The sequence below is a fragment of the Nelusetta ayraudi genome, unplaced genomic scaffold, assembly GCF_046127955.1.
Source record: "Nelusetta ayraudi isolate G7.1 ecotype Tasmania unplaced genomic scaffold, CSIRO-AGI_Nayr_v1 ptg000076l, whole genome shotgun sequence".
Classification (NCBI taxonomy): domain Eukaryota; kingdom Metazoa; phylum Chordata; class Actinopteri; order Tetraodontiformes; family Monacanthidae; genus Nelusetta; species Nelusetta ayraudi.
This window is the reverse complement of record NW_027466126.1, coordinates 1,296,711-1,436,326: the sequence shown is the minus strand read 5'-3', so window position 1 is coordinate 1,436,326 and position 139,616 is coordinate 1,296,711. Positions and strand designations below refer to the sequence as shown.

At 47.9% G+C, this 139,616-nt stretch overlaps 7 protein-coding genes and 1 long non-coding RNA gene across 14 annotated transcripts in view; 5 read left to right on the top strand and 3 right to left on the bottom strand.

The window, feature by feature from the left end:
* nacc2 (NACC family member 2) overlaps window positions 1-14,592 on the top strand; it is a 30,539-nt gene extending 15,947 nt beyond the window's left edge. Inside the window, exons 1-7 of one of the 2 annotated variants that reach the window (XM_076043808.1) lie at window positions 4,432-5,244; window positions 6,667-6,845; window positions 7,280-8,092; window positions 9,560-9,736; window positions 11,076-11,181; window positions 11,435-11,532; window positions 11,638-14,592. In XM_076043808.1, the coding sequence (XP_075899923.1) occupies window positions 6,734-6,845; window positions 7,280-8,092; window positions 9,560-9,736; window positions 11,076-11,181; window positions 11,435-11,532; window positions 11,638-12,167 (1,836 nt within the window). In that variant the 5' untranslated portion in view covers window positions 4,432-5,244; window positions 6,667-6,733 and the 3' untranslated portion in view covers window positions 12,168-14,592. Of the gene's footprint in view, window positions 1-4,431; window positions 5,245-6,666; window positions 6,846-7,279; window positions 8,093-9,559; window positions 9,737-11,075; window positions 11,182-11,434; window positions 11,533-11,637 lie in introns of those variants that run through there. The other variant, XM_076043807.1, reaches the window with a different exon arrangement.
* Window positions 14,593-18,129: 3,537 nt separating this feature from the next.
* Window positions 18,130-38,304, top strand: nup214 (nucleoporin 214). Of its 3 annotated transcripts, none has more exons than XM_076043558.1 (37): window positions 18,130-18,335; window positions 18,875-19,070; window positions 19,162-19,316; window positions 19,503-19,701; window positions 19,796-19,866; window positions 19,971-20,034; window positions 20,204-20,307; window positions 20,618-20,724; window positions 20,832-20,898; window positions 21,312-21,435; window positions 23,876-24,034; window positions 24,243-24,702; window positions 24,799-24,920; window positions 25,015-25,103; window positions 25,814-25,897; window positions 26,246-26,395; window positions 26,558-26,716; window positions 26,837-26,940; window positions 27,364-27,546; window positions 27,724-27,815; window positions 27,910-27,996; window positions 28,108-28,416; window positions 28,839-29,006; window positions 29,380-29,464; window positions 30,216-30,279; window positions 30,808-30,880; window positions 30,996-31,080; window positions 31,480-31,526; window positions 31,634-33,256; window positions 33,507-33,574; window positions 33,688-33,877; window positions 33,979-34,134; window positions 34,837-35,008; window positions 36,574-36,677; window positions 36,858-36,950; window positions 37,100-37,133; window positions 37,855-38,304. In XM_076043558.1, exons 1-37 carry the CDS (start codon window positions 18,294-18,296, stop codon window positions 37,889-37,891), a joined length of 6,126 nt encoding a protein of 2,041 aa, XP_075899673.1. In that variant the 5' UTR covers window positions 18,130-18,293; the 3' UTR covers window positions 37,892-38,304. The 3 variants fall into 3 exon arrangements, with proteins under 3 accessions (XP_075899673.1, XP_075899672.1, XP_075899671.1); XM_076043557.1 differs by having other exon boundaries at window positions 29,356-29,464; window positions 33,691-33,877; XM_076043556.1 differs by having other exon boundaries at window positions 29,356-29,464.
* On the bottom strand, window positions 36,512-36,974 carry LOC142899784 (uncharacterized). The gene is made up of 2 exons (XR_012928809.1): window positions 36,858-36,974; window positions 36,512-36,677 (listed from the first exon to the last, which is right to left on the bottom strand). It is a non-coding gene; the product is annotated as an uncharacterized LOC142899784 (long non-coding RNA).
* A 9,732-nt stretch (window positions 38,305-48,036) lies between the features above and the next one.
* fam78ab (family with sequence similarity 78 member Ab) lies at window positions 48,037-55,049 on the bottom strand. Its single transcript, XM_076043803.1, has 3 exons — window positions 54,520-55,049; window positions 53,401-53,704; window positions 48,037-49,079 (listed from the first exon to the last, which is right to left on the bottom strand). The coding sequence occupies exons 2-3, from the start codon at window positions 53,661-53,663 to the stop codon at window positions 48,554-48,556; spliced, it is 789 nt and encodes a 262-aa protein (XP_075899918.1). The 5' UTR covers window positions 53,664-53,704; window positions 54,520-55,049; the 3' UTR covers window positions 48,037-48,553.
* Window positions 55,050-55,223: 174 nt separating this feature from the next.
* LOC142899889 (inactive phospholipid phosphatase 7-like) lies at window positions 55,224-61,090 on the top strand. The gene is made up of 3 exons (XM_076043802.1): window positions 55,224-55,818; window positions 55,958-56,721; window positions 60,702-61,090. The coding sequence occupies exons 2-3, from the start codon at window positions 56,199-56,201 to the stop codon at window positions 61,088-61,090; spliced, it is 912 nt and encodes a 303-aa protein (XP_075899917.1). The 5' UTR covers window positions 55,224-55,818; window positions 55,958-56,198.
* Window positions 61,091-64,551: 3,461 nt separating this feature from the next.
* On the top strand, window positions 64,552-82,684 carry prrc2b (proline-rich coiled-coil 2B). Of its 2 annotated transcripts, none has more exons than XM_076043625.1 (31): window positions 64,552-64,731; window positions 66,956-67,133; window positions 67,246-67,423; window positions 67,617-67,719; window positions 68,149-68,212; window positions 68,374-68,517; window positions 69,050-69,363; window positions 69,603-69,727; window positions 69,812-69,975; window positions 70,319-70,400; window positions 70,494-70,668; window positions 71,145-71,490; window positions 71,591-71,811; window positions 72,229-72,430; window positions 72,523-72,727; window positions 72,823-74,859; window positions 74,970-75,133; window positions 75,282-75,394; window positions 75,497-75,638; window positions 75,868-75,944; window positions 76,073-76,360; window positions 76,454-76,555; window positions 76,664-76,856; window positions 76,950-77,047; window positions 77,380-77,501; window positions 77,592-77,829; window positions 77,937-78,104; window positions 78,191-78,270; window positions 78,810-78,882; window positions 79,148-79,357; window positions 80,137-82,684. In XM_076043625.1, exons 2-31 carry the CDS (start codon window positions 67,019-67,021, stop codon window positions 80,302-80,304), a joined length of 6,711 nt encoding a protein of 2,236 aa, XP_075899740.1. In that variant the 5' UTR covers window positions 64,552-64,731; window positions 66,956-67,018; the 3' UTR covers window positions 80,305-82,684. The 2 variants fall into 2 exon arrangements, with proteins under 2 accessions (XP_075899740.1, XP_075899739.1); XM_076043624.1 differs by lacking the exon at window positions 64,552-64,731 and adding an exon at window positions 64,860-65,131 and having other exon boundaries at window positions 71,591-71,814.
* A 3,086-nt stretch (window positions 82,685-85,770) lies between these two features.
* On the top strand, window positions 85,771-88,533 carry edf1 (endothelial differentiation-related factor 1). Its single transcript, XM_076043630.1, has 5 exons — window positions 85,771-86,024; window positions 86,567-86,618; window positions 86,805-86,965; window positions 87,686-87,779; window positions 87,898-88,533. The coding sequence occupies exons 1-5, from the start codon at window positions 85,947-85,949 to the stop codon at window positions 87,957-87,959; spliced, it is 447 nt and encodes a 148-aa protein (XP_075899745.1). The 5' UTR covers window positions 85,771-85,946; the 3' UTR covers window positions 87,960-88,533.
* Window positions 88,534-91,028: 2,495 nt separating this feature from the next.
* Window positions 91,029-113,991, bottom strand: prag1 (PEAK1 related, kinase-activating pseudokinase 1). Of its 3 annotated transcripts, none has more exons than XM_076043629.1 (6): window positions 113,970-113,991; window positions 107,215-107,548; window positions 105,372-107,125; window positions 98,796-98,947; window positions 95,725-96,488; window positions 91,029-93,875 (listed from the first exon to the last, which is right to left on the bottom strand). In XM_076043629.1, exons 2-6 carry the CDS (start codon window positions 107,476-107,478, stop codon window positions 92,709-92,711), a joined length of 4,101 nt encoding a protein of 1,366 aa, XP_075899744.1. In that variant the 5' UTR covers window positions 107,479-107,548; window positions 113,970-113,991; the 3' UTR covers window positions 91,029-92,708. The 3 variants fall into 3 exon arrangements, with proteins under 3 accessions (XP_075899744.1, XP_075899741.1, XP_075899743.1); XM_076043626.1 differs by lacking the exon at window positions 113,970-113,991 and adding an exon at window positions 110,705-111,065; XM_076043628.1 differs by lacking the exon at window positions 113,970-113,991 and adding an exon at window positions 110,367-110,442.
* Window positions 113,992-139,616: the final 25,625 nt, after the last annotated feature.

Genomic DNA, 139,616 nt, shown 5'->3' with positions numbered 1-139,616 from the left:
GTTCTTTTTTTGTGTGTGTGTTTTGTTTCCTTTCGTCCTTCTACCCCCCCCCCACCACCACCCACCACCCCCCACCCATCCTGCCTCCCCTCCTTCCTCGTTAAGAAATGATGATTTGGATCGCTACTACGTGCAGACAACTTTCGCCCAGCGGGCTCCGCTCGCGCGCAGAATGATGTTGCATTATGAGCCTGTGATGAAGCAACCTCTCCCTCGTCTCGTCCTCTCCCTCGCCCGCCCGCTCGCTCTTCTCGACATCCCATAATGATACTCAGACAGACTCGGAGGCAGACGCGCCGCTCCGTCCCGATTGGTAGGACTGTTGCCAGGGAGCGTTGCCGTCTCAACGTGGATAGAATCTGTTGTCTGGTACACTTTAGACATGAGAACAACTGCAGGATCTGAATATTTATACCGGGGGGGGCGGGGGGGGGAGACGGCGTCATATCGAGACGGTATAGAGGCGACATGAGCACCGCCGGGGGACGAAGCTGCTCCTCTTCACTGCGCCGCGCAATCTTCCTCCCCTCTCCCGCCGTTCTCCTTTAATTCACCTCGACGCGGTGCCTTTCTCACATATGAACTGACGAAACAAGTCAAGTCTGACTGATTTTATTGCATTTTCACGTTTGTTCTGAATGCGTCCTGGTGAGAAGTTTGCAAAACTTTAAGACGGAACTTACTTGGACAACACCAAGTCAAACTTTCAGGTTTTTAACCACAGATTCCCTCATTGTTACTTTATATGTTGATGCAGCCGTATACTCTGTGTGTTAAGAGTTAGTTTTGTGTGTGTGTGTGTGTGTGTGCGCGTTCATGTGTGTGTGCGCTCGGAGCGTGCGCCATCTGGTTGATTCGTCTCATTTCTTCATATTATTCAAATATGCCTGGACCTGCTGCTACAGTTAATAACAGTGCGTAGGTACGACTGCTCGTCTGAAACGGACGCAACGACATTCCAACAAAAAAAAGGGAGAGAGGGAAGGGGGGGGGGTGGTGGTGAAAAAATAAAGTAGACGACAGCAGTCACACCGTTCACGGCAACCACGTGCACGTGCATGTGTGTGCGCGTGCGCACAGGGCTCGCATGTGTCGCACTGAAACTCAGGTATATCGTGCCGATTATAAAACCACGCCTTGGTATGCGGGCAGCTGACATGGAAATGCAAACAGGGTGGCGGCGGAGAGACACGCACACACACACACAGGCACACACACACACACAGAGGCACACACACACACACACACACACACAGAGGCACACGCACACACACCCACACAGACATGATCATTCACGACACACACAAGTTGAGGGAGTTCATATATACACACACAGACATACAGTTCCCCTTCCTTCCCTCTGAGCTTGTTATCAAAGACGTTCAAAGTCTACGTTTCGCAGACGTTCACCTGCGTCGAGCGCTCCGCATTGTCTGGAATGCAAATCTGCAGCCTCGCGGTGACGCATACATTTACATTTACACGCCACTCTTTCTGTCTCTGCATGTGCAGGCTGTGGCCAAACGCCGCCCGTCCCGTCTTCCTGACTCAACATATTCTCCGGCTCTCCTTTCCTCTCCTCTCCTCTCGCCTGCTCTCCTCTGCTCCCTCTCCCCCCCTCCTCCCGCCCCCGCCCCTCCCCACCAGCCTCGTTCTGCCCGGCTGGCACGTACATGCATGTCTGTAGACTCTGTAGCGTGCCTCGCTTGCCGTGGCACGCGCCAACTTCACTGCAATGCAGCTCTGTGTGCATTAATTGGCAGAGGGAGAGACAAGTGGGTATGTGGTATGCGGGGCGGATGGAGGGAGGGGAGGGAAGGAAAGAGGGAGGTGGGGGAAGGAAGGAGGGCGGTGGGGGGGGTTGGAAAAAAAAAGGAGAAAGAGGATTGAGGGAGGGAGAGAGGGAGGAAAGGGGGTGGGTGGGGAAGGCGATGTAAGGACGCAGCAGCAGCAGTCACACCAAGTGATGGACGCGCTGACGGACAGGCAGCACTCAGGGAGGGACAGACAGACCAGCAGAGGGTGTAATGCTGAGCGTGCACAGACAATACCTGACTGTGCGTGCGTGTGCGCAAAAAAAAGAGAGAAGCCGAGTACAAGAATGTGTGTGCGTGCGTGTGTCCGTTTGCATTAGCGCGTTAGCGCGCTTGTGTCTCCGCCGTTTGACTGTGCTCTTTGTGTGTGCTCACTCATGTGTGCCTATATGTGCCGTGCAGATATCGCACCGCCGAGGCGAAAGCTCCCTCAACCAAAAGTCTGACTCACTGCCTTCACTTTGTGTGTATGCGTGCGTGTGTGTCAGTCTGTGTGTGCATGCGTGTGTGCGCGGGCGCTAACCCGGCTTCTTATGTTTCCGCCGCCGCCACCGAAAAGTGAAAGTTTTGCTCGGCTTCAACGCAACTTCCACGCTTCCACATTTCCTCCGCTGCTGAAATATTCATCTATTTATTTTAAACATCCGTCCAGAGCTTTACTTCCCCCTCTGCTGCTGCTGCTGCTGCTGCTGCTGCTGCCCCACTGCCTCTCCCTTCGCTTTATGTCGCAGCACACAATGCTCTGTATGTATACATGCTCGTTTTGAGCAACAAACCCCTACTCCAAGCCAAAGAAAAAAATGCACACTGTCACAGCAATTTTCCATTCGCCTGCTCCCACACACATCCTTGTGGAAGTTATACCCCCCCTTTTTAACTCTTGTCTTTTATCTTTCATTGCCTGTCATGGGGCCGTGACATCTGGCTCCTGTCCTCCCGCATTCGCGTCAACTAACATTTTTCGAGAGGCCTTTGCAAAAAGCGTGCCGGGGCCAACTCCGGCGAAACACAGAAATGTCACCTGGACGAGCGGGAGCCGCGGAGGCGTAAATTAATCATTTGATTTATCAATTCATGTAGAAAACACAAAATAGTCTTGCGTGAAGACAGAACTTCTCTCGGCTCGCGTGTAGGTGGCTGGCAGAGAGGCCCTTGCATGATTCAGAGAAAATACACAACACTTAACACATACTCAGGAAGGAAAAGAAACTCTCTCTCTCTCTCACTCTCTCTCTCTCACTCTCTCTCGCTCTCTTGTTTTTTTTTTCGAAACTATTGTCTTCCACTGGCTGCGAAGAGGAAAAAAGAAATTGTGAAAATACCTTGAGATGACAGTGTTTGTGAGTCGTCTTTTGATGTAGCAGTTTTTGAGAGCACAATCAAGGCGTTTAGGTGGTTTACGTGACTGTTCTGTTGTGTAAGACCCACTTAAAGCCAGCCATTTGACTCAGAAGTCTTCTTTTAATTTGCACTGACACACCCGGATCATGCAGTTCGCTGTGAAGTCTGACACTGACGGTTTAGAGAGGCAACCGCCAAAGCTCTCGCCATTAAAACTGATAATATCACAGTAACAGCTCCACTCTGCAATACTAACCGCCCCGCCTGCACTCGGGGTCGTGCGGGTCACACCCTAGACATGTCATCAGTTTAACACAGGGGCTACGTGAAGAGGAACACAACCATTCGCCAAACAAACCCAGTTAGCTTACTGCGCTAGCCTTTGGACACGCAGTGCACCACAGGCCAGTGCCTGGGAGAACCTGCAGACTCACCCGGCACTCGAACCCCTGCGACCCTTAAATTGTCATTGCATATGTGCTAAAAAAATATTTATATGATTGTGCGCTAAGCGTGTTTTAGCTCTTGCGGCAAGTCAAAATGCATACACGCGTAAGACTAAGAACTCGTTAGCGCGTCCGCGGCTTCACTAACTCACACTTTCCGTCCTCTGCCTCTCTGTTCCACATTCGTATGAGCGGTGAAGGGTACCGATATGCTAATTGTAAATGTCACTCTGGTTTGACTGCGCGACCAAAAAAAGAAGGCTTCAGCTTTAGCCCAGCGTTGCGATTGTCTGCGAACGCCTTCTTCACACGGTTACGATTTAGCGCTCCGGGGAGGCGACCGCCAACCTTGACGAGCAGAAGCTGAGCGTATGGCCACCTAGTGTCGGAAAGACGAACCACAGCCCGCTCGCCCCTCTTATGCCGGGTCAAGGGCAGTCGTCCTGGCGGGGGGAGCTGTAGCTGTGACGCTAACTTAGCGGTGCGACTTATCAACAGTCCTGATGGCGTCTGCTTGTTTCGAGCCTGCTCGAGACATTACTGACGCATTCTCTTCCAGACTTGCATCAACCAGGGATTTTCAAAGTTTCGCCACTGGATGATGCTCCAGTTAAATAATGATGGCTGCTGCTGCTGCTGCTGCTGCTGCTGCTGGTGCTGCTGGTGCTGGTGCTGCCCCCGCAGCTCCTCTCTCGTTTCCCCTTTGTCACTCTCCGCGCTGTTTCTGCCTGACCATGTCGGCATCTGTGTCCAGAGGGCTCACGGGGTGACGGGCGGGGACTTTGGCGGCGGGGGGGGGGGCAGGCGGAGGCGGAGGGAGGGTGACTAGTTGGACAAACTGTGGAAGTTGCTTCAACCTAATTGTCTTTCTCTACCCGTACTGTCCTCGGATGACTTTCTTCTCTGTCTCAACTCCCCTCTCTGCTCCCCATCCCTCCTCCCCTTCACTCTCGCTCTGCCCTGTCTCTGTCTGTAACTGTAGCCCGTGTGTGCGCGCGCGCGTGCGAGAGCGCGCGAGCGTGTGTGTTTGTTCCTCTCCCTCGCTCTCCCTCCTACTCCCTGCGACGTATAGATACTGCATTGATCAGACGCGCGCGCGCAGACGCATGCACACACAGACACGCGCACACGCCGAGCCTCCCACTCCTTTCGTCATTGATTCGCTCTGCTCTGCTTTCTTTCTTTTCTCTCTCTCTCTCTCTCTCGCTCCCTATTCTCTGTCACTCTCACTCTCTCTCTCGCTCTCTCGCTCTCTCGCTCTCACCCCCCCCCCACTCTTTCTCTTCAGCGGCACTTGTTGATTTCAGCCCTCAGAGAATAGAGAGAGAGGAGAGAAACAGAGAGAGATAATGACAGGGCGGCAAAGGGAGGCTTTTGAGACGGCGCTGGAGCAGTGAGCAGCCAGAATGGGGCTTTGGAGGATATAGAGATAGGAGGAGGAGAGAAGAAGAAGAAGAAGAAGAAGGAGAAGGAGAAGGAGAAGACGACAGACGAGAAAGTAGAGCAGCAGGCAGAGGCGTCTTCTGGAGACGCTGCAAATGACTCCTTAAGTGGAAGAGCCGGCTGAGACGGAGTGCATCTTTTCCTGTCTCCAGGTCATGACTGCCGCCGGAGGCTTCGCACGCGGCAAGGGCTCGGCGGTGGTGCGTCTCTCTTCTTTATTGTTGTTGTTCTTTTAAATGTAACCAAAAGAGCGGCAAACAGGTCAGAACTGTCCTGGCATGATCACAAAACGCCTTCAGTTTAAAAGGCTTTCCTTTTCTTTTTTTTTAAACGCGCGTGTGCCTGTAAGTATTGAGAGAGAGAGAGAGAGAGCCATGAGGGAGGGAGGGAGGGAGAGAGAGGCATGTGCTAGTTTCTGCAGGTTGCCAGTCTGCATGCCAAAGTACACAGTAGTGTCCTTATGCACCCTTTAGTCTTGCGTGCTGCGTCTGTGTGTGTGCGCGTGCACGCCTGTGCATGTTTACGCCGTGCACACTTTTATATAAGTATGCCAGAGTGCGTGTCTGCCGGTCTGTGCGGAGTGCAATAAGTGGGAGAGAAAGAGAGAGAGAGAGAGAGAGAGAGAGAGAGAGAGTGGATGAGTGTGTGTGCGTGTGTGTGTGTGTGTGTGTGTGTGTGTGTGTGTGTGTGTGTGCATGTAAGGGAGGCGGTGACATTTTTTCAGTTTGCATTCCTGGAAACTGTTCTGCAGCATTGCTTAATAATGAAACTAGTGCAGATATAAATATATATTTGTGTGTTTGCGTGTGTGTGTGTGTGTGTGTGTGTGTGTGTGTGTGTGTGTGTGTGTTTGTGTGTGTGATGCGTGCGAGCACACTCTGGTCTTAAAGGGGAGGAGGGAAAAAGTCAGAAGGTCCAGGCTCGGCAAGACCATCGTGGGGGTCGTGAGCGAGGGAGGGAGGGAGGGAGGGAAGGAGGGAAGGAGGGAGGGTGACGGGTGTTTTCTAGAGCCGGGCCCGGATCCTCTGGAGCCGGCGGGATAATCGTCTCTCGCGTCCCGCCGCCGTCCTCCCTGAGAAAAAGTTGTCAGAGCTCCCCCCCGGTCAGGAGGGTCCGTGCGGCAGGATGCAGGAATGCGTTACATGAAAGCCGTCCTGGCTCCTCGGAATCTCGGCCGAATGAAACGAGTCATGGGTTTAGGGCGGTTATAATCTCCCGGCACCGCTGGCGTGTCACGGTATTTTCATTCTGATTGAACTCCTGCGTCTGTGTCTGGCTCTGTGTGTGTGTGTGTGTGTGTGTGTGTGTGTGTGTGTGTGTGTGTGTGTGTCTGCCCCCCTGCCTCACACGCATCAGTTTCCTCTTTCCTCTCCGCACACCTCTCACTTCTCGCCCTGGCGATACTCGCCCGGGCTCTTTATCTCCATTCTGTTTTATTCCTTTGCCACCCGTCAGGCTTCTCTCTCTCCGTCCTCTCCTTCCCTCGCTCCCTCCCTCCGCCCTCCCCGCCGCCAAACGTCTATTTATCTTTGGCGCATTTTCTATTCACTCTGTTCTTCATCACTGCGCTCCCTCCTCTCTAATGCCTTTTGTTTCTCCTCTCTCTGCCTCCGTTCCTATAGATGTCTGAGTCTGCAGCGGAGATCTGAAAGCCCGTCGTCGTCCTCCTCCTCCTCCTCTGTGGCCAACATGTCCCAGCTGCTCCATGTGGAGATCCCCAACTTTGGAGCCACGGTCCTGGGCTCCCTTAATGAGCAGCGCCTGCAGGGACAGTACTGCGACGTGTCCATCCTGGTCAAAGGTTGGTTTCTACTGAGAATGGAAACGTTTGTTCTAGTTTTAAAGGTAAAAATCAAGAGGTTCAAACGTTCAATCGCAATCTGCCAAATTCCCCTTGTACATATATTCTAACAATACGTCCCCTACAGCCGGTCGCTGAACCTCGCTAATCAAAGAATATGTGCTGAAACACACACGTCAGGAAATAGACCCATTGTGACATCATGAAGGGCCTAATTGGGTCTCGATCCCGTCAACCAACGGCCCCAAAAAAAGCGGAAACTTTAGCTGCAGGCTGTCAACAAAGGGCTAAGTTTTATGTTTGTTTTTTTTTAGCATTTTTAATCAAGTGAGGCTGCTTTGATAGAATTTAGGATCAAAAAAAGTTACAAAAAAATTCAATATATGAAATTAGACCGTTAAAATCACTTTTCCGTGTTGTTTCTCCACAACCAGGTCAGGCTTTCAAAGCCCACCGCGCTGTCCTGGCTGCCAGCAGCCTCTACTTTCGTGACCTCTTCAGCAGCTCCAACAAAACCCAGTTCGAGTTGCCCTCCTCAGTCACACCTGCTTGCTTCGAGCAGATCCTCACCTTCTGCTACACAGGGAAGCTCACCATGGCCGCCAGCGAACAGCTGGTGGTCATGTACACCGCCGGCTACCTCCAAATACAGCACATTGTCGAAAAGGGCATGGACCTGATGTTCAAGGCGAACTCGCCCCACTGTGACTCGCAGACGGCAGGCTCGATGGAGGAGGCCGGCTCCGAGCCGCAGAGCCCCTGCAACAACGGCAACGGCCTGGCGGTGGCCGCCCTCTTCGGGGCGCCGGGTTGGTCCCCGTCCCTGCTGATGTCGCAGCGGAAGATTAAGCTAGAAGGGGCCGACCCCACGCCCGTCACGTTACCCTCCACGGCCACCACTCAGAGCAAGACGTCCTCCTCGGAGCTGGGGAGCCGGTTGGCCAGGGCCACCTCGCTCTTCTACTCCACCGCCGGCAGCACCCCGATCCCCGGCATGCCCTCCTTCCACCTCCATGCCTCCGGTGGGGCTGGAGCTGGAGCTGCAGGTGGCGGAGGCGGAGGAGGAGGAGGGGGAGCGGGAGGAGGTGGAGTGGACAGATCCAGCCCTGGAGCCTCCAGCCTGCCGACCACCGACAGCCCGACGTCATACCAGAACGAGGACGAGGAGTTTGAAGAGGAGCCGTACGACGGGATCACAGAGGACGCCTACAGCAGCCTGTACGGACGCGCAGCTAACCCGTACGGAAGTGAGTATTTAGTCACAGCATTTAGTTTTGTTAGATCCTTGTGAACTGTCTCTGTTCTTGGCAAAGAGCTCCCGTCCCTCAGGGTACGCAGGATCTTTTTTTTTTTTCTGTCATTAAAAAAAAATAATAATAAATAAAAATCCAAGCATGGCAAGTAGGCAGTTGTAGACCAACTTTCACTGTACAAAATACTTAATTTGATTGGGTTATATGATTTCTTTTATAATTGGAAAAACTAACAAAGTAATTTCATTGTAGAGCCCGTATCTGTTTTTGGCTTTGTGGTCATGTACGAAATAAGTGGATTACTATTTCTGTTGCCCTCTGTTCCTGTGGTAAAAAAAAGAAATACATTAAAAGCAAAAAAACCAAACAACTCTTCATCAGATGAATCTAAAAGTAAAACTTGGCATGACTTGGCAAACTGTGAAACCATAGATTTCCTCCTTGTCCAGGCTTGTATAATATGCAAGAAAAAAAAACAGAAAAGAAAAAAAATAAAACACCCCACAACATTACTTAATCGGTATAAATCATGCATCTTGTGCATCTTAAAAAAGGTCGGCATGTGGTGCCCTCGGTGTGTGTGTGTGTGTGGGTTCTGGCGGCATAAAGATAGCTTTATGGAGTTACCAATGGGTCGCATCGTGACCAACAGGCAACTCCTTATTGCAGCTACAACAGCTGTGCCACTTTTTTTCTCCCTTTCTCTGTGTGTGTGTATGTGCGTGCGCGCGTATACCTCCAGCACGCTCACAGCAATGCGGAGTTTGCCTCGACACGCACCGGCAGAGTCACCTGTGATCGCTTTCATGTGTAAAACACAGACATGACAGGAGATGGTGGACGCTGCTGCCAAGATCGCAACTCCCGCACGCGCACACACACACACACACACACACACACACACACACACTTGCACCGCACTGCACTACTCCCACCTGAGCAGCCTGCAGCCTGCAGCAGCTTTGTCAGATTCTAAAGTTTCAGGTATTTATGAAATCCACTCTGTCCGCAATCAGATCGAGCACCCCGGGGTGACATTGTGGGATATATGAGATCCACGCACAGCTTTCCCTCCATTGTGTGTGTGTGTGTGTGTGTGTGTGTGTGTGTGTGTGTGTGTGTGTGTGTGTGTGTGTGTGTGTGTGTGTGTGTGTGTGTGTGTGTGCAGGTTTGGGGGAAAGAGTTTTGTGAACCCAACACCCTGCCCAGGATCTATTCCCTCCAAAAACTGCAGGTTGCTGACGCAGCATCATAACTTGGCTGGGATGCATCTGCAATCATCTGAAACATTTATGAAACAAAACAAACTGTGTTTTTGTAGTTGTTGTTTTTTTTAAAACAGATGATACCACGACCATACTTTCCTGAGTTCACGGCCCTATTCAAATATGCAGGCTCGCGCCCGCTTGATTATTCTTGAGCTGCGTCAAACTCCTTTGTCTTCTCGCTCACTTTCATCAGTCCAGGACAAGCCTGAGATGGCGGCGATGCCCTTGGCCTTGGAGAGCCGCAACTGCGTGCTGATCCGCAGGGACCTGGTGGCGCTGCCTGCAAGCCTCATCAGCCAGATAGGCTACCGCTGCCATCCGAAGCTCTACACGGAGGGCGACCCCGGGGAGAAGCTGGAACTAGTAGCTGGTAAATCACTCAACCAAAAAAAACAAACAAACACTCACACACACAGTGTCTTTCATGACGTGTCTTGAATTGAATTTGGCTCAATCTGATTCGAACTGTTCAAATGTAGAGATCAAAGAATTACAGTCATGTGCCATCAGAGCTCCAAAGAGGGACTCAGTTATACATTAGTGAGGCTCATATTCTTTTAATAGCAAGGACACTTTCATGGAAAACCTCATTTGTCCCATATGCACTCAATAAAATCTCAGTTCAGCACATTTAGGCTAAAATTGTGATTACTTGCCCCCTCCTCAAACCACCTCTCCCCACAAAAACCCAGACAAACACTGCTAAGTGTCATCCCGTTCACTCTGAGTTTAAGCAGATTCCGATTGGCAGCTGTAGGGGTTTTGTCCTGCCACGATACAGTTATTGATTTGAAAAGGACAGAACGAGACTGCAAAGATCCTCTGGAGAGATTGGAACTCTGTGGCAGCGCAGCCCGCGTCTGTTGTAGTCATCAATCTGGCCTTTAACGTGGAGTGACTAGGCAGAAGTCGCTCTAAGAGAAAAAGAGCATATGACAGCCTGCCAGGACTTTGTCAAGTAGCCCTCATCGGAGCGAGGCCATTAAAAAAAAAAAAGAAGAAGAAGAAGAAATGGCTTTGGTTTGATAAAACAGTATCATCTCAGGCTCGTCTCACCCACAATAGTTTATGGCACAAATCTAAAATTAATAAGGCACTGCGGCACTCTTATCTAAACTTGTAGACCTGATTCCCAGATTATGCTCCTGGCATTTAAATGTGAGATACCGGGTATCACTTGACATTATAAAAGTCCTGGAGTCTGGTGTAAACAAGTGTTTTTATTGCTCTGTTAGGACTGAATTTGAAGAGCACGGAGCAGAGCACTTCATCAATAACTCTTAATAACTCTTAAAATATTGTACCTGATGGCAAATGCCGCAATATTCTGTCATATCTAAGATTGGTCAAGACTAGCTGGGTGACAGGATAAACCAGCCCAGCAAGATATTTAAAATGACTAGACTGCAATTACTACAATGGAAGAACTCCTTTTTAAGAGTGATTACATTGAGTAGTTTGACTGTATACTGGCTAAACTAACAGAATTACCTACTAAAACGCCAAACAGATGAGCAAGCTAGTATGCAGACGCAGTGCACAGTAGATGTAAATCCTGAGTTAGCCTTTTAAATGGACAGAAAACTGCAGTAAATCGGAAAAACCCCTGAAGAAAAGCTGTGCTCCATGCTCCGTGCAAGGTAATTTATTGTGCAAGTGTAACCCAGCCAGTCTGTACAGTAAATCCTCTTTGTGTGATGATGCGCCAGGCACGCAGGTCTTCATGACTCGAGGCCAGCTGATGAACTGTCATCTGTGCGCCGGGATCAAACACAAAGTCTTGCTGCGCCGCCTGCTCGCCACCTTCTTTGACAGGTGAGTGTGAAGAGATCAGCCGCTCCCCGGCACCAGTGTTATTAGTCCCCCGAGGTCCCGTTGTGAGATGGCAGCGCTTTGTGCGCCTTTGTGCAACTCTTAACACTAATGACGATAAAATTGTCGTCGTCACAAAGCAACTTTCGCACTCCATCTGTGGCTGTGTTGTGCAATGCGGCGCTGCTGTGTCTGTCCCATTGTTTGCCGGCTTTTGTTGACTCTGCCCCCTGGTGTTGACTCTGTATCCCTGCAGAAACACTCTAGCCAATAGCTGTGGGACAGGTATCCGTTCCTCCACTAGTGACCCCAGTAGAAAACCCCTGGACAGCAGGGTCCTCAATGCTGTCAAACGTAGGTCAACCACCCACAGTCTCCACCGCAGATGACCGACCTGTGCTCAGATTTGATTTGATCATCTCTTCTTCTCTCCCTCTTTTTTTTCCCTTTCTCCTGCAGTCTACTGTCAAAATTTCAACCCTAACTTCAAGGAGAGTGAAATGAATGTGATTGCTGCTGACATGTGCACAAACGCCCGGCGCGTCCGCAAGCGGTGGCTGCCCAAGATCAAGTCCATGCTGCCCGACGGCATGGAGGTGTACCGCGCCGGCATGAGCATGGGCGTCCCCGTGGGCCTGGGCCTGGCGCTGGGGGGCCCGCAGCCCGGCGTCCCGCTGCCCTTCGAGGCCGACTTCAAGAGCCTGGAGCAGAGGTTGTACCCGGATCGCAAGGACCCCATGAGGACTCACTCGTCGCAGCTGACCGAGGGCAGCCCCGGGACCGGGGCGGCCGCCGGGGAGGCCGACGGCGAGGGCGTCGTCCAGGAGGAGCACGAGGAAGACGAGGACGAGGCCGGCTTAGAGGGCGTGGACGCATCACTGGGGGCGCCCACCATGATCCCGGGAGCCGAGCCGGGCAGCTGCGGGGAGGCGCGGCCGGCCCAGGAGGTAGAGAGTTTTGGACAAGGTCTGAGGGTGAACGGACAGTGAATGTCACTCGGGTAGGACGGGGAGGGAGAAGTGGGGGAGGGGAGGGGAGGGCACGGTCGCCTCTCACGTTTGTGAAGTTCTTTGTAACGTCGCCTTTTTTTTTCTTCTTCAGCCTTTTTTTCTCTCGTACTCTTAACAGTCTGGCTCGCCACTCTTCCTCCTTCCCCTCTGTGCTTTCTTAGCAAGAAATATTCGGTGCGCTCGTAGGTTTCGGAACAGCAAGAGTTGTTTTTTTTCTTTTCTTTTCTTTTTTTATTATTTTCTTTGTCGTACATGCATGTGCACACGTGCTTGTGTACACGCAGAATTCCCAAGAGTGGGAGCGGTGAAGCAGCGATAGTAGACACAGGCATGGCATTTGCACAGATGAAAAGTTTTTTTTTTTTTTTCAGTGAAGAAAACAACAAAAAAAAAGCCGACAACCTCTTCCGTTCCACCTTTCCTTTTTATGTCCTGTGACAGCTGAGTGTTACGCCGCCCGAAGCAATATTACAGCAGAACAAATGGCTGCGACGACGAGTCATTTCAGTAAAACACAAAAGTTATGGCTGCTTCGCTGGCAGTTTATTAAGTGTGATTCAATGGTCTATAAGCTGATTCCGTTTATTTTTTTCCTTGGAATGCTGCTGCCGAAAATAGCCCGCGCCACGTCGGCCGACGACAAGTGAGAGAAAGAGCGCAAAAAGACGCCGCTTCTTTTTGCTGCGCGTTAGCACATCGCATTGTATTACCGAATCATAAATATGTATGAAAAAAAAAACAAGATTGCATTAGAATCACAGGTCAAATATTGTATCGCTGCCAAGCCAAACAATTTACTTTTCCTCCAAACAGTGTGTCGTTGTTATGATGGTGATGTGGAAACCGTTTTGTTTTTTTTTCTCTTTCTCTTCTTTTCCTTTTTTTCCCCTCCCCTGCAAAAGTTTCCAACGCCTTCAGAGTCCAACAAAGAAAAAAATCTTTCACACAGAGTCAGTTTGAGTTTCTTCACGCATATTTGCCTGTGGCGCTCTGGATTTTTTTTTTTTTTTGTATTGTCGATATGATGCCTGTGTCTGCTGCAGACGGCCCGAACCACAGATGCAGTCACTCTCATGTGCTCACACGTCTCAACTCAATACTGGCCTTCAATATCCGCACTGATGCGTCAACGAACTGTCCGATGAGAGACAAAAAAAAAGCATATATGTGTGTGTATATGTATTGATATGTATATGTATACACACACACACACACACACACACACACACACACACACAAATATATATACTGTAAGGAGTCTTTTAAATGCCGTCTGGGAAACATGGACAGTAGAAACGAGCTTGCGTGCATGATAGCAGTCGATAGAAACGGCGAATCGTTGAAAGCCACCAACCTGCATCCAAACAAGAGGAAAAGTGCTTCTGTTGCCTCGTCACATGCCACCACCAACACACACACAGCCCAGGTGTTTGACACCTTGACATTGACGTTATTTCTTTCACTTCTTTAACTAATGAACTCTGAACCGAGGGAGCGGCGAGGCTGCGCTACACTACGCCGAGCGGAGGAAGTGGGAAACGCCTTGTTGTGCTTCCTCTCCGCTCACGTTGTGGTGCGATCGGTTCCGTCGTCTCCATCCTGATTTTTTTTTTCTCCACCTCTTTGTTTCCTCGTCAGGGTGTAAGCTGGGGAGGGGTTAAGTTATTTGATTAAAAACAAACAAACAAAAAAACATGTGAGAGCAGATTTTGCTGGCTTACTGCATTTGCACTTGAAAAACAATAAGCAGCGGGAAACTATGGAGTTTTTTTTTGTTTTTTTTAAAGGTGACTGTACTGATGACTGAGACAAAAAAAAAAGTCTTTAAGTCCTAGTCACCCTAATAAATCCGAAGATTGTAGGTCTGCGTTTTGAAAACTGAATAAAGGCAATGAGTCGAACAGGGACTTTAACCTGTATTTATCACATATATATATAGATATTGCTATTATTTTTGTTTGGGTTTGTTGTCTTTTTGGCATCTGTTTGCCTTCCCCCTGTTTGTATTTGGACGCAGTCCGGACAGGCTCTTCTTCTTGTTTTGCTCGTTGATTTACAAAGACACATGGTTGTAATTTCTCCTCGTCCTGATTGGCATCAAAGCACACTTAATTCCACATGTCGGACATCAGACTGAGATGTAATTGAACTCTGAGGTCGACTTAAGCCGGCGCGATTGTGGGGTACGTAACCGAAAGTGAGAAAAGAAGTCGAAAAAACCCAGATGACCCCGAATTAAATCAACAGGGAATTAAAAATTGTGTACATTGCGGGAAAAAAAATGCATTGTCAAATTCTGGATCATTGGCCCTGACAAAAACAAAATATCAGGTACAGATTATTTTCTGTCTGTGCTCTTTGTAACTTGGCCTCTGCTGGGGAAGATTTACATCAGCCCTGAACACAGAAACAGAAAAAAAAAAAAAAAAGGGTTAAATTTGCACTAGGTGATGATGATTATGTGGTTAATGCCATCTGATTTGGGTTTTTGTTTTTGTTTTTTCTCATTTGGGATATTTTTTTGTAATCCGCCACGGTTAAAAACTGCTGGCTGAAGTTGAATGAATGAATGAATGTAATGTAGCACTGCTTGGGGTGAGTGAGAGAGAGGTCCGAGCCGTGACTGGAAATGGTCAACAGCGTTTTTGTATGACTCACTTTTTGCTTAATTGTCTATTCTTAAAGAAGAAAAACGGCCATAATGAGATGTAATTTGACTGTGAAAGCGGGTTATGACATAACCCGAAGCTCTTGAATCGATGTGATCGGGTCTTCCAGTGTGGTTTTCCAAAGTTGGAGTTCAGGCTTTACGTCCTTGTACCTTTTTTTTTTGTTTGTTTTTTTGTTTTTTAATTTTTGGTTTTACGTCAACACTTATTTACATTTCATTTGTACTTGATGAAGCTTAAAATCCTTAAATTGGCACTTGATATGGAACACAGAAAATGTTGGGTTTTTTTTTTTCAGCTCTGAAAATAAATCCATGGATTTGACTTATTTCTTAACATTTCTTCCCATTTTTCATTTTTTTATGTATTTCACTGACATCCAAAAAAGAGTAATTGTAGGAGACCACTAGTTTCAATTTGATACCAAATCCTTTAAAGTGAAGCAAAATACAGAAAAAAAGAAACATTGCCATACTCGACGGTCGTAAAGAGAGGAGGGGTTGTGGTGCAGTGCCTTAGACTGTGACTGTGCAGGCGAGAATGCTGTGACATGAAGCTTTATGTTCGCTCTGTAGGGAGGGATTTATATTGATTAATCCTTTGCTTTATTTTCTTTGTTCTACTTGAAGCCGAGTCCTAAAAACATGGTGTGTAAGAATTGTTCCTTAGCATGCATCGAAGCATCACGTTGATCACGTTTGTAAAGTTTGTCTTCGTCTCAGTGCTGAAAAAGAAACGTGTGCATGCTCCCAGTTCAGTTCAACTGGTTGAATTACAGCCAGTCAGTCTGGTAACCGAAGATGGACACCTACATGCTTGACAGATCACTTAAAAAGGGGTATTCAATGAAATAAATTGAGAAAAAAAAAAGTGTACAATGAGCTAGCCTGTCAGACATGTTCATTCTTGATGCATGTTCATCACACTTGGGTCAGTTGGTTTGACTTACTGTAAAATGTGTCTGACTGGTCTAAACAACAAAAATGTCTTTCACACTTCACAAGGCCTTCCTTTTCCTCCCCTTTCTGCTGTTTCTGTTTTCTTTCTTGTGCTGGATGTATTTGGACGTGAATGATGTTGCACTATACTGTAAACTGAGAAATTCTCAGAATGTCACAGCTAACTTCACTTCTGGAAGATGAGCTCTTTTTGTTTTTTTGTTTTTTTTTGTTTAGGTGGCTGAAGGACAAAGTCCTGTTTAAATGTTTGAAAATATTCTGATTGAACGCAGTGTCTCCTGTACACCCAACTCTATGGTTCAGCTTCTTTTTTTTTTTTTTATGTTATTACTATCATTCTTATTCAATGACGTAATTAGTTTTGTCCTTTTTTTTTTATTTGTTTTTACTTTTGCAGCAGCTGCCCATTAATTAGATGGTCAATGAATGTGATTGGATCAGAGATGAGACGGGATTTTTTTTTTTGGGAAGGTGAAAAACAACCTATTTTCACAACTGCAAATAAATTGTTACGTACTTTCTAAAAATATTACATAGTGCTCTGTTCGTCCCTCGCAGCAGCTGTCAAACTAATGGCCGCGCTAGTCTTTGTTCCGCAGAGCGGCTATGCAAAGAGACACTTGTACCATAAAATTGCATGCCATCTCCAAACGCACTCTAACCCGACAAAACCTCTGATCTTTATGCACCGTGTATTTTATGCTGAATAACTCTTGTCACTGTTGGCAAACAAAGACTGCCGAGTCTTGCTACGAGAATGGTTATATTTTCTACCACACGTCCCGGCCTTTTTATTGAATGTCTGGATAAAGTGTAACCTGTCGCATCGATGGCAAAGTAATGCTTAAAAGTGAAACGCAAAGACTCAACTACCCATTCAAATGTGCAAATTTTAAATCTTGGAGCAGACTTCAGAAAGAAAGTAAGAAAGGAAAAAAAAACGATGCACTAACAGTTTTTATGTGTGTGTGTGTGTGTTTGTGTGTGTGTGTGTCCTTGAACATGATGCCAGCACTTTAGACAAAAAGAAAAAAGAATGACCGTGAAGGTTTGAGGCAATTGAGGAGGAGGAGGAACAAAAAATTTTAAAGCCATGTGTTCAGAGCACTGACAATCAGAATAGGGACGAGAACCAAAGTGCATTACGAAAGATCTGATAGACTAGCCGCGCTTTCGCTTTTTGCTTTGTCTTTTTTCAGCTTGCTTTGGTCCGCGCTAGCTTTCCTGACTCGAGGGAAACGGTGACGTTGGCTGCGGCCTTCTTAGCCGTAAGCGTTGTGTCTCTGTAACGAGGACTGATGGATGAGGACTGATGCCTCGGTGCTTTGTAAAGAGAGCCGCCCCACGCTGACGCAGAGCATATCTATAATTGCTTTGGCAAATCTCGGGCCGAACTTGACCTTAATTCTGGGCTGATTGGTAACCTCTCAATGGACAGGAATCCGTGACAAAAAAACAAGAGGATTTTATCATGCAAACCCTGCACTGATTGATCGTCTCAGTGATGTTCTTCACGCCATCCACAGGGCTCGCATCAAGCAAACCGGGATGGTGGCTCGATTTCACGTGTTGATAACCGCTTCATGTTTTCAAATGGAATAAAAAAAAGAAAAATGATAATGGCAACAAAAAAAAATGTCTATGCGCCTTCTGACTCAAGCATCAAGAATATATACAACGAAACTGCAAGTTGCCACTTTTGATGTTGCATAAGGATCTACCTGTCATTCCCATTATGGTATTTGCCATCACCAGTTTCAGTTGTGTAGTCTGAGAGTACCTGATTTCTTTAAATGCAATACAGAAAAAAAACTGCTTTCTAATAAAACTCCTTACTTTACCACAGACTGTTTCGTTTCTTCTTTATTTACTTACCCCTCTTTGAATGTTTTATATTGAATTAACAGTTCTGCACAACACAGGGACGGGAAATGTGCACCTTGCAGACATAAGCCAGTCTATTGGTAAGTGTTAAATTGTAATTTAAGATGAGATAAAACTGCAAGGTCACTCACTAGACACTCAGAACACAGAAATTCAGCATGTACACATTTCAATGCAATGCTTTCAATTGCCACCCACGTCCATTTAGGCTGAAGTAGCAACTGTCTGTGGAGGCACCTTCAGTGAATACGTCTTAAAGTCTGACATGCGTCATCAAAAATACTTCATAAAATGGCAAAATAAAATCTCGAATAACATTATTCAATTAAACATTTACCAGTGGCTTAAAAATGTGCCATGGATTTATCGATCACCGACTGTGTGAAGGCGTTGCGCTCGTAACGAAGGACGTTCTACTTTCGATTTGTCATCCTGCGTCCTTGCTGTGTGACGTTTCTCTTACGGAAAACGGCGCGACGTGTGTATCTCGTCCGTACTACCAAATGTGGCTACTAACAAGGGAAACTGACTCTTTAAAAAAATAAACTTTAGACAAGGAATTGACTGGAAAGCGGTCGCTTTGGTTCCTCGAGATGAGTGACGACGCAGACTCCCCTCCTGAGAGGGAAATGAAGGTAATGCGCTCTGATCTCATTTGTGTTTACAAAAGAGCATGCTCGCTAGCCCTGCCAGTTCTTAGTTAGCTTAGCTTACCGGCTAATAGGTGAACTTTACCTTATCTCTGTAGTTGGGGCTAATTAGCATGTAGCGATAGGTGTAAGTTATTTCCCCTATACGTCCTTGGCAGAAAGTCGTGTTTTGAAGATGTGGCGATAAGGGCTGCGCCGTCTTTTATTTTCACAATTTGTAGCCAGCTGCTCATGTTAGCATGCTAGCTTTTCACTGAAGTGCGCAACATGTTTTAAACTGTCATGTTCATCGAAGACGAATGTTAACGTTAGTGTGCGCGTCAGTAATAAAATCTTTTGTTTGGAAAAATAATCAAATAAACTACACAATAATGATATAGTTTTCCTTGTTGCACATGAAGTTCGTGACTTTATTTCCCAAAGAAGACACAGCTACATAGCATGTTCGCTTTCTAAGGTTGTTGGTCCAGGCTAATGTTAAGCACATCGTTCTAAAGTGGTCTCTGGTCAATCGTGTCTTTCAGGACTTCCAGTTCCGTCAGATGAAGAAAGTCAAAGTCTTTGAACCTGCCAAAGATTTGCCACGGGAAAGATCAAATTTACTCACCATCTCCAATAAGTTTGGCTTGACTTTTGCCGGATCTGACCAAACATTTAAAGTGTACAGAACTGAAGACATTCTGAAGGCTGATAAAGTTGATGGCAACTCCAATGAAACAGGTGTGGATATAGTTGTGACTCAGCACTTTGTGCTCACATTTTGTATGCATGTCTTTACCCCTTAAAAGTGACTCTACTCTTGGTCCCCTAGTCGACGGGGTAGCACCGCTGGCGGAGGTGACTGTGGATCTGTGCCTGCATCACTTGGCTCTCAGCTGTGATGAAGTCACTCTGTCAGTTTGCGGTGCATACGAGGATGGAGCCTTGTCCCTCGTCTTCTATGACGTCAGGAACTTTGTCAACCAGGTAGCTATGTTTGAACAATTATTTGTGCGTTAATCATGCATGCGGTCATAGGTAACATCTTCACCATGTACAAATAAAACTCTTCACTGTCAAGTTTTAGTGTCTAGCTGCCAGATATGTTTGCTATAACAGTTTTAACCTTTTTCATGTCGTCAGGATTTTGATTGTTTGTGTTTGCTCTCCCAGGCAAAGCCGCAGAAATCGCCTTTTGCTTCTCTGCTGCCGCCCGTCCCCCCCGGCACTTTGGTGCAGGACCTGAGGTGGAATCCCGCCCAGGCCTCCATGCTGGCTGCCTGCTTGTCCGACGGCGGCATGCAGATCCTGGATGTCGCTGACGTCGTCAGAGTGCTGGCTGAGCTGCCAGCCTCCAGCGGCATCACATGCAGTGCGTGAGATGCTGCAGCAGAAATTATGAGCTTGCCCTTCAGCCCTGTTATTCTTTGGTGCTAATCAATGCACTCTGCCCCCCCTTTACCCAGTTTGCTGGAGTCCAAAGGGAAAACAAGTGGCTGCGGGGAAAATGAACGGCACTGTTAGTCAGTACACACCGGTAAGTAATTCATCATCATTACAGCGAAAGCACTATGCTCCCTGAAATTAAAGTGTTCGATGACTGACAAGATAAATGACCGACTCTTGTCTGTTGTCCAAAAGGCTCTGGAGAAAAAGAAAGACGTCGCATCTCCCCACTTCTACACCTCGGAAGAACCTGTCAAAGGTAAATGTGCACTTATAAATTGATGGGCTACTGTTTTTGTTTGCCGATATTCTCGGCTGAATAATTAATGGTATAAAAATAAACATCGCACCATAATTGACTTGTGCTCCATTAGTGTAATTAATTCCCATTTGTGTCCAAACGCCCTGCACCCGCTTCTGTCTTCCAGTTTTGGACGTGCTCTGGCTGAGAACCTTTGTGTTTGCGGTGGTATACGCGGCGGCAGACGGCTCCCTGGAGACGCCGCCTGAGCTGGTGTTTGTCTCGCTACCTGTGAGTGCACTCCCAACACCTTCCGTCAGTCCGAGGTCATCACATTTTGCATTTGTTTTGCTCTCGGGTGATAAAATCCTGAAAGCACTGTGGTGAAATTGTCCCCACATGGATGGCTGCAAACACAGAGAAACACGTGCATCTTTGATTTAATAGAGCATGACATGAGCCAATATACGTGTAATGAATACATCTAGTCCTCGTTCGGTATAAGCTGTGAGCACACAGATCTCATTAGCCCTGCCCTCTGTTTTTAATGCCACTGAAGTAACATTTTGTTCTTCCTTATTTCTTAATTCTGTTTTTGTAGAAGAAGGATGAGAATGTGGAGACAAAGTACCTAAACTTCAGTGACACTGTGTACGGCAGCTGCACTGAGCGACAGCATCACTACTTCCTCAGCCATGTGGAGGACTGGTAAGAATGATCACCATACCAGGCTGAGTCATACTTACTGCTCTGATTCAGTGAGCGGTTTTTGCTCCACTTACTTGAATTACTTGACTGTGCTTCGCTCCACCCAGGGACCTTGTGTTTGCAGCCTCAGCAGCCTCCATTGAAGTCAGCGTCATCGCCAGACAAGATGACAAGGTAACAACTCAATATGAGACAGGAAATCGCTTGCTTTTGATCACACGCTTGGAATAAAAGACGGTCGCAGTGAAATATTGACGTCAGAGGACGTTGGAGTGTGAAGTCAAATAGCAGATTATTCGACTTGCTATGCTAATGTTTCGCTGCGCCCTACTGGGATATGACAGATGTTCTCTCAGCCCATTCGTCATCACACGTCATCAGCCGTATCTGAGCCGCAGGACTCTACGGCTCTGTGCAAACCCGTCGTCTCACCTGCCGTCACGATCGTCACAATGACAGTTGCTCAAAACTCAAACTCGTGAAAACCTTTCATATTCTTTAGTCAGATGCGCTTGAACGACATGAAATAGTATATCTGGGTACTTCTATTTGGTTTTGGTCCATCGTAACCGATTGTCCATTTTCAGATCTGGGAGCTCTGGGTCCTGGAGGATGCGAGCAGAGCTGAGCTTCCAGTGACTGACACCAATGAAGACACACTTCCTCTCGGCGTGGCGATAGACTTCACCAGCCAGCAGGAAATCCACATCAGTAAGTCACCCTGGCTTGTTCCTCGCGCCCAAAGTCCCCTTTGGCACATCTACCCAAAGCAACCGCTGCACTGCAAATTGAGGGATGATGATTTTTAGCCTGCAACAGTGTTTAGAAATCAGTATAGTTTTAAGTGACGGCGGTGTCGAATGTGCAAGTGGTAATCACGTTCATGCATTTATTTATTTATTTATGCAGCAAGAGTCATTTAGAATCAGTACTTGATATGTGTACATGTGTTTCACGCTATTCTATTAGAAGAGAATAGAATGCCTTTATTTATTTCAAAATGGGGAAATGTACGACAGCAACAGGTAGGACAATAGTGAAGAAAATAGACATGAATTAAAAAGAAATTAAAATAAACTATAAAAAAAAACAAAAGGAAGAAAAAAGTCATATATTGTATTTTCATCTGGGTTTTTTCTTCTTCTTTTTTGGCTCCAGCCAGATAAAGTTTGTCCTATTAAAGTTAACTTTGACTTTAAGAACAGCCGGCGTTATCTTACCCCCCCGACTACCCCTCTCTGAATCCCTTTGTCTTTGTTTAAGCTCCAAAACAATTTGTGTTCAACGCTCCCCCTTTATGATCAGATGAATCTTGAGTCAGCGAGGCCTCGTGGCGCATGCAGCTCGCACACTGCAGCGCTTTATTGCGGCGTGTGTAAAGAATGGCGATAAGCCGGCTGTCTCAGCGCGCCGTTTTATCTTAAATAGCCAGGTCTGCCAGACATTCACGTAGACCTGCGGCCGCTGCTGCCACTGCTGTCTAGTCACATCTCTCCCTCTGCTCACTCTAAAGAACTCCTCCTCTGGCAGAGAGAGGGGGAGGGCAGGCAGGAAGGAGGGGAGGGGGGGGGGGTTACAAACCTACAAACCTACAATTTGAGCAACATTTTTGACGTGATTGTCGGCTGATCAAAACCTTTATGTCAAGTGAGGCATCAGAGGGAGAAAAGCCAAAGCGGGAACGCAGGAGTCATCTATGGAGAGGGAGGGAGAGAAAGAGAAAATGCCCTCATTAAAATGGCTCAGACAAGGACCACAGCATAACAACAAAGCCCAGACAATCCTGTTGCGGAATGCTGATGAGGTTCACTGTGTGCCGCTCCCTCCCGTTCACCCTCCGTGGCTCTGCCTTGCTTCTTCTCTCAAACTATAGCTTCCCGCCTGGCACGAACCAAACGCCCATCACTTCTTTTTTTTTTTTTTTTTTTTTTTGTTGCGCCGATCATTTTCCCGAAAGAAGCGACACTTCTTAATTACACGATGCGCCGATTGTGTTTTGCCCCAGTGTGTGTGTGTGTGTGTGTGTGTGTGTGTGTGTGTGTGTGTGTGTGTGTGTGTGTGTGTGTGTGTGTGTGTGTGTGTGTGTGTGTGTGTGTGTGTGTATGAATTTCTTGCGCGTGGGCGTATGTGTCAGTTTTCTTTTTTCCTTTTCGATCTCTTTTTGCGTCCTCGCAGACAGTGGAATATTAATGTTCTGTCATAAAGTCAGACCCTTCTCGCTCGGCGGCAGATATCGGTGCGCGATTATTACCATCGCGATGAACAAAATAGCAAGATGCCATTCTGCCGCTGTAATGATATTTATACCCGAGCGCTGGTCTCCGATAGAAACCTGCGCTGTGGAGAAGGAAGACGACACAGCGCTTTGTTTGCTTTATCCACGTCTGATTTGTTACCAATGATCAACGCGTTTTACTTAAGACGGCAAGAGTCAGGTTTGAGCATTCAAATGTCAGTCGAGTTTAGAGTTCCCCTTTTTTTCTTTTTTTTGCCTTCTGTCTGCAACCCAAGGAACGCTGCGTGATTTTGAAAAGTGAAAGACAGTGGGTGTTAGGAACAGGAAAGAGTTTTGGAGGGTGTTTGGCAAGAAAATGAACTTTTTTTCTTGCATCGTTGGCGCTGCGCGTAGCAACAGTGTGACACTGGAAAGCGAATGCTGCGGATCTGTAATTACTCGACAAGGAAATGACCGAAAGTGGAGGAGAAAACGGTACCGGTGACTTATATGCGTCTCTTTTGCGGTTGACACGTCTCTATTGCTGCGTGCCGTTTTCCTCTTGTCAGTATTTAGCCATCAGTTTACAGTCGGGTACAAAAAAACCCGCTGAGTTTCATCTCCCTTCGCGCGCGCCGTTAATGGTTAACACATTTAGCTGACGGCTCGTTCCCCACTCCTGCATCGCTGGTGCAGCGGTGTGATCTGGAAGCACAAAGCTCTGCATAATTTCCTGCCCAAGTGTAAATGTAGACTGCATAGGCGCGTGCCTCCTCGCTGAGAACCAGGGAGACCTTCTTCACTGTTGGTGTTGCCAGTTTGTGCAAAGTGCCTCTGTGTCAGTCAGTCATCTTCAGTGTCATCATCATCATCAGCATCATCATCATCATCATCATCATCTCTGGCCCCCTAACGCTATTTCTGCCCGTGTCCCAGCTGACGAGAAGACCTTGCCTCCAGTGCCGGTGATGATCATGCTGTCCACGGAGGGGCTGCTCTGCCCATTTGCGCTGCTCAACTTCAATCCGGGCGTCAAGCAGCTGGTGTCAGCCCCGTCTGGCCTCACTGTGGACGGGGAACGGCTGCCCAAGCCAGGTAAGCAAGCCGAGGCCGCTCCGAGCCATCACTCAATTTTGGTCGGAGGCGATGCGTGGGCGTCGCACGATGCAAAACTGACAGATGGCTTGAATGCTAAAATGACTTTATGAAATATATATACTCAGTCACTTATTTTAGTCATTCTACACTGAACGTTCAGTGAGGTCCACTGAAAGCTCATCTTTCGCTTCTCAATGTTCCACAGGTTCTTTGGCAGCAAAGCCGCCTAAAAGTTCATTTTCTGCTCCTGGCTTGTTCCCGAGCCTGGCTGTTGCCTCAGCGGCTGCGCCCGCAGCGCCGACCGCACCCTCCTCCACCTCGTTCTCGTCCCCCTTTAGCTTCGGACCCCCGGCTGGTGTGCCGGTGGCACCGGTGGCGGCAGCAGCTGCAGCGACAACATCGGCCTCGTCCGTTTTTCCCGTGCCGACCACCTGCGCCACCACCACACCTTCAGCTTTCACCCTCGGCGGATCCTCGGCGTTCGTCTCGGGAGCTTCAGGCTTCTCGTTTGCTTCCAAACCTCCCTCTGAAACTCCTGCCGGGCCTTCAGCGTTTTCTTTCGCCCCCACCATTAAACCAGCACCGGCTCCGGCTCCATCTCCCACACCGCAGAGCCTGGCTGCTGCTCCCTTGGCACCGACTGTGAAACTAAATCTAAATGAGAGGTATGGCTTTATGTCCAGCATTTACTGTCCATTTAGAATGGTTTTTTTTTCTATATAGATGTCAACATAAATTTACTTGTTTGCCTGCCCACAAAGGTTTTCAGCATCGGAGTCCTCGGGGCCGCAGTCTTTCACCTTCAGTTCACCCCTGAACAAAACTGCCGCCTCTAATCCTGCAAATTTGAGCACACCAGCCGCTAAGCCAGCAGCGGTGTTAGGTGAGGAAGTCCTCTGTCTTTTTTTTTTTTTTACAACTAATTTCTACAAATGTAATGTTGAATTGTCACCACATGATTCTTTCTATTGTTGCAGCCCCAGTGCGCCCGGTTCAAACCAGCACGCCATCCACCGTGGTACAGAAACCTGCACCTGCTGCCCAGAACCGTGTCCAAACTCCGCAGGTGCTGATTGCCTTTATTCTTTTCCTCACCCCCTCACTTTTGTCATTTCAGACACGTTTGATGCTCTGTTGGGTTTGAATCAGCGTTCATTTTTTTTCTTCATTGCATATTCATGTCAGGGTCAAGCTACACGATGCGTTCAAATACCAAAGAAAAATAACAGAGAGAATAGCTGAATAATATTAATGGAAAAAGTTTCATTTAAGCAAATGTATTTACAGAGTGACGCACTAACTAGATTCACAAAATATGAGTTTGACAACAATAATGTACTTTGCTCCATTTCTTCTTTTTTTTCCCTGAAATACAGAATTAACGGAATGTTGAAAATGTTATTTTGGTTGAACTGCATCCTGAGACTGCAGCGTCCCTGAAAAATGATCTTGTTTGTGCGAGAAGATTGTGCTGGATGCACAATGATTATTTTGTGAGCCCAAGATAAATATGTGCGTGCGCACGAAGAAAAAATATCATTTTGGGGGGGGACTTGGAAACATTTCACAGATAATTAAAAAAAATAACAGTGGATGTATTTTTTCGTTGTCTCTAAAAATAGCAGCTTTGGTAACGGTGAACTAAGTGAACAAGGTGTTTAAGAAAGTGCTTCGTTAGGTAGCATTCAATCCCAATGTCATCTGAGTGATTAGTGGTTGGCGAGAGTCTAGTTGTCATTAATATTCTTTTAAAACTTCATCACTTGCCCATTGCAGGCAGCTGTTAACGTGAAGGCGTTGGAGAAGCAGCTGCAGCAGAAGAAAGACTCGGATCCCATCATGGCTGGTATACTGGAGGAGGTGAGACTTTACTTCCAGGCATCACTGAAGCGCAGCACTGCACCACATTTAATTGGCAAACATGTGAGACGGAGTGAGAACTACAGAGTTTCCACTGTGCAAGGAAAATTCTCTGCCAGCAGCCTTGTGACGGCAAAAAAAAAAAAAAAGTGTTCCTGCCTGAATTTAAATCAGCAAAACTAACACATGTGGAAATGATGTCTTAACACCTTTAGGATGTTTTTTGGCACTGATTATTTATTTATTTATTTATTTTATTTTTTTGTCACGTTGGTGGTAACGTTGAGCACAGAGGTGGATTCTGGGGTGCTGATGGACGGTTCCTGATAGACCTCTGCTCTTCCACAGATTGCCCATTTCCAGAAGGAGTTGGACGACCTCAAGGCACGAAGCGCCAAAGCTGACTTTAAGGTCGGGACTGTCGAGGAGATGAAGGACCTACGGAAGGAGTCGGATGATCTCCATGTTTTCACCCTGGAAATCAAGGAAACTACAGAGGTAGGATGGTCTCATCATTCATTTTATGCATTTTTTTTATTATTTTTTTTTAATCGAACAGCAGCACCTTTGCGGCACCAGCTGAGGTGCTACGCTAACGTGGTCTCTCACCTCTGATGAAATGCGTGTCGGTGCGAACATCTCTCTGTCTGATTGTCACAGTCACTTCACGGCGACATCAGCACCCTGAACACCACCATGCTGGAGGGCTTCGCCGGATCAGAGGAAGCCAAAGCCCAGAGCGAGCTGCGCAGGGACAGAAATTACAGACAGCTGCTGTATAAAAAACCTCTGGACCCGCGCAGCGAGGAGCAGCTCAAGGTCAGACGCGGCACAAAGTGACGACTGTGTGAAAGGATGATGATTTCACTTAGTTTCTATTCATTTTTTTTTTTTGCCCTATTTATATTTTGTGTGATTTGCTCATTTATTTCAATTCAGGAGATCCGCAGACTGTACCAGTATGTTATGTTTGCTGTTGAAGACGTCAATGACGTGCTGGATGTGGAATGGGAGAAACACCTGGAAAAGAAGAGAAAGCAAAAGTATGCGCCCCAACCAACCCCCCACACCCCCACCCCCCAAAAAATACACTACCAGTCAAAAGTTTTAACATACCTTCCCATGCAATTCTTTTTTTAATCTTTTCAACTAGATACTGAAGATATCAAATACATGAGCAAGATATATGTGATCATGCTGAAAAGAAAAGCATGTTTAATAACTAAATATGCTTTTTATGAAAGGTGGCTATTCTGAAGAATTTAAATATGAAACGTGTTTGAGTTATTTTACACATTTGTTATTTCCTACATAATTCCATGTGTGTTCATATGTAGTTTTGATGCCTTCGGTGAGAAACTGCAATGTCAATAGTCATGAGAATGAAAGAAAAGACATTAAATTCAATATGTATATTATATTTTTAATTCTAAAAATCTTTTCTTTTCTTTCTGTCTTTTTCACAGGCACATGGTCGTGCCAGGACGCGAGAACCTGTTCACGACGCTGGCCAACAACCTGTACATCATCAACCAGCAGAAGAACCGACTGGATAGCCTGGTGAAGGAGCTCACGTCGCTGCGTCTGTACAACAAGGCCGCCAATCCAGCTCCGAACAGCCACACCACTGCTGCAGCAACAGCGGCTGAGTAAGAGCAGGACGCCGGTCGGCCCGCTTTGTGAAAAGGGCAATGACAACGTTTTAGTTTGCGATTAAAAGCAACAATTCAATGGCGTTTTCTCCGACGTAGCTTTTGCGAGTTGCTAATGTCCTTCTCAAATGAATTCACACGCTGAGGAGTGACTGTTCTGTCTGTGCACAACAGTTTGGAAAGTGAACTGGAGAACTTGAGAGATGCGCTTCTGAAAACCAAGCTGGAGTCCACGTCACCACCACAACCCAATGGCAAATCTCCAAGTAAGCAGCTTTCACAAGCAGCTTTTCGGGGGGGCCGGGGGGGGAGTCAGTTATTGTTTACATTCCAGAAACAACAGCATGTGTGTTTCCCCAGTATCCAAGATTTCACCCGTCAAACAATCCCAGCTGCGTAACTTCCTGTCCAAGGGGCAGATGCCTCCAGTCCGCTCCACCGCTCCAGGTACAAATATATGCACACCGTCTCCATTCTCTCCCCCTCCCCGCCCCCCCCGCCAACTCCATGTACATGCATCTGTTTGACGTCACTGTTCCATATTTCCTCTCTTTGCAGCCAAACTGTCTCGTTCCGCCTTCCTCTCGCCAAAGTACTACGAGGACCTGGACGACGTGAGCTCCACGTCCTCCCTCTCGCAGTCCCTGGAGCCCCACCCGGCACACTTGGAGCTGGAGGAGGATGAGCTCCAGCCGGAGCCCCTTCCCGCCGCCGTCATTCCCTCCTTGTTATCCACCCCGCGTCACCCCACCGTCGTGAGGACCCCCTCTATCCAGCCGGGCTTCGGGGCGATCCAGTCCACCCCGGTGACCAAGCTTCAGTCGGTGCAGGGCATCGGCTTTGGGTTGAGCCCCATCGCCAGCCCGAGTGAGTGAAACCACCCAGTGCATTTCATTCAACCTCGTGGCTCCACTTCATTTTCCAGTTTAGGGGAAATTAACCCGTATGGGGAGGGGTGAAAGAATTTAAGCTAGCAGGCAGTCTGCAAATAATTATTTTACCATATTACATTTTTTAACTATTATTTATATCGGTTCTAACCAGGGACGTTAACAATTGATTATTGATAAATTGTCGATTAAGAATTTAATCGATTAAATTAAATCAAATTAAATGCAATTAATTGAACATTTATTACACGGGCTGTTAATATCATTATAACATTGTAGTGGCAGGAAAGAGCAGTTCACCTGTAGCTGCTGTGATGGTTCTGAGGAAAAAAATCGCCACTTATCAATTAATCGTTAATCGATCGATCAGTCAATTCATTCGATCATTTGCATCCCTAGTTCCAACCAATAAGATCAACCTGAGCGGCGCTGAGAGCACTGCTCTCGCCACCAAGACGGTCAAACACGGAGCCCCGCCGACGGAGAGGACCGTCCCCGTCACCGTCTCCGCCCAGCAGGCGGCGGCCGCTGCAGCCATGCGCAGACAGATGGCCAACCAGAGGCCAGGTAGGAAGAACCGCTGCCTGCATTTGAATAAAAAAAAATCACATCACAGAAACTGCATGTCTGTAGATCAAAATGTGTTGGTTGGCTGGGTTTGGTACTGTGAGAGTTTTGTGCACCAATGGGGTTGTAATACTCAGATGAATTCACCAGAGGGAGACACAGACCACCACTAAAAAACAACAACCCTAAAAATGAATTATGTGCCCTTTATTTAGGGTCGTTCGTGTCTTTTTTTACTCTAGTCAGGGCTTCTTTTAAATTATTTTTATTATTTTAATTGCATGTCTTTTCAATAATTGAACACTTTTTTGTTTTTGTTTTTTGTAACTGTGTATTTTTTGTAATCTAGCTGTCGTCACTGCCTCCTTGACAGAGTCCACATTGAAGACTGTCCCTCAGGTGGTCAATGTCCAGGAGCTTCAGGACAAAGGACCTCCTGTGGCAGTTCCAAACTTGAGGTGACTATCGGAGAATATTTGTTTTTTTCCCCCCTTACGATTAAAGGTTACGTTCCAACTACCTGTAATTATCACAAATCGTAAGCGTGTGAAATTTCTTCTTGCCTTTTATACTCGATTAGTCATCAAAAAAATGTGGGTTTTAAATACATGGTGTCAATCTTTTACAATTCTTTTTATCCATGTGAAATTCCCTGGTATTATAGGCAGAGAGTCCTTGAGGGGTCCAGTGTTGTTCTGAGTGTCATGTCTGTGTAAATTTATGAGGTCACTGACTAATTTCAGAACAGGATTAGATGAATTTGGCCGTCATTCATGGCGTTTAACGCTCGTGCCTCGTCACTCAATTCGCCTCTTCGTTTGCTTTAGTGTTTGTCTTCCATTTATTTATGCATTTGTTCATGAATCACTGCTTTGAGTTTGTCCCTCGTGCTTCCTGCTCCTTCTGCCCCACCGAGCAGCGCTCCACATTTTCTGCCTGATATTTCAGCAGGTCGTTCCTGCTCGGGGCTTTTCCCATTCAAAGACCCTACACAGTCACAAAATTGCACTGCACTGAGTGGGGGGTGGAAGGGGAGGGGGGGCGCTCATGAAATCTGGCCTTTTTTCGTAGCACTGTCCTCAAAAATATGAAGTGCCATACATGTTAAAAAATGTGGTGTCATTCAGACCAAATTTTTCAAAACATAACTTGTACTGTTCAAAGCACCTATGCGCCTCATGGTTTTCTGTCTTCTCTTCATCCACCCAGCTCACCGGCACTCGATCCATCAGCTCAGGTCTTTGCAGTAGTTTCTGCAAACCTGGCAAAGCGAGTAAGTTCACAGTCCTCACACTTAACACAGAGCTGTGGTACATACATAGATGTATATATATATATATATATATATATTTCTTTATTTATTTTTGCCCCTAGAAAGATAACAATTACAACACATGCAAGCTACTTAGGTACTGTTGCTGTCATGGAGATGTTTGCCCAACAAATGTCTGCGTTTGTGTCCAACGAGTCATGGCACCCTTGTTGTTGTCATGACTTGGAGTTCCGGCGTTGGGAAAAATCCCACACGACTGACAGTTTCACCTGCAGACTGCGTGAAGTTGTACATGTGAGAAATGCCCCGCTTGGCTCCCCACGTCGGTGCTGTATGTTGCAGTTGGGTGACGGAGGGGGACGCCTCACTGGAGCATACGGCCGCTGCTGAGGCCATGTTCAGTTTAATGAGGGTCGACCCAGTCACATGTGCGCGGGCATGCTTACAATGCTCTCTCTGTTTACTCTCTGTTTAGTTGCAAGATGCATGCAATTGATGCCAATGTGTTTTTGAAACTTGTCTGTGCAGAATACGCAAACCCAGAGTGCTCAGAAAGTGCCCGCCGAAAGCACAACCGCCTCGCCGGGGAACTTTGTGTTTGGTACGTCTTGGATGCAGCAATACAATTTGCGTTTGCATGCTTGTGTCCATGTCTAGCATGTTTATTAGCACAAATATAAATCTCACAGGAGGTCTTTTTGACTTTTGACTTCCAGGCCATCCATCCAAACCAGACTCGTCTGTGGCTCCCGCCAGTTCTGCTGAGCCAACCAGCAGTAAAGGCTTCTCCTTTGCCACAGGGTGAGTCGACCAGTCTTGGAGCCCTCGTAAGAAACGGAGCAAACAATGTTTTTAGTTGAATGATGTGACAAAAGCAAACATGAAGGAAAATTGCGAGAGAACAAATTTAAACTCGGCGCATGTCTTTGTTTTATTGGTTTTATTATTTACACGTTGCAGGGGAGGAGGGGAGGGGGGGGGGGTCTCCGTTTTATCGCCCTCATTAAATAATACATTAATTAGAAGCCAATTTTGTTTTTCGTCTGTTGTCACTTTACGACAGGCTGTTATGATTTTATGGCCCATTCCACTGATTATGCTTCGGGGGGTGGGGGGTCTAATTTAATAGCTCCTCCTTCTTCTGTCCTGAATGTGAGTTAAGAATGAACAATTATTTGAAATTTCAATTTTCTCTTGCAGGGCCACCAGTTTTAGTTCTGTTCCGCAGGGAGCTGGAATGTCGCAAGGTAAAAAAAAACAACAACATAAACCAACAAGAAATTCTTGCATACAAAAATGAATCTGCAGGTATCAACTTGTTTCTGAAACTGTATCTTTTTGCGCTTCTTTGCAGTGAAAGAAGCAGGCAAGTTCTCCTTTGGCGGGAACGGGAAGGCGCTGTTCGGCCATGTGATCGAGGAGTCGATCGCCTCCGCCGCGTCCTCGACCGCGTCCAACGCTTCGGGAGACAAACCCTCCGCCTCGGCCCTGCGGGTCGAGCCGCAGCCCTCCAAGCTGGCCGGAGGGGAAACTCTGGGCAGCTTCTCGGGGCTGCGCGTGGGCCAAGGGGAGGACGGCAAAGACGCGCTGGCCAAAGACGCGCTGGCCAAACTCACCGCTGCCTCCTTTTCTTTCGGCGACCCCGGGCTCGTCCTCGGCAAGGTGAAGCCGCAGTTCACCTTCGACACGAGCGCTCAGGCGGCCGCAAAGTTCCCTCCCGCGACGGACTTTTCCAAGGCGGTAACCTCGGGGAGCCTGTTCAAGCCTCCTGACACCTCCTCCAGCGCCAAGCCCACCTTCTCCATGCCTCAGTTCAGCACCGCCCCGCCCATGTCTTTCAGCAGCATCCTGGCTGCTCCTTCAAGCACCTCAGAGATGCCCAAACTGGTGACGGCGCCCTGTGAATCCACCACGCCGCCTCCACCAGAAAAGGAGCCTGAACCTATCGTGGAACCCATCAGTCCCGCAGTCGTACCCGAACCTTCAGAAGCTGTCGAGGCTGCAGCAGCGACGCCGCCGGCACCGCCTCCTCCTGCAGCTGCAGCTGATCCCGTCCCAGAGCTTTCCACCGCTGCAGGAAATGAAGCGGCCGCACCGGCGCCAGCCTTCAGCGCAGCTCCGGCTGTGGACGCCACCCCGGACAGCACCGTCTCTCCGTCACCCACTTCAAGCATCGCCACCACCGCTGCATCTGCCGCAGCTACGCCAACCACTGCCAGCCCGGCTGCAACTGCCGCCCCGCAGGCGCCTCCACCGGCTTTCCAGCTGCTCACCTCCGAGAACCCAGGCTCCATATTCACGCAGCCTCCTCCTCCGCCGACCACCGACAGCAGCTCCCTGAAAGTGACCCCAGTCATCAGCACGGTGGCGCCTGCGGCCACCACAGTCACCGCCGTCGTCGCTAGCGGCGAAACATCAGCAGCAGCAGCAGCTGCAGCTGCAGCAGCAGTGACGACGACGATAACGGCAGCAACAGCAGCAACTACAGCAACAGCCGCTACTTCTGCTGCTGCTGCTGCTACTACCAACACTGTGTTCGGACAGCCTGCTGCCCCTCCAGTGTCCTCGGCTCCTGCAGCACCGGCGTCAACCGTATTTGGTTCACCTGGGTTCGGCGCCCCCTCCGGCACCGGCTTCGGCAAACCGGCGTTCGGTCAGTCGAGCAGCTTCGGCAGCAACAGTGGCGCCGGAACAGCCAGCGGCTTTTCCTTCGCCCAGTCGGCGTTTGGAGCGAGCGCCAACAACACGACCAGCGGCGGCGGCGGCGGCGGCCTTTTCGGCGCCTCCACTACGGGCGCTGCCCTTTCGTCGTTCTCCTTTGGCTCGAGCAGCGCCAGCACGCCCAGCAGCACCGGCGCCGGCTTGTTCGGGTCCAGCACGTCGACATCGTTCGGCCAGAGCTCCGGGTTTGGGTCTGTTTTTGGAAGCAACACCACAACGTCCTCGTCCGCCGGCTTCAGCTTCGCACAGCCCTCAGGTTAGCAGGAGTTCATTTTTATAATCTTTTTCCTTTGTTTTGATAACACAATTGTTTTGAAGATAATTTTGAATGACATGTAAGAAGGCTTTCATGAATTTGGTCTGAGGAGTGTTGCTCCTTTTCCTGGAATTTATCGCTTGGAAAACACACTGACAAAAACGAGTAACGCTAGTGTGGCATCATAATATGTTTAATTTAAGACAGTTTTTCACTCATCTTTTAATTTTTTTCCCTTTCATCTTTCCAGCTTTTGGCAGCTCCTCTTCAGCACCTGCGTTCGGACAGCAGCAGAGCGGCGGAGGTTTATTTGGACAGGTATCGCTCACTTCCCAGCTTATTTCCGTGTTTCCTGGGCTCCCTGGAAAAAAAATCGCTCGGGTTCTGTCTGGATTCACCGTGTCGCTTTTATCTCCCTCCCGCAGCAGCAGCAGCAGCAGCAGCAGCCGTCGTCTGGCGGGAGCCTGTTTGGTTCCAGCGCTGCCAACACCGGCGGCTCTGCCGCCGCCGGCGGAGGCTTTTTCAGCGGCCTGGGAGGCAAACCGAGCGAAGACGCGGCCAACAAGAACCCGTTTGGTGCCCCGGCGGCCACAGGAGGGTTTGGACAGCCAGCTCAGACAGGTAGGATTACACTGTCTGCAGGAATAAAAAAAAGAAGAAAAAAAGGATGTATTCTGGAAAGAAAATTTCATTACTTTTCAAAAAAAAAATTTTTATTTAAGGTGCCAACAGTCTGTTCGGAAACAGCGGTGCCAAAGCCTTCAGTTTTGCACAGCCGTCGTCTTTTAGCGAGCAGAAACCCAGCGGGACCTTCACCACCGGAGGCGGGACTGTCGCCTCCCAGGGCTTCGGCTCCTTCGGCACTCCGACTAAAGCAGGTACCTGGTAACTGGAGTCCTTGGAGTGCAAAAACTAAGAACACAATTTTATGATTTGACAGATTCAGTGAAGTCCGTGCACAAAAATGGGGAGTGTGCGAGTTGAAGCGTCAGGAGGAGGGACTGAAAACTCCAAGGCAGGCAACTCTGTTGTCCAGTCATCTTAATCTGTGTCGCCATACCATAATAAAGGCTTTTGAATTTTCAATGTACAACAGAGTTGGATTTTCCTCCCAGTGCCGGATAAAATCAGCTTGTTGAGGCCTATCAGCATCTTGTCGTCTCCGCTGAGGTATCGGCAGCACTAATACCTCAGTGGCTGGGCCACAGACAGGGAGTGTAATCTGGTTACATTAGCTCAATCAATTATTTAGTGAGGCACGCTGTAAGCCTGGCTGTAATTTCAGTGCATCCCGTCCACCTCCCCGCCACTCCCTCCTCTGAGGCTGAGGCCGAGATGTCCGTGGAGCCGTCGCAGTTTGTCATGTCACATTTGAAACGGGACAAAATATGTAAAGCCTGGAACGATCTTCGTCCGGAGATTCAGAATCTCAGCTTGCAGGGCTGATAAACTGTGCGCTGGTTGTCTTTCAGAGTCACCTCCTCAGAGAGAAAAGCTGTCGCCTCATGAAAAAAGATGATTTTGTGTCAGAAAGCCTTGGCTTGGTTCTCCAACACCTCTCTTATTTCCCCATGCTACAGGTGGCTTTGGCAGCGCTCCAGTTTTTGGGAGTCCTCCTGCATTTGGCAGTCCTCCGGCGTTCGGCGGCACGCCTTCGTTCGGCTCGAACGCCACCTTCGGCAACACCATGAACCCCTCGGCGAGCAAAGTGTTCGGAGAGGGAACGACAGCCTCCAACATGGGCGGCTTCGGGTGAGAGACCTGAATTCCCCATATTCTGATCTTCTTTTTTAGCATCCCTGAAACCTAAATGTGATGGAACCCACTTGGATGTGTTTGTTTTGTTTTTTTAAAGATTATCACCACAAAAAAAATTATATTTAAGTTTGGTTTTGTCTCCCTACTAAAGACCATCCACATGTTTTGAAAGGAAATCAAAAAGAACAATGCAACCTCAGGTGTGGTCACTAACCTTTTTAGGGCTACCAGTGCCCTTTGTGACATCACAGAGTTCTGATTTCCACAACTCTTTGTTTTAGCACATACTGCCTAAAGAACCTGAGCTGTGACTCTGTTGACAGGACATCACACATACAATCCTATAAAAAGTTATTGGCAATGGAATATTTTCTCTTAAACTTGAGTTCGTACCGCCGGCCACCTGGTGGTTGACAGTTGCGTTGCTTATGAAGTGAGACCTTGCAGACTGGACCGCTATTAAAACCAGAACACGTGCACAAGTGGACCTCGATACTTTGCAACGGCGGCGTATTAGCGGAGGAGGAGCGTCATCTGCCTCACATCTGGTCCATAGTGTCGCTGAAGATTTCCCATCAGCCCTCAGCCAGCTGCCTCATCAGGAACCATGTGTCACACCGAGCACGCCTCTAAAGCCAAAACTCCCCGCCCATGTGCACCACTAGATTATTTGCCTCCGATAATCTCGCCGCTGCCCGCAGATTAAACGGACGCGCTCTCTTTCTCTCATTCCCTGCCTCCCTGTGTTCTGTTCGGCCCTTTCCGCCCGTCCCTCAATGGTCGCGGGTCCTGCAGAGGGGATTACGGCTTAAATCCTCCTCCTACTCCTCCTCGTCCTCCTCCGCCCAATCCTCACGTTACCATCTGACACCTTCTTCCCTGTATGTTTACAGAGAATATTGACTCTAAAGTCACTTCTCTCAATCTCCCTTTCTGCTGACAAAATGTACTTCAGGTGAAAAGGTCACCAGTTCTGAGGATGAGGGGAGTTTTCGCTCTTCTTCTTTTCCACTAGGGCTCTGCGAATTATCGATTTTAAATCAGAATTGGATTTATTAGTCAAGGCAACATTTTAATAAAAAAAAAATAAATGGAAAATCTTAAAATTAAAATCCCAAATAAGGGAACTTCATCTTTGTTCATGAAGAACGTGTTCATTTTCAAGTGAGGTTTGGTGAAAGTGAGGTTCTCACTTCATTAATCCCAAGAGATTCATCTTTGTTGGGTCAAGAAGACCCAACAAAGATGAAGTAAATGTTGTCGCTTTACTAAACCCAAGGAGGATTTACAGCATCTTTCAGTTGCATTTCATTCCCAATAGGGAAACTGCTATTTTTCCTTCAAAATAAAGATAAAATATTTGAAATAATTTTTATTCCATCCTTTTGTAGTTTTCCCAAAAAAATCAAAATCTGATCAAAATCTTATTTTTGTCCAAAATCGCCCAGCCCTAATTTCCACCAACATTTAGACTTCATTTTGGTTGTGATTCTGTGTTTTTGTTTGTTTTGTTTTGTTTTGTTTTGCATCCTCATCTGATCCTCTGTTCCTGCGTCTAGCTTTGCCTCGCCTCCCAGCGGCCCATCCTTTGGTTCCCTGGCCAATCAGAGTGCTCCGTCCTTCGGGGCCCTGGCCCAGCAGGGCCCCGGGTTTGGGAATCAACCTGGGGCCCAGCAGGGCCCCGGTTTTGGGAATCAACCTGGGGCCCAACAGGGCTCCGGGTTCGGGAATCAACCTGGGGCCCAGCAGGGCTCCGGGTTCGGGAATCAACCTGGGGCCCAGCAGGGCTCCGGGTTTGGGAATCAACCGGGGGCCCAGCAGGGCCCCGGGTTCGGGAATCAACCCAGCGGCTTCTCCAGCTTTGGGCAGCCGCAGCTGCAGCAGCTGCAGCAGCTGCAGCCGCAGCCTCAGCCGCAGCCACAGCCGCAGGCGCCAGGTGAGACGGCCTCATGCACACCGCTGCCTGGTTCACAGTGAATGTGTGGAACCATATGGGTTACATGTGCTTTCTCTGTTTTGATGTTGGTCAGATTAAATTTTCCTCCGTCGCCCAGTCAATTAAAACCTTCTCTTCACTTTCTGCAGGATTCACCGCAAATGCCTTTGGCTCTTCCAACCAGTGAGTTTGATCTTTACCTTTACTTTTTACTTCTAAGCGCTCTATATACGTGTGTGTGTGTGTGTGTGTGTGTGTGTGTGTGTGTGTGTGTGTGTGTGTGTGTGTGTGTGTGTGTGTGTGTGTGTGTGTGTGTGTGTGCGAACGTCAGAAATGCCTGCGTGTGCGATGCATGCAGTGAATGTTTTAGGCGGTATTTCCATGTTAATTGCCCCCTGGTGATTTTGTTTCCCATCGTGCTTTCCGTTATTATTTTTTTCTCTCGTGGATTTAATCCTGCTCCATACCTCCCTCCCTCTCTCTCTCTCCATCCCTCTCTCGCTCCCCATCATCCTTCTCCCTCTGTGCAGCTGCCGTGTGTCACATGGCAGTCTCTGTTTCCTGCTGTGTGTGTTTTGATGGAATGCACTGTAAAGTGGCTCACGTGACGTTCATAGCTTGTTTCCGTTTCTGTGAAGTTCATTCATTTTTATTTTTTTTTTGCTTTTAATGCTTTAGCTCACTCCCACTTTACACACTTTACTGTCGTTAAACTTGATAAGCCGGCCGTGTTTGTTTTGCGAAAATGAGAATCAAGTCTTGAATAATTGACTGAGTTATTGTAGAATAGAATAGTGAAGACTCGGAAAACCTCCCAGACAAAAATAGGCTGAAATATTCTGCAATTATAAAACTAAAGTGTCGTCTTTCAACTGTAATAATTCTGTTTCTTCTGTCTTCTCAGGCCAGGAACACAAACATTCTCCAGCTGGAGAAGTTAGTTGTGTCGTTTTGCTGCAGCTCCTCCTTTGTGCTCCAAAGATCTCTGCTATCAAGCCACTTACATTTTGTTTGACTCGCGGAAACGCATTCATTTTTTTCAGTCGAATGTTTTGCCTCGGTTTTGCAACAAATGTATTTTCTTCATCTCGGCCATGTTTAATTCTTGTAAAAGCATTTTCTTCAATGATATGAAATGGTCTTTATCAGTTCAGTCGAGTCACGAGGTGTACGAACCTGCACCGATAATCATGACGATCTGTCAGTTAAAGTGTTGGGATTTGAGGGGAGAAACGTTTTGTTTTTTTTTTAATTTTACACTTGACGCTTGTATCGAGCTCCTGCTTGATGTTTATTTTTTTTTTTACATGAAACAGTGTGAATAAAAGATATGGAACATTTCTACCGAAAGCAACTCGATTGCTCGCAGCGGTTTTCTTTAATCTCGTTATGTCCCTTCCGTTTCAATTTCAGCAACTTGTTTTTCGCTTTCTTTATGACCCAGTTTTTATTTAAAGTCTTGCGTACGCAGGTCCCGCATCCGTCCTGCATCATTTAACAGTAAAATTTGACATTTTCCCTAAACTTTTAAGCTCAACAAACAAACGTGCATCGACGGCCTTGCATAATCGTTACGCTGCACATCGTCTTAACTCTTCATCCTGCTGTCTCCCTCTGTGTAAAATGAAAAGACGCTGCGTGAAAGGAAAGGAAAGGAAAGGAAAGGAAAGGAAAGGAATGGCGTGGCGTGGCGTGGCGTGTGGACGGCGAGCTAATTAATGCTAAATCCTCCTTGATATGCAGCTCAGGCTGCCCTCCATCTTCAGCGTAGAGTGTGTTGAGTCGCAGCTAAATCAGGAAGGGGTCTCGCTGCCACCGCGTTGGGGCACGTCAGCGTCGCCCTGGCCCGGCCTTTATCTCGCCACCACGTGGACGGAGTCCAGGTCGCTTTTTGAAGAGGCGTGGGAGGGTCGCAGTGTTTGCCTCCCGAAAATGTGACCTCGACCCCTCAGCTGTTGGCTCGCTCCCAACGGTTCGCATTCCGTCCAACCATGGGACACTGACATTGGCGTCCATGCATGCCTGAGACTGTTTGCGGGGATGCACGTGGGCGAATGGGATAGCTGCTTTCTGGAAGTATCTCTGGGTGAGGCGTTGTCGCCCTTTGTGACATCACAAAATCCCCAGAATTGCAAACTGAGAATATCGTTGAGCTCAGACCTTCTGCATCACCTTGAAATGCTCCCGCAAGTCAGAATTCTAGGTTGAACAGTCAGGCCTGACCTGGCAGACGTGTTGTCGCCCTTTGTGACATCACAAAATCCCCAGAAGTGCAAACTTTGGAGAAGATCACTGAGCTCAGACCTTCTGCATCACCATGAAATCCTCCTGCTACTCAGAATTTTAGGCGGAAAAGTCAGGCCTGACCTGGCAGAGGTGTTGTCGCCCTTTGTGACATCACAAAGACTTGATTTCCAAGTCTGTGTCTTTCAACAAACAATGACTGGTAGAATCTGAGCCTGTCTCATTTCTGGGGAGTTCACGGCCGGGTTATAGACGCATTATTGGTATAGGTAAAGTGAGTCTTTTTTTTGCATAATCCAGAACGGTTGAACGCTCGCACACGAGCAGATTACACACACACACACACACACACACACACACACACACACACACAGGCAGTTTCCCAGTCTGTAAAGCGGATGAGCTTATGAGATACTCGGCAAACCCACTCTGCCGCCACATCCCCCACCTCGGCAATAAATAGCTGGACCACTCGGCCGTGTGCGATGACATCATCATCATCATCATCATCATCAGACATATTCCCTGAGTGTTGGGACGGCTTCCTCGCTGCCTGAAGTGCAGGAACGTTTCACAGACACTCTGGAGGATGACAGCTGTGCTCCTGGATTGCGTTTATAAATAACTGTGCCACCCCTCCCCAACTGCAGCTTTTATTCTTTTCCCACCCGGAGAGTGATTACCAGCAGCTCCTCGCTCGCTTTCATGTCTTTTCCTTTTTCGCTGATGCGCCAGATATGACTCGTTCCACAGCTCAGCCTTTTCCGTCTTAAGGTGCTTCTGCGCAACATTGATCTGCTGATTCTGCTCTCTCAAAAGTTTTTACTCCCACACTGCCGCCGGGGTTGCCATCATCCCGAAAGACCCACGCTACAATTTTCTCTAATAGGTCGTTTTGTCAGCGCAGATAATCCAAATCCACTAATCCACTCAATGGGCGAGAGGGAAGTCGCCCACTGCTCCTCTTCTCTCCGCACGGTGTGCAAAGCTGCTCAGAGTCGCCACAGCGGTGCAGCAGTGTTTAAAGCAGTTCCTCTTTGTTGCCTTGATTGGCATCAGCATGTCGCAGTCGTCACTCAAAATTTGACTTTGTCAGTGTTTTCCACCACTAACACGTCTCTGTCCTGTCACTCAGCAACAACCAGAAATAATGAACTAGATATATTTTTATATCTTTTGCTAAGTGTTACATGAACAAATTTTCGTGATGTAATAAAGGGCTACGCTTGCTCACCACTGGGATCATGACAGGCTCTGCCCTCCTAGACTTAGGCCTAGTTTAGCTCTCCTTCGAAACTTGTGGGAGGTCCAATAAAGCAAAATTAGTTTTAGCAGGAGGCTTTTTCCTACTCTTATTGTGAAAGTGCACGGACGGCTGTTCCACTGGAGTCTGGGATCAAGGGTGAAATTTTCAACATGCATTTCGGTTTTGTAGTGGAGACATTTTGCGAGCGCCTTTAATGTTTGCAGTTAATGCCTGCCACAACTTTTTGCTCCTGTGCCTTAATTGTGTTATTAATTAAAAAGAAAAAAATAATCACCACCACAAGTTTGCCCCAAACTCTGCGACTTTAATTACCCACGTGCCTCGGCTCCGTTCCCACCGCGTCTTCCTCCTCTTTGGCGAAGCGACTCGGGGAGATTATCCAGTGTCATTGTTAATCCCGACGCTGCAAAGGAGCTTTACGCTGAAAGTCTTCATTCTGAACGGCCCATTCACGTCCCTGACGGGGGTTAACGTGGGCGGATTCGGCGGAGAAAGAGTTTGCGTTAGTTGCCCACCTCCCTCTGCCACCGAGGTGAGAAGTCTCACTTCGTTTACGCTCTCGGGGTCGGCCGGAACAAGGCGTCCTGTTTTCTGTGACCTAAAGAGCAGAGCCTCGGCCCGCTTCCCGACTTCACCCCTGAATTCCCCACTCGGGTGAGCATTCTGCTCTGCTCAGGGTGTTTTCACCTCCGTCCAGGCTACAGCCGACGGCGCCCGTGTGGTTCCCCTCACCCAACCTCCTTTAAGTGTGAAATGATTGGAGGGATTTGGACAATGTGAGGCTCTGTCTGCCCCAGTTGATGGACGCAGTAATCAGAATACTCACTAAAAGAATCTGTCGCTATATATTTGCCTTTATTCACACCTGCTGTATCGTCTCGGCAGAATGTCGTGACCTTTGGCTCGTTCCTTTTAACTTGCAGCGCTGCGCGGGGAGATAAATGTAAGTTAATGTCAAATGAAAAGGGAGCTAAGTCTCATGTTTAATTCAAGGGGGTGACGGTATTAATATTCACAGGGAGACGGAGCACAGGCGGGGGGGTGAGCGTGAGCCCGAAGGGAAGTTCACTTTTTTTTTACCACTTTTTGAACTCCTGTCGGGTGACGTTGTGGGTTTTTAAACACATTTCGCTTGGAGAGTTTTGGGAGTTGGCGCTCATATATAAAAGGAGCAGTGCAGACATCGCATTTATAGATGCAGTGAGGACCTCCAACATAAACTGCAAGCTCCTTAAATCTTAAATCACCCGAGAGGAACAGTTTATTGATTCGCACCTGGATATCATTGCAGCCTGACGAGCACAAAGGGAATCACACATGCGCACGCACACAATTTTGTGCTTTGATTTTCTTGTAGATTTACATTCTTCACAAATGTTGGTTTCTAGCTCCAGGTCATTGTTCAATACTATGGAGATTTTTTTTTATTTATTATTGTTATTTTCTAAATATAAGCCTCAGCTCCGTTATTTAAACACTTCTCCAACCTTCTACGTGTGTGTATGTGAGAGCAGCCAACATGGAGGGAAGACGGCATCAGAGTCCCCAGAGATGTCTTCAGTATGTTGAAAGTTCTAAAGATAAAAAAAACAACAACATTGCATTAGTTAGTGTGCACAAACTTTTGACTGGTGGTATATATATATATATATATATATATATGTATGTATATGTATATATATATATATATGTATATATACATATATATATATATATATATATATATATATATATATATATATATATATATATATATATACATAAATCATGACAGACAACCACTGCAACTTTAATAACGTGGGAATGGAAGGCCGAGACGCAGTGGCGGCGGCGCAGCGATTGTTGTTTGCTGCATATTGACAGGTGGATGTCTGCAGGGACAGACACAGTCAGACGCTCAGGCTGGTAAATATAGCTGTGAGTTCTGCATGCAGCTCAGGAATTTGAGCGGCATAGCAGAGACAGAAGCCACTCCGCCGCCGGACTCGTCTTTGTAGGCGGCGGGTCGGTGGGGAAGCGCCGCCACAAGGTCAACCGATTTGAGCCAAACGCCCTCTAATCCCGCAGATTCCCGCTGTAGTTCTCCTGGCGGAGGCCGCCGGCCCGCTAAATCCCAAAGTTGTATTAGAACGTGCGAGTCTGTGCCTTTCATATCTGCGCAGACTTCCTGAGCCAGGCTGGAGATTAATTCAGCGGTCCGGCAGTCAAAGAGCTGATATGATAGCAGGTGATGAGAGGAAGAAAAGTAAAAAAAAACAAAACTGAAAGAACTCAAAAAACGGAGCTTCTTTTTTGTTGAAAAAAGAAAACTTCCTCAGTGGCGAGGGAATAAAGCCCTCCTCCCCCCCATTCTATTGTTGTTCTGAACCTGAGCCTCCGCTCGCATTTCAATCCCCTCACTTCCATTCACTGGTTTTAATTAATTTGATTGGAAGATTGCGCGCCGACGCCAGACAGTGAGCCTCCCCGACGGAAACGCTCACTGATTTCAGAACGAGGCACCTTTGACACTGGATGAACCCTTTCAATACTTTTTCACATCATTTTACTCCCCGGCGACGTTCTAGCAGGTGTGAGTAGTGAATTGAAAAACCCAGGGGAAGGTCAAAGTCATTCATTTGTTCATTCAATATCCCTGCTTACTGGAATTTGAGGTAAACTTTGCCTATGCGCAGCCATACTATTGAGCTTTTTAACATGGACTAGCAAGAACTGTAACGTTAACTGTAACGATGACGAGTCACTGTTTGTTGACAGAGCAGAGGCGCGTGCTGGTGTTGTTATTGTTGTTGCAACCTTCCGGCTGCGGATGGAAATTTCAATGCACTTTTAGAAACTGGATGAAAACGCTAGTGACAAAATATTGATTCGTTGTAGCGCTGTTACTGGCTGAGTGAGGTCCATATAGCATCACCATCACCACCAACATCATCATCATCATCATCATCTCCTCTGAGCGAGCTGTGCGGTGTCACGTGCTCAGCCGTGGACACGCGGCGTCACCTCGGGGGGGTTTGTTTTTCATGTGCGCGGAGGCTTTGGAGGTTGTTGTTTTTTCTTCCTTCCCCTTCAGCCGAGTCCTCGAGTCCTTGACTCTGCACTCTGCATACCTCCTTCGCCCAGCGTGAGCAGGGGCTTCTGGTTGCGTCATGCTGAGGGAGTAAACTCTGAGTGCAACGTGCTGGAACAGCAAACCAGCCCCGGGGCGGACAGAAACCAGTGGCTTCGTGCATGTAACATGTGTGTCAATAAAGTATTAGAGTGTGATGAGCAACGATGAGGCTGCTCTGAAGCTTCTGAATAAAGAATCCTACAGCTCTTAGTGGTTAGGAATACCATCATAAGTATATGAAGTATATATATTCGTGTATTTTCATTCTTTCTAATGATAGAAATTCATGTTTATTGGTAAGCATGCTGGATTCAAGCAACATGAAAACAAAATCAAAGACAAGGAATGCAATTTTTTTAAATTTTATGCATTTTATTCATTCAAGAAAAATACCTTTCCTTCTTTCTGCAATGTATATTTCCTTCCGTCAGGGGCCGTTTTCTCCAGTGTTGCCATTGTTGCATTTTCACAGTTTTAAATATTTGCCAGAACTGACCCAGTTTCAAGTTTTTGGTGTAAAAGAACATGAACAAAGGGAAAACGAAAACGGATCTATCAAAAGCTGTTTCAGTGCCGCATTGGTGAGAAAATAAACTTAGAACCACACACAACATCAACAACAACAACGAAGGGTTTTGAAACGCACGATCACTCTCATCTGTTTGCTTTTTTTTTTTTTTTTTTTTTTTTTAAACCACAAAACTGTGTTTGGTGGTGTTTTTGCAGGTGGAGAACACCGAGATGAAAAAAGAAACAACAAGTTCAACGGGAGGGAAAGAAGGCAGACAGTCCTGAGTGTAAAGTTGGGATGCAGCGTTGCGATAATTAAAGGGACTAAAAACGATCCAGTGGCGTTGATGCGGGAGGAAAGGAAAAATAAATAAAATCCAATGCATGGTTAGCAGCCCTCGGAAGAAGAAGTGTGATGATGTGGGTTTAGGAGAGGAGGTTCTCTTTGACTTGGCACAGCTGCTGCAAAAAGGGGCGAGCAAAACATGACATACCGAGAAAAACAACGATTTTTGCACACGGCTACAATTTTGCATTTCCCGACGCTCTGTATGCTAAATGCAATGCAACGAGCAAATAATAATAATAATAATACTTAGTCAAGCAGAGGTATTATTATCATCATCATCATTATTATTATTATTTCTAAGTCACAAGAAATTTTTGGACCTCGCACGTCGATCTCAAACTGCATAGTTTTTGGCTTCATCCAATTATGGCACGTTTGGCCCCTTCACAGAGAGAATGAACCAGGATTTTCTTCATTCGTTGTTAAGGAAGCACGTAAAACATCCAAACAGCATCCGAAAAGGAAAAAACAAAACAAAACATCACAGCACTTTAAACACACACACGTTTTTTTGCCCTTTCTTCACAGAAACAGGAAATGCCGTTGATAGTCAGCGTGTCGTCACCTTGTGACCCAGATCCTCAAATAAATATATATCATTAAAGACGCATGGTCTTTTTTTTTTTTTTTTTTTCAAAGGTCCCATATCATACCATCATATTGCCAGATGTTCATTTTTCATCTTGAACTCCAGAGGAGCAGCATTGCACAATTCATTATAAAAAAAAAAAAAAAAGAAATGAAAAAAGCACATTTATCCCTCTGTTTATAGCCTCCTGCTAAAAACTTTTCCTCAGGGGACGCTTTCACAGACCTGGGAGAGTTCTCTCTTAGGTAACCGTGCCCTTTGTGACATCACATCAAGCCGATGTTTAAGCTCACACTCGAAAAGGTGGGGGGACAAGCGGAGGGCCTTCTCTCAGGACACACTGACAGGTCAGGGACACATTATCATCATTATTTAAAATCTATAATTATTTAGAAAAACACGAGTAAGAAATAAATTATGCATGTGGTGCATTTATGCATAACGTGGGCGTTGGTTGCGTATGGCTTTCTGCTTGCATGTGCGTGTGCCCGGACGGTGTGCGCACGTGCGGGGCTGATAAACGAGCACACGCCGCCAATGTGACACTGCTGTGACAATCAGATACGGCGCCGGGCCCGGGCGGTCACCCCACCCCACCACCCCCTCACCCCCGTCCCCTCAGGGTGCGTGTTTGTGTTTGTGAGGGGATGAGCTCCGTCCCGGCGTGGCGACAAGGTCGCTACCTTCCCCGCACTGCGTTTGTCCGGCTGGGAGGGAGAATCATGACTCGACAACAACAGCAGCAGCAGCAGCAGCAGCAACAGCAGCAGCAGCAGCAGCAGCAGATCGGTGAATCCTGCCTAAATCCTGCAAATGGGATTTGACCGGCACACTCTTGCACGAGCAGGCGCTTGTTGCGCTAGCGCCGCACGTTGTGAGGTTTAACCATGTCGTGTGCAAGTCCGCGCAGCTTCAGGGCGTCCACAGGAACCTCCCTAAAAATAGGCCCCTCTTGTGCTACGTCAGGTTAAAAGTCGCCGGGTTCGCGTCCTCTCTTTTTATATCCGCCGGCTTCAAAACAAAACGGCAGATTGTAATCGCTTGTGCTTGGCGTCTCGACTTGTGCTCTATTTTTGAGCCGGGGCTAAAGTGTCTCCAGGGCTGCAGTTCGTGGTCACCTTTGCATTCAAGCGACCTGGCCGGCGCCCCCCCCTCCCCGTCCCTCCCTTGCTACCCCCGCCCGCCCCGACCTTTGCTGTTTGACCCCGGTTACGCGTCCTCCGCCGCTTCGCCCCGCTGACTCGCAGCGGCTCAGGCCATCTAGGGCACCGAACTGTGTCACGGCAGATCTAATTATGACAGACGTCGCTCCGGCCTTTATTAACGTCTATTGTCCTTCGCCGCTGCTCTCCATCATCGTCGCTCTCCGCGACGCCACCCGCCCCCAACCCCATCCCAGCCCGGCCTGCTGAAATGCACATTGTGAAATGGCGTTGGTGCTCCGGGTTATCCGGCAATGATTTCATTTCCACTGCTGTACTCTAAAGTCAGGTGAGGTGATGTTTAGCAATACTGTAAGTTAAAAGAAATGCCTCATTAAAAGCCACATTTTGTAATGATGATAACAAACAAATAAGATAGGCCGGCAAAACCTCCTGCATGATCCCACCATTGTGTCAAACATTTTGACAGTCTTGATAAAAAAAAAAACAAGACAGCTAATCGGTGCATCTGTGAGAACATGTGATCGTCGTCTCAAGTGTGTTGCCTCAGTGCACTGTGGAATCAACATCGTTGGAGGTGCTTCTGCATGGAGACATGCCAGAGACTTTGCATGCCAACCATGTCTTTTGGTCAAGTGCCAAACACGGGGCACCAAGAAAACGAAGCAGCGCTAGCTAACAGCTAAGTCTTAGCTCATTAGCAGTCAACAGGACGTGACTACTGGAGTTGCATGATTCCAAATAATGACCGTGGCTTTTAAAGAGGCTTTTCGTTTTGATCCTAAGCCCTTCTCAAAGATGGACGGCAAAACTGCCTTTGACTCTTGATCTCGTTAGCTCATTGTCGCATTTTATCAGGCCGGAGCGGTTCTGCTGGCGCGAGCTAACCCCGTTTGTTGTTTGTGCCGTGTGGTTTGCCCGTGTTCTGCAGCGAGAGCCACGGCAGGCAGTGCAGTGCAGTGCAGTGCAGTGCAGTGCAGTGCAGGCAAGTGGGTCATCTATATGCCAACTGAGCAGCCGGCATCAAACTGGCATGCTTCCCGCAACGCTTTTCCACTTTGACAACAGATAAGAACGATGGAGGAAGACGGTCGGAGGGAGGAGGGAGAGCGCTAGCCGAAGGTGAAGAAAAACAGAGGGGGGTGGGCGGCAAATATCACCAAGCCACATCACGAGTGCGATCCGCACCAGAGGATCCCTGTCGCCTCTCATCTCCAATTGCTACGCTGCGTCTGCTTCTTGACCAGTAGGGGCAGCAGCAGCAAGGCAGGCGCTGGTTGGCTGTGGCAAGAAAAGGAAGTAACTGGGACAGGAAGCGGGGAAATGGGTGGCGTGGGGGAGCCCTGAGGTGAAGTAACACACAGCGAGGAAAGCTCGGTTGTAGGATCTTGAATGCCACGACTTTCCACCAACAAAACAGCGTCAATGAAATGAGGTCAGCTGGCCTTTTTTTTTTTTTTTTTTTTTTTTTTTTTTGCTACGTTCTTTCTCAAGCTGCTATTGCACTTTTTTGTGGGCGGTCAGCGCCGCTGGCCAGGCCCGTCGGCAGCGGCGCTCTCCGCTCGCGCTAAGATCCGCATGGTCGCAGCCAATTCATGTGCACGGCTGTGCGCGCGCATTTTGCTTCTGTTGAGACGATGCGTACGTCAAATAACGTGGGACCGTCGGGATCTGCGTCTTCTTCTGTTTTTCCGTTACTGAACCCACATGTGCCAACACCAACGGTGAGGAAGAGCCGGGACAACAAAAAAAAAGGAGCAAAAATACTGCATTGCACTTGGTTTAAGGCTAAAAAAGTTTGCAGTGGGAAGCGATGTAAACTTAAGGCAGCATGGATTGAATATCTTGCACGTTTTCTTTCTTTTTTTTGTTTGTTTGTTTTAAAAGTACTAAAATCTAACATGTCACACGGTGCAGCTTTGACGTCGACGACGAGGAGAAAAAAAAAAAATCGACGCGCACTCTTCCAGCCCGTAAATAAAAGGTTTTTTGTGCACGTCCACGTGTGTAGCATTAGCACAGGACACGGTCAGGTAAATACTTCAAATCAGCCACACTCACAAAACGACCGGCAGAAGGTCCAAAGAAAACGTATAAAATTAACATCTTATCATTTTCGCATCTTGCGAATTCCTTTAGCACAGTGCGACCCGACCCAGGTTGAAGGTAGAACGGTTGCAGTCTGTCTGCTTCCAGTGTTGAAGTGTGTTCAAGCTGCCAAGTCAAGCAACAGCTGGGCTCTTTTCTCGTTTCCCACCGCTGACTCGGAAAAACATAGAGGCAAAATAAAGGAGGTGGAAAACAAGGGAAGGGGTCGAGATGATACTGTTACGGTATCCAAGGCCGGTCTGGTCAGTCAGCAGAACATGTCAGTATTTGGGTGGGATGACCACGATGGGATCACCGCTCTTTGGCCGCCACATTAGCACTTGGGCGTCGTTGGCGTTGGGTTTCACCATGGCGTTGGCGGGGATGGCTTCGTTCTTGCCCAGGATCTGCGGCTGCTCCTGGGCCACGGGCTCCATCAGCGCCGCCCGGCTGCCCAGGGGCTTCTCCGGGTCCACGCGGATGTGCAGCCGCATCCTCCAGCGCACCGTCTGCAGCACCACCGTCTCCGCTGTGGCCTGGTTGGTGGCCACCAGCCACGTGGTGAAGCTCTGGTCGCGGCGGATGCTGCTGAGCTGAGGCACGTTGCTGTCGCTGACCGGCACGCCCCACGTCACGCTGGGGTAGAAGTTGTCGTTCATGCTCACGGTGAAGCGGCTGTCCTTCTTGGTGGGGCCCACCACCGTGCACGTCTCCGTCGTGTTGCCGTACCACGGGTAGTTGACCCCGTCCGAGTCGCTGATGGCCTGGATCTTGCCGTCGCGCAGGTCGGGCAGCTCCCAGCTGGACCTGGAGAGGGGGGGGGGGGGGGGCACAGGGGTCAGCAGTGAGGCTTCAACCTGAGAGAACCCACTGTGTTTTCTGTCGGTTGAGGTGGGATGGCATAGAAGCCTGACAACCTGAGCGATTAGAAAAACCACTTCCTTTGGAGGCGGGCAGGGAAGTCAGGGGTGTGTGATCACAGTCGGTGCACAGGAAAACCAGAGCAGCACAGTTATCATCTACACTAACTGCTACTATCAGTGTTGTTGATCTCACTGTTCTCAGGTTTGACTTTTCATCCAAGACAACAAACATTTATGCAAAGAAAAAAAAACTCCTGTTTACTGCCTCCTGCAAAAACACTGCTGAAACTGCACTTTTCTTGCTTCTTTTTTTTGTTTGTTTGACGGGAGCAAAACACATCCCAGACGTCACTGCGCCCTTTGTGACATCACAATGGGGCTGCGCATTTCAGAGCACACAAATGGTGAGTTCTTCACTGGCTGGAAACACATATTATTGCTATAATAATAATAATAATAATAAAAAAGATGAATCTTGCCTCGTGTGGGACCAATGGGAACCCGCTGCGTGTGCAAAGTCAAAACTTTGAACTCAACTATTTTTATTTAAATGCCACTGGAGAAAGAAGTCGCCGGTCAGCGGGACAGAGACGATAACAGTGTGATCACCGACCACATGACTCGACCTGCTCGGCCCGGCCCCTGTGATTTATGCGCTCACCCAGGGGGTGAGATTAGCATGTCGGGCATGATAATATCCTGGCCTTTGTGTGCGTATGCGTATGCGTGTGTGTGTGTGTGTGTGTGTGTGTGTGTGTGTGTGTGTGTGTGTGTGTGTGTCTGTATGCGTATGCGTGTGTGTGTGTGTGTGTGTGTGTGTGTGTGTGTGTGTGTGTGTGCGCATACGTAGATTTCTGAGTGAAAAAAAAAATTGCATAATCCTCTCAGCTGGCTTTCAAAACAATTTGCAGCAATTTTCCATTTTGTCGTGAACTCAGACAACCGGCGGAGGTTTTTTTGTTCCGTTTTGTTTTGTTTTGAAGTCAATATTTACATCGATCAGTGAGGATGTAGCTTCACTGCCATCTCATTATTGCCGAACACCTCGGCAGTGTGCGTACGGCTGCAGAAGGAGCTCTGTGTCGTCCGCCCTGCAGAGAGGCTTTGATCGTAGCCGAGCAGAGACGCGCCTCACTTCCTGTTTGCGTCTTCGCCGCCCCGTCGTGTCACAACCCAGCGGTGCGCAATAAGCGATGTGCGTGAAATCGACTGTGACAGAAACTGCGGGGATGTTTTAATACGATTCACCTGAAAACGCGACTGGAGATTCCTGAGCGCGTCAGCTACTGTAAAGGTTGAAAGCCACTCGGCCGTGATGGCTCTCCGCCAGGTGTTTCTGCACGGCCTAGCGTGTTGGGTGCTGAACGAGAGGAGGCACTTTGATGTCAGACGTTGGAGGTTTATAAGTATGCATGGAAAAATATATAGAACCTGTTTTGAATTTTAAAAAAAACAAAACTAAAGCATAAATGTTCTACCTGCAGAATGTGGGAAAGATTAAAGAAACTTGACAAACAGTTGACTGATAATAAACAGTCAGTTAATCAGGGTTGGGCGATTTGTAGCATTTTGACAGTGGGTCAATCAACATTAGATTGAAGAGCTGGAAGTTGTGATTAAATATCACAAAAATGCAATAGCCAATTTAATTTCCTGACAATTTCCGAAAGATTCTCAACATTATTGAGACTGCAGCCTCATTCAGTTGCCTTTGTCTTTTGTCGCGGACAAATGGTTTTGGTGAGAGGGCCGCATATGCATTCAAATAACGTCTTGTTGTGCAGATGGTAAGAAATGGATGGATGAGGCAAAAAGGAACAGGCTGCCAATGCAATTAATTATCCTATTACAACGTGTTTAAACCCTCCCCACCTGTGTGTGTGTGCACACGCAAAGCTGCTCCAAAACGTCATTTTTCAATTTTTTTATATCATATTTTTAACAATTAACACCTTTTTTGGTCCAGAGTTTGGCTGGCACGGTGGCGCGTGGATGGAAAATGTCGCCCCTTTCTGTGTGCAGTCTGCATGTTCTCCCTGCGCCTCGCTGGCTTCTCTCCAGAGACTCTGCTCCACGGAGGCAAACTGGCAACTCTAAAGGGTCTGTGCGTGGGAACACTTTGCTGTCTCTCAACGCAGGCCTGCCTGACTTAGTGGCTAGTAGTCCAACAAAGCATTAGTTTCAGCAGGAACTGTTTTTGCGATTGATTTCCCTTTGAACTTTCAATTGTAACACACAAATCACACTTCTGCATCTTTGAGGCTGCACATAAAGTTTTCCTGAAAACTAAACCAAGCATGCTTGTATGCGAATGCTTCTTTACGAAAAGAAATGCTGCCAAAACGTTTTTAAATAAATAATAAGCCTGTATCGCATTAAGCCATTCTGGGGGGAAAAAAGAGCTGATTCCACACAGTAGGAGAGACAATGAATGTGTCCAGAATCCTGAGCACATCATTCTCATTAGCATCCCCGGCTGTTGGGTCCAATTACAGCCACACCAGAGCCCCGTCGTCTTCAAAGGCTTTGCTCAGTATGAAAACCTTGAGCAGTGAGACTCATCACTTGCATCCTAAAAGAGGAATAAGCGGCAAGAACAGGTGCCCTCGCTGTGGTTTTGTGGCTCGAAAGGTGGTAAAAGGGAAAAATCTGAAGAAAAAAAAAGAAAAACTCACATCCTTCAGAAAGGTCGACAAAAGATTACAGAGCCAAAATTATTTTTAAAAGCGTTGGTTTATATCTTCCTTCACTTAAGTTGGTTGATAAACCAATAGGAAGGCTCACCTTTCATGTGAGAATATGATCATATAAAATAAGGGGGGGCAGAAGGAAAGAAAAATGGGGGATTTGCCTCAGCACTGCTGCATCATGGGAGGAACACATTCCAGCCCACCTATATATAGTTTTTTGCATAAAGACACAAAGTATCGGGTAACATTCTTGTGGGTGAGATCCGGCTTCACATATTGACCAATCAACTCTACTGAGACTATTGGCGACAAATTAGACACCTGAAATATCTTAAGACAAGTGCTTTTTTTCTCTCAAAGGCATTTCAATGGAGCAAAAGAGCACAACGGTGGCATTTTGTTAGTCTATAGATGACATAAAATGCATTTTTTAAATAAATGTCTATAACTTAGTTACAAATTAGAACCCAAGAACTGAAAATGGATAAAGGGACATGAGCAAAACTAAAAGTTTTGCGGAGTAAATGTTGGGTTTCTACCATTTGAAGTCATTCTTATCACGCTGGCATTTGTTGATTTTAAGTATAAACTTCCAACCAGCACTATTGTGCTCAAGAAGTCTGCAAATAAGTAGATCAATACAATAGAACAGCAGCAGAACTTGCAATGAAGAAAAGTACCATCCACTGATCTGTGCATATATTTTTGTTCTTTCTATTTCTCTCTGCCTCACACACACACACTCACACACACACACACACACACTCAAACACTCGAGCAGAGCAGTGCCGGGGTGGGGGTGCTCAGGGAGGGGGACTATGTCTCTAATCATAGACGCACAGCACTCAAACATCCTCGGCTGCAGTATCTGCAGATAACACTTATTCTGGGTACGTGTCGTGGTCGAGCCGCTCGCAGGATGTGACATCGACGCCGCCTGCTTCCGTGTCTGCATCAATCACGAAAAGCGAGAGAAGCTCTGGCAGGAAAAGAAAATGCATTCACCGGCATCTTGCTGCTGATTCCCTTCACGTTCGGCTGGTGTCTTACATCTGGCGCCGAGTTACTGACACGTGGAGGAATCTGAAAGGTCACGGTGATGATTTTCCATCATCGTGTCCCCACACTTGTATCTGTTCTAAGCGCCTCTGAGCAGCTTTGTGACCTCCAGCCATGGGCCACGGTACTGTGCATGTGTGGCTAAGGTCTCGCAAAAAAAAAAAAAAATCATATTTCATATGCTTTGTGGTAAAAATGATTTTCCACATGACGAGGATGTGGATGCCAGCACGGCAGCATCAGCATAACCATAGTTTCATTACCTAAAAATGTTTTTGAATTTCAGCTGCATGGCTGCTTGAAGTTCTCCATTCTGATTGTCTGCACTTCCTGAGTAGAAGTTTCGAAACTGAGTGTGCATTTGATTGACAACTTACTAAACAAGGTCTTTTTCCTTAAGAAAATGCATGTATTGATCTGTGTTTTCCACGTGTTTTTAAGCTAAGTGACGCAAAAGAACCCAGATTGCAGATTCCAGGTTGAGGCTTTTACACGGCTGCTGATGCTGATACTCACATCCCTTTGTTTCCATACGTGTTGTAGAACTCCATGTGGTTGCACGCTTGAATCCAGCCGATGGTCCACGTCTCTTTCCCGGCCACTGGCGGCACAAGGACGCGGGCACTGGCTCGGAAGTGCGGCGTCCGGTAGCGCAGGACCACGACAGATGACTCGTCGATGCTGGTGGGGTTGGGGTCGATGGAGCTGTTCACATCCAGGACAATGACGCTGTCTCGGAAACTCTTGGGCTTACACCTGATACTCTGGATGCAGCCCATCGCATTCAATAGCAACACGGCCCGCAACAACGTCCACAGGTCTGGAGGAGGAGCAAGAGGAAGAGGAGGAGGAGCAGAGGAAGAAAAGCGCATGGAGAACAGCAAAGAAAAAAAAATCACCACAGTGGGATCAGCAAAAAAGACAGCGGTGGTTGAGAAGAGGATGAAAACATGCAGTCAATCCAAAACTGCACTCGGGCGCATGGGGAAAAGAAAAACAAGACGAGGAGTCTTCCGTTTTTGCAGGGCGCAAGCTTTCCTGTGCGAAATTTCAACTTCACCCACAAATTGCGCACGCACTTTCTCCGTGTTTTCATGCTGTCAGGTTACAAGTCTGCTTCAAATGTTCGCTATATCACAAAAGGGGGCCGTTGGCCTCCTGGCATCGTGCATCCAGTTGGAAATGATGCGCGTAAAAAAGGTTCAAGTTAATTACGTGATAAATAATTCACCAAAAAAAAGCGACTAATGTTTCAGCTCGTGTTCTCGTGTTTTTTGGGGGCGGTGGCATTCTGTGGGAGTCATTAACAGATAATCCCCCCGACTATCCGATGGCTAAAGCTCGGCGCACAGCTGGTGGCAAGAGTCATAATAATGATGAGAGCGCACGCACAGTTTGTAAGCGCTTGCAAGCTCGGAAGCGCAATGAAGGAAACAGTTTTGTTTTGTTTTTAATCCACAGAAGCGTCGATTTCTCATGGAAATAAAGAGAAATTAACTGTTTTCTGGGCTTTATTTTTACGCATGTGCGGATTACGGGCACATGGCAGGCGATCGCCAGAATTGTGGCTCTATTTATAGCCGGCAAAAAAAAGCAACATGCAAACAAACAACAAAAAACCAGAAGTCTACCTACAAAACTAGTGAGTGGGGGAAGAGAAATATTCCTGGTGGCTTGAGGGCTCGCACAGTTCTTCGGTCCACAGAGGTATAATTCCGTTATCTCCTCCGCAACAAAAAAAAGCACTCCCGTTATTTCTCCCACTCATGCAGCTGCAAACGATCTCAGCGTCCCGCCGAGAGAGGCAGCGTCCCGGCGAACGCACAGGAATCTGGCAGAGTTGCAGACGGAGCGTCACAACATCCAGAGGACACCGCCGGGTCAACTTTAGCACCCATCGCAGCCGGATCCGCTGATTTATTTATTTTTTCCTTTCTTCCCCGAAAAAAAAATAATAATAATACAAAAAAACGGCGTAAAAAAATAAGATTAAATATGGTCTCTGGAGGGGAGAAGTCTCAGTTGTCACATAGTTCGGCCGTGCGCCTCTCTGACCTCCACTTCGTGGCGATGGGATGGCTCGTTCAGCCTAAATTCCAGCGCGAGCCGTCATGTCTCCGGGCTCGTCCCATCGCGGCCGCGGCAGGTTCACCCCTGCTACGCATCGCTCGCTCTCGGCTGCCTGCGAAGCGGCTTTATAAGTACGCTCGAGACGAAACTTCCGGTCCGGGCGGCGTTGCATGCTGGGAAACGTAGGAGGGGAAATATAATCTGAAAAAGAATATTGTGTTTTATAGACTGTTGTATGTAGAATATCAGAATCTGATATTTCGCGCATTTTATTTTTTAAAAAGAATTCACTTTATAATTTATATGTCATATATTAATGCTTCACATGATTAAAAACATTCTTTTGACAATTATTTTTTATTCCCCCAAGATAAAAGGGGATCGTTTTTTATGTTGAAAATTCAACCATTTAAAATTTACCATTTGAGTTATTATTTATTGTATCAATATTTTTGCCCTCTGTTCTTTCGATTTAAGTATCCCTTAGTTTTGCATCCCGCATCCCTGGACTGACTGTGCGCTCGCTGTGCTTTTAAGCACCTTGGAGAACTCCGCCCCGCATCCGAGGCGCAACGCGGGTGATGAATCCGAACTGTGCGTATACATCAAAAAAGAAACGTGGAAAATACGTGGAATCCGGAAGATCTGAGCGACCGCAGCAGCAGCAGCAGCAGCAGCAGCAGCACCGCTTGGGACGCCTTCCTTTCGGCTCCCTTTGTTGACGACAAACCCATCGAGCCACCGTTACCCGTTCTGCGCTGCAAGAGACGCCGTTTGTTAGACGGTGTGAGCTACAGCGGGAGGCGGCGGGTTCCGACTGGGCCGAGGGGACGCGGTGACGCTTTGTTTACAAACCGCCTGGCGGTAAGATGACAACAAGGTAGCCGATATTCCGCCGCCTCGGCAGTTCGGGATGCAGCGGCGGCTAAAGCACCTGTTAGCCGCGTGGCTGCGCGGAAATAGGATGCTCATCGTGTCTTGTGATTGTGTCGCCCCGCTTTAGATCCAGTTTCACAGAACCGGCCTGGAGCTGATGGAACCCGACACGCTCCCCCATGCGCGCCAGCGCACATTCCTCTCGGTCTAAATATATCTATTAGGGCCACAGGAGCGCGAGCAGGAGGAAAGGGAGGGGATCGGGGGTTTATTCCTGGGACATTTCACGTCGTGTCGAGCTGGTGGATTCTCTCTCGGCAAGGTTGACAGTCTCTCCCTGCGACCACAGAGGACGTCCGGGGGGAACCATGCCCTCAAGTGCGAGATCCGTGGCGCGCAAGAGGAACAGCGTCCTGGGCAGACCTGAGTTCATGTCGCTGAACCAGCAGCCACTGCGCAGCGGTGGCGGCGGTCCAGGCGGTCCAGGCGGTCCCTCCGAGGGCCGAGGAGGAGCGCGACGGTCGTCCCAGATCAAGCACCAGACGAGCCAGCCGGCCGAGGAGCCTGCCGACGGCGCCGCAGGGAGCGGCGGCGGCGGCTCCGGCGGCAAGGACAAGAGGGAGCCGTGCAAGATGCCGGAGGAGGACTGCATGCAGCTCAACCCCTCGTTCAAAGGCATCGCCATGAACTCGCTGCTCGCCATCGACATCTGCCTGTCCAAGCGCATGGGGGTGTGCGCCTACACGTCGTCTTCCTGGGGAGGCTGCCGCTCCATGGTCACCCTGCTGGCGCTCACCGGCCACGGCATCACATGGATCATCGGCACCATTGTGTGCCTGACCAGAAGCAACACGCTGGCAGGCCAGGAGGTGCTGGTCAATCTGCTGCTGGGTAAACACACACACACACACACACACACACACACACACACACACACACACACACACACACACACACACACACACACAAGACTTGCCTGCCATCTTGTAAAGCATCTTGAAGGATGTTTCACTTTGTTTTCACCTGCACAGGAAAAATTAAAAGTGGATAAAGGAGTTCAACAGAGGTTGGAGTACCTGCATGACACAGAGGCAGAACGTGCCACTGTGTCCGATTTGGTGACACTCTGATATTTATGACAAAGAACAATGTTTAAGAGCCGGGGCGAGGCAGAAGAACAATATGACTCCTGTCTGTCCATTAAAAGCATTTGTCTCATTTTTGAAATCTACCGTTTAGTACGAGCACATGATCACTCATTAGCTACAACACGCCAACACACACATACAAAACTCTCTGACTGTATTTGGTCATAACTCTTTTTTTGATTATATTGTGGATAGATAGATAGATAGATAGATAGATAGATAGATGCCTCACTAGAAATGTCTTATTCACAAGCTGTAGCTATTATCGCTAATTACAATTAGCTACAAGTACGAGGTACTGACTAGGTTGTAAGGTTGTAAGTCAGTCCCATAATGGTAACAGTGAAATCATAGCATATAAACAGATATGAAGACTAATCATATCATGCAGTGACACATAAAACAGCAGACAGTGATCATAGTTGGATTATGTTCATCATCTCATTGTTTTGCATAGTTTCTCTTTTGTTAAGAGAAGGTTTTTTTTTGTTTGTCTTACCTTCTTGAAGTGTTTCGACGGAACTTCCGCTTTCCCCAGAAGTGTCAAAAAATGGTGTGTGTGACGCGTCTTATCAGCTGATGTTATGGAGGCGCGACCAACCTGTCCGCTGTGACAGGTGGGTCACGCCTCCCGCTGCCTGTCGGCCTCTCCGTGATGCTGCTCCAGGTGTGAGAGAGCGCGTCGGCTCCCTCGTTCCGGTTCATCGTCTCCGGGCCCCTGTCTGCTTATCTCCACTGCCTCCCTGAGCCAACGCCGGTATTTGTTGTCCTTTGTGCAGATGACATGACAGATATGATACTCACCCATGGCTGAGAATAAAGTTATGGATAAGCCTTCTTGTTCAGGTTTCTTCTGTAAATCCCGCTGCAGCATTATTGTGAAAAGTGAATTTACGATCTATTTTACTTGTTAAACTGGATTTACAGCTGTTTTGTGTGATAAATGACAGCCCTTTAGCTGCAGCAGGGAGCAGGATACTTTTGGAGCGCTGGTGGAAAATCTCATCCCCAGATCAGACTGGTGCATACCTGACGCTGCAGCCAGGCTTTAGTATGGGCGCTGCTTAAACGTCTCTGAGCTGCAGATGTTTGTGCAGATTTCCACTTGAAGAGTGGCAGCGACAGGCCTGCAGAGCTGAGTGTATTCAACGCACAAACAGTTTCATTAGAACCTGGAAGCAAAGATTCAGCTATTTTGCCTGTTGATTATTTGTTTCTCCTCTGGTGTTCAGTATTATCCCAGACTTTTAGCAATATTTGGATGTGCTGCATGCATGAAAGCTCACCTGTATGTGCAGGCAGGCTCTTTCTCGACCCAAACGCAGATTAGGGTTCCAAAAAGCTGGCGCAAATCTCCCGGCTGGGGCCACACTGAGCCAATAATCTCCGTATTTGGGACACTGTTGTTTTGTTCTTGCAACATTGTTCAGGTCCGAGTTGCTCGTTTTAATGATTTGGTCGCTGAGGAGGAAAAAATGTGTCTCTCACAGAGGAAACTCTCCACAAATCTCCAGACTGAGCAGAAAGTAGAAATTTACGCTGATCACACAAATAAGCTTTGTTTTCCTCGTGTTGTTCTCTATTATTTCATTCTACAAGGTGACTTGGCAGCAGATGGCAAGTTTCCTCAGCACTTTGGAGTGGTCTGTTTCTGTTGACGGGAAAAAAAAACAGAAAAAGGTCGGCAGAGGCCCTCCTGCTGCATCTTGCGCTAATCCCTGTAGCATCTGCAGGGCTCACTGTGACTCACAGCAGCAGTTTCTTTCGTGATGCGTCACAACTGAAAGAAAGCTGATCGAAAGTGAATTCTGAGGTGGATTAAAAAATGCTCTGGGCAAGGTGGATATCGAGATTTGAGAATGAAAGTGTGAGTGATTCAGCTGCTAGGCGAGGCAAACTGCAAGACGTAAGATGTACAGATGCACTGTCAAGCCGTACAAGAATGCATTTGCATTGAAAGACGAGGCTTTATCCTAAAGATAACCAGGAATGTTTCCCCCTACGGTGATCCTTCATCCTAGTGAGCCGGGGAGAGAAACAAGGGGCATTGAGGGATTTTCTGAACAAAGCAAGTTGACCGAGGATGGCCTGACAAATAATCTGCCTGCACCTGTCGCACATATTTGGACTAAAGTGTCACGTTTAGGTGGGGCGGCGTCACCTTGAAGTGTAAATCCCAGTTTAGCACCCCAGGGTGCACTGACAGAGAGCGTCTGGCTCGCCAGATCACTAACAATCTGCCAGCTGACCAGGATCTCACGTTATTTATTGCGCTGTGACAATCACAGCAGCGCTTTGGACAGTGTTACAGGCAGCCAGAGGAAGATCTTTCTCTATTCATGTATATTTTCATTGGATTACGGGTACAACCATGTTTTTAAATACCAAAAAAAAAAGTTTACAAAAACATTTTTAGTCAGCATCTACCGTTAAGACTGCAAATGAAAACAACCTAAAAAGCTGTTAGCCCACTTCCTGTGACAGGTGCAGAGTGCAGGTGGCTACTTGAGATCAAAATCTCCCATTTGAACCGTAACTCAAAGTGATTCCCATCCAGAGGTTCTGCGTTACCAAATATTTTGGTTCTGAGTCAGAACTACTCAAGAATGATGAGGTTGCAGGTTAGAGGTTTACCCCAGATCCTCATTTTCTAGGCTGTCATTGCACTAGCAGTCAGAGTCACAAACCTTTGGTTGCATCATGTCTTGGCTCACCTACTTCTTCTCCTTCCCTCACCTACTTCTTCCTCTCAGTGCCCTGTAATGCGCCCGCACAGTGCATGAAGTTCTGTGTCACTGTCTTTCTGTGACAACAGTGAGAGAGAATGGACAACTGGAGGCGGAAACAGGGCAGCATGGCCGCTAGCACAGCAGTGTAGTGGGGTGAAGATGATGGTGATATTATTGGGTGAGCTGCACTGCGCTGTAAGAGGTTGACTGGTATGCGGGACCCAAAGCAACTGCGACGCTATATTGGTGCCGGTTATTCTCGGGTGTTCGAGGGAAGTTCAGTGCCAAAAAACACAAAAGCACGCTAACAGCCTGCTAGCAATCTGGCTAGCTGCTACCAATTTTTTTTTTTGTTTGTTTGTTTTGTTTTTTTTACTGCTTTTGAAATTTAATCAGCACAAAAACCCTCAGCTGCGCTCGCATCTCTTTGAAGCCAGATAGCTGAATGCCAGTTATAGCTTTGCTGGTTGAAACCTCAATCAGCTAAACGATAGCGTAGCACGCTGTGAATGTAGACAGCAGCAGACATGTCACTGTACAGTAGTTTTCTTGTTTTAATATTCTATTGGATGCTGTGGGTTGCTGGCAGAAGGTTGTGGGTTCGATTCCGGGCCTGGGGCTTTTCTGTGTGGGTTCTTTCTGGGTTCTCCAGCTTCCTCCCACAGTCCAAAAACATGCATGTGAGGGAAATTCGATACTCTAAGTTGACCGTAAGTTGGTGTGTGTGTGAGTGCGAATGGTTGTGTGTGGTTGTGTGGCCTTGCCACATAGAAGTAAGAAGAATCTGGGCGACACCCAGGCAAAGCTGGGTGACCCCCCCCGTGACCCTGAGCTCTGGAAGAAGCGGGTATTGAAAATGGATGCGTGGATGCTGTTTCCTGATAATATACAGAGATTTCTTCAAGGAAACCTGCTCCACTTGAGCCCACAATGACAATAAAGAACTGAAAATTGAAATGATTCTTTTTTTGGTTTGTTTGCTTTTATGTGACAGCACTTCTCGTCGACGTCATGACCGTGGCGGGCGTCCAGCGACTGGTGAAGCGCAAGGGACCCTGGGAGATGACGCCGGGCTTCCTGGACTGCGTCGCCATGGACATCTACTCCTTCCCCGCCGCCCACGCCAGCCGGGCCGCCATGGTCTCCAAGTTCCTGCTGTCGCACCTGGTGCTGGCCGTGCCGCTGCGCATCCTGCTGGTGCTGTGGGCCTTCCTGGTGGGCCTGTCGCGGGTGCTGCTGGGCAGACACCACCTGACCGACATGGTGTGCGGCTTCGCCCTGGGCCTGTTCCACTTCAGCCTGATGGAGACGGTGTGGCTGTCGTCCGGCACCTGCCAGACTCTGATCTCCATCAGCACGCTCAGCTGGAGCCCCTTCTTCTGAGCGCTGCGTGCGCGGGCGGCCACGCTGGCCGCCAGACAGGGCTCGCTCCCCGGAGCGCCGCAAAGTTCTGATCTCAGGGTTTGAACCGAGACGCGTCAGTCGTGCGGAGGGAGAGGCCGGCTCGCGCGTCGCACCCGAGACAGCCGGGACCTTTCCGAAACGTCGTCGTGCGTCGCAAAAATCCAAAGTACGAAAAACAGGTGACTTCAACCTCAAACATTTTCCTATGACAGTCAATTTCTTAATCTGAGTGAGGAAACATAATATTGCCACTTCCTGATATTTATGTAAATATTGAACCTACTAGTGAATGAGAACTCAAGCTATTTATTTTGTGTGATTGTGTAGCTATACACCTCTGTATCTTCACTTTATTTCGTGCCCACACAAGCCCTTTAAATTTGAGCTTCACTATTTTTTTCAAAATATACATTCAGAATTTTTATGACAAGCAGCTTGTGCTTTATGTCTAACTTCAACTGCTGAGTCTGTGCACTGGTGCCATGTCTCCACTCTGTGTGCCTCTTTCTTCTCAACTTGCATACTTTCTTTTATTTCCTCACTTTCTCTCACGTCTTCCTGTTTTAAGCTAATCTTGCACTGCAAATATCAGTGAAACACTAAACTTCTCACGCTATTGGCTGTAACGCTAACTGGATATTCCTCTTTTAGTTCTGGAATTGGCATTTCATGACCTGAATGAATTGTACGTTTCTGAAGGGCTCTGTTTGTTGTGAATCATGTTGAAAAAAAAAAAAATTAAGGAAGCTGCTGAATTATTTTTTATTTAAGGGTAATTTTTTTCATTTACTTAATTACAAAGAGACATTTCTCTCCAGTACTTTAGGCTGCTGCTGACAGATGCTGGTTTGTCAACGATAGTAATTCTGTGCCCCACATGACAAATGAAGCGTGTTCCTCTCTCTCTCTCTCTCTCTCACTCTCTCTCTCTCTCTCTCTCTCTCTCTGTGCGTCCGTGTGTGTGTGTGTGTGTGTGTTAGGGTGGTGGCATCCTGAGTAAGAAAAATCTTTTTGAAACATCGGTTCAGAGGAAATCTGCTCCTCCACCCCGCCTTTTTTTTTTTTTTTATTGCCGGGAACTTCAGAGCACATTGAATTGATGCGTAAATTGAATTTTGTGTAAGTTTCCTTTGTACTGTATGTCACCTCTTTCCATCTGCACCCATTTGATATGAAATGATGAGCTGTCAGTAAAACGAGGGAGGCCGCTTGTGACTGTGTCGGCTTTTTCTTGGTTCTCTTGTTGATGAAGATGCGTGTTGGGAGCTTTGACCATAACGCCAATATTTACGTCATCCACGTGTTTTGATTAAAATGGGGGAATGCATGTAGAGAACAAGAATCGTTAAGCATGATTTGGTTAATTTGATTTATGGATCGGCTGAATCCCTTAAGAAGCTTAACCGCCCGTTTTAAAAGGCAGCCCTTCATAATAAATTGCTGCAATTGCTTCACATCACTGTGGCCTGCCTGCACGGCATTATTACATGGTGCACAGTTCCCTCAGTGGAGGAAGGACAAAGACAAAACAACAAAGGTGGCCTGTTGACATTCGTCACGACGTTTCTGGCACCATTCATGAAAGTTGATTTTGTTTTCTTCTCTTCTAAAATATTATATTCTTGTATAGTTACACATTAAACACTGTCTTCCTTGTCATTAACCCTCAAATGAATAAAACCTAACGACCTTTGATGTAAAGCTCCAATGAAAATGAAGTTTTATTCCTCCGAACATGGTAACATTTTTTTTCTTTTTTGGTCAGCTAACACGCCGTGTATATTGCAGCAATATGTGAGTGTCGGCGTGGTGGTTTCTCGTCTTCACAGCCATTTCCTGTCGTACTTCTCTTAATGCTGAAAAAAAGAGTGGCTGAGAGGAAACAACAGCAACGCAATGGTGTCTTCGCGCGCGTGTGTGTGTGTGTGTGTGTGTGTGTGCACGCTCTGACACAGTTCAAACAGAAGGATTGGAAACAGCTTGCTGCAGTGCTGTGTCACACACAGAGACATGGGGTAAGTGATGCTGTCTGTGACGCGACGGTGACATGAAGACATATTTAGGAAACCTTGTAAGAAATTTTAATTTGGAAAAAAAAAGTTTCTAATTTCAAGACAACAGAAAGAATGCAGAAAGATTCCTTACACAACTGCGTCTGTCTTACACTTTGATTCTGCAGTTTCCCCCCTTCTGACATGTGGCAGAATAAAAGGAGGAAGTTGTAGTTTTCTGCGGCTCTATGGCATGTGAGACTTTCAAGCTAAAACAAGCTAAAAATAAATAAATAAAGATTTTAGAAAAAAAAAACCCAGCTTATCTCAGTACAGGTCTGTTCCTCTCGTCCCATATTCCAAGGCCTCCACAACACTGTGAGGCAAAAACACCCAAAATATCCCAGTGAGTAAGTGAGTGCACCAGGGAGCCGGCAGGCATGTTTCAGCCTCGCCGGGTCTGTGCGGACGGACTCAACAGATGCCATGCGGCCTGCTGCTGCAGCTCTCGTGCCACCTTCTTCAGGTACATGTGCAAGAGGTCACAAACCTACCGCGGGTGCTACAGACACCAGCGGGAGAGCCCGCAAAATGATGCAGTTGCTTCTGTGGGGCTAAAATCAACCTCTAAAAAAAGCACAAAGGTAAATTAACTTGAGCCAACGGCTCTGCTTGTTTATTTCTATTTTTTTTTTTTTTCAATCTCTTTGGAACAAACAATAGACTGAACTCTGCACCGACATGTGACCTCATTGATGTCATTTCATGAGGTCAATTTTAATCAATAGCGAAACTAGATTAGCTTCTCACGAAGGGCACTGAGACCATGGTGGGCTAAGTGCTCCCTCTACAGGAACTTCAACTCTGTGATGCGCGTACATTTTATTTATTTAGCTTTTTTGCGTGCTCTATTCATTTAAAATGCATATTAGTCAGTGTTCTGTATGTATGTATGTGCCTAAAAATCCGTACAGGCCCCCACCGCCGTGGCTATATTGAGCAGCATCTACTGGTTTTGACTGCATATTGCAAACAAGCTGTCTTTTTTGTGTCGTGCTATGCATTCGCAGACATGTTTGTTACAGCTACAACAATGATAGACAATCTGTTTGGTTGGACGAGTCATAGAAAACAGGCTACTTCTGTTAAAAATAAAATAAAATATGAGCGGCAGTTTTTCTATTCTTAGCATCATATATTATCTGAACTATAGCTTTGTATTTTCTATTTCTCATTATGCCAGTGACTCGTCAGTCAATGGTAAACATACGGTCACTGATACTGAGGATTTAAAAACTTGCTTTTGCTTTATTTTAGTGGACTTGGAACGTTTTCAACCGCGTATTATAGGAACTTTTCTGTAGTTCCCAAAATTAACCAGCTGAGGGCAGTCGTCATGTTTGACTCGCGCTGTTGGGTGGTGACGTATGACGCTCGTACGCGAGCCCTTGTAGCCCGTACACAGAATCCTGTTCATTTCAGGCCGGGTAAGATCCCAGCAAAAACACCGCAATCGGTTCAACCTATGAAGATTGGGCTTTACAATCGCCATCCATCCTTCGATTAGGCACCAGTTTGTGGAATTAAATCACTCTAACTGATCAGAAGGAACACTACGTCTCTCAATCGGTGAGTTATGGGCACTGAATGTTGCGTGAAACGTCCACTTTTGCCTGTGATCGCGGCTGTCTAGTTTTATTGTTGCTTTGTTCTGCGAAGCAGCCATTTTTAATCGCCTTGTCCTACATTTCCATCCCCATCGACTGACCGAACGAAAGCCAGAGAAAGGCTGAATTTTTTCCTCACTTCCGTAGGAGTGATTTTGTACGTTTTCACCTGGAAACATAACGTCGAATGGTGCCAAATTCTGCAAAAGCAAAGAGCCCTGGCCTGTCAAGGTTGTTTTTGAACGTTTGAGTGGACGTCAAGCTGCATAGCCATTTCGCTAGCGTGTGAGCGAGCTCAAGAGTGTGGAAACTACCTAGCTTCTACGAAGAGCGTTTGACTGTTGTTATTCTAAAACTCGAAGGTGAAAAGCAGAGCCTAAAGCATCACACACACTACGGGACAACGTATGCCACCAAGTAATGTTTGAATCGTCAGGGACGTCGCTCACTGGTATTAGATGTTTACATAGCACCCTAGCCACAAGCTAATGTTAGCATATTTACGGGCGACGTCCAGCAACTGCATCTTGAATTCCCGTTGACATTTGTGTCGCTTTATTGCAAGTTAAGATATTATTTGGTCATCGCAATAGACTGTCTGACTTTTCAAGACGATTTGTACGTTTTGCATCTGCATTTTTTTTAGTTCAGCAAAATTGAAGTTGTCAGTAGAATGCGCTTCGGCTAGCGTTAACGTTAGCCGTGCATACGACGCGTTACACAAACGTAAAACGTAGTGGTCATTATTCTGGTATGTTTGTCTCTCAAATAGCTTTCGTTTTCGTAATTTATTTAGCGTACGTGTAATTTTTTTGAACGTATATGATTGAACCACAAGTAATGGTTTGTCGTCATTAGCTAGCTGCCATGGCTGTTTCATTACCTCGGCGTTTACTAAAGTCAGTCTGCTGCTTGTACTGATTACAGACTTATACCTAATACTATATTGTGCTATACTAAAGTCTGTGTTGGCGAGTATTTAAAAAAATATATATATATATATATATATATATATATATATATATATATATATATATATATATATATATATATATATATATATATATCTTTTTTTTCTTCTGAGTTTGTGTTGCACATATCAATATTGGTATAACGGAAGGCTTTTCGAGGTGTTCCGGTAAAACGGCGTCGAGGCCTCACATCATATATTTAATACGCTGCTCAAGCAAAAGAGAAAACAGTTACCCCTTAATTTTGCTTTGTAGACGAATTCGTTGAGTGTGAAAACTCAGCCAGTGCTCGCTAATTCCCCAATATACGCCCTCGTAGTCACACAAATAAGATTAAAGTTCGTTTTGCTTAACTTCTCCCTTTTATCACTTTAATAATAATAAAAAAAAAAAGGTGGCGGCAACAGAATGGCTTGCCTTGAACGCGTCACAACATGTTAATTAAAAGATGTCGTGTCAAAATAGTCACTGTTGTGCACTGCCTGATTTGATTATCTTTGACTAGATAATTTCATTTTCCTTGCATGGACATTTAATTGACTGTCTTGGGTCGTTTGAACCATTATAGCTGTTCGATGTTGTTAATTAAGCACCGTGACAAATACATTCTCAAGAATGAAATAGCCATGTCAGTTTGATGTGTACATGTACTTGTGTATTTATGTGTTTGTGTTGACGGTTTATTCATTCCTGGGATTGTGACTTGTGGTTTATGGCCTTGGTAAATGCAACCAATAGCTCTATGGTAGTGGGTCATGGTTATGTTGGAGCAGACTACTGTGCTATGTTTGTCAAGTTGGCAAGTTAATTTAGACAAATATTTTGCAGGAAGAAAAAGTGTAATTAAAAACAAAAATGAGTATGTTGAGTTGTTTTTTTTTTTAATCGTTTTGCTAAATGATATATATGTGTGTCGTGTTTAGGCTGGGATCAGTGTTTTAGGTAATAACCAGTTACTTTTTTTTGTGACTCACAAAAATAAATGAGAGAACTTCAACCTGTCTTAACAATGGAATCCCACAACTTACACGTGATGTGTAACACTGAGCTTTAAAACCATGGCTCCTTCAGTTGTCAGATGTCAAGTACACAACAACCACCTTTTTGCACGTAGATTCAAACCAAACATTGTTTTTCAGAGTCACACGAGGGTGAACGTTTTTGTCAACGAATACCTCACGTATCTGGGTTAAGGCATCTCTCTTGTCTTTGTAGAATCTGAAGGAAATTGGAAGAGGAGCAAAGAAAAATTTCCATACTCGATGACATTACATCGCAATGTCAGATCGTTTGGGGCAAATAACCAAGGCCAAGGATGGGAAAAGCAAGTATTCCTCGCTCAGCCTATTTGACAAGTACAAGGGAAAATCAATAGAAACTCAGAAAAACACAGGTAAGACCCATTTTTTATCGCAGTGATTTTTTTTTTTTTTTTTTTTTTTTTTTACATCCCTGTTGTGTATCAAGCCTCTCATCACTTGACTGCCTTGTGCGTTGTCTCCCAGCAGTTCCGCGACATGGCTTACAGAGTCTTGGCAAAGTGGCCACAGCCCGGCGCATGCCCCCGCCTGCTCACCTGCCGAGCTTGAAGTCTGAAAACAAAGGAAACGATCCCAACGTGATTATTGTGCCTAAAGACGGTACAGGATGGGCGAACAAGCAGGAACAGCCAGAGCAAAAGAGGTTTGTTGAGAGAAGTGGTGTTTACATGGATGCTTTTGGTTTTTAATTTTATGTGCGCAGTCGACAAACGGCTCTGGCCGTCGTTCATCATTAAAGCCGTATGCTTTTGTCCTCCTCAGAAGTCCAGCATTGCCACCATTTGAAGTCACTAATTGTTTTCACCGAATTCTCCACATTTTCTCCCCTTTTGTAGTTCTATTGCATCAATACCACAGCTGCAGGAGTTGCAGCCGCAGCTGGCTTTACAGAAGTCTGTCTCCAATCTTCAGAAGCCGTCGCTGGTAGTAAACCAGGAGGTGTGTATTTGTGCTTCAACCCATGTTCCGCCACAAACATCTTGTTGTTTAATTTGCCCCACGCCAGCATGCAAGTTCTTACCATTGATTTCTAAAATTGAAAAGCAGTTTGAGACTTTAAAGTATCGGACATTTTTGTGTGTGACATTGCTGGTTTGAGGCTGTCTGCTATGACTCAACTAAAAGCAGTTTTAACTGCAACAAAAAACAACAAGGTTGTCTTGTCTGATAGTGGAAATTTTATCTGCTCCATTCTGCCTGAGATTTTCCTCATTTTTTTCTGGCTGTGTGTCGCTGATTTAAAAGCAGCTGCAGCTTTACTTCATTTGCTCTAAAAAATAATTTATGTATATCGGAAAAACACTTTAGAGTCTGCAAAATATTTTGTACATTCAGTCTGTGACCTGGGTTTGTTATTCATTTTTACAGAACACGAACACAGGTGGACCAAAACAATGGGCCCAGCTAAATGGAAAGGCAGTCGAGCAAGATGGTGAGTCATCTGACCCGCATGTAACGAAGAGCGCCGCGTTTTCAGCATCAACTCCATCACCCTGATGGAACACACGCTTTTGCCAATTTTGTCCGGATGTCGCCTGGTCGCACAGATCCATCAAAGTGTATTGTGTTCACTCTTTTCTTTGTCGGCATCAGGTTCAAGGGCCTCAAACCGACTGCAGCCCTTCTCTCACGAGGAATTTCCCACACTGAAGGCAGCTGGAGAACAGGACAGAGCTGGCAAGGAAAGAAGCGGCTTCGATCCGTCGTATGGGCCCGGACCAAGCCTCCGCCCCCAGAGTGAGTCTCACCTCTCTCGGGCTGGCAGCCTCAAAAACCATTAAGTGTTGTTATAGGGCCCTAAGGAGTTAGCATGTTTTTTTTTTAAAAGTCTACAATATTTTTTTTCTTATGTTGTTATACTTGTTTGTGTATATTTATGCAAATCTTACCAAGATAGTGTTTGCAGCAGTGGTTTTCTTCTTTTCATATGAGCCATTTGCATGTATCTGCATGTTTCCACTCCGCATTAAGTTGACAGAATTCCTCACAGAAGCTGCGTTTCCATTACCCCTAGAATTGTGCAAGACAAGATTTTATGAGAATTATGGCTGATGTGCTTCACATCATTCAATGGAAACACCTGCAAATCGCAATCGTACTTTACTTTGTCGGAATTTTAGAAATATTGCTTTTATTTTGCGAAAACCAGTAATGGAAACGCAGCTATTGCAGTGCCACGCAAGTTAAAATGAACCCGTCCATACGGGCCATTTTGATTAAGTTAGATTTTGACATTTCCAAAAAAAAATCTCCCTTTTTCCACCTGAAGATGTGACGAGTTGGCGGGAAGGTGGTGGCAGGAACCTTCAGCCCTCGTCCTTGACCCTCGGCCTCCCAGCAGAGGCTGAGGTTAAGCTCACTGCCCTGGGTGACAGTGGCACCCCTCCAGCCACCTCTCACCCTTCCTCCACCACCGGCACAACCTCCTGTAGCATCGCGACGGCTCCGTCTCCAGTCCCCGAACCCAAAGAGCCCTCCCTGCGACCCGCCCAGCCCATCCGCAGAACAACCGTCCCTACTGCCCTGCAGTACCAGCTTCACCACACCTCTACTGCTGTTTATCACGACATGTTACCTGCATTCGTAAGTACTGACTGACTCCACTGAGCCGCTGTGTCCCCTTGAAGCTCCCAAGAGCTTCAAGGGGACATGTGCACATAAATTGAGGACTAAATAAATTATGCAGCGCACATTGCTAGCATATGACGACATCCAGAGTAGAAAGTGATGTCACTGCGCCCTCTTTTCCTCTGTGTCTGTGCTTTTGTTCACAAAATAGTGATGGCTGAATTCTCAATTCTTTTTGGTTCCCCTGCTTCCAGATGTGCTCCAAAGACACGCGCGAGACTCCAGGTGCAGATCACGGTCCCACCACTGTTGCAGCACCAGCTCGATTCGACAGCAAGCCGGCCTTCAGGCAGGGCTACGCCAAACCAGAACTTGTCAAGTGAGTATACTGATGATGAGTACACAAAGATGCACCCGCTAGCGCTCAGGCGTTAATTTGTGTACGGACCGTCTCTCGTTGCAGCGGAGATGTTAAGAGGGAGAACCGCTTTGTGCGCGCTCCACCTCGCCTCACCACCCAACCCATTCGTAGGCCTGGCGACAGGCTGCAGCGCCCAGCTATCATCAACCCCGAGGACCTGAAGGATCTGGATGAGCTTGACAACGACTGCGAGGACGGATGGGCCGGTGAGTTCATTTTGGGCTTTAATATCTGATCGTTTGTGTCGGGAAACCAATGAAGACAGGCCAGAACTTAACCATCACTTTAATGTGTCTCTTATGATTTCTGGTGTCTATCTGCGCTGGCAACAACAGTTTCTGTCCCTTTGAACGGTTGTTTTTAAGCTATCCACAAGAAAGTGTTCTGGTATTGCAATGTAGATGACTTTTGTGAATGTAAACAGTGCTTACAGGGATCCGCCTCTCTTTAACTACTTCGCAGTATGGTTGTTATCTAGCTGAGGTACTGTTTGTCAAAATGCAGGTCTTCTGTATGCGGCACTCTACATTTCTGACTGTTGTTTTTCAGGACTTCACGAAGAAGTTGATTACAGCGAGAAGCTCAAGTTTAGCGATGACGAAGACGAACACGGCGATAAAAACAAGATGTGGTGAGAGCTTTGTAAATCCTGGCGAGTTCATGCTCAGACTTGCAGCTCTGGAGGATTCCTCGTTTAATTCATTTTAAATCTCCTTTCTTTCAGGAACGACTGGGATAGGGAGCGTGAGAGAGACGCTCAGCGAGACTGCCAGTCCTCCCTGAGTTCAGGGGAGGCCTCCTACCCCCAGGAGGGCCCAGAGGACGGTTACTCATACCCACATCACCATCACGACCCTCGCAGGAAGACTAACGGCAGATACCTCTCTACGGACTCTCCGGTAACCACGCACCCAGCTGTGTTTTTACACTGTCATCTTCCTTTTGAGATTACTCTTCTCACATCAGCGCATGATGATGTTGTCCACAATCAAACAGCCCATTTCTCTAAACTCCTCTGTCTGTATTAGGCAACACATTATGTAGCATTTGAAAACTATGCACCTTTGAATGTCCTTGGATAAAGCAGTCTTCTCAACTGTGAAAGAAAACCTTGGCGTAACCATAGAGATCTGTCTGGCTACTTTCCACTTGTCGAGTTTGGCAAATGAGAGGAATGCGACAGACAAAATCAAAGTGCAAAATATGCTTACAGTTCTGCCAGTTTCAATGAGAGAAGTCCATCAGATAATTTCCAAAACTTTCTGTGAAACACTGTAGAAGATTTTCGCGGAATGTTTTTTTTTTTTAGAGTCATGATTGTCAGAGCAAATATTTCTGGTCTTCTGATCAGTCGGTGTTCTTCTTTCATCTGCAGGCCCAGCAGAAAAACCAAGGTGAGCCGCTGCCAGAACAGGAAGATCATCAGCGCCAGTCTCAGAGTCAGGGACCGGCAAGGGCAAAGTACGTGTCACCCGAGCTGTCGGAGGCTGTGGAGAGAGCTCGCAGGCGCAGGGAGGAGGAGGAGCGGCGTGCGCGTGAAGAGCGCTTGGCCGCCTGCGCCGAGAAGCTCAAAAAGCTGGACGAGAAGTTTGGGAAGACGGAAAGGCAGGCGTCAAGGTCGGAGGAGGGGCAGAGAGAGGGCGACGGAAAAGAAGTTCCACTGTCGCCCATCAGAGAATTCACCAAATGCCAATATGAGAGCTGGCAGTATGGCACTAAAGGTAATTTCAAATACACCTTCAAAGTTTCTTTTTCAAATAAGTAGATATTTTCCAATTGGACGGCTTAACTCTTAACCTGCTCTCGTTTGTCATTTTACAGACGCGATCGAATACCCCCCCAACGGCTCCCCTGGCCGTAGTTACCGCGAGGAGACGACCCTGTCCAACTACCGTGGCAGCGAGGATGAGAGCCAGGAGCCTTCCTCCCCCTCAGGCGACTACAGCGGAAGCCATCCCGCCAAATCAGCCCCGTCCCGCTTCCAAAAGCAGCCGCAGCCGCAGCCGCAGCAGCACCAACACCAACACCAGCAGCAGCAGCAGCAGCAGCAGCAGGTGAGTGTCAGTCCATTGGCCTGAGACCAAAGTCCTTGTCCTGATGTATCCTGGCGTATCCTGATGTATCCTGGTGTCATAGTGGCTGCCGAGAGAAACGTTTTAAATTTTGTCCTTGTGGTTGATGTCATCACAATGCTGCATGTACCCCTTGTAAATCTACTTACCATCAAAGTGAGCTGTCACTTGTTCATTCTCGCAATGGTATTTTTTTGCAGCTATTTGTTGGGTATCTCATAAGACTACCAACTTTGTATGTTTAGCATGTGTGAGGACATAAGACGGTACAAAAGCAAATCTGAATCTAAGAAAAGAAAATTTTGAACCATCAATGTAAATGGACCCATTTGCAGTTCTTGATGATGGCCTTACTCTTACCCCCCCCTGTTTTTAAACATCATTCAGGAGCCAATGTACAAGATGCAGCACTGGCAACAATCTGGTCACCCCGCCCCCTCTGGCTCCGCCCACGCCCAGAGAGGCTACTATCCGCCGCACGTGCTCGGATTTGATCCTCGCTGGATGATGATGCCGCCCTTCATGGATCCGCGCATGACCCAAGGACGGTCTTCCGTAGACTACTACCCTGGTGCTGTCCACTCCTCAGGTGACTACCAATCAAGACGTACCCCTCCCCCACCCTCTCATTATAAACTAGCAGCATTTCTATGTGTTTACACTGCTCTGTGTGTTGCGCAGGCATGATGAAACCCATGGTGCACCAAGAGCACTTAAACAGCCCTGGTTCTGATGAGGGATGCCACAGCAACATGCACCAGGAGAGAAGAGCTCCCTCCACTGAGCCCTACCCACTGTGGAACCAAGACGGCTACCCCTTGCGCAGCTTCACTCCGCCTTATCAGAGGCAGCACGAGAGCTCTGAGAGCTGCCAGCAGGATGACAGGTCTGTCACAGTGTGGCTCAGTCTGTAGGCTGTAGACATAAAGACACATTTCCTTAGGTGGGGACACCTGTTAATCCCGTCTCTGTTTCCCACAGAAGTGACAGGACCGGCTCCCAGCAGGACTCCTATGATGAGAGAGCTGGCGACGGCCTGAACCACGGCCAAGACGATTTCCACCATCAGTCTTACCAGAGCCGAGGCCCGGAGAGAGAACACCAGCACCATGACCAGGGTTTGCTGACCGCTGCCCAGAACCTCTCCAGGAGTCACGCCGACGGCGACTACCAGAAACAGGACTCGAGAGACAAGCATCTGAAGGACGGCTCCGAATCTCACAGTGAGACCTCGGACGGCTCCAAGGAAAACTGGAAAAGAGACGAAGCCCTGAAGCAAGACGGCGCAATTGGCAGCAACGCCCAGAGCCACTGGTCCGAGCCCGGTGTCAGCCAGCCGTCTGAGACCAGCGGGCGGCCCCTGACTCGCAGAACCGGGCCCATCAAGAAACCGGTTCTCAAGGCTTTGAAAGTGGAAGACAAGGAGAACGAGAAGCCCAAACCTCAGCCCGAGGAGAAGACCGTCCCCTACCGCCTGGAGAAGGAGGTCCTCACCAACGTGTACGACCTGAAGAAAGACAACCAGCCCCCCAGCAGCAGGCGCGTGGCCTCGCCCGTCGTCGAGAAGCAGCCTGAAGAGCGGCAGCGTCAGTCACCGCCTCCCGTCAAAACAGAAAGACCCCTGAGCACCCACAGCGACGACTCCCCCAAGGAGAGCCCCTGGGACTTCGCAAAGAGCCAGACGTCCCGAGAGAGCCAAGAAAACCGTGAGCCGTACGCTCCGAGACGCAACAACTGGATCTTCATCGACGAAGAGCAGGCGTTCGGCGCTGTCAGAGGCGCCGGCCGGGGTCGCGGCCGAGGCTTCAGGGAATTCGGCTCTCGGGGCGGAACCCGCGGCCGAGGCAGCGAGAGCCTCCGAGGAGCCTACAACAACGGCAACGGTGGCGGCAACGCCGGGATCCAGCGCACGGGCCGCGGCCGAGCGGCACCGAGGGACCTGGACAAGGTGGAGGAGTTCCAGAGGGGGAAGCCGCGCAGGCGTAACGTCAGCGAGACCCTGAGCGAAGCCTCCGAATACGAGGAGCTGCCCAAGAGGCGTCGGCAGAAGGGTTCCGAGAACGGAGAGGGCTACACCGAGCCCGGGGCCGACTCCCGCAAAGCCGACCGGGACTCCTGGCGCTCCAACAAGGTCTACGCAGACGACCAGGCGGCCTCCGACTCCAGAGACAAGGCCAAGGCCGGCAGGGGCTTCGGCGGCCGTGTGCTGCCACCGAGACTCAACACGACCGCAACGTACAGCCGAGGCTTTGGAGGATCCAGAGATACTTCCACCTGGCGGGGCCGCGGAGGCCAATTCAGCGGCAGCGGTGCCGGCGGCGTGCAGGAGAACGGCTATGCCCCCGGAGCCGAGGCGTCCTACTCCCGCCGGCCGCCGGCCGAGCGCGACGCCCTCAAGTACCCACCGAAGTTCACCGGCTCCTTCGTGGAGAACGGCACGGAGGACCGCGAGGGCGAGTGCTACTTCGACAGCGACAACCCCGACCGGCAGATGCTGAGGAGGCGGCGCCCGCCGCGCCAGGAGAAGGCGCCGCGCTTCCGCCGCTCGCGACCGGAGCCCGAGCCGGGATCCAACCAGTGGACCAGCGACGAGTACATCAACGGGGACTTCTCCAACCCCTGGCCCGCTCGGCCCAAAGGCGGCAGCGCAGAGGAGGGCTGGCCCGGCGGCCACTACCCCGGCCGCCCCAGCCAGCACGGCCAGGCCGAGGAGTGGGAGACCGGATCGGACAACAGCGACTTCGGTGACTGGCGGGAGAAGCGAGGGGGCGGGGCCAGCGGCCGTGAGCACGGCGACGCCCCCTCCGACTCCGGCCACAGCGAGCCAGGCTCCGGCGAGAAGAGGGAGCTGTGCAAGCGGAGCTTCTCCAGCCAGCGGCCGCTGGTGGAGCGGCAGAACAGGAAGGGGGAGCCGTCGCTGCTGGACGCCAACAAGATGTCACGCACGCCCGAGAATCCCCAGAGCGGCTCGTCCAGCAGGGCCGACAGCTGGCAGAACGGAGGCACGTCGTGTAAAAGGTGAGGCCGTCCTGACTTTCATAGTTATTCCACTTGTTCCATGTCTTGAAGGTTAATGTTTTGCACGAAGCGCCTCATTTAAACCTCCGTGTGTCTCCTCCCCCCTGCAGCAGGAGTCCGGATGAGGCGGCGCCGGTCTACGGCCTGGAGCAGCCAGAGGAGAGGGAACCCATCGAGGTGTCGAGGAAGAAACTAGACAAGGAACTAAAGCAAGGACCTGCCAAGACGGACATGCCCGAACCTCTGGGCCAGTATGAGCTCAGCAGCTACCCCAGTGAGTCCAAAGCCCTTGAAAGAGTCTGAAGAATAAAGATGAAACTAGAGCCTTGCTGTGTCATAGTCACCCATATCTATACCCACATCAAGTGTTAATTCTAATTCATCTACACATTCCTTTGAGTTAACTGCGTGTCTTTTTCCAGTTGAAGGAGACCCAGGTGCCATTTCAAATCCAGACGGCTACCAGGATGCCTTGTCGAAAAAGCAACGGCGGCCACAGGAGGAGGAGAGACGGAGGAAGGAACAGGGACCTTCTGTAAGTCGACCACAAGCTCGGTTCACATGCTTCTGATCTTCTCAAAACACTTCTCACAAAGTGTTAGCATTTGCTAAGAAGCGTCTCGTCGTCTCCTCTCAGGTCCCAGTGAAGAACAGGAACATCACATCCAAGATTCCTCCGCGCTTTGCCAAAAAGCAGGGCAGCATGAGCATCGAACAACCGGAAGAAACGCTTTCAGCCAACAACCTGGGAACTGAAATTTGGGAAACCAACAGCTCAGGTGTCACAGATGGATTCAGCTTTACTTCTTGTCCCTTCTTTCTTCCTATTTTGTCTCTTATATTTGCCTTTTAGTTGAATTGTTGATAAACAGAAAAAAATATTGCAGTCGTTGGAACTTTTATAATATAGCACACAGGAAATAGTACTTTCACAATTTTTTTCTGTATTCTAACAATAATTTTATTATACAGTACGTGTCCATTAATATTAGTCCATTTTGTTTGTAGCTCTTTCAGTCCAGTCTTCTGGAGGAGACTCTTGGACTAAGCAAGTGTCTTACACTGGAAGTGAACCCAACTCTGAGGTAAGAATCCCAACACGCTTCTCTCCAAAACTTCCAACCTGTCATTTTCAGGCTTAATCCTAAAAAACAGCAGCCGCTTGGAGCCCCATCACACAGCGATCCTCATTTGCCTTCTTTTCCCCCTCCAGGACTCTGACGCGGGCCCGGAGCAGACTAAAGAACAGCACAAACCAGGTCCCATCGGAAACGAGCGCTCGCTGAAGCACCGCAAGGGCTCGGAGGGAGTCGACCGGCTGGAGGGCGGCCCCATCACGCCGGTCAACGGCGTGGATCTCCACGTGGACGCCGTGCTGCCCGTGCCCCCCATCGAGTTCGGCGTCAGCGCCAAGGACTCCGACTTCAGCCTGCAGCCCGGCTCCGTCCCCGTGCCCGTGTCCAATCCCGTCAGCAAGCTCCAGGACGCGCTCGCCACCAACGTGAGCCATCGAATCGCTGCTTCGTTAGAGTCCTGCTAGCAGTGAGGCAGCCAGAGAAGTAACGACCTTTATCATTCTGATTTTGAATTGCAGACGGCTCTCAATCAGAGCATCCCCATGCTGCGCTCCAACCACCTGCAGCCCGGCATCAACCTCAACCCCATCTCCTTCCCCAACACTGACCTCACACTCAAGGTGAGAATCCTCTCTGTCAGCCAGCGCCTCTTTTTCCCTTTTTTTAAGGGGAAAGACAAAGTCTCCTCAAACTTCGGGCTAACTGGAGATGTTTCCTGTCCGTTCCAGATGGAGTCGGCCCGGAAGGCGTGGGAGAACTCCCAGTCCCTCCCCGAGCAGGGCTCGCCTGGGGGCGGGGCCTCGGGTGTTCAGCCCCCATGCAGTGTGGGCTCCTCCAGCGGCGTCAGCTACAGCTCCTTTGGGGGGGTTTCCATGCCTCCCATGCCGGTGGCTTCAGTCGCACCTTCCATGTCCATGCAAGGTACAAACACCACTGCCTTGCCTGGCTTCAGACCTGGAGAGAAAATAACAAACAAACGGAAACTTGAGGCCTCCTCGTTTTCCCACTTAACAGGAAATCACATCCCGCCTCTGTACCTGGACGGTCACGTCTTTCCCAGCCAGCCGCGCCTCGTACCCCCCACACTGACCCAGCAGCAGACCTACCAACAGGTAAGTACGCAAAACACAAACTGTAACAATCCCCTCGGACCTCTGTTGCTTGTTAAGTTTTATATTTTGTGCAGTTTTGTGAATTATATATTAAGTATTTTTGATTCAAACACCAAACAAAAAAACTAGACAACAGAACTAATGGAAAACAAATATTTGTCGGGTGCAACCTGACTGGCACCCCGGATGAACAATAGTGGTGAATAAATCAAACAAAATCTCTAGAACGTAATTGAACTAAAATCATAAACTGCAACAAAACACACTCTCAGAGGTTGTGCTGCACATTGACAGTATTAATGAACGTGGTGTGTTTGTGCGTCCCCCTGCAGGCGGCCCAGCAGATCCCCATCTCCTTACACACCTCTCTGCAGGCTCAGGCTCAGCTGGGGCTGCGAGGAGGTCTGCCAGTCTCTCAGTCCCAGGAGATGTTCAACTCCATCCCCCCCTTCAGGTATGATTTAAACCTCCCTCTCCACACTGATCTCTCTCTTGTATGCGGCGTGGCCTGGTGGTGTTCTCAACTCTTTGTTCCTTCCTCCAGGTCCCAGGTTTACATGCACCCCAACCTGTCCCAGCCCAACCCCATGGTGCTCTCGGGTGGGGGCCCCATCAAAGGCTACTCGGCCTTCCCTGGCATGCAGCCCTCCGACATGGTCAAGCCGCAGTCGGGCTCCCACTATCAGCCAATGAACGGCAGCCAGCAGCTGGTCTACGACAACCCGATGAACCAGGGGCCTGGGATGGGCTCCTCTCAGCTCATGGACTCCCAGCTCATCCAGGTGAGTCGGCCTCGTCCGGCCAGATCTCAGTGTATTTTAACCCCCATGCTGTCGCCGGGTTCTCTCTCCTTTTCCAAATTTTAAATGAAAATCTGCTCTCGGATCAGGTGACCATGCCCTTGCCCGGCTCCCAGCTGCGCTACGGCTCGGCTCAGCAGCACCTCATCCTGCCTCAGTCCATCCAGCTGCAGCAGGGACAGAACCTTTCAGTCGGTGCTCCACGACGAATGCTTCCGCCCGGCTCCCAGCCCGGCGTCATGGGCGGCGGCCGAGAGGTGGGACCCGTGTTAGCATAGAGTGCATCCTCTCCGCACCAGGCGCAGGCTTCCTAACCAGCATTTTGCCGTTGTGCTCGTCTCAGGGCTCACAGATGGAAATGAAAGGCTTCCAGTTTGCTGACAAGCCCAGCCACTCCCCAGGAATGTCTGGCGGCTCTTACAGGTAAGCGGAAATGACTTGTGCATCAAAAGCCAATCAAACGCCTCTCCTGTAGGAATGCAAATTGTCAATTAATTCATTAATCGTTAGTTGACTGATCTTTCTGATCGATTAACGATTCATTGATAAGCTGCGATTTTTTCCTGAACACCTAAATTTCACAATGAAAAATATGTCAGGAACACATTATTTAACCCTTGAATAATGTTGAGGGACCAATGTGACCCATTTTTACATTCGAGAACAGCAAAAACACCCTCAACATTTGTCCTCTGACTTTAAGTTGACTTCTAATGGGTCACATTTCAACTTTACTTTGACCATCACAGTATCTACAGGTGAATTGCTCTTTCCTGCCACTACACTGTTATATTAACTACCCGTGTAAAAAAAATATTCAATTAAATACGACTAATTTAATTTAATCGATTAAATTCTTAATTGACATTTAATCGATAATCGATTACTTGTAAACATTCCTAGTTTCCCATCATCCGCTCATCAGAAATCTCCTGTTGTGCTCCTGTCCTGCTCTCCACCAGGCCTGGATCAGCCAGCCCCAGTGGGAAGCCCTCTGGCCCTGTAGGCCCACTCCCAACACACTTCCCCCAACAGGTACTGGCGCATATGTTTTTTCAAAGGACCTGGAGTTTAAAGACAGACTAATGCTTGATTCTGTTTTTCTTCAAACGTCTGCACCCGCACCTGTCTGTTATGCTTGGATCCAGTCTAAAGATGCCCTGCAAAATGTATAACTGACACGCTAATGTTCTGTCTATCCGTTTTATTTCCCACCATCTCATCGACCCCCATTGTCCCTCCTTCCGTCCCTCCTTCCTTCCCTCCATCCCTCCCTCCGTCCCTCCCTGGTGACCATCAGGTCCCCCCTGGTCAGGGTAGCATGGTGATGCACATGCGGCCCCCCACCACTGGCCCTTTCCCCAACCCCATCCAGAGACCCGTCATGCAGCTCAACAAGCCTGTCATCATCCGCTCCCCCCCTTACCCCAATCCCGGCCGTGACCCTTCCCACTCCAACCCTCCCTCTGCCCCTGAGCCCCATGTTAAAGGGCCAGAGGATGGCATGAAGGTGAGCCACCCCCTGTAAATATAGGTAATGCCACTTTTTTTTTCCTTTTCTATACGTCTGTTTATTTTTAGCATTGGTTCAAAAGTGCAGCTGCAATTAAATCTAAAATATGTGCTTCTGAGTAAATCATTTTGGTATTGTTAGATTGCAGCGTGATATTGCATGTTCATTTTTAGCTTTGTTGTAATGTCAATACTAGTAATAATGTATGTATAGACAAGACTGAAGTGACCTCCTTTGAACAAAAGATGTAGAAGTATGGTGTAATGATAGGTGGAAATTATTCACCTATATAGCGATAGTGAAAACTACTGGTCATATATGTTGTGTCAAAATGTGTGTGTAACAATGTCAGTTAATTTTCTACTCTAAAGTCCCAATGTTAAGTTTCACTCTACCTGTGTTCTCCAACGATGTTTCCCCGGGGAAAAAAAAGTCTAACCCTTTTAGCTGTGGCTAAGCCCTTTGTGACATCACAAAGAGCTAAGCGGGTTAGTCACGAAAAACCCCAAGCTTATGTTCCATTTTGTACAGGTACAAAACGAAATGACTAGTTTTAGCCAGAAGCTAAAAGGGGGAAGTGAGGAGGATAAAATATTTCCAGGTCGTCAGTTGTTCTGTTGTTGATCTGGAAGCGCGTGCAGTGTGGGGACCCTCCAAGCACTGCAGGGACCCTCCAAGCACTGCAGACGCTGTTTGTCGACGCCGACTATGCTTTTTCAGTGTCTTGTGCCACCGGACGCAAGCCCTGGGTCTCAGTTCGCTCTTGTGCTCCGCAGGCGAAGAGCATGCGCGACGTGCGCAAGGCCGTGGTCGAGGGCAAGACACCGCCAGGGGCCATGACCAGCAAACACCCGGAGCCCCTGCCCTCGGCGGGCCAGGCCAAACCAGCACGCACCGGAGCCATCAAACCCCAGGCGGTCAAAGTGGAGGAGGGCAAGGCGTGACCCAATGGACCTTCGATATTCCTCGCCGCCCCCGCCAACACAAGCCCCGCCCCCTGGCCGAATGCCCAAGCTCCTCCCCCCCGATCCCTCCCAAGACCCGCGTTGGCCGATGGCGAGGGTTCCTCCAGGGAGACATCACGAGTTACTCCACCCGAACTGTCGGAACAGGACATTATTTCACAACACATAAAGAGATATATAAATATATATAAATATATACATAGACACAGTCTTTTAAGCAGATCTCTTCAAGGTTCTCTTTAATTTATTATTAGTCACTTTTGAGGGGAGACAAGAGAAGATATTTCTGTTTCTTTGTGTGCGTGTGAGTGTTTCTCTGCGAGGTGGGGATAAAGGAAAGCGGCCAACTCAGACAGGAGCTTCATTCTTCTTCTTTCTCCAAACCATTTTGCCAAACTGTATTTACTCCCCATTTATGGACTGTAGCCCTTAGAGCAAACAGACTTTTGATAAAGTCAGTGACATTTTATAAACAAATGGAAAAAAAAAAAAAAGCAGGGCACTTTTTCTTTTCTTTAATCATTGGCATCTCTTCTGGTAAATGAATTGTGCAGGTCATCGTCACCCACTCCTCCTCTCGCTAAAAGGACTTCTATTATCAACCCTGGACAGAGATAAAAAAAAATAAATAAAACAACTTAAAAATGAAATTCACGGACATCATTGCATGTCGACATGGCGAAAAAGTAAAAGTGCACCACCTTCTTGGAAATGCATTTTTTGGGGGGGCGTCTCCACCAGCCCGCGAGTTGTGCTCTAAAAAAAAAAGAAAAAGGAAAAAGAAAAAAAATTGGTAGAAATGACTTTTCTTGAAACAGTTTTTCTTCGCTTTTATGATCTGTTGCTCACTTTCTACTGTATGTAAATTGAAAAAAAAAAGAGAAAAGAATAACAAAAGGTGGACGTTTTGCCATAATCGTGTTGCTTCCATGGGAACGTCACCGGTGTTTATGCGGCGTGTGCATGTGATCTGCAGAATGTGTGTCAACTCACGGGAACTCCAGCCCTTAAAATAACTGAAATAAAGAAGCCGCTGTCAACCAGAGCTCGGCGGCCCGTCCCGACTGGGTGTCTGCCTCAGCGCCGTTCAGACGCTGCGTTCTTCGTGGCCACTGTAAAGAATCCTCCCCGACACCCCCACCCCCACCATAACTGACTGACACTTTGCGCTTTTTTTGTTGTTTTTTTTCCCGGGTGGGGGGGTTGTAACCAATACAATGGTCTGTTTATGAAGATGTGCTGTCAGTGATGGTTTTTAATGTCGCTCAACATAGAGGGGCGGGGGTTGCGTTCTCCTCCCCCCCCCCCATCCCTTTTGTTACGTACGTTTCAAACTCTTCTGTTTAAATGCCGCTTTTACAGCACTGTGGGGGGACCCCCCCCCCCCTATTTTTTCCACGAAGAGGACCGCTTCCCAATTTCTAATTCCGGATCCGTGGTATGAGGTGGCACTAGCAATAACTGCAACTTATCCATAAACACAAATCAGGGTCCAATTTGGGGGGCAGAGGTGTGTGTGTGTGTGGGAGGGGGGGGGGGGGGGTCTTTCAGCCTTGAATTCAATATACCCTCATGGCTTCAGCTTATGTTTTTTTCACTGCAGTTCCAGTGGACTACGAAGGACTTTTTTTTCTTTTTTTTTTTAAACTGCTTGTTCTGATTGAGGAAAAAAAAATGTGAAGCTGTTGGATAAATTGCTCATCTGTTCCGCTTTTGTTCTGTTTTGTTTTTTGTAATGGACACATTTCAGTTCCTCACGACGCTGATGTGATAGTTAAATGTTACTGCTTTACCATGAAAAAAAAAAGAGCTCCATAACACTACAAATTGTTACAATCTATCTTTATGACAGTGTTTTGAGTGGTATATATGTATATGCATACTTAACTGTACAGTGGAGCCTTTCCGGCAAGGGGAGGCTTTAACCCGCCTTTCATTTTTAGACATTGTGGCACTATAAAAGGGTTCAACGTTGAATTGTTCACCGTACTCTCAGAATGGACTGCTTTCACTCGTTGACAGGTTTTTATCGGGCTTGGAGTGTTATTTTGTTTTGTTTTGGCTTGTTTTTTTTGTTTTTTTTGTTTGTTTTTTTCCTCTCATCCCTTTGCTGCAAAAGATCTTGATGCCTATCATCAGTGTACCCGCACCATAATTTCACCATGACCTTTTCTTTTTTGTACTTATAAGATTCATATTTCATTTTGTCAGAGGACCAGTGCTTTCTACAGCTGATCCAACATTCTATTTATCCTATCTGATCTTTATCCTTTCAGATATTTGGTCATTACTCTCCCTTGTTTAAAAAAAAAAAAAGAGCTTATTGAAAGAAAAGAATAAAGCAGTTGTGATTTCTTAAGTGTACTGTTGTTTGTCTATACTCACTCTGGAAAGGCGTTATTATGGCAGCAGAAACAAGGAACTGTGTGAACACTTCTTTATCATTCAGTTGATTTCAAATATTACACTCAGTTGGCTGCATGATTACTCCTCTGTTTACATCCTTCTGCTGAAATTGATGCTTCGTTGGACTTTCTACGTGTTCAGAACATCACTTCACTATTTTAGCACACGGAGCAGTCGCTGGGTTGTAAAATGTGACAGAGGGGCCGGCGCAACAGCAGATGGCTGGAGTGTTTTGGTGACCCACCTCAGGAGAAAGGAAAAAAATATCATGGGATATGCAGAAAACATGTTGCTTCAACGACAACGGACAATGACCAAGAGCAAAGTTCCAACAACATCAGGTGTCTGAAGCTCCACAGTATTTAGCTCTTTATTGAAATGACTCTTAAAACACAGAGAGAGAGAGAGAGAAAAAATGAAATGCAGACATTTATTACTTCACGTGATTTCTTCAAGTTCGGCAGGCCGGATTAAACGCTTAATGGGCCGCATGTGGCCCCCGGGCCATAGTTTGCCCATACCTGCTATAGAGTGTCTGAGTCTGCACAACCCAAAGACAGATTTGCAGTCATTTTAGCCTTTGTGTTCCCCACCAATGACTGCAAAGTCTGCTCTTAAAGGGGCAGACCCCCAGAGTAGCGAGCACGCGTCTGAAGAACACACGCCAACACTTGAAGTTTGTGTGCTGCAATTTTTTTTTATTTGCAAACACATTGCTGTGTTTATTTTCTTGGATTATAAATGACCAGGCAGTGTAAAGCAACGCCTAATCGTCCACATTAATGTAAGAGCCAATTAATAACAACAGATGGGAATTTTGCTCGGTTACAGTCCAGCAGTTGCCGATACTCACAAAAGTTGGAACATCACCTTTAAGGAGACGCATCGTGACGTCACGCTCATCAAATTCCGGAGATTTTTGCAGGACGAAGAGGCTTGTCCGGACGGAAAAGGAAAAGCTTGAAGTTTTTTTTTTTCCCGTGCAGTTTTGTGAAACAGATTTGTGCGCACGGGGATTTTTTATTTCCGTAATCCGCGCCTCCGCCAATTAACGGTAAAGTCAACTTCACTTCTGTACGGAGCAGTTTTATCGACACCAACTTCTTATCTGTCCGTCTGACTGAACTGACCGACTGACTTTGTTGCACATGTAAACAACATGAAACGAATTACGCACTGCTAGCCATTAGCGTAGGTCATATTTTACACCGCAGTACAGTATCAACACGCTGCTCCCGCAAACAACAACCATCTGTTATCAGTTAAACATCCGGGACATTGGTTCGAATGCGAAGCGCACTTCAGTTAAAGAGTCCGTTCTAAAGCCCAGGAAGAAAACTGGAGAAAGCATTGGATGACTGACGAATGATGACTGGAGAGATGGATGAGTGGTATAAAAGGAAGAAAAAGGTTTGAACGTCTGCATTCTAATCGACTTTGAGGTGGTGGAGTACCTTTAGTAAAGGGCAGGGGGCAGCATTTCAAGCGTCCTGACAATCATTCGTGATATTTTCTTTCCATGATAATTAATCTGCTCATCCATCTGAGGTCATTCATTCTTCATCTACAGTATACCCGCTGTATGGATAGAATAATGTTGCACCTCTAGTCTCAGTCTGTTTCTTCGGAAGGTGCCAGAATGTTGCTTCTAAAGAGTAAAAGTTTGTCCCCAGAATGTCTTCCAAGGCTGGGCCGAGGCCCGACGAAGGCCTGATGATGATGCAGGAGCTTGATGACCGACTGAAAGAGCAGATTGACAAACTGGAGCATGTGCGCCTGGCTGCAGTTGAGCTCAAGGACAACTTGTCAGGGGTATGTAGTGTGGGCGTCCCGCAAGACATTCCTCATTGACGAAACCCAATTTCCCATAGGAGCCTTGTGTTTTTATGCCCACTCGTGCTTTTCAATCACAGAGCAATGGCGATCTGAGCCAGTCCATTGCGGACCACCTGGACTGGTTGAACCACTTGTCAGAGCGAGTGGAGAGCGTTCATATGAACACAACGGTGTTTGTGCAGGTGATAAACACTCTCTATTTAGATTTTAATGTGCAATCAAATAAATAAATAAATAAATAACTGCGGCTTTGGGCAACCTACTTTAAAAAAAAAAAAACCACAACAACAACGGTGTGTTAGTTCTGGTGTTACTTTATAAAAGACATTAATAGGTATGGTTGTCATGGGATCTATTCAAGGTCATGGAAAACCCTAAAATCAAGTAGCGATGCACTAACCTGTTTGTCTTGTGTGTCTAGATGAACCCTAAGCCTCGTGCCTGGGCGGGGAAGCAGGCCTCGAAACACGGCTACCGCTCGGGACGCCTCCACCAGGTGGATGATGCCCTGTCAGAATATGGCTGGTCCCCAATCCGCACACGACGAAACAGTGACGCTGCTTCTGAAATGTCTTGTAACTGGTGACCTTCGCAGCCTCCAGACATCTGCATAGCAAGACAGTGGCGAATATATAGCTCATCTCCTTCTCTCTGTGTACTTTTACATGTGGTTTAGTACTTTACATTTTGGTATGAGGTGTATTTTATGATACTGTTTTAATAAAGAAAAACTCCCCTATGCAAAAGGAAATTGTTTCCTCGCTTTATCAAGGTTACCTGTGAGGAATAAAAAAAAGAATTAGGTACATTGTAAGCGTTTATTTCCAAAAGCAATTCTTTAAAAAAAAGAAGAAAAGAAAATAGCTCAGTTCTGTTACCAACATTTGATCTATCTGTCTATTTGTGTAATTTTAAAATAAATCAAAATACTTCAATTCATTAAAACAGCCTCTACAAATGGGAAAAAGTAACCTCGGCAGCTAAATGTTTGAAAATTTGTTCTTCCTGCATATTTGAATTTTTTTTTATTTTTTTTTTTTAATATTATTATTTTGGTTTGATGACGTCTTCTACAAAATGGCCCTAACACCACTTACTTACTTATATTTGAATCAACTTTTAAATCTACTGTCTACAGAAATATAGGTCAGAGTACCATACCCCTGCCAGCAGAAGTCGCTGTCGGAACCCCATTATGTCACTGTCCGTCAGCGTGTTACAAATAAAGCTTTGGCGAAGCGTGAGGCAGACACTTCGCGAAGGAACGCTCGATTCTGCTCAAGTACCCACCTTAAAAGGGTATATTTTAAGCTAGTTGACTCTAGCCTATTCCAACAGCGTCAACAAACACTACAGGCATTTTGTGAAGCCCTGAAAAGATGGCAGAAAGCGACTGGGACACTGTGACTGTGCTGAGGAAGAAGGGGGTGCCGGCTTCCCAGGCCAAATCCAAGCAGGTTAGCTTGATCACCGCGTCTGTTTGGCGTTCGTTTCGGGGCAATCGCGCTGCTCGGATCACCGTAAAACATCTGATTGAAGAGCGGATGAATGTGTTTGATAGTAAGATGATAACATTTTGAATGTGTCGGGGTTTACGTTTACGTTGTGAGCGTAGTCGACGGACAAATGGTGACCATGTGTCGTAGTTGAGGCTAACAACAACACTGGACGGAACGCCGCTAGCAAGCTAGGCGGAACTAATGTGAAGTCAATTCCTCAAAGCGGGGTTTAAATGTTTCATAATGGAATACTAGTAGAAGTTTTTCCTATAACTGCGTTTCCTTAAACGTCAGCGTGGCCAAAGGTTAACTGATCCAACGCCATATTTGTAACTACACACTCGATACTGACTGACGCAACAGGCCGTCAATTATGATTCGTTACTCATTAACAACTACCGGACGTCTCACCAGTCTCCCGGTAACACCCATATCGCCCTTTGTGTTTGTTGTTCTTTCTAAATGTATAACTTGAATGTGTCTTACTTGTTTCGTTTTAGGCCATTGCCAGTGCTCAGAGACGCGGAGATGAAGTTGAGACAACCAAGAAATGTAATTTATTATTTTAAGATGAGAGAGAGAGATGTGTAAACATTGAACAAATGTCCCAGAGGAAAATAATAGGAGACAACTATTTGACCCACCTATGTTTTGTTTTTTTTTTCTTCTTCTTCTAGGTTTTATCAGATTTGTTACTTTGCTTTTGTGTTCACTGCACTGACGCTGCTTGTCATTCAGGGTCTGCGGGGCAAAACAAACAGCATCTGGTGACAAAGAATACGGCCAAACTGGACCGAGAGTCAGAAGAGTTGCACCACGAGAGAGTCCCGCTGGAGGTGGGCAAAGTCATCCAGCAGGGCAGACAGGAAAAAGGCCTAACCCAGAAAGACTTGGCCACTGTAAGTCAATACTGTCAAAATTCTATGTAGCGTTATGTGTATATATATATATGTATATATATATATATATATATATATATATATATATATATATATATATATATATATATATATATATATATATATTTTTTTTTTTTTTGTTTTTCTTACTGTGTTCTGTGCCAAATGTAGTAGGGATGCACTTTATGCGTTTTCCAAGCCGATACCGGTAACTTCCTGCTTTTCAAGTCCGATAACGGATATCATATTTGTTTATTAATTTTTTACATTTAGATTCGCCTGTAGTTTGTGCACACCTTGAAGTAGGAAAAACTGGAGATTTCTCCCAACCAAAGGTCAAGAGGTCACTACTATAACAGTCTCCTGAAATGAACATATTTATTTATTTTTGCAAACAAACAAACGGCGTGTGCATGGCACAAGAATGAGCACTGGATGCAAATGGCTGATAGAAAAAAAATAAAAATAAAGGCCTCCGGCACATGCATTAAAAAAAAATGCACGAGTACTGCAAACTGAAATGGTTCATTGTATTCTTAATCAATACAAAAATTCACTGACGCTCGGATCACATTTCGTGTCTTTGTCTGAAAGATTCTTTGCTCTTGGCAAGACTGGTTGTTTTTATTGCGAGGGTAAATTGTTCACTTTAGATGGTAATATCTCTCAATGATATCTGGTTGAACTACTAATGTCTTGGTGTTCAAATCTTTACCACAGAAAATTAATGAGAAGCCTCAAGTCATTGCAGACTACGAGTGTGGAAGAGCAATCCCCAACAATCAAGTCATGGGCAAAATTGAGAGAGCCATTGGTAAGAACGTGCTAAAAAAAAAAAAGTAATAATCAAAAAGTCACGGTGGTTATGACACAGCTGTATTTTAAAAAAACAACAACAATATTGTCATGAATCTATTTGTTCCTCCAAACAGGGCTGAAATTGCGTGGGAGGGATATTGGCCAGCCCCTGGAGCCCAGAACCAAGAAGAATTGAACACAAAGCCTCGAAATCAGCCCCCCCCGCCCCACCTTTCCCTCACTCCCCTCCTACTCCCCAACCCCTCCCTCCTGCTCCTAGACTCCCCCCCCCCTACTGATCCCCCTCCCCGGGCTGATATCACCTGCATCCTGTTCTAGGACCAGGTGCTCCCACTGCATCACGAGCTGCACTCTGACAAGTCATCAGAAAAAAAAACAACGAAAAAAAAAAACAACACTTTGATTACATAACCAATGAATGATCTAATGCCTTTTCTTTCCAGCGTCAGTCGAAGGTCTGTGCATTTTTTTCTCACTTGCATCTGCTTGGGCTTTGGCATGATAAGACCGGCCTTTTTGATAATGATGGTAAAATCATAAAAAGCAGTGAATTAGTTTTCATTAGCAGAGTAGTTTGATTAATCTGGGCATGATGTTAAGCCTGAACTTCTAGAATGCATCGTTCTGTTCATTTTTTTTTTTATTTTCACGCACTTGTTGGGACAGTGCGTGACTGTCATCAAAATGTTGGAATATTTTAAGCTGTGCTTTGTTTTGATCTAAAAATAAAGTTTGGCAATTAAAATGTGTTTTGGATGTGGATTTTTCCACTGCAGTACGAGTCTTTGCTAACAAAAGCTGATGGCAGGGCAGGAGGAGGAGGAGATCGTCATCAGATTAACCACCCACGTTAGTTTCACCCTATTAACACGACTGTCGCATTGCTTACAATCCACACTTTTACTAGTCAGAGGCACCAACAGACTTTAGGCCCACTTCCAACTTCCTTGTGGTGGTTTAATGCACGTGACTCTCCAACCTTTTTTATTTTATTTTATTTATTTACATAAGGACTGTAGAAGCAATTGGGATGAGAGGGGAAACATGATCAAGATCGTAAGAACAAGTCCAACTGCTTCATTTCCACTCTTCTGCATTAAGCTGACCTGGGCTGGACGACTGAAAACCTGCACAGACAGACTTTGCGATTACATTTAAAGGGACTTTAAAAGTTTACCATAATAACTCAATTTAATGCTCATGACTTAACATACAAACACAATGAAAGGGGAAACACGAGCGCTGTCGGCAAAGGCTAAATTGTGGTCGCGTACTGTGTAAATTGGCAGTTGGATCATAAAGTGAAACCCTGAAACTAAAGTGTAGTACTGCCGGTAGGTGTCAGTATATCACCAGAAATTCCAACGCAGTGTCTGCGGAAATCAAGATTTCGTCATCTTCTGTCGCCGTCTCTCAACTCCTTCAACTGATCGACCGCTTGTCTGAGTGAAACCCCTAAACAGGGTTTTTAGGACAAGTTCTCCGAAGAGGGTTCCACTCAAACCCTCGTCTTCAATTTTGGACCACTTCTTACCACATGCATTTGACTTTACTCATGTCAGTGTAAAGAGTGGTCTGTTCCTATTAAAGATTAATGGGCCTTATTGTTGTGGGCCAAAAAAAAAAAGAAAGAAGAAGACGAAGGCAGCATGGCGAGAGAGGAAACAGCGAGTTGGGCAGGACTGTTAGCAACTGAAGCTAAATGGCTTTTAGGACCCTTGTCAATTGAGAGACTCTCATTATTATTATTTTTTAAACCAGCCATTGGTATTTTTGCTGTTCCTTAAACCTAAAGCTGAAATGGAAACAATGGGGGGGGGGGGGGGGGGGGGGGGTCATTCTTATCTCCTGTTGGATCATTAAATTTGCTGAGGCTAGCCATCAGTGTTCTCTGGTGAGGCCATTTCACTCGTCAACGCTGTGACATTGCAGGTGCTGATTTCCACTAATTACTGTTGGGAGAGCATGCAGGCCCCCCCCCCCGAAGAACCTCTACCAGGCCCAACAAACCCTCATCTGCTTCAGCCAGATAAGACTGTGCTGCCTCTGGCACGTTTGAGGATTGACCAACGGTCACCACCATCAATCAACAGAGGGACAACATTAAAAGCAGGTGAGGGAAGAAAATAAATAAATAAATAAATCAGACATGTTCAGATTTTGCACTCTTTCCACTCGTTTCATGATAGGAATTTGTGTAGCGTTCATCTCTGTGTGAGTCAGGAATGTATTATTTTTTAATCAAACAAGAAAACAACAGTGTTTAATAGGACTATTTTTCTTTTTCGTAATGAGCTTTTTTGTATTCATAATCCAAGTACGACTATTTCAGATTCATTTCATCCAAGTAGCGATTGTGTGTTTTGTGTCGTGTTGTGTACTACTTGCGCATTTCTAGGGTTGGGTTTCACCTGTCTTGATGAATCCGTGTCCGCCCTTGGTGGCTGAGTCTTTGTGTCACCGATTAAGCCTGTCAGACAGTCACCGGCAGAAGCAGACCAACAATCTTACACTATGGTGTGTGGTCTTTACCATACAAAAAAAAAAAACGAAAGAAAAGAGAGAGCCAAACTTGGTAATGGAAGGCTTAAACAAACAACCTCGGACATTCCAGTCAGTCTTCTATCATGCTGAGCTATTTATGTTGATAAGCTCATGAGTCTCTTTGCTTGACTTTATAACCCGACATTGTCAAAATAGATTTAAACCCACAATCTTTCTATGACTTAAGAATTTAAAGAAGAATTTAAAACAGAGAGTTGTCCATAGAAGTGTGTGTGTGTGTGTAAATTCCTGCTCAACAGGCTCATTCTGACTCCCCTCTGCCCGTGCACATTTGCACAAAAACGAAGGAGGCAGAGAGAAGACTGCGTTCCTGGAAATGGAACACTATTGGCCAGAGCACCATAGCAACATAGTTCCACCTATGACAAGGGCGCAGCCAGTGGTTTGGAAGGAAGGATGTGAAGCAGAAAGCTGCATGGTGGTGTGTACGTGTGTGTGTGACTGAGGTGGCGGAAATGTCTGAGGTCTGTCTTAGCCCCGGGGCCTCCCAAGTCAAATCGGGATTCCTCTCCACACGTGCGACCAGCAGTGTCCATCCTGGATGTGAACACTGCAGAATCCAGTTTCATCTCTTCTCTTAATTCTGGCCCAATCATTCACTTCAGTTCCCACTTTTTGCTTTTTTATTTTATTTTTTAAAAAATATTTGTGATGAATACACAACAGAAACGAAAGTGGATACTGTGAGAAAATATATGCATGGTTTATTGATGAGATGCAGACACAAAATAATCCCAAATGAATGGCGTGTTAGTTGTGAGTTCAGACCAGAGTCTCTTTAAACGTTAGAACATCAGCAATCCGTCGTGAACAGAACCGTTCTTGAACCTTGGGACAGACAGTTTTCTGTTTGTTACAATTCTTGCTGCAGGGGATTAAAAAAAAGAGAAAATTAACTCAAATCAACATTTTCTGTGCAGCCAAAATGAGGGAGTGGAAAACAGAGGCGTAACTGCTGCTAAAACAAAATAACACAAAAGAAAGAACAGCTCCATATGCAACATAAGAAAATGAACAGGCAAAAAAACAAAAAAACAATCCAGTGATCACTACCAGATACCAAATTATATCATAAATATATTTCTTTTCTTGACTGCTGCTCATATTTGTGGCCTTTTAAGACCTGCTCGGGCGCATCGACAAATCACTGTACAAAAAACTGCTCTGTTTGTCAGAACATTCTGTGAAATTCCAGTTTCACAAGAAGACTGATGCTCAGCAACATATTTACATTTGGCTTTCGCGTCACCGTAACACAAAAGGAACAAAAGGCACTAGGGGGGTGGGGGGTGGGGACAAACGACCAAACATTTTAAGATGGGCTACAATTAAGGGGAAGAAATAAGCTGGCAGCCAATCCTGCGTGAGCAAATCGGCCTAATTGTTCCGTCAGTCCAATCACAGCTGCATTGTGCTACACAGACGGTGACTGAGGATGGGTTCAAGTCAAAAGTCTTTGTTACGCAGTGTGCGAACATTGTGATACGTCAAGCTTTTTTTTGAGGCTACATGTTCAATTAAAGGTCCCACACTATGCAAAATTCACTTTCACACCAGTATGAGTAACAGCATGTGTCTTTTTCCCGTCAGTGAACTCGTCAGAAATGAGAAAAGTTCATCTTTCCTTCGTTGGCTTCCTCACTTTGCAGGAAGTGTGTGCTAAAAAAAGAAGTTTAAGAGCACTGATACCACGACCAGGTTTCACCCTCAGCATGGGACCTTTAACGTTGCATGCACATTGTACTGTACAACCACTTTGAGTAATAGACCAGCAGGGGGAATTAAAAAAGGTGCAATAATGTGTGTCTCTAAGTTTTCTGAACAAACAAAGAAAAAAAACAAAACAAAGAAAAACAAAATTAGCTGCACGACTACACCGATACGACACAAGCGGACGCACACAGAGGATTATGAAGGTGTTCTGATCGAATATCGCACTTTAATAAATACACAGGACAGTGGCAAGCGTTAAAACTTTGGTCAGTGTGTTACAGGTTGATGTCTGGGCTCCCATGTTCTGCCTCTTTTTTTGTTTTTGTTTTTGTTTTTTTTTTAGAATGAAACACTGAAAGAAGGTGATTTTAGTCTGCGAGTGAACGTCAAAACTTAAAATCTGAACTTCACAGCTCGGTGTGGTTTTGTCCTGTTCGCTGCCGGTCTGCTGCAGCAGCAGGAAACTGACGGTGGACGGCTAGCTGGATGCGCAGCTCTCGTGCACGTAGCGGGTTCACAGTATCTCCAGGAGGATGACCCTGTCCAGACATTACCTTTGACTTGATTGGTCTATTTTTTGCACACACACGTACACATTCAAGCATTGCCTCTGTGCCTTTGCACACGCACACGCTCACTTTAGGTGTCATTTCAGGGAGTAGAGCAGCTCGGCGGTGTGGCACAGGGACAGCGGGTGGGCCGAGGAGAAGTACTGGCAGCACAGCCAGTCCTCCAGCTCGGCGTTCCTCTCGGGCTCCAGCGAGCGCTCGGCGAACTTCATCATGAGCAGCGCCCGCTTCACGTCCAGCCAGTTGAGGAGGCCCTCGTGGCGGGACGCTCCGGCGTAGTAGCCGCCCCTGCCGCCACTGCCGCCGCCTCGCCTCTCCGCCTGCTGCTCCATCAGGTCCCTCCTGGGGCCCCACAGCAGGCTCTGCAGGACGCGCTTGGCCTCCTGGATGTGGATGCGTTTGATGGGGTCGGGCTGGAGCAGCAGCTGGGCCAGCCGCTGCAGGCCGGCCGAGTACAGGGACACGGCGGGGATGGGCGGCAGGTCCTCGCAGCGGTAGTCCTGCTCCCGCAGGGCCGGCCGCACCTCGAAGGGGTTGGGCTGGTGGAGGAGCTCGTAGATCAGGATGCCCGCCTGGAACTCGTCGAACTTGCGGTACTGGGCGGCCGAGACGATCTCCGGCGCCAGCCTGGCGTGGTCGCGCTTGACGCGGGCGTCCCTGGCGCCGGAGGCGTCGTCGTCGGAGGAGCGGCGCTTGGACTTGGCGAAGTTGCTGATGAGGAGTCGGGGGAGTTGCCGCTGGACGTCGGAGCCGCCGCCGTTACCGTTGCTGTCGGCGGCGGCCTGCGAGGGGTGCTGCTGCTGCGGCCGGCGGTGGTGAGGCACCAGCAGCAGGTTCTCCAGGCAGAGGTCGCGGTGCGTGACGCCGTGCTCCTTCAGGTGCTCCAGGCCGTTGCACAGCTGCAGCAGCAGGAAGCAGACGCGGCGCTCGTACACCTCCGGCTGCGTCTTGTGGAACGCCGCCCACTCGCGGACAAAGTCGGCCGCCGTCTGCCTGGGGATCTCGGAGGTGATGACCACCACTCGCTCCCTGTCGGTCTGCTGGCCGGCGGCGGGCGGCGTGGGCGTGGCCGTCCTCTGCGCGGCAGGCGCCGCGGCCTCGTCGCTGGGCGACATGCTCTGGGGGACGCAGGCCAGGAAGTGGCCGCAGTCCTGCTGCAGGTTGAAGTGCGGGGGCATGCTCTGCTGCACCGACAGGCCGTAGAGGTGACCCTGCCTGGCCTCCACCGACGTGCCCTTAGAGATCTGAGAGGAAGAGGGGAGGAAGGAGGGAGGAGAGGAGAGGAGGGGGAGGAGCACAGCCAAGAAAAGAATCCTTGTTAGTGACATGGCGAGACGCCACCGCAGGTGCACTTCCTGGTGAAGTCACTCAGTAGCAGTGTTGGCCAGTAATCTATTACTAAGTAATCCACTACTGTACATAAACTACATTTTGAGTGACGTAATGTAACTGGATTACTGTGGCAAAACTGGCAATGATATCATAATACTTTATCAAGTGACGATTTTGTTACTTTTCCCGAAGGTTTGTTCTGTGAAAGGTGCAGTTTGTGTTCAGAGAGCAAACATTCATTCATGTTGAGAGGACAGAGGAAATATTTGGAATTGCAAAATTTGCACTTTAATAAAGTTCATTCCAAAGCACTGAGGAAGTGCTGCTTTATCTTTTCTTAACTAAAGTAATTAGTAAAGTAATTACTCATTGATTACTTTCGAAACAAAGTAGTTGAAGAAGTAATCAGATTACTTTATTAAGGAGTAATCAGTAGTTGCATTACTTTTATGGAGTAATCCCCAACAAGACTGCTCACTAGCAGCAGTTGAGTCAAGTTCACTTTTATTTTTCTGAACGTCTCCTGTGTCTCCAGCCTGGCCAGTGAACTTCACACAGCGAATCCAACACCATCCCACAGTGCAGCTCTCTGTGACATCACAAAGGGCCCCATGATGAAGATCAATGAATCCTCTCACTCCGCAAACCTATTTGTGTCGCTCAGTGTCTCGAGTTCCTCTCACTATATTTTTTTTCCGTGTTCTGCAGTTGGCTCCGGATCAGGTTTACTAATATACTGTAATCCCAACTTTCCGACTGATTATCAGTCCATAAAAGTTTCAGCGCCAGTGCTTTCAAGTACTTCATGATCTGTATTAGGTGTGTGTGTGTGTGTGTGTGTGTGTGTGTGTGTGTGTGTGTGTGTGTGTGTGTGTGTGACAACAGTGTTTTGTCTGCCTGCTGATCCTGGCCGGAATGTAAAGATTAATTGGGCCTTGAGACATTCGGCGAGGCCGTGAGTAACAGCCGGCGCTTTGTACGGAGGCCGACAACTCCGAGACCAAAGGTTAGCGGGGGGGGGGGGTGACTCCACGCCCGACTTCCTGGCTGTTTACACTGCACGCCCCTGGAGGTTTGGGCTGCGGCAGAACAACTCCACTGTAATCTCCTCCTTCCTCCGCCCTTCAAACTGTTAAATCCCTGCCGGGTCGAAATCGATTTGCAACATCCGCCGTGCAAATGAGTGATTGAAGAACGGAGGCGAGCCGAGAGGGGATGTCCCGCCCCCAGCTGAGGGAAATACCTCCACGTTATCCGGGACAAAAGCACCGTCGCAGGTTCTCATCATGCTGCATTTTGGACAAACTGGGTTGAGTTGACCGAGCGAATCTCATCAATCAATTCGTATTTAATCCAGAGTGTTTGCCTGCTAAAACCCACCGCAGCCCGCAAGAATAAAAAAGAAGAAGCATAATCTGACTGTTATGTTTGGCCACTCGTCTCGGTCTGAGCTCCTTGTCAAGAACGTGGGGCTCAGTAAGCATCTTCCCGGCTCTATTTATTTATCGAAAGCTCTTTTCGGTCACGCTTGGTGCCACAGGCTGCTTTCCGTTGACTCGACTTAGCAAAGTTTGACTTTTGTTTGGCTGCACGGCACGCGGGCAGGGCCAATGATCTGCGCTTGCTTCTGGCAAATGAGAGGACAGTGATGTATTTGCTGCAGGATTACGATGCACGTGGATTTTTAGGATCGTCGCTGCCGCTGATGTCCTGTAAGACAAACCAAACAAACAAATGTTGTGTTGTATTTTCAAGATTTACCTTGACGGCGTAGGAGTTGCTCGGGTCCGAGGCGCAGGCGGCCGAGTAGTAGACGGCGTCTCCTGCGTTGCAGCTGGGCTTGTTGGACGTGAGCCGGAACAGGGACCAGTTGCTCTCCTCGAACCGGAGCGGGTTCCTCTGGGAGCGGGTGAAGTGGTCCTCGCACTTCATGGCCAGGCGCCGCAGGGACTCGGCGTACAGCCCCCCCAGCTTGGAGTAGACGCCCTCCCGGTTGTCGATGTTGCTCAGGAGGGTCTGCAGCTGCAGGCTGGAGCCCACGTTTGGCGCCAGGCCCGGTTCGGGGGCCGAGAAGGGAGCGTTGAGCTGCGGCGAGGACGAGCAGGTGATGCTGGTCCTGCAGTGGACGCCCAGCCGGCCGGGGGTCTTCAGGGGCTCGTCCAGCGTCCGGGACCTGGCGGGTCGGGCCTGCAGGCCGTGGCAGCGCTCCAGCGACTCGTTGGAGGAGAACATGGAGCGCACGTCGACGGGGCTGGACGGCAAACTGGACCTGGAGGCCGCGTCGGCGGGCCGGCACACGTTGCTCTCTGAGCCGGCGAACGGGAGACGCGGGTACGCCGGGACGAAGGCTCGCCCGTTGGCATCGGGAGCCGACACCGTGCGGTTGACCAGTTTCTTCTCGGGCAGCGGCGGCGGCTGGATGGTCGGGCTGCTGAAGGAAGGCGGGTGAGGAGAACCCGGAGCCGAGGCCGCTGGACTCCTGGCGAAAGGAGAGGAGCAGGACAGTCGGGCAGCATCCCGGGGACCTGGCAAGGGAGACAGCGGGTGACTGCGCTGGTCGACTGCGCGACTGATTCGGTGACATTCAGGGTCCCAAACAGGAGACGTTTCAGCTGGAGCTTGACCTGATGGATGAGCGATAAAGCTGCAGTGCCTGGCACAAATGTTAAAATAACCATTAGCCGACCGAGAATCAGGGAGCAGGAAGTCGGTGCAGGCTTCCTGTGGGAGGGTCTTGATTCCAGGGTAAATGCCACACATTGTTGGTGGGACCCTGACTGGGAACGGACCAGCGGAGGGGAAGTGAATGAGAGGAGGGCAGAAGGACGCCGAGTGTGAAGGGTCTTATTATGGGTTATTTACAAGCTTGCGAGTTGTTGCTAGGCAAATTTTTCAACCGTCGTGAAGAATTCGGGCTCATTTTTTTGGGGGGGGGGGATTCTTTATGCAGAGTTACGCCACCCGGCTGCATTTTAAGTAGCACGACTAAAGAATTAATGCCCCTCGTCCAAAAAACCACAACTACACTTTCTGTACTCTACCAGACCTCCGTTAAAAAAGAAAATACATCAATTCTTGATGATTCACACCAAGTCCTCTTTCTGGGTGCCTTGTAAATTAATTTGCTGTAACCTTGGATTAGTGAGAGGCTCACACAGTCCTGGGCTGAAAGGCTCCCGGTATGTTTTATTTAATACACACGCCTACTGACACTGCCTGCTGCTCCGCTTTAATATTAACACGTACCTCGTTTCCTCCCCAGAGCTGGAAATTTCCACGGCCCGGCATTCAAGCCGACGCTCACGGCGTCCTCCGTCCAATCGCGATCCATTTGTCAATTAAAGACTAAAGCGCCGCAACCTGACGCTGCACTCCAGGCAGACTGAGATACTGAGGTAATTGCGCGGTGCCGTCTCGAATAACTGCTTTCGCAGATGTGGGGACGGAGGCTGCGAAGGGAGCGGGAGGGGAAAAAGTGCTCTGTGGGATGTAGCCAAGCCCTTTCCCCCCCTCGTTATCAGAAAGCCGTAATTATCTCTTCAAACAACGTTTTACCCAGGAAGTTTGTGGCAATTACAAGCGCCGCAGACGTTTTCAAGCTCATCTGTGAAGGATGACAATCGCCTCCCAAACTGGGGACGCACGCCGCTCATCCGGAGATACCGGCCGGAGTTTTTTGCCACTGGCGAAATCCTGAATTCTGTCATTAAAAATCAGACCTCCGTGTTTGCGCATATAGTACAAACGCGAGGAAGTAACAACTTCTGTCAACTATTATTTTTCCTTATCTGAATTTAGATCCTTGCAGCTGGATAACTGACACTTCAAAAAATGTAATCATCCATCCTGCAAAGCTCCGGTAGAAAGTCAATCTTGGGGCACAATGTGTTCGACCTCACCTTCACTTTAGCTGTGACGTTTAAGAGAAAATACGAAAGAGGATTAGGGCCATAAGAAAATAAAAAAATATTACAGAAGGGAGATTTTTATTCAAGTTTTCAATTTGAGTTTTAAGTTGACATTTCGTGAAAAAAGCCGACGTAAAAAAACAAAATTACGTGAAAAAAGTCGATGTAAAAAAATTAAAAAAAACAGAATTTCGCATATAAAGTCAACGTAAAAAAAGAAGAATTTTTGTGAATAAAGAAAAATTTTGGTGAATAAAGTTGAAATTTCAACTTTATTCTCCAATTGGAAACTTGAAAAAAAAAAAAAAATCTATCTAAAAAAAAATCTATTTTTCTGTTCTCGTGGCCCGAATCCTCTTCTGCAGAACAGGCCACTATAGCTGAAAAAAATAAAAAATACTGCTAGCCTGGCTGCTGCTGAGACCCACACTGCTACTTGCACAGCGGCAGTTCCACACAAACACATCACAGCACATCACAGTGAGCCATGGAGAGGCGGCACGCGGCTAACTTTGTCCCTCGCACTGACGGGAGGCCGTCGCTACCTGCGTCAGACCGATCTACCCTTCAAGTTCTCGAAAGGCTCTTCACCAGCTGGATGTTTCAAATACTTCCAATGGAATTTGAGGGGGGGAACATAACAAGAGTCTTGAGCGTGGACACTTGGATGTTTGTGTACATCCAAGCATACAAATACAGAGTGAGGAAAAGAAAGATTTGCATAAATATTTCAACACCAAATTTATTCAGGCATCACAAGAGTAGTACAAGTTAACTTTGGCCTCTTCGGGTATCTGTACGTGTAGAAGTACTTATACAAATCAAATATTCATGCAAGGTTTTTCTTTTCCCGATTCCACATTACTTTGGCTGACTTTGCATGTGAGCTAAACAGGCTCCGACCTAAAGGATGTTGTGTCTTACCAGTGTCGGTGGCGAGACTGTCAGTGGAAGCGGTGGCGAAGCTGCCGCTGCTCAGGCCTCGCAGCGAGGACGTGGAGGCGGAGCTCTCAAGCGAGCCCTGTTGGCTGCAGCGGTCCAGCTCCACGTTGCTGCCGCTCATCTTGCCGCACACCCTGCGAGTCAGAAGACACCAGAGTCAGTGACACATGGATCAATAAAAAGTACATCGCACATAAATCACTTTTAATTCCGTAACCTGTCCCCGTTTGCAAGTGTGGAAGCGCTGTGCTTCCTCCTATCAAACAGCAGCAGCAGATGGTGTCAACTTTGATGTCATCGAGCGTAGTTCCACTTCCACTTTTCAGAGCAGCACTTCTCAATTTCAGCGGCATTGCCAAAGCACGAGAAGCTCCGAGAGACACGTGATGAGTCAGAAATTGCTGTTTGGGTTAATTCTGATATTTGCTCACTTTTTCTGCGTCAGTAATGTCGCTCAGTCGCTTATTATATCTCTTTCAGCACGTTGTGTCACATGGCCCAAACCACAAACAGCAGCTACTGTGGCAATGACAGGATTCCCTGCACTTTCTGCAGCTTTAGAGGGCAAACAATGAAAGGTTTTTTGTTTTTTTTTCAAACCCACAGCGAGTAAACGTATTGAATCAAAGGGACATTTCAAAGAACTGAAAAAAAACAAAACACAAAAATGTATTAACAGACTTCAGATCCTTGTTCTGTGGTTGTATGTCACTTCCTGTCATTCAGTTCCCTTGTTTCCCTGACCTTCCTCCCGTAAAGGCCGTAGACTGAGGCGAGGCACACCGCGCGCAAACACCTTCGCCGAGCCGCAGCAGTGCACGTCATGGGGCAAAGGTGCCTTTTATTGCGTCTGAATAAATCAAATAAAAATTCCGAGACAAAGCAAGAAGATGCCGTCTGCTTCCCGCCTATGAACACAAAGGTCTGTGGTCTCGTTCTGCTCGGCCGCCAACCTTTATGGCTGCCTTAAGTACTGACGAGAGCCGTGCACGAACAGACTTCCTAATCAAGGCAACCAATTAGTGTGACGGACGGACGTCTGTATGTCTCATTATAAGCACTAATGGCTCGAGGGAAGGAGAGGGGTGAGTGAGAGCGGGGGGTTCGGGGGGAGTCCAACCCTGCGCCTTCATCTCTCCTGCCTCCTTTCCCTCCCAAGAACGACTCCTCTATCCATTCATCTACCGCCCTGCCTGACTTTAATTTCGCCATAAATCAGCAGAACAAACAGACGAGCGGAAGAAAAGGGGGAGAAGAGCGAGAGGAGGGTGGGGAGGGGTGTGGTGGTGGTGGTAAGGAGGGCGGGGGGGGGTTGCAAAGGATGAGGTTTTCTCTGTGGCTATCGCTTTACAGACAAAACCAGCCGCGATGAAAGCGCCGGGTAGAAACGCTGAGGCAGCCGTTTGGCGCCGCGGCGCGCGGGATTATGGGTGCATGCGTGCACGTGCGCGCCTGTGCACGTCTGCCTCCAGATCGCTCAGATTTGGATCCAAAACAGCCGAGACGCCCTCCTCGGGTGCAGGAGGAATGTCGCTGTGTGCGCGTCCTGCGGGAGGATGCGCACGAGGGCGAGGGCGTGCACACTGAGGGGCCTCTCACTTCTATTAGTACGGTAAGGAACACACACAAGCATGAAGGGGCTGCTCATAAGCATTCCCACGTCTTTATTTCTCAGCATAAACTCAATTTGTGCCGCCTGGCAAGATTAAAAAGAAGAAGAAGAAGAAAAAAAACACACGATATTTAGCCCTCTGTTTAGAGTCTCCTCCAAAAAAACGCTGATCTTAAGCTTCCCGCTAAAAGTGGAACTTTGACTTCAACGTGTTTAAAATGGTACAAACAATAGGACGGAACACCTGGCTGGTCACAACATGCTGACCAGTGCAGTTTGTGACCTCACAAAGGGGTGATTTATGACGCACTTTCTGAAAGTCGACAGCTGGGAAAAGAAACAAAAGACCGGGTTCATTCTTAGAGAGTTGAAGGTCACATATCAATGATTGAAAACATTGCTAAAGAGATTTTTAACAGTTGTCCACTAATGGACAACTTGACAACTTCATTTAATTAAAAAACAACCCAACATTTCCTTTGTTTACAAGAATTCACCGTGATTCAAGTCATGCAATTAGTCCCTACAACAACAACAACATCCCTAATTTAAATTGTAAACAGTCTGGCTACAGTAGCAACCCAACCCGACCCGACCAGTTGTGTTGACACACAAGCAACCCAGACATGTGCACCGAGTATTAATAAAGCCGCTGGCTTTAGTGCGGTGGAGTGTTTGTGCAGGGGAGCGGAGCGGGCTAAGTGGCCGGAGATAGCAGCACTGAAAGACGAGACCCCGAGCCCAGCTGAGGTCTCACGGGCTGATTTCACTTTCAGGCTCCTCCCCCCCCCCCCCTCTCAATACGATGGCGTATCTACAAAAAAATCAGGTCGGAACACCCACGACCGCGAGCGTGACATTTCCCCGAGTCTCTTTCAATTAGAGAGAGCAAGTGTTTAAGAGAGAGAGGGTGCGGCCTGACTCGCAATAAGTGATGAAATTAAACCCTGCCAAGCGAATTACGCCCCCCCGCCGGCATTAGCGGTGACACGTGACTCAAGGTTTTGTTACAAGCGAGGTTGGGGTCATGGGCTGACTCAGGGCTGCGCTCTCATTCATTCAGGTACACCTGGGCCGTGTAACGCAATCCTGCAGCAGCCGCGCAGCGACAACATCCCCACAAGAAACCAGGCAGACGTTTTTCATGACGACGCCGCAAGTGCGCTAAACGCTGCCCTGAAACTACACAAGCATTTGCAGGGAGTGACGACTGGAGGGGACTGTCGCATTTCCCTTTTAGTTTTGCCATACAAGTGTTGTGTTGCTGGTAAAGAAAGTGGTTGGTCACTGATAATGAAACACTTAGGTTAAGCACCTGTCACCTTGTTTTCATGCAAACACAAAAAAAAAAGAAGGTCAAACTGGTGTATTGTTGCTCTGCAGTGACGACATGGCTTTCGAGCCATATAACCCGTGTCTTTGAAACAAAGATCCATTAATGTGTGACGCCGAGCTCCGTTATCTCCTGCAAAGTGCTCCAGGCCTGCCTTGTAATCTTTTTTTTCTATATGAGCCATCTCTGGCTGCCTCTTGTTCATGACAATCCTGCCTTTATCTCCATTAGCCACGGCACGGAGCTACACTTTAGTTCCCCTTCCGTGCATTTTATTAATCGTTCACTCTAATAAACAAACAAACAAACACGCGGTTGGAAAGCGGTTCAGAGCTCAAATGGCAGTGGTAATGAAAGGACATAGAAAGCAAAAAAAAAACAAGGCGTTGACCGTCGGCTTGCCACAAAAAGCCACTTTGGAGCCGAGCTCCAAATAGCGGTTGTGAAAATAAGCAGCCACCTGTGCTCACTTCTGAGAACTCTGCCGCTTTATTATGATCTTCCGGAGGCACGCTGAAACTCTCGGAGCATTTTCCCCGCGTCAACAGCAGCCTCATTTCCTCCTCGCCCCGGCGGACGTGTCAGCACAGCTCTCTTCCTCGCTAACCGCACGCTACAGGGCAAGCGAGACACAGCCGGGTGCCTTACCTGGCGCCGGTGGGAGGCGGAGGTCCTCGTCGGGGTGGCGGGCACAGAATGGCCCTCGCATTCGACCGCCGGCCTTCTAAAGCCCCCGCCATGCGCGCGAAACACAATCCCGGGTCCGGACGACTCACATGTGTATTTAAAGTCTGTCTCGATGGGAAGGGGGGAAAATAAAAAGCCGGCACCCGCTAGAAGAGGGAAATCAAAGCGCCCATACTGGCACACTGGTGGTTCACTTTGGAGCAGCTTTAGGTCTGGCAGGCAGCAACAAGATGCTATCTGTTCCGCCGCACTGAAGGGATCAGGATGGATCCGCCGAGGGAGGGGCCACGCGTCTTGGAACAATAGGTTACAGAGCAAAAGCCAACGCATGCCCGGGACTGGCTGCGTGGACTTAAAACCCACATGGCCCAGCTATAAATTCTGCTTCCATTGATGGCAAGCGGGGCTGCCAGACCGGGGACGGTTTGGGGAGTTGCCGGGGGACAACAATCTGTTCTGTGCCGCCCCTCCCCTCTGGGAACGAGCGCGACTAGTTGGCGCACCTTCCCCTGTTAAACAGTGCCTAAGCATAAACTTCACGCACGTGCGTGTCGAGGCACAAGCGCTCCTCCTCGCTGACGGAGCACAGGGTATATAGGTCAACCGGCTACGACGAGTTCACCGCAAGGCAGGTTCTTATCGAGGCTCTCTGGGGTTTTTTTTATCTGTAAATCAGTCACCACATGAGAACGATGCTCCGAGACGACTTTCCTCGGGTTTCTTTCCCTTTCTCCGCAATTTCAAAGGCGGCTTTTCAACAGCTTCTGATTTACCTGCAGTATGGGTGGGCCGTCAGACCTCTGGGGGCAAGAGTCGAGATCGGCGCGATCAGGCTCAGCCACACGCGCTTGCCTCGACAAAGACAAAACTTTTCAGCGCGACGGGTTGAGCAGATTTCGCGGCTTGGCGTCCGTCCTGCCGCGCTGACATTTTTGTTTTTCTGCAAACTCTGCAGATAAACAGATAACGAGCCACATGGTGGTGGAGCATCTGAGATGGAGAAAAACAAAACTGCTCCTGAATTAACAGCAGTGAGTCATTTGCCCCGTCAGAGGAGCTCGTCCCTTTTTTTTTTTTTTTTCTGCAGCTGCCATGTAAACTGTGTGGCCGACGCTGTTCCTCAATCTGTTTCGTGGGAAAATCTGCACATTTCCTCGATTCGCATGTGCCAGGATGAGATTGACCACGGCGTGAGGTCATGAGGTCACTATGGAGGACGAGGCAGGTTTACTGGCCTCCCCCGTTAGTTCCCGCTTCATCCCTGGTGACAAGACACTTGCTGATTAAAATAAGAGAGACAGACTTAGCCCACCTATAAACTTGGCTCAACCAAAAAAAAAAAAAAGCTGTCCATAACCACAACTGTCTCTGGTTCTCGACTCGAGGCGTGTCCCCACATGTGCCTCACCAAGGTGTATTTTTACCAGCGCAGAATGTCGGCTATGTCATAACCGGGGGAGACGGGTCCTTCCTAGAATTACCACAAACATAAGGACATAAGGGTCCAGGAAATGTGATCGCCAATCTGTCTGTTCGACACTTTGACGTTCCCGTTCGCCGCCGCCGTCCTCCTCCGCCCCCCCCCTCCCCTGCTCCACTGGGTTTGAGGACGAGCGGAACATCTGCCTCTTTGGAGAAGATGTACTTGGGAGTTGCAGACGATGCAAAAGTCTATTCTGGTGGGATTACTTCTGAAAACTGCAGCGCGAGGCCTCGTCTCTCTGCTCATACTTTTGGTCGCTGACTCACACGGGGGTTGTGTATTCTTAGCCCCGTGCAGACTCAGGCTAAAAACCCGCCTTTAAATGTCGGTGCTGCGAAATTGCTACGTCGTCCGGGATCGTAGCCTCAAGGGGAATGTTTATGTTTCTGTACATGTGACGAGAGCTGAAATGCCGCGACTAGACCGGCCGCGGCGGCGTCGCCTCACCGCACACGCACGCCGACGGCAATGACGCCGCTTCCTTTCTTGACAATTGCACCCGTCTGGCTGCAGCCAAAACAAATGTCGCAGCAACGTGACACAGCAGGAGGCTATTTAACGGGGACAATCTCTGTGCGTTAATTAGAACTGAAAAAGTCACATTACTGGAATGAATGGAACAAGGCGCGCATTGACGAGCTCGCCGGGAACGGTTTGAATGATGACAAAGCGGCAGAACGGAGGCTGACTCAAGGCTGAATAATGATGCAATGAAAGGAGAAGGCACAGTGGGGCTCGCAAGCCACACGCGCCCGCACGCACACACACACACCGCATACACACTGTCACAGGCAATATATATGATAAGTAGCTCCGAGGCTATATATACTGTCCAATCAGAAAGCGAAACGTGCCGGAGCATTTAGGACCGAGTGCATGTTCTGCAAGTGTTTTAAATTATAGATTGCGATGAAAACAGGCCCGCGGCTGAGTTTCACTCCCATTAATTCTAATGCAGATCTCAGGTACGGGACTGTGAGGCAAGAATACAAATAGGACCTTTAGTAGCATGTGGAAGTATGCTGAAAGGTAGCGGTAACCTTTCACCGAGTGTACACGGTAGCGAGCGAGTATGTGGTTAAACGTCTACTGGGCTTCCTCTTTCAAACACCAAAACCTTCCGCCTCAATTTTGAGCAAAAAAGAAAGTCAAGGCCTCGCTTGCTTAAGTGCTTCCTTTGCTTTATCAAACAGAGAGAGACATTTGAATAACTTCTTAAGTACTGCTCACTTTTGCCCCGGTTTGAGTAAGAAACTGAATATCTTGATATGTGTAAATCTATTCAATCCGGAAGGACAGTCGACTGGTACTTTACTCAATGTTCACTGACAACTATAACCGAAAATATTCAAAAGTCTGTAATTCCACTGCCCTATTTTAGGGTAAATCATAAGTAACCCGTCCATTCCCACCCCAACAAGTCTTAATAAAATTTCTCCTTACCTGTGCAGTTTTTTCGGAGGTGGGGGAGGTGGGTTGGGCTCATTGCCTGCAGATCCCTTCGCCGTTGCCAGCAGCTCTGACGAGCTGCCATGCAACAGCGGCTGCCCGGCCGGCATGCTCCCGTTCTGCTTGCTCTCCTTCTCCGCGCCGGTGCCCTTGGCCTTCCCCTGACAGGCACCATTGTTGGCGGCGGCCGGGGGGGCCGTGCCTGGCTCTGTCGCCGGAGGGGGGCTGCTGTGGGCCTTACAGTCCCTGGCCTCCTTCCAGACGGCGGCACCATTAACGGGGCCCGACACCCGTGGGCTGGTACCCGGCTCGGCTGCCAGCTCCTTCTTCTTCTCGCCTTCCTTCCGCTCCCTCTCTTCCTCCTCTTCCTCCTCCTCGATGCGACAGTTCCAGCCGGGACTCGGGTGGTGGGGCTTGTGCCAGCGCTCGGGCGTCGTCGTGCTCTGGTTTTCCTGGTGGAGCTTGAAATGGCCCTCTGGAGCAGAGACCAGGAAGAGCATGGAGAGCTCGGGCAGCGGGACGGGGGATGACATGGACGGCGAGAGGCTGGAAGCGCCCAGCCTGGGGAGGTCAGGTAGAGAAACCAGAGAGGACATGGACGGCGAGAGGCTGGAGGTACCCAGTTTGGGGGAACGGGTGGTCCTTTTTGGGGGGATTGGCGGGCTACACTGGGGTTTTGGGTACAACCCTGGGCTACCGTTGGTTTCAATGCTCAAAGACGGCGCGCTACGGCTCGGGCTGGGCCAGCGGAAGGCTGGGCTGGTGGGGTCTTTGCGTGCTGTGGGACTGAAGTGGCACTGGGTGCTGATGGCCGAATCGGGACTGCTGAGGAAGAAAGTCCGGTTGCTCTCCTCGGCGTGAGTGGCCAAGACCGTGATGGTCGCCCTCTGCTTCTCTCCCAGAGCTTCCAGCTCCCTGCACTGGGACGTGTTCTTGTCCCTGTTTGGGGACTCTTGATTGGACGGCACTCCGTTTTCGTGCGGCCTGCTCTTCTTCTTGGTGCTCTCAGCGTATATGGGCTCCGAGCTTGGCTTTCCGTCTGGAGAATTGGGCGCCGACTGTGTGCTATCCATGTCTGCCGGGCTTTGGGGGCTCCCTGACCTTGCCTGTCCTCCTACCGATCCATCCGCCCCAGGAAGTGAGTCTGTACTGCTGCGATAAGAACAGGAGGAGTCTGACAGACTGGTTTGTTTAGACAGGACAGGAGGGGAGTTTGGGGATGGTAGCGGATTCGGACTCATGCCGTCAATGCTCGAGGCCCGTGTGGGAGAGAGGCTTGATGTCTTAGCTGGAGCGGTCGTCGCAGCCACGCTGCTGATATCATTGCCTTGAACTGTGGCAGGACTGGGAGGATCAACAGAAAGGGGTATATCCATTGGCGCCTGTTGGGATTCCTGAAAGTTTGCCATGTTGATGACGCTGGTCCCATTGTAAGTGCTATTTGTTTTCGCGACCGTTGCATTCTGCTGCTTGCAAGTGTCCCCACTGGCGTTCTTCTTCAAACTTTGGGGGCCTCGACCGTCCTCCTGCGTGACAAAGATATTACTGATAATCATTGAGTCTTTAGGAAGGATGTTTGGGGATAACGAGGCTTTGGAGAGACAGTTGTTGTAGTCCGCCTTGGTCTCAGGACTCTTGAGAGCCGTCTCTCTGCTGGACTTGTTGCAACCGTTACTATCAATGTAAAGCGAAGACAGGCCCAGCAGCTTCTTAAGGCCCAGACGCTCAACTGGGCTCTTTGTGTTCTCCTGTCAAATGCAAACACGGGCGTAAATTAGAAAAGACGTCACGATACACCTTCTCACAAGGAAAAGAAATGGAAATCGAGGAGAGTCACCTGCTCAACGTTCATGTTGACGTCTGTCACGGATTCGCTGTTGTCCAGGCTCATCATGGTGGGTCTGACGGCGATCGTCGGCTTGCTGTAGGGCGTCACCGAAGCTACTTCATCGTCGCCCCCGAGGCTGCTTTTTGAACACAGGGGTGGCACGCTGCCACCTCGGCCGCCGGCAGTCTTGTGGTGCGCGCTGAGCGGGTGGAAGCAGTTCTTGCAAGAGCCAGGTTTCCACACGTGTTCAGCAAAGTCACTGCAGGCTGACATCTTTGGGTTTGCTCAGTTCGGTTTGGTCAGAGGTGGCTGGTGGGTGACCTCGCAGGGAAAACTGTCATGGCTGGTTACGGCACGACAGGATGTGGGTCACCAGAGAGTATGTGGAGAGGAAAAAAAGAGAACAGTGGGGTACATGGTTAACTAGATGCAGCCATGATTTGCTATACAATTTGCTTACAGCTCATACCGGATGAAAGTCTTCTGTTGAATGAATAAAAGGACTTATTGTAATTTGATCTTGTTTTTTGTTTTCTTTTGTCATGATGGCACAGATCCAATGTTTTCAAAATGAGTTCACTGCTAATGTCATGCCAAATTTTGCATTTCATGCCACGGAAGCCTTTAGCTTTGACATTTTCACCTCTGGCCTACTGCCATGTATCCTTTCCTTTATCTACTTTTTAATTCTGTAGACCAAATTTTTAATTCATCCTAATAAGGGTATGAATGGTGACTCTGTACCAAGCTGAGATATTGTAGGGGATGTGGACGAATTGGTGCGCTTCAAGCACTAATCAAGATGCAGAGGGGCTAAAAATGAAGAAGTCAATAAACAACTTCGCTCAACTGCCGTTTCCACGTTGTTATAAAAGTGACAACAGTGACGGGGTTAACAAGTGTCTTCACCCATAAAAGACCCCGGCTGGGATTTAAGTGTCATCTGATGCGACTTTAGATGACCCGCTGTCTGCTCGGCTACTTGTTCCCATGGCCTCCCTAAATTAAGGGGGGGGTGTGGTTTCTGCTCAACCAAAGAGGCCCGTCGGTGTGAGACGCAACAACATGAAAGCCCCGCCAGTCCTCCGCAGCCCCCGACATGCGAGGAAGAAGACGGCGGAGCCTCAAGCATCCCGGAGGTCGGAATGCCAGGAATGTCTAAAGGCGCAAGTCTCACCAGGGTGAATCTCACACCCACAACGAGCTTCCCTCCCCCCCACGCCAGGTTTCCACACTCGCTCTCACCGGCTCCCACCGCCACATGTGTGCCCTCCCACCCTCGCAAACAAACTGACTCGTCAAACACCTCGCTGTGGGTCCTGTTTAACTGGACTGACAGTGAGAGGATCAACACCGTGCCACAGAGATCACTGGTGTCCCTGCACCTGGGTGTCCGTTTAGGTTCCTCTAACACGGCTTTAGTTGCCTCACAACAAGGCGACGCCGTGATCCACTGCGGCATTAAACTGCCATTGAGACCCATTATTTTGGGTAAACTAGAAAATACAAGTGGGGAACAATGAGCGGCTGCTCCCCGGTATCATAATGTCATTCAGGAGTCCTAATTATTACCTCGGTATCAGGTGTTCTTTCATCCGATGTTATTACAGATTCAACGGCAAATCCCGCATTTGTTGACTTTTGATACGACACACTACAGTTAAAGCAAAGCCCTGGGCATGTAAGACAAATGGCCAGTCGTGGCTGATGCCAACCACATTGGAATGACGCCTCTTCCGGTGGCAGGCGATAACTCCTGTTTACATTTTTCTTTGTTCTCGTGTGACTCAATTTTAGCAGGAAAGCAACCCACCAACTCGCTTGTTTGCTTAACCGCTCCTGCGACGGCCGAGCGAGGCCGGGGGCCTTGCCTAACATCTTGTGCTATTATGTATGAGTCACGCGTTGTGAAGCATCACATCATTCCGCTTTTCAGCTGGCACGTCGACTGCCTGCACGTCAGCGACTTCAAACATACAAGAGTTTGTCAGGGGGATTTTTTTTTTTTAACCTAATAGAACTGTCACAGTCAGTTCAGTAACTTGAGATCTGGCTGCCTGTGGCATTTTTTTTTAGCCTCTATTGTTCCACTTTCCCAGCAGAAAGCAAGAACGCACAAGCAGTCATTTGTTTGAAGATGCAGTGATAAAAAAAAAGAAAGAAAATGAAGCACTTCAGGTTATGTTTCCTCTGTCTCTTGCTGTTTACATGCTCCGCTCTGTTCAAGCAGAGATAGGCTCTGCTGTCGACATTCCCCACACCTGTCCAAGCTCAAGGTCCAATATTTTTCACTTGTCAAAACACACACGTAAATGCCAGAAGTTGAACCACACAGCAAGATTCAAGGGCTGGCGCAATTGATGGGAGGAAAAAAATAAATAAAAAAAATGAGCCGGTACTATTCTGGTAGAATCCTGGGCAGAAATGACACATTTTGAGGTCTCTTGATGGAAAACACTGCTGGTGTTCCAGTCTATATTAGCGCCCGTTCGTGACCCGGGGGTACAAAGCTCAAGAAACCGACAATGCGCTTCGTTGTGACGACGAGACAGTAGACCACATATTAAAGAGACTTCAGACTAACTTCTTGACAACTCAAAACATCTGCTTTGAGCTGAAAACACCATTCGGAAGTCAAACATAAACATAAACATAAACGTGAATGATGACCAAAAGGAGTGACAAGGTAAAGGTTAAAAGGCTTATCAGCACCCAACAGCTGGGAAAACACTCTGGCGGCAGCGTTAGACGAACAAGCCCCTAAACATGCCAAGCAAGGCCAGGTCATGTGATGGCTTTTAATCAACGCTCACTCTGCGCCTGGAACTGCTTTATGCGGAATTGCCATGTACATATGTGCATGGGGAAAAGGCGCGCGCACTCACTCAAATTACTGCGAGTCAGAATACTCAGAATAATGAGACAACGGACATGTGGTCCGATAAGCAGGTCAGTGTAACCCGCCTTGAATACAAATCCCTTTACATTTGTTATGGCTGCCACACACTCGCGCAGCCCCATTCATCCAGGGGGCCGAGGAGGAGGAGGAGGAGGAGGAGGAGGAAGGGGGGCGGCGGTGCAACCTGCTGCCCAGACCCTCGCTCGGGCTTTCCGCCAAAATGCACTGGACAACTTGAGTGGAATAATCAATCGGAACTTACAGACACCTGTTTTTCCCCCCTTAAAGACGCCCGCGTTGACGCGGAGAGGGCACGCGCAGCAGCGGTGGCGGCGTCGCACGTGCTTCACTTTAAAAAAAAAAAAAAAAAAAAACACTGCCATTTTTCTGCGACAAAATAATGATTTTTTTTTTTTTCCTTTGGTGCCGAACATTTGCTTTTTCTCATTGCGGCAGGTGGCAGCGGCATCTCATAAAAAACATGTTCACGTTTCCTGTTATTCGTCTCCTTCAACCCAAACGTGTGATGATACAGAGCCACACTGACTGTGTATCCACGTCAAGGTTATTATTTATTTTTTTGTTGCCAGCCTTGCTTACCTGCTCGGACGTTCCCCCTGGTAACAACACAGCGGCTATCCGAGAAAAATAAAAAAATAAAAATAAAATGGAGGCGGTGGGGATAAAACCTCAGTCGACAAGAAGAAATTCACAGCTGTTCCCGGATCGCTCTTCAGAAAAAAAGAAAAAAGAAAAGAGTTATCCGTCAGACTTTCACCGTCTCATGCGACAGTTTAATGACCGGGAGGAGAGCTGCTGTGGCCGGAGGGAGCTCTGCGATCCAGCCGGGCGTGCTCGAGTGCCGCCGCCGCCGCCGTGGTGCTGTAATGCTGTGAGTGTGCACTGTGCAGAGGTGGAGCGTGGACGAGGGAGCAGGCGGAGTCCTCTGCAGCAGCAGCATGGAGAGGAGTGGAGCGATGTTGGGGAGGTGGGGTTGGTGCTGGGGGAGGGGAGGGGAGGGAGGGCGGTTGCACAAGGAAGTGGGAGGAGCTCCCCCGGCCGACCGTGCAGTGTTTGGCCAGAAGCCATGCAAGATTCTCACTTACACGCTCCTATTTTGTCATGCCTGCGAGGTTTGACAAAATAGGGAAATGCTAAATTCAGCACATCTTTGCGCAATTTTCGAGAGAAAAATGTGCATTTTGTCATTTTAGACCAGTCTTGCGTATTTTCTTTTCCAATGCAACTGCTCATTTTCTATTCATTTTTATTCTGCAGTCTTGAGATGGGCGAGCATCTCCCAGCTATGTCAGGAGAGGTGATGGTGGGGGTGCAGTCCGAACATGTTGCCAGTTTGTCGCAGGGGGCTAGCAGAGAGGGACTAACAACCAGTTAAACTCGCCCAGTTCAAGAGTGGCTAATTTGTCCATTGTGCATATATATGAGCTCAGTACTTGGAGAGAAGCCACAAACTGCCGTAAGCTGTAAGCAGGCCGTGCACTGACTGACTAGCACAGATTTCAGGTGTCTCACAATTACTCTCGACTCTAAGGCGACGCCCACTATTTTTCCTCTCACCGAGTGTGAGAAACTCATCTATGACACTTTTCCATGGCAGTAATGTGCATAGATATGAGCTGTTTCCACTCCGTCTTAATGCTGCATAAAACTTCATTTGAATGTGGGCAAACTGCTCTGGAGCAGAGACGCTGTTTGGTTCTCCGTTCCGTCAGAGATGGGTTTGTTTCCAGTTAGTTCCCACGTAAAGGGAAAAAAAATCACGGTGCCTTTGCATTTATATAAAAAAAATCCTGTGTGTCCACATTGCAATAATGCAATGCAACCCTGAGAATCTGGCTCAGAAGTGTGCGATGCCAAAAAGAGAGCCCTTCTCAGTAAAACAAAACAACTGGTTGTGCAGGTTTAGCCTGCGAGCGATCAATCTTCATCAGGAGGGGGCGTTTGAAGTGAATCGTATCCAAACCTCCCCCCTAGTTCTTTTTTTTTTTTTTTTTTTTGCTGCCCCTCTCTGTTCTGCAACACCCCCCATGGGCTGCCCCTGCTTGTGTTCATCAAGGCCTTGGTGACAGAATGATAGAACAACACTGGTGCAGCTACCGAGCCGGGCCGGACCCCTGCTGCTTTCCATTACAGGCAGCAAAAGGGGAGCGACAAACACAGCCGCTGTGCTGGATAAAGGCAGTCATCCGGAGAGATTAACCTTTTTAACTCGCCACCTCCTCTCATGTCTCTCTGAAAAATGGCAACTAAAGAGGAAATCATGTGTGTGTTGTTTTGTTTTTTTTGGAGGAAGGGAAGGGGGGGTGTGGGGGGGAGGGGTTGCTTGGACGAGACCCGCTGGAATATCTTCATATTATATTTTTGGCACTTTTTTCACAGGCCCAACAAAGTGATGAAACAGCAGCGGATGTGACGGCCTTTAATGCCGCGGCTCCACTTCCTGTGAAAGCGGACACCCCCGCATGTATGAATCAATTGGACACCGAACGCACCGGCTTCCTGTGCCTCACGTGTAGATTTACAGCCGAGAGTCGAGACAATCAGCATAAGTGGCGCAGCGAAAGGTGGCTTGATGCTGGATAACGCTGCCTTTTTTTCTGTCTTTTTTTTTTTTACAAGACCACCTGTTGACTTTGGAAGCAGCCGACATCCTCCAAAGCGGATTGGGAGTTTGTTGTTCTATTTCGGGGGCAATTTTTGATGAATTCCACTCGACACGTCGTGCCATTTAGTCCGCTGAGGCGAGGAATGCTGAATCTCATTCCTTATTTATAAGTCTTAAATTAAATCCACGCAGGAAGCACGAGCATGCCCTGGAAGGACCCCGACTTGCACCCTGGCACCTCGGGATCTTCTTGCTGACCTACTCCTGGTGCCACTCTGCAGCTCTGTCACAACAACAGCGGCGGTGTTTCCTGTGACACACTGGGGAGAGTCTTCCATCCTGCCGAAGGATTTCTGGAGTGGGATGTGTGGGATTGTTCACTTTAGCAGAGATGACACGAGGAGGAGGACAATAACGGAGGAGAACGAAGGGGCGGTGACTGCGTTCACTCTTTCTTTAGCCCTACAAACCCACATAATATCCATAAATTATTACAGATGAATTATACATGGCATTAGTCTAAGCATGTCGCACGCCACTGGCAGTCGCGCGCCGCTCACTAGCTCGCTCGCTTGCTCGCACAGCGGCGAAGGCCAACACTGTCAGCAGCATCAGAACGACTCATCTTTTATAAAACCCGCCCTTGAATTATGAAAAGGAACCGGCGGGGCTGCTTAATGTTAATCTGGCCAACCGCGAGAGCCTCGGCTCAACACTTTGCGCACCGACGAGCTCGCAGTTTGTGTTTGGCTGCGAGTTTGAGCCAAAGTGGAGGGTAAAAGAAAAAGAATAAAAAAAGAGGGCGACAGATCGGGCCGGGCGCGCCCTCTGTGCGCAGCGCAGCTCCGACGATGCTGCTGGAGACGGGCCAACGGTCGAGCGAGCGGCCGCCTGCACGGGAGCTGCTGAAATACGAGCAGCAGCCTGACAACTTGTTTCTGACGCCGCCGCACTTCGGCTTCGGCTTCACCACCGCGCAAAGTATAAAACACGGGCCGTGCACGTGAAACATTGTTTGATGTGTAACCAAAGCGGTGCAGCGTGGCTCAGCTCCAGGTAGCGGCTGCTCGTCCCACTGACCCGAACCTGTGTGTGTGTGTGTGTGTGTGCAGCACTTCCACCTGCTCTCTTTCAACTCGGTATGAATGAATTATTCACCAGGGACCATTCATCTGAAATCAAAATTCAGAAAGGAGGGAGGAGGAATTTCATGCAAAACAGAAAAAAACCCCACCTCACCTGTAGTGTCGTCACAACGTGTGGATCTGGCAGTGAGCTGGCAGTTGCAGAGATTCAGTTTTAATCCAAAATTTGGACTCTTGTGTTCTGGAAATGAAATGAGGCACATTCACCGATAAGAATATGACTTTTTTTCTCCCCTGCAGCCTTTAAAAAGAAGATCCCACTCGGGAAGTTCCATTTCCCATTCTGATTATCCATTAGTTATCCCTCTTAAATATTCCACCTCTGGAATGGAGCAAGGCTAATGCAGGGAGGGTTTTATCCTCCAGCAGTCTCCCTATTCTACCCAACATTAGTCATTGCACACAGATTTTTTTCTGGTTTAAATTCAAACTTATATATATATATATATATATCGATTTAAATTTTTAATCTTGATTAATCACATTACTGTCCTGAGTTGTCACGATTAATCGCAAATCAATTCCAATTTTTTTTTACCTTTACTTTTTTGTAGCTTAACAACATATTCATTTTATATATTCGTTTTGACATTTTCTGACAACTGGGCTCGCTTGCTCAAGACAGTGAGAATAACCCCTCACACGGTACAAATGTGGCAGGTGTTGCTAACGCTATTTACGTTATTAATGCGTTAACTTCGACAGCCTTAGCATAAAGATATAATTCTCCTTACGTTTAGCTGCCTGCACAATGTAGCCTCATCTCTTTGACTAAACAGCATGTGTGTGCGTGTTATTGTTGCGTTGTTGTGCTACGGCGGCTCTTAAGGAGAAGGAGGCTGCGGTGGCGTTTTGCCCTCTCACGCTGTGTTTGTTTGGGATAATTGACAAACCAGGTAGCGGGCAGCTCAGGTTTCGCCCTGTGTGTCACTTCCCATTACCACGGGAGGCCCCCCATAAAAGATATCCTGTCACGACACCAAAAGGTCTTTGTTTGCATTTGGCCTGCCATGTGAGGAGCACTCTTCTGGTGAGCAGCCACTGGGGGGGAAGCAGGACATCCCATTAGGAACGCAGCGCTTTACGGTGAGGACTGCGGGGGCGGGGGAAGGGGATAAAAGCTTAATTTATAGATGTGGATATTTTCAACAGGTGCTCGAAATTAAAAAAAAAAGATGAAAGTCGGAGTCAACTTCTGTTTGCACTCACTGCTCTGTTTATAGCCTGTCGGAAACACTACAAAGAGCGGCTGAGTTTCGTTTTTTTCCCCCTCTGCTTGCTACCCCCAGGACTGACTTTCTTCTCCACAGGTCGCTCCTCTTAAAAACCCCCTGAACATTCAAAGGCAGCCCTCCCGCACCTTGGTGTAACTGTATGCCTCTGGGAGTCGGGCACCAGGACTTCATTTGTGTGTCAAAGGCAGACGTGGGTGTCAGATTTAGCCCCCCGCACACACACTTCTTTTCCGGGTTGCTATGGCGCCGGGTGTTAAGGAGTTGTTGTCGTCAGGTATGCAACGATAACGCAAGACAGAGCCACGCCTCACACAGGCACACATAAGGACACACACACACACAGTCTAAGGCGAACGGTAAATAAATCCACCCTGTATGCTTCCCTATCACCTACACCGTCTCCGTCGGAGCATTCCTGGGCCTGCCCCTGCAGGCTGGGCCCTGTGATTTTGAAACACATCACCTGTTTATACAGAGACCCAGGGAATTTCTTACGTAATCTCACCTTAATTTGCACCAAAAAAAACTACCCCATCAGACACCGTCAGCTACTTTTTCCTCTTGTTCCTTGTTGGCCAGCCAGTATTTCAAAAGCTGCTTCCACAAAGTCCACAGCCGTGTGTTTCGTGGAAACGTCACTCGTCCGTCTTTACAAGCTCCAATCCAAATCGATTTCCGCCCGTCTTAGTGCCAAAGGGCGACTTTGTGTTCTCTAGCCGTGATGAATATAAACCGCAGAAGAAGAAGAGAAGGAGGAAGTGGCTGCAGTGGCCAAGCTGCTACAATTGAGATTAGTGTTGATGCTGCTGTGATGACAGTTTCACCAGAACTCAACATCGAGAGCAAAGAACAAACCTGAAGTCTTCTCTCGGGGGACATTTCCCTTTGCTACTGACTCGTCTTGGCAAGAGTTCAGCTGGACACCCACACCAACAGGTGGCCCTGAGGTCAAACCATCTAAACTGGTGGCATAACATCTGCTAAGTGCACTTTAAAAGTCAACACGTTTGTCCATTCACTTTTAAAATGTTGCTTTTTTTTCACCCAACAGAAGATTTGTGGGAGCTCTCTGACAGGAGGAAATAAGTCCATCTGATTTGAACCGACTCAGTGAGTGTGTTTAAAGTTGCCGTGATGAGCTTGAACGTCCCAAAGGAGAAACATCTGCTGAGGAGAAAACAACGTATTTGAGTGTTTGTACGGGCAGACGTGACCTGTGACACGGGGACAAAGCAGCTGGTCCATTTGTGATTGGCTGTTCCTGTGGCTTACAAACACACACACACACACACACACACACACACACACACACACACCACTAATTCCAACACCTACTGCACGCTGACGATCTGCTTGTCCTGGGATTCTGCCACTGTTCTGCTTGAGTACTTAACACGCATCGACCCGAGCGTCCACGGTTGGTTTTAACAGATGCGCACACACATGCCAACACACAAACCCACCCACACACACACACACACACACACACACGCACACACGCCCCATGCACCCAGCCATCTGGCTGAAGTATTAGGTGTCTGCAGATGCCCAGGTCAGATCGTTGGAGGGGTGCCGGCAGTTTAGGAGTTCAAGAGGAGGGTCAGAAATATTCAAATAATTCAAGCAAAGACCTCCCTTGGCGTGTTTCTCTTCTCTTGCTTATTAATCATATCAAACGTTCCGGTGGCTGGATTCTTTGGAATGTGAGCGCATGCAATGCGAGCGTCGCCGTTAATTTGCGATTAGAGGGAGCCAAATCAAAGTGTTTGACGCCAGCTTGCCGAGCAGAATCACAAATCACAAAGAAAAAAAAAGGTGCCCCCACCGTGTTTGTTTGATTTATGGCACCGATGTCTGTTTGTACTGATTAAAATTTGGCCAAAACTGCAGCAGGAGCAACAGAAAGCGGCACAGGATTCTAATCTATGTTATAAACTACTGATGTCTATCTGTCAGGAACACGCAGTAAAGATGATTCAGTGCTTTGGCTCCAGTTTCGGTTGCTCCCTAAATGAAAGGTCGCGCGTCAACCTGCAGAAACTAAAACAAAAAGCGGGGGGGAACTAGCCAAGACGAACTGTGCACCACATGGCAAACACTGCCATACCAGAGACTGATGATTTATCACATTCCAAACGACCACTGCTGTTTCGGTTTAATTAGGCTTTAGAGAACAAAGTTTCCCAGAATGTCAAAGGCAAAACCAGCTTGGTGAGAAAAGAACACCAGTAAAACAATATGTTCTGGTTTTCTAAATTCCTTTTGAAGTTAAAAATGAATTTAAATTCTTCTTTTAATACTTAGAAATGACTATTTATATCAAAGTTATTTGCTGCAGTCAGAGGAAGTTGCCCCCTGAAGAAGATAAATAAATAAAAAAAAACAACCATTATGGTTGCAACCTCATCACTGAATTACCTTCAACAACTTTCCTTTAACTCGACGACAAGCCGACGCAAACCAACTTCAACTCACTCAAACTGCAGTGATGCAACGTGCCATGCAACAAACACCGGCTAACCGCCAGTCACGCAGTAGTCATGTGTTTACTGGCTGCTGGTAAGCAAAAGGATAAAAACAGGAACACAAAAACCCGACTTACGTCTTATTTTGCACAACCTCAGATGTCTGGCCTATTTCAGAAAGAGCGTTTTTTGGTGCTTTCTAATGTGAGGTATGTGCCGGACGCTTCCCACATTCCACCTTCCATCTCTCATTTCTGAATATGACAAACATTGCAGCGTCTTGTGAAGAAAGGAAGGAGGAAAAAACACACCCAGACATCCCATCCTGTCTGCCCGGGAGAAGATTGATCACCGTCGGTGCAGCCACAGCGCACATATGCTGACGTTCCTCCTATTTAACGTGACTGACACACACAGACTGACAAGCCGTATATCATGGCGGAACAATTTAAACCTGGCTAATAACAAGCAGGCTTCCGTCTCGGTACCAAACGTGACTCAGGTCTCACATCTTGGCCTCTGTTGTTTTACGTCGCAAGTGCAATTATAGAATATTGCCAAAATAAAAAAAAAAACAACAACAGCCACATTGCACAACTTTTCCACCCCATTTTCTTGTCTAGACGATACCTGCAGTGAATCATTCACTCATTTTTCTTGTTAAGAGGGACACAAAGTGCGAAGGACGTAGTTGCCGTGTGGCCGTGAGCTCGCTGGTCACTCTCACTGTCACTTTCAGGCCCTCGCGCTGAGGAGCTCCACCGACCCTCACGAACTCCTTGTTGGCTAATAACAAACCTCTTTGACTTGCAACCGCTCCTACTCAGTGTCACAGGCAGTGCGACAGAGTGCACAGCGGTCTAATTGGGGACGTGAAACTGAAATCACAAAACCTCAAGTCTCTTTTTTCTGCTGCTTTTAGTGCGAAAAAAAAAAAAAAAAAAAGAGCCTGCGAGCGAACGACTGCTGCTCAGATTAGTTCAGACGGAAAACAAATGAAACGTACAGCTGTTGATTCGTAGGAGGTCTTTCTTTCTTTTTAAACTTTCACTCACAAACACTCAAGAGGGTTCCGCACAAAGCCCCCCTCTCAGCCCAGTGCCCGAGGCTCTGCGCGGAACGGAGCTGTGTGCGGGGATGAGTAGCGTGTGAATCACTCCGCTTTCCCAGACGCACTCTGCTCCAGACTTCATCCCCACCCCCCTCCCACCTCCCCCCTCCTGTTTACCTCCTCTGGCAGCCCTCTGATGACCTCCCGGGGGTCAGCGCGTCTTTATATCATGTCAAACGGCAGGAAAAACTTGAATGGTGAACCGTGAAAAGCAAATTCCCCCGTGCTCTCAAAGCGCAACCTGTGAAACGCTCACTTAGCATGCTTTGGCATGTTAAAGGCGCCGCGTTACAGCGGATCCCCCTTTTTAGCAGTGTTTCCCTAAACCGTGGTATGCGTCTCCATCCACACAATGAACTTCCCGGCAATGAGAAAGAAAACCCCTTGTTTTGCTTGCTACGCTTTCCAGAAAGTGAGTCATAAAACCTTTAGATGTTAAACTCAACCCTTTGTGATGTCACAAAGAGCAGCCAGATTAGTGAGAATACTCACAGGCAGGTGTTGGCTCAGCCCTCTGAGACGATCCTTTTTTTCCTCCTCTGCTTTCAAACACATGGAAAGTTCAACAAAGCGCCACATTTAGCAGGAAGTTGAAATCCAGCGTTTTGTTGCTGGAGGCTTTAAACAGAATGCTAAAAATGCTGCTTTGAAGAACCCTGAATTTAAAACAAACACACCTAGTCCCAGCATCACCGTCTCAATTCAGAACCAGAAGCCTCATCTTTCCTGTAGCGTCAATTAAGATAATTACACCCACAAAAACAACAAAGCAGCCTGTGAGATTTGTTATTAGCATTTCAATGGCTTTTGTTGTTGCCGTACAGTAGGAAGGCTCTGACTATGACTCTCAGACCAGCACTTTTTCTGTTGCATGTACACCTCTGTGCTCGGCAGGTTTTTTTTTTCTTCTTTCTTCCAGTTAATCCGGCTTCCAACCAAACCCCAAAGACACACAGTTTGGGTTAATTAGTGTCTGTAAATCGCCAGCGGGCGTAAAGATGGGTGTGTTTGTTTGTCTCTCGGCGTGGGGGTCGGGGTCGGGGTGGGGGGGTGGGTGGTTACCTCGCTTCTCCTGTCAGAGCTGGAATACTGCCTATTGTAACCCAAAGCCAAAAAAGGCCAAAGTATATGCAGAAGAAAGTGGATGGAAAAGCACAAAACACATTTCCAGACAATAACTTTTTATAAAACTATAGTTTGATAAATATTGTTGACAATGATGTAGTAGAGGCATCGTATTTTAGCATAGCACACTGAAGACTCTCTCAAAGATAAATGTGCTCCAATTTTCATTGTATTGTTTTAACTGAACTGAAAAAAAAAAAAAAAAGGACATTCCAGTAATTGGAAGGGTAGGGGCTTAAGCCAAATGATGATTTATCTGCCAGGATAATGCAAAAGCAATCTGCCAGTCATTTTCTAAAACACGGAGAGAAGATGTGCAGATAAATGCTCCGCCCCCCCCCCCCCCAAAAAAAAAAAAAAAAAAAATCGGCTTCCCCGGCGAAGCTTCGGGCTGAGCTGGATCGGGGGCGGACAGACAGAGCGGGCGAGACGAGCGGGGAAGGGAACCGTTTAACACCAGGAAAGATTAAAAATTGAGGGCAGCCAGAGAATAAAGGGAGCAGTTGGTGGGAGACGAAGAAGCAGATTGCCGTGTAATTATGGCAGCAGATGTGGAGGAGAGACTCGTCAGGGTAACGCCGACGGAGTTGCGTGGAACAAGCTCCTTTCTGGATCTTGGCCGATCCAACCTGCGGTTTGACGTGGGCACACCGAGCCGGACAGGAAGGGGGCGCTGAGCTGCGGCGGTGAGTCGCTAAACAAGGCGTATATTAAAAAAAAAAAAATCCAAGACGTGTTGTTTTAGAAATAAACCTTCGGGATTTAAGCAGCGAAGGCTGCTTAAATCCCCCCCCCCCCTTGTTTATTTATAGGCTGCTGATTTGATGGGTCAAAACTTCGCACACCACAGGGCAGCAGGTTGGGCGGGGCCAGTTGCAAGTTTTGGCAGCATTTCCTCTGAACGCTGACCTGATTTTTCAGCCCAGTCATGCAAAACGTGACTCAACAGACAGCGGCGCAGGAAAAGGGAAACATCCACTGGATTGTTCCGAATACAAAAGCCGGCCGACTGGCGGATGTTGGAGGACGCCGCCCCCTGCCCAAGCGCCTGTGACGTGCACGTGTACGGAATCTGACGGCTCCTGGTGGCGTCGCCTGACCGAGCGCCATGTCCGGAAATCTGCGCTGCCGCGCCCTGGCTGCGGGCCACGCCGGCGTTTCACTGAAAAAAATCAATAGTTTGTCTTTCCATTTTTGAAAAGAGTCACGCTGTGCTGCGCTGCCACGAGAGGGAGAGAAATTGATCTTGTGGTTGGTGCAAAGCTGACAAAAAGCCAATTAGGTTTAACTGCGCCAAACACTGTTAGCTTTTGCATGGACCAATGAGGACGCGAGACTTGTATGTGTCTGATATGATTTAGCGGCGTTTTAGCAGTAAGTAATAAATGCAGTTAGTCCTGGCCGGACATTGTGATTGGACAAGAGGCACTGGGATTTTCAACTGTTATTACCAAGCGATTAGATTTGTTACAGTCAAGTGAATTATATTCTCAGGCTGCATTGCAGGAAACCTGCAGCAGTTTGCTTCACCAGGTGGAACCATGGTGTTGATTTCACACCTTTAGACCTCATTTAAGTCTCATTAACTTATTTTGAATAAGTTAATGAGCCAGTTAATTGTTAGAATTTTGGAGCATCTTGCTAGAAAAAAACCCCAGCTCACTGAAAAAAATAATAATAAAAGCATTAGGAGGTTGTCCCATGTACTTGGAAGATCAATCTGTGCGTGTTTATGGTGCAGGAGTTAAAAATAAAACCTGGAGAGAATCCAAAGTGGGGACGAATCAGTGGCCTAATTGCATTTCCGTCGGCTGATTGCCGAACGTGTTTACACTCTGGCACGGAGAGCAGCAGCCGTCGTCCCCCCCCCCCCAACCGAGTGCCTCCTGAGTCTCATTTGCATTCCGATCAGCATCTTTCTCCCGCATCTTGATCTGCCGCGGCCACGGAGTGGAGATTGCCTTAATGACAATCATTACAGCCGCAATTAGCACCGGCATCGGAATCATGATCATCGGAGGCAAATATTCACGCGTCTAAAAATATATTTTTTTAATCACACAGCCCACGATGCGATCGCACATTATCATTCCACACTCATCTTCTCACCCTCCACAAAACAAACAGGAGTTATGAGAGACGAGGGACGTGTTTTTCCGAGGCTCCCCATGGCAGTTTCTGGCTGATGCTCTTGTTTGGAAAAATTGCAGGAGCGCACGCAGAGAAAAACACGTATATTTAATCAAGGTAGCCTAATCTATTACTCCGCTCGGGATTTTCTCCCATTTAATTAAAGGTAAAGGATTAACTGAGGAGACGGGAATAAAATATATCATGTCAGCAGCCCGGGAATATCCCTTTGGAGCATAATCAAATGAAGAAGATAAGGTATTTCTGTTTGGACCTGTGTGTGTGTGTGTGTGTGTGCGTGTGCATGCGCGGGAGTGTGTGCATGGATGGTGATTACTTTTTAATGGCATGAAGCCGGGATGCAGGCGCAGGTCTCGGAGGAGGCTGCAGGAACGGTGCATTAACCCCTGATGCACCCAAACACCTGCCCGCACCGCCAATTTAAAAACGAGACAGACAGAAAGAGAGGTGGGTGGGGGAGCAGCAGAGGAGGCACGTGGTTCCGACAGGAGTCGCTCTGGGTGGTTTGTCACCCAGATGCTAACATGTACCTGCCAAATCTGGATGGGAGGGGCGCAGTGAGTGGGGTGCTGGGGGTGTACCAGGCCTCAGGCTTTGCGTTGGATCAAACGCAAACACGGGGCGGGCGGCTGTTTGTCGCCGGGTTTCCCCTTCAGGTCTGTGTACAGTTTACGCAAAACAACTGAAAACCCGACGAGAAAAGTTTGTCCTCGCGTTAGTTTAAGCGATTCTCCCCTGTTTCTTTGGAGCAGATACTTATTTTAGAAAAATATCTTAGTGCTCCTTTAACTGTGCTATGTCCTGGGAACTGAAAATAGGAGGGTTGTTATTAGGGTAGCCTGAAAATACCACCTCTCGCCCTTCAAACAAAACATACTCAAACACATTACAAAAGAAAGCAAACCGAGAAAAATGCACTTTCCGCAGCCTCCAGCCTCAGAGGAAAACTCGAGAACACAGTGTAAACAGAACCAGATCAGATCAGTCGATGCGGCGAGGCCATGATCACGGCGAGATGAATAAATACGCCACCTGATTTATGGGGCCTGCTGCGAGTTAAAAGCCATGAAGCGTAATTAAAGCCGGAGGAAGAACATCTTCTGAAGGAGGCGCACATTAAAGACGAGGCATCAATAAATCAGCTATGTTGCGCCACTGCGACGCAGTAAAAATCTGGACGACGGAACTCTGCGGCTGGAACAAAAAAGAAAACAAAAGAAAACGACAAGCACAAAAAAAAAAAACCCAGCCCTTCATGTTCGCCACCTTCATCCATAATGAACGAGGGCCACATCTGGCACTCACTGCCACGGACGCTCGGCCGCACACAGGCGCGGGGTAATTGTGCACAGTTGGACACAAGTTTCATCCCACAACACCAGCGGCACTGCGTTTTGTTTCAGCCGGTGGGTTGAGTTTTATCATTCACACTACACAGTTGTAGTTTCTCCCTCCCAGACATAAAAAGTGGAGAGCTGACTGAAGATAATCATCCATCAGATTTATGCTTAAAAAAAAAAAAAAAAAAAATTCTCTCAAGATGGTTTTTGCCCCAGAGGGATTTGGGTCGAGGGTAAGTGGACACCGGCCGCTACCAATCCGTCGCCCCCGGAGATCACATTACCAGCCAGTGCATTAGGTTGATGACAACACCTGCTCTCTCTGTCTCTCTTAATATGAGAAGCAGAGAGGAGGGCAGTGGAGGGTAGGCTTTTTCTTTTTCTTTTTGCGGGGAGCTGAATAAAAAGATGTGGGAATTAATAATTATTATGTCTGCGGCAGAAAGGAGAGTTGAGGAGCCAGACGAGGCTCCATAAAGACACTCGGAGTGAAATTAATTGGACTTTTACGTGCTGGGGATAACGACCGCCTGCTGACAACTGCTGGAATTGGAGTTTACAAGGGGAAGCCGAGACTTCAGGTTTTAAAAGTCTGGCAAAATTCATCTTGCCAACCGAGAGTGGAAAGTGTTTCCAGTCGGTCGTAAGGTACCAATGAAAATCGGTTTCCTCATAGCGGGGACAAAACCAGGAAGTGCACGACGCAAACTGCACCGAAGGGCCCAGTGTGTCATATTTAAAGGGCTCTATTGGCACAGAATAGAACGTTAATTAAAATTCATATATAAATTGTGTTTTCATTTGCTAATAAAATGCATTCATATTAACAGCACTGCACTGCTGTATATCGACAGTAGCCCAGTGATCCCTCACACCAATTGGAAGCCTCCAGCCACGGCTAACAGATTAACTTGGCTGTCCAAGATGTGACTGAAAGCCGCAGTCAGTTGGTTTCAAACAATCACTTTTTAAGTTTTACCTCATCTTTTTCTTTCCAAATGTTTCCTTTACTGGGGCCAAACACACGCAGGAACTCCACCAGATTCAGGAAACTCTTCAGACCCCCGACAAGGGCTTGCATTTCAATCACTAGTCTGGCTAAATTCCATATTAAAACCCTAATTAATTGCAGCTCCATCCGACAGCGAGACTCAGCGAGAAAAAAGAAAGATCAGAAGTCCCAGAAACGGGGGGGAGGGACTCGCCTGGAGTCTCGCTGTTTCACTCAAAACTGACTCACAACTCAAAAACATCCTCCGCTTCCTCCTTCTCCACTGTTCCCACAACCTAAACACGGACTGCCGTCACTTATCCTGCCATAATCCTAATCAATATCATACAATTGACAAGAGGAAGAAAAACAAATATTGTAACAAATATGAAAAATATAGAAACATATTTTTGTGCAGCAGCAATGGGAGAAAAAAATATCTGTTTTATCTTGTGTTTGCAGCTCGTCTCCTCGTTGGGCTGTGCTTGTTCCCTCTGTCTGTGCACACATGCACTGGCCCATGCAAAACTGGAATTTAATGAGTTACAGTAACCATCCGACCAAGTCTAATCAGTGCTTTAAAGTGCACACACACACACTTACCCACAGAGCCCGAAAGACAGTTTTTTTTTTTTCTTCCTCTCAAGCGCACACGCACAACAGCACAGCGTTATGTTCCATCTAAAATATAAATAAGATCTGCTTTTTTGGGGTGGGGGGTGGGGGGTGGTCTGTTGCGTCAGAGAGTTGTCGCTCAGAGGGCAAGAACACAACAGCAGAGTGAATAACAACCACAGGCCGCAATAACAAGATCGCTGCTACACGCCAGGAGGAAGTGGAGGCCTCGGCTCCCACGGCGCCCCACCGCCAGTGCTGGGTTCTCAAAAAGACGTTCTCCTCCAGAAACCACCGCAGTAGAAGACCCCCCCGGGGGGGAGGAACCCGGGGCTTCACATATCAAACAGCGCCCCCAACCTCAGGGGCCCCTCGGAGGAAAGCCACAACAGGAGTTAGGATATCAAAAGCCGAGCGTGAGTCAGAGCCGCCGTCACTCGGGGAGGGAAGAGGCGGCCGTCAGGTTTAAGCCACTCAAAACAAGATCCACAATTCCAAAAACGTGCCGCCGCCACCTCCTCCTCCGTCTGCAGCGGGACGGTGGAAACCAAAACAGTCGCAGATCATCCGAGCTGCTTCTCAATAAGGGGGCTTCTCCTCGGATTGGATTCCTCTCCATCTGTTTGGAAATTCCGGGAGAGCTTCCCGGGAAATGTTGAGATTTGACAGAGACGACATCTCCTTCCAGCAAACATTTGTTGCTTATTTTTTTCTAAACAAATCAAATAGAGACAGCGTTTGCAACACAACAGGGAATTGTTTTTATTCTATTTTTAGTTGGTAAATATTTGTGCATGTTCAGCTTCAATTAAAAAGGTCGGCAAATGATATAAGATCCTGGGAAGGAGGCTGGGTGGTCTGAGAGGAATCACTCGCTCCTCTCCTCTCCTCTCCTCTCCTCTCCTCTTCTCCGCTCTCCTCTCTTCTCTTTCGTTGCTTTCTCAGTCGCCTGACCTCGGCTGAGAAGGGCAGAGGAGAGGAAGAAAAGAAGGGCTTTGCTGTCTTAATAAGCACCTGTCTGGGGAGACAAGAAATTCCTGTCTGGTTTCTGTGTGTGCGCACACATGTGTATGTGTGTGTTTTCTGCTAAGCTCAGTCGCAACAAAGATCTCTGGTGGCTTCTCGGCTGTCAGCAGAGCGGTGCAGGTTTTTCTTGCTGCCATCCCTCCTTGCTGTGTGCGGAATGCTCAGTCCGGGTCTCAGTCATGGTTCATTCCCAAGGCAAATGTTTGACTTGGTGAACTCATGCTAAATGTCATTTGCTCCTTTAAAGGTGGCTGTAAAATTCACCTCGTTCAACTAAAGCAGTGTTTCTCAAAGTGGGTGGCGCGCAGAGTCACGTCTGGGGGGGGGCGCGAAAAACCGGGCGGGAGGGAGACGGGGCGCCCGGGGGAACCAATGGAACCACTTGCCCTAATGCCATGCAAGTCTATGGGGTCAAAAGTCAACTTTGTCCTAGAGACATGGGACCACTTGCAGGTTCATCGGGATCCCTCAAGACACAGCCACGTCAAATTTGGGGCTTCTAGCCCATGAGGAACCCCGAAACCCTAACCCTAATTCCAGCCTTATCGCTAACCCTAATGCAAGTCTATGGGGTCAAAAGTCAACTTTGTCCTAGAGACATGGGGCCACTTGCAGGTTCATCGGGATCCCTCAAGACACAGCCACGTCAAATTTGGGGCTTCTGAAAATTTTTCTTCCTCCAAGGTGGGGCGTGACAGAGAAAGTTTGAGAACCACTGAACTAAAGGGACAAACACAAAAAAAAAGCTGCAATGAGGAATGCTATCATGAAATGTCACAGCGCCCCCTGTGCGTGTAAACTCTTCTCTTACAATTCAGTGAACGCCCAGACTGTTCATTATTTTGCCCACGCCAGCACTTTCCATCTAGGTGGTTTGCAGTGAAATGCACCACGACTTGGTACAATCCGACATAATGGGCAGTGAACAGGCTGCCCGTAAAAAAGGGGATCTAATCGAATTAAACTGTGGGTTGGCGGGAGTGGGAGCCTCTCAGTGCGGGAATGTCAGAGGAGGTGATAAGTGAAAGTGAATTGGCTTTGCAAGAGTGAGATGGTCTTAAAGTAAAAGCCTTCCTCCAAATAAGAAAAAAAACCCAAAACAAACCCATCCACCTTTACTTATTAAGGCACAACGGCAAAGCCTTTTAAACAGAAATGCATGCAAATAAAATGCAAATTGATACAAAAGCACCAGAAATACTCTGCAAGTCTAGACATGCTCAAGGTGAAACACTTCACCTCCCACCTCCTCTCCTCCTTCCCCCCCGATGATGATGATCAGAGCACTGAGTAGCTTGATTGTAAAAGTCTGTTTCCCCAAGAAAAAAAACATCACATCTCCATTGTTCCCATTTGAGGAACTGGCCCGGCAGTCAATCGCAGTTAACGTGCAACCGTCTTTTAAGGTTCACACAAATGAGTCTGCACATCAGCCGCATTGCATCTGCATAGGCTTGGTTAAAGGGTTGCATGTATTACCAGTTTTAATTGGATCTTTATTTTTCATCCTGAATTCCAGTGGAGCAGCCTCACATGATTAATGAATCCATAACATCTCAATAGACAGACCCACAAAATTACACATGGGCTTTGTGACATCACAAAGGGAAGATCTCTTCTTTGTTTTCCATAAAAAATCCAATTCTGCCATATGTCTGTCTGATAATACATCCAGTCAAATCAATAATGTTTCCTGCTCGGTTTGTGACTTAAATTGGACAGCGGCTCAGGTTTGTAATGCTGGGATTTACTTTGGCATTCCAGACATAATCGATAACGTGAGCACACACTGTCTGGACCAGGAGCGACAATCCTCGGAAATGTCACGGATGACATTTCCACCCATTTAATCTAAAAACATATGTGAACAAATTAATACTTTTCTTTGATCGATTTGTGGAATTGAAGCATAGTTGTTGTTTTTTTGTTTTTTTTAACAAGGTGAGGCTGTTTTGGTTCTGAGGGCATTTTAGCACGGCTTGAAACAGAAATGCTGCAAGTTTAAATATATTTGACCGTTCAAGTGTGTCTGTAACAGAGAAAAGGCACTAAAATTAACTCAGGAGAAAATATGTTTCTAAGAAAGCGGCAGAGAGACAAAAGAACGGAAGGACAGGCCGAGTGGGGAACAGAAACGGAAGACGCTTCCTGTTTGCGAAGCCACCGCTGCGCGCATGTCCCCTGCATGCCGAGTGTCACAACACACGCACGCGGAACAACTCGACAAGGGTGACTTTTTTTTTTTAAAACCGCAGAAAAGAGGAATTTAATGGAACCGTAAATTGGAAGCCGGCCGCTTTTCTGCGAAGGCAGAAAGTGCTGAGTCAGAAAAATAGGCTCTGCTGCAAACACCGCCGTGGCCTCTGGCAGTCATACGTGAACCCACGAAAGAGGAGCCACTGCCAGCAGTGGTGGGCGAGGGTTTGAAAGGAGACGCGTTCCCATGGACTTGATCCTGCATTTAGAAATGAATAAATAAAAACTTGCAAACAAGGGCACTTTTTTCCACGCTCTTGCCTTGGTTTGCCATATTTTTATGTGCAGATTTCTCAACATGAACAAAGTTGCAGACACCAACGACAACTTTTAATGAACTGGGTGAGCTCGCTGAAGTGGGATCGCTGGGATGTACACCCCAGCGCTCCCACTGTCTCTGTTGCTCATATTTTGCATGACGTGCGGCAGCGGCACGTCATCAGCCTTGCATTGCGATCCTAAATGCATCAGTCTGAGTGTGTTTTTATTGCGCAGACGTTCCGTCTCGGAGCTCCTTTATAAGGCATCATAAACATTTTGCGGCGCGCGAGGCGATAAAGCTGATGAGCGCTGGGCTCAGAGGCGTTCGCTGTCAACCACTCAACGGATTAAGAGTCCGCCGTCTGTCAAACACGTTTCGCCCTCGACCTTCCAACAGCCAGTCTTGTGAAAAAACACCTGGGTCTTTCTCGATGCGTTTGCGTCAGCGCTGCATGTTTGATGTCCTGCTCTAATATTCTCTTAAGGAGGCACAAAGAAACCACCTGCTACACACACAGTGGCAAGTGTCATCAACTCTCATACATTCCTTGCTAATGTTTCCAGCGTCAACAAAGAGCAAAGGAACAACAACACAGATTCTCCGTCTATTTCTGTTTTTATCTAAATAAAGGAGTGGAATGCAAACACGGCTGTGGTTGAACGTGTACGCAGTGGTGCTTCTAGGATCCAACGAAACCTGAAAACCTGACTACTGACCGGAATAGATTCCTTCAGGTGGCTGACGTCTTGGGGGAAAAAAAAAAGCCCAAGATGTGAAGAGACGACAGAAGAGACACGGTTGAGGAGCTTTCAGGAATTTGCCCATCTCTCTCCCTGGTTTTACATTAAGCCAGCTCTCAAAAAGAATTCAGAAAGTTCAGCAAAGTCAGGCTATTTCTTTCTTCTTCTTCTTCTTCTTCTTCTTCTTCTTCTTCTTCAATCTAAAGGTCAGTAAATCTTTGAACCTCCTTCGAGTGCCGCTCGTTTGATTCGAAATCTCTTGAAGTCTTCATCAAATAGAAGATGGATTCACCCTTGAAGACTCGGTGGAGGGATGGAGTCATTGACTCTACCCTTAAGTGTGTGTGCGCACGTGTGTGTGTTCTAATCTCTCCACTGTACTGCCTTGTGAATTATTAAATATCATACAGCCCTGCGCAGGTTGGAGCACGATACCAGACTGGAGGGCTTTGGCCGGCATCAAAACGTGGCTCATCTGTATGCATGTGGGCATCTGTTTGTGTTTGCATGCGCGACTGTGTGTGTGAGTGTCCGTGTCTGTGTCTGTATGCAAGCTTGTACCCGCTGTATCCAGGCGATCGGACAAAAAGAGATTAATAACAAACAGGGTTTGTAGCAGAAGAAAATGCTTATTACATTGTAATGAGGAGCTTCTTTGCCGAGAAGCTGGCAGGTGTTGCGCCCCTAACAATTCAGCTTTCCCTTCTTTTTTTTTCGCATCATATCGCAATTGTGTTTAGTGTCCTCTGTGTCGTGCATGTGATGCGCCGCTGTGCTGCGCTGATGGACGCTGCATCACGCAGCAATTGTCTGCACGTTGAGCCACGACATGCCCCCCACCCCCCCTTACCCCACTCCATCCCTCCTTCCTGCCTGTTTCCCTTTTCTTTTCCTCTCCTCCGTCATTTAATAACGAATCCTTTCTGGCCTGAACAATGATCCCTTTTTTCCCCTCGGCCCAGCCTTGTGAGGTGGGGTGTGGGAGTGTGGAGGGTGGGGTGGGTGGGGGGCTGGGGGCAGTCTTTGTCCAACCTTCTCTCTCCTTCACTTTATCTCCCGCGCCATTTAATCTCCTCCGTTTCCTCTCCCGCCTGCCGCAGCACACTTTTATGTTTATTTATTTGGCCGCCTCCTTTCAGCTTTTGTTCTTCAAAAAAAAAAATCCAGTTTTTTTTTTTTTCCAGCCGCCGGCATTTCTTTGCACCCCCCCTCCAACCCAACGGTTCAAATCTTGGGGGGCGGCGGACACACAACAGGTTGCGGTCTCAGAGGGACCTGATGCTTCCTCTCCAAAGATAATTGGCAGGACTGTAGCGCAGAGTTTTGGAAAAAAGAGGCGCAAACTGCACTGAATCACACCCCTGGCGAATTATAAGTAATGTATGCATGGTTAATCTTTTCCCATACATTCAACCGATGTGTGTCAGCTTGGGCCGCCTCGACAAAAGCCTTTTGTGTGCTTCCAGTAACCCCAAGCTTGGCTGCTCATCGCACTTAATTGGCTATGCTCTGTTTGTGGTATTGTCAGAAGAGTGTGTGTGTGTGTGTGTGTGTGTGTGTGGAGAGAGAGGGGAGGGAGGGAGAAGGAGGGTGAGTTGGGGTGGAGGATGACCGCTGCTTATTAATCAGGAGGCTTCGCGCACAGAGCTGCACAGCTATTTCAAATCATCCCAGTCTGGCTGCATCCAGGAATTTTGCCATTTTGTGCACGCCGTGGCGAGCGTGCGTGCTTGGCCTGTGCGCGTGCACGGCCGGGGTTTCTCTGGGAAAAGCTTGCTGGGGTTCGGACGGCAAAAACAGTTTCACACGACAGACGCAATTAGGTATCAGAGCCTTGTTGTGACGGACTGACATCCTGATTGGAGGCTGAGTGGAACGTAAACATGTCACGCGGCTGCTGCTTGATGAGTCGAGCTATAATTAGCACAATTAAGTAGTTAGCTTTTAAAACACCACCCCGCAGAAAAAAACTCTGCGGGTTGTTTTTTCTATTATTCCCAGGCAGTTGAAAATCAGCCCTTTGCGATGCCACAGTAAACTCTGATTCTAACTGATTCCTCTGCCATGTGACTGACACGCCACACCAACAAACACGTGGATGGCCCAACAAAGCATTGTTTCTAGCAGGAGGCCGAACCACCCTGTGTTGCCCGTTGACCTTTCATCTTTTTCCGTGGAGCAGGATCTCGGCCAGCGGGACGTCTGGCGGCGTCTGTCACACAGCGATTTGTCTGCGGAAGCTGCAGCTCAGGAATGTCTGAGAACGACGGTGTCGGACTCTGTTAGTTTAAAAATACACCAGAGCCCCCCGCCTTAGACAAACAGGCGAGTCTAGAGCAAAGTGTTTCCTTGTGTGTCACACTCATTATTTGAGTGTGACAAAAAAAAAGTTAATTTGTCTTTATCAGACCCTTTAAATTTAGTTAAGACAGTGAAATAACTACAAACTAACTCATTTTCTTCTGCAGTATCATTCAGAATCATGCACACAGTTCTGGGCTGACTGCTTCATTCTGTGCCTCTGCTGATAACTTGCCGAGCTCTTCACATTGTCTGTCTGTCCTCTTGTGCTTTTCAACCCCACTTCCTGCGTTAGTGCGTTTGCGGTGTGTGTGTGTGTGTGTGTGTGTGTGTGTGTGTGTGTGTGTAGTTGTGTCTAGTTGGGTGTGTGGAGGAACTAAAAGCGGTTCAGCTTCCTGTCTGCGCCATGCAGTTGAAAGAAGCTTCAGCGTTGCTGCATCACTGAAAACGTGCAAGGTCATTATCAAGTCTTTGCACCGGGACGTGATGATGTCATCGGATGATGACGATGACGGTGATGATGACGATGATCATGATGATGATGACGATGATCATGATAATGATGACGAAGGTGATGATGATGATGATTATGATGATGATGATGATGATGATGACGTCGACAACGACAACGGTGATGATGATGGTGATGATGATGGCACAATTGGCATCAGGCAAAAAGACAAGACTACCCTCCAGACTTCAGCTGATTCACTGTCTTCAACATCGTCGACGATCATCCTCAGTGTGACGATTGCGAGTTCATATTTTAGAGGCACAGTGAATAATTATGACACACGGGGCGACTGCGGAGAGAAGCGATTTCCAGCAAACCGATGATTTGCTGGTCGCTCCCACCTGCCTTGCAGTGAACCCACGGTAACGGTAAACGTTTTGTTTAAACTCGGCGTTGGCCTGCCGCTGGCATGACAGGAATGCACACGTGAGGGCCGCTCTCGGCTTAACGCGGATCCTCCTCGTCTCTCTCCATGCCAACCGCTTTGAGGCTGCGCAGTGGGAGATTTTCTTTTTCTCCAGCGCCGACTCCGGCTTTGACAAGGGCATGACACGGCACGCAACCCCAGCACGCTGGCTGGCTGGCAGAGACCAACGCCTGAGCGGCGAGAGCCGTCGTGTTTTCTCGGGGGCCTCCGGTGATGCACAAGAGGAGCGGCGCCGCCCGCCGTGCCGCCCCCCCCCCCCAGTGGAAGCCCAGGAGGCAACACCTGGGAGGCTGTCGTCAAATGGGCACGACAGCCGCAGCTGTGTCAGAGAGGCACACGTGCATCCTGCCATCTGTCTTCCTGTCGTGGCGGGTTTGATTAATAACTGCGGTTTTGTTCGCCGTCGGCCCCCCTTTTTTCCCCTTCGTCTTGTGACGCAAGCGCGTTTGACTCGCAGCACTGAGAACCTGTTGAGACAGTGCCGGCGGTTGGCACAGTCAAGAAAGCCATCACAGCTTTCAGGGGATTAAGTCTGAAAAGGTGGGGTGAGAGAATTACTGCTGAAAATTTTTCAGAACTGAAGGGCACAAACACCTGGGAAAGCTCTTAGAATGTCTTCAGACTGCAGGTGAATCTGATTCAAACCACATTCCTTCTTAAATCCAGACTGGGCCACATTGTTCACCCATCTGACAGGTTGCTGGAGACGTCGTGGACAGTCAAAACCGATTGGCATGTCTGGAGCTGTTCAGACTGAGACGCATCTCTTCTAATGTGATTTGAAACTACCTCCCGAAGGTGGTTTCAATCCGTTTTGCAAAAATGTGATTTCATGTGACTTGTGACTGTTCAGACTACAAAAGTGCCATCCGGTTTCAATCTGGATGGGCCAAAAGTTGGACTTTGGCTGGCGGTCTGAACGTGGCCTTACACATTTAGCGACAAAAAGAATATGCAACTTGCGTTGCAAAAAAAGTACAATTTTGAAATCTTTCTCATCCATCTTGACAACCTGCAGTAGTCAGCATCCACGGGCGGCTGAAGAAACAGACTATTTAACTGAAGCATGAATATCACCACTAATTTTTGCCATGAGCTACATGATGACTTTAGCCGCTATATACAAAGGACATTTCCGAGCAGAGAAGCCTATAAAAACACATACGCAGGGGCCTGCTCACTCTCTTTTAACATAAAGTCATTTCCTGTTTTCCTTTTGTCTGTTTTGTCCCCAGCTGCTTCCCAGTGTCATCGCAACTCAAAAATAGAAGGAAATTAGCGATGGAATCCCTGGAAAAATCAAAGCTTATTGAACGCTTTGACTGGAAATATTTGAGGAGGGGAATCGGAGCAAGCTGCCCCCTGCTGGAGCAGCTTAAACCAGCCAATCGGAGACAGTCTGGGTCAAACTCTCCCCAACCAGCTTTATAAACAGTGACAGACTTCTTCTTCTTTTTTTTCTTTTTTCTTTTTTTTTTACCTAACATAAATGGCAATTAGAGGGATAAACGTGTATGGTATGTGGTTGAACGGCAGGCCCACATATTTACACCATAAACACACAAAAAAGTCAAGTTTAGGCTTAAGGTTTCGTGGTACTCATCATCCAGCGTATAGCTACGTATGAATCACACGCTAAGAATGCAGACGGGCACGTCTACGAACTACTACCCTAACCCGCGTTGTTGCCGAGACGCCGTGCGCTCAACACGAAGGCCGTTATTTTGCTGGATCAGGGACGACCGAGCGGAGCTGTTGTCTGTAAACACTGCTGGCTTGCAGACTTTTGGTTTTTTGCGCCATGTGTTTCTGTCTATACTTTACACAGCCCTGGCCCGAGTGGTGTAAAACAGCAACACGGTTTCTAAAACTTGCAAGTTATCGGCCGAGGTGGAAGTCATAAAAACGATGCTGCACAAAACAAAAGAGGAAAAAAATCATTTTCAGGCAGCCGTCTCGGGAGGAGCGCAGTGATTAATGTTCAGGTTGACGCCGCGTCACACGTCTTATCTGTGGTGACCTCTAAGCGGAGGTGCACATTTCACCTTTACGAGCGCTTGTTGGCCTCCCGGTGGTAAATCGTCATCACGGTCGCTAGGCAACGCCACCACCAAACGTTCCCCTTTCTCTCTTTTTCTTTTTTTTACAACTTCTCGTGCTGCTTGAAAACCAAGGCCGCTGCCAAACCTCCTCAGTGAACCTCACTTCCTGCCATTCACTCCCCTCCTCCTCCTCCTCCCCCGCCCGCTTCCTTCCTGCTTTAGCCAATGAGAAGCGGCGCGCTGGTTTGCGAACGCTCGCAAGACAGACTCGGCGGTCGGGGTCAAAGCGCGGCAGGCTGTCTTTTCAAAGAGATAAGAGCGGCGGCCTTGACCTACTCCACTTATCTCTCTATTGTTTTCCACCCTGATGATGGGGGCAAAACGTGCAGGGCAGCGTCAGGAAGGAGGACGACTGCTAGATGTTTGGACAGATGTCCGAGGACATTATTTGGTAGAAAAGTCACCCTGTCCGAGCTGGAAATAGCTTTCTCACGGATGAAAAAAATGTTGTTTCCTGTGCCAACATCTGCACCGTTCCCCCACCTTTTGTTTGCATTCCGAGCCCCGGGGACCCGGACTTATCTCGTGCTTTGACTCACCCGCTACCCACAGGGGTGGCGACATGGACGCCTTTCCGCCGCATATTTCCCTATCGCCGTAATGCGATCCCTGTCACAAGTGCCGCCTCGCCCGCCAACCTTCCCGTTATATAAAGCGCGGAGCCCCGGGAGCGTAACTGCTCCCTGGGGAAAACTCTGGAATAGAATGGCGGGACTGGTGTCAGGAAGAGCTGATTCAGCAGTCCGACTCCCTCTAATACCCTATTACCCAGCCAGCCCTCTTTCTTTTTCCTTTTTTTCCCCTTTTCTTATCACCGTATCACTTCGCCCTCCATCTTTTATAGTCGCACTCCCTTTACCGGGACACTTTCTCTCTCAGGCAGCGCGAGAGAAAATAATCTCTTTCTGCGCGGACACAAAGAGGAATCTGTCTTTTAAACGTGGCTGCGCAAACACACCGGGCACCAGTTCCTGTTCTGCAACCTGCCTCTCGGCCTCGGTCGCCCAATCTCTTCTCAACACCTTTCCAAAAAGAGAAAAAAGAAGGAAAGGATAAAACAGTTTGTTTATATCCTGCCTGCATTCTTGCCTGTGGGTATTTGCACAATCTGTCCTTCCTGTTGGCCTCACTGACCAGATATGCTGAGGAACAGGTCTTTCCAAGCACCGCTGTCTTTATCAGTTCCAGCAGACGGGACCATGCAAGAGGCGCTTTTGTCTGAGGGGTTTATTACGACGTCTGCTTTGTTCAACACTCAACAACTTGTTGAACATATTTCCAAAATCGAACAGGTCATTACTTTCACATTCTTATCTGTAGCGAATGTGCTTGTTATCCGATGACCTTGTTCAATTAAAATGCTTTTAAATGGGAGAATCCTGCAACACCAACAATACGCTGTGTGTGTCACTATGATGTCAATAAAAGGGTCAACTTTTTAGAAAGTCGTGCTAAATACACTAAAGAGGTTTATTTAAAAATATATGTGATTAAATAAGTAAAGCCATGACTCTGGGACGCTGTAGTCTGGGGTGAAAAATAAATCAATAAATAAAATATGACATTAAATAATAGCAGAGATATACTCTATAATTAATAGATTCCATTTTTGATTTGATTTATGATACAATATAATCCAATCAAACCATGTCTATCCTAGACATGAAAGTAACATCTTTAAATCCAGATTAACCCACATATTCGGTTGTGTCTACAAAAAATATCCATTTGAGTGTAAGAGGGAGCAGTGCGGTCTCAAAGCATGCAGTCTCAAAGCATACCCTTTGTTATTTAGAGTCTAATTGTCTGTTAAATGGAAACCACACACCTCTCACATCTATAGCTTCCCACAAAGAAGCTCGATGAATCACTTAAAGCTGATATATTGCAGTTACTTGATTTCCATCCCATTGATGTGCGCCCTTAAAAAAAAGAAACAGTCGGCGCGCTCGTGCTGATTTTGTGCTGTAAAACAGAGAGCGAGAGACGGCGAGTCGGGAGGAGGGCTCAGTGCTTTACAGTGCAGAATTAATGGAGTGGACTCCAAAGTGTGAGGTATTAATCTTAAAAGTGCCACTTTACTGCCTGGAACAAATAGGGAGGGAAACACAAACACACACACACACACACACACACACACACACAGTGAAGTGGCTGATTTGTTCCGACACCGCACGTGCACAATCTCCATGTATGTGCGCGTGCACGTGAACATGGCAAGACACCTGCAGGGTGTAAATCAGGCTCTCGCAGGGCACAGAGTGGCCCCTCCCTGGCAGCTGCATGGGGAGGGGGGGGAGGGGGGGTCAGAAAATAAAGAGAGAAAAAGTGCGTGACCGTGTGTGTGCGTGCGTGCATGTCTGTGTGTGTGTGTGTGTATTTGTGTGTGTGTGTTCTCATGTACGCTGACAAGGGGCGCCTTGGGGATGTTGCAACGAGCCTCAACAACGGGCTGTGTGTGCGTGCGCGCGCCAGTGCGTGTGTGTGTGTTTGGTCGCGCATGTCTGTGCATAAATAGACAGTAAAGCGTTTTCCCTCGTCAGACCTGTTGTCTGGCAACAGCGGCCGTGTTGATAACATCAGGCTTGGAGCCGTGGCACCCAGAGCAGCTTTTTTTATTCCCCGCTTTAAACCGACTGCACCTCCTCCACCCTTTTTTTCTTACCTTCCGTTTTGCTACTTGCCCTTCAACTTCACAGTATTTCACAGTATTATTTGACATCGCGGTGGAATTTAACCCAAGTTTGGCTCAGTAACACAGTCAGGGTCAGGCAAAGTCAAGGTTTGTTTTGGTTACCGTTAGGTAGCTGTGGTCTCAACAGCAAATGTGTGAAGAATCTCATTTTAAAACCACGTGTTGAGCAGATGCGCAGCTGCAGCCACGGCTAAACCTATCGGTGATCACCACACGTGTTAGAGCTTGAACTAAATAATTGACCTTGATTAATATAAACTATACTCGTTCTCATTGGCCCCCCTAGTGGTTTGCCAGTGTGTCAGCCAAAAACTTCAAATTCGAATAGACTTGGCGGTGGACGAGCTAGAACTAAAACGAAGCACTCAAAATCCCACAAAACAAACCCACCACAAGAATCACATCTCTAACCACAAGTCAAACGCACCTCTGACCTGGTGGTGGAGTCTCCTCCGACATGTCTGGACATGTTTCAGAGGAATGTGTGTTATGCGGCGTGCCGGGACACACACCGATTTTTAGCCGTTCAAGTCCGAAAGGCTATCGCCTCCCCCTGTCTGCCCCCCCGGGCCTGTCCACAGCCCCTCGCCAGCTAGCAGCGTCGCACTTGGCGTGGGAAAAACCTCCCAGGAATGTCTTTAAGAGACTTGGCAGCTCAAATAAACAAGTTTCCTTCTCTGCAGGTATGTGCCCGAGCAGATAATGGGCAGGCAGAGTGTGTGTGTGTGTGTGTGTGTGTCGGCATGCAGGAGCCCTCATCCTGAGCCACAGAGAGCTCCTTTTTGAGAGGCAACAAAGTGTGTCATGTTTAGGATCATCTGCATGTTTTAAGCCATTCCACATGGGCGAACAGCGAGTACACACGCTAAGAGGCGGTAATCAGTCCCAATTATGCTCAAGAGCGACGAGATTCGAGAGGAGCATTCCTGCTTGGCCGCGACAAGGGCTCAAGTCAGGCCTGATTAATCCGAGTGCCTGTCTGAAAGGCAGCGTGGGGGAAAATTAGCGGGACTCGAAATTCTAAAAAGGGCAAACGAAGTTAGTCTTAATGGGCATAAAATCTGAATGTTGTCGATGGCGCGGGGCGGCCGATGTTTCAATTATCTTCGGGAGAGAAACAAATGGGACGTGTTTATCGTAGGAGTAGTCAAGCGATCAGGGCTCCATTGTAAACATGTGAACGTCAGTCAGGGTCGCGGAGGCATAATTAATTCGGAGAGGCCTTGAGGCGGCCTTCAGAGGGGACTTAGCCTCGGTTTTGACACCGGAGGGCCGCGTCTTTTCACGCGGGCACAACATTAACGGGTTTCCCACCATAGATCCTGCCGCACACAAACACCTCTCGCTCCTTCCCAACCGAAAGCCGACACAGAGCCGGCAGAGCCTTTGGCAGAGTCACTGCTGGCTTTAGGAGACAGAGGCGAGATTGATCGCTCGCCCCCGGACCAGAGGAGCAGACAGACTGAGAATTTCCAGTGAAGAGAAGCAGGGAGAGATGGCCGAGCAAAATGATAACACTGCCCTCAATGACCTTCACTCTCGGACAATGTCAGCGGGTGATTTCCCTTATTTACTTCTGCAGGTTCTGACACTTTTCATGAAAAAAATATAACTGTATTATTAATATATTTAGAACAGAATAGAATCTTCTTGGCAACGATGTAAACGATGAAGATGAACCCCAAAGGATCTGGGGAAATGTTGAGAAACTGAAACACGTGGTGTCGGTCTGGAGTGACAATTTAACATTTGACCAATTATAACTAAGAAACTCTCATGAAAACCAAATCCCTGCGTGGAAACGTTTCGGATCCTTCATGGGAAAACCGCAGCCTGCGCAACCCAGAGTGCTTTGCTGTGACTTATCCAGCGGCCTGGGAGTTAAAGGTCAAGTTAAAGGTCGACGCCAGCGTGACACCAGCGGTTTATTTTTTCCCTCCGGCTCATGTGCCCTGGTCAAACCCCGGTATTCTGTTTTGTTACCCTGCCACTCGCCAGTCCGCTTCTCCAAAAACGTTCCACATTCGCTGCAAGCTCTGAAACTGGCGCCGCTTCTCTCTGACGAACATAAAAGAGTCAGAGTTTCTGTTTAGGCATCGCCACGGCGAGCTACGGTGACGCGGTTTCACCTCGGGCAGACAACGCCTCTATTTGGCTTTTACCAAAATGATATGGTGCAGGCAAAAAAAAAGAAAAAAGGGGCATGAGGGGGAGTAGGGCACGTGAGCACATGTGTCTTTTTTAGACGGAATTGAGGTGAGCAGGGTTCGTAAAGGAGGGTGTGATTCCCGCCCAACCCTTCTTGCCACTGTGTCTGGGTATGCGGCGCATGCGGAGGTGTTCCCGACTTCTTGTTGTCATCGCTGGAAGGGCTCCAAGAGAGGG

What these genes read in the sequence shown, in the direction of transcription:
- prag1 (XM_076043629.1), bottom strand. Translation starts at nt 107,478, where the DNA reads ATGTCAGCCTGCAGTGACTTTGCTGAACACGTGTGGAAACCTGGCTCT. An exon ending in CAGTCTCGCCACCGACACTG is followed by an intron (nt 96,489 to 98,795) that starts GTAAGACACAAC and finishes CTCCCTTGCCAG; the next exon opens with GTCCCCGGGATGCTGCCCGA. An exon ending in GCAACTCCTACGCCGTCAAG is followed by an intron (nt 93,876 to 95,724) that starts GTAAATCTTGAA and finishes TCTTCCTCTCAG; the next exon opens with ATCTCTAAGGGCACGTCGGT.
- nup214 (XM_076043556.1), top strand. Translation starts at nt 18,294, where the DNA reads ATGAGTGACGACGCAGACTCCCCTCCTGAGAGGGAAATGAAG. An exon ending in CTGTTAGTCAGTACACACCG is followed by an intron (nt 19,867 to 19,970) that starts GTAAGTAATTCA and finishes GTTGTCCAAAAG; the next exon opens with GCTCTGGAGAAAAAGAAAGA. An exon ending in GCGGAGGTTTATTTGGACAG is followed by an intron (nt 33,575 to 33,687) that starts GTATCGCTCACT and finishes CCGCAGCAGCAG; the next exon opens with CAGCAGCAGCAGCAGCCGTC.
- edf1 (XM_076043630.1), top strand. Translation starts at nt 85,947, where the DNA reads ATGGCAGAAAGCGACTGGGACACTGTGACTGTGCTGAGGAAGAAGGGG. An exon ending in CCCAGGCCAAATCCAAGCAG is followed by an intron (nt 86,025 to 86,566) that starts GTTAGCTTGATC and finishes GTTTCGTTTTAG; the next exon opens with GCCATTGCCAGTGCTCAGAG. An exon ending in CCCAGAAAGACTTGGCCACT is followed by an intron (nt 86,966 to 87,685) that starts GTAAGTCAATAC and finishes TCTTTACCACAG; the next exon opens with AAAATTAATGAGAAGCCTCA.
- LOC142899889 (XM_076043802.1), top strand. Translation starts at nt 56,199, where the DNA reads ATGCCCTCAAGTGCGAGATCCGTGGCGCGCAAGAGGAACAGCGTCCTG. An exon ending in GCTGGTCAATCTGCTGCTGG is followed by an intron (nt 56,722 to 60,701) that starts GTAAACACACAC and finishes TTTATGTGACAG; the next exon opens with CACTTCTCGTCGACGTCATG.
- fam78ab (XM_076043803.1), bottom strand. Translation starts at nt 53,663, where the DNA reads ATGGGCTGCATCCAGAGTATCAGGTGTAAGCCCAAGAGTTTCCGAGAC. An exon ending in ACGTATGGAAACAAAGGGAT is followed by an intron (nt 49,080 to 53,400) that starts GTGAGTATCAGC and finishes CCCCCTCTCCAG; the next exon opens with GTCCAGCTGGGAGCTGCCCG.
- prrc2b (XM_076043624.1), top strand. Translation starts at nt 67,019, where the DNA reads ATGTCAGATCGTTTGGGGCAAATAACCAAGGCCAAGGATGGGAAAAGC. An exon ending in CTGGCAGTATGGCACTAAAG is followed by an intron (nt 71,491 to 71,590) that starts GTAATTTCAAAT and finishes GTCATTTTACAG; the next exon opens with ACGCGATCGAATACCCCCCC. An exon ending in TGAGCTCAGCAGCTACCCCA is followed by an intron (nt 75,134 to 75,281) that starts GTGAGTCCAAAG and finishes GTCTTTTTCCAG; the next exon opens with TTGAAGGAGACCCAGGTGCC.